The sequence below is a fragment of the Mercenaria mercenaria genome, chromosome 8, assembly GCF_021730395.1.
Source record: "Mercenaria mercenaria strain notata chromosome 8, MADL_Memer_1, whole genome shotgun sequence".
In the NCBI taxonomy this organism is placed as follows: Eukaryota; Metazoa; Mollusca; class Bivalvia; order Venerida; family Veneridae; genus Mercenaria; species Mercenaria mercenaria.
The window spans coordinates 38,290,977-38,435,155 of NC_069368.1; the positions used below are offsets into that span (position 1 = coordinate 38,290,977).

Sequence of the window (144,179 nt, forward strand, 5' to 3'; positions counted from 1 at the left end):
TAATTTGGTCTTTCATACTATCACAGTTTCATATTTGGTCTTTTGACTGACAAATTGTAAATGTTAGATAATAGTTATTTGTAATATAACATTAGCCACACACAAGAGATAAATAATTCAAACATTCAAACAAAGTTGATTATCCATTATCATCTACAGCCTTAACAAGATATTTTAGCATTCAATTTTTATACATTTAAAATTAACTTTTTTTTAAGTCCTCTGGAGTCAACAAGTGAAGTTCTGATTGCTTAGTACATTTAATGTGCCACCATCCTGGGCATTCATCACAGCCTTTTCACTCATTTGGCTTCCCATTAGACTGACCACACCCCTGACATTGGTCTAAGCTGTCTGCACTGTCCATCATCATTTTGTCCATCAGAGGAATCGTCAAAATCGTCATAACTGTCAGTATCATCATAAATGATAGAAACATCAGACTATGACGAACTTTCAGAGACTCTGCGCTGTTTTTCTTTTTATTTTAGGAGATTTTTAATCCTTGTGATCAACTAAAATGTGCATTCATAACTTTATCATGAGTCATCACAGAACATTAGGGTTTCTAACTGACCAATCAGAGAGCTGCATTTTAGAGTACCTGCCAGTTTCCACTTTGGTATAACAAAGTATATTTACAATGAACATAATAGTGACTTTAGAAATAAATATCACACTATTTTGAAAATAAAATCAAGATTTTTCACTGCACATGCTTCAGATGATGCTACAAACAACAAAACTTTGAAGTTTCATTGAAATGTTATATTGATTTAATACCTTTATTTTAGTTAAAAGTTTGAGATTTTACACTAAGAGTCTATGATAAAGTCCGAGTAAAATGTAATCAATACCAAAGTGAAATAAGTATCATTCCACATGTTTTGGACATGTTAAAGTTATGAATTAAGTGCTTTTCTCAAAGGAACAAGAAATTATATAAATTTATTTAATTGGGGGTCGATAATAGCAGAAGGTCATATTTTCAATCTGTTATTATCGACCCCCACATAATCTTTCCAGAAGTTGCAAGAGACTACAAAAATGGCTGATAGAAATGAGTTCTATATGTGTATAGTAGGATTAAATACAAAATTAAACTGATTCGATCCATAAAAACGATAAATTTGATTTAACAGAAAGATACCTACCTTAACGGACGATGTAGTGGTTGGCACTGAAATTTATCTCATGCAGTCACACTGTATGTAAACATTCAAAATGGCGCATGAAGAAAATTTGTGACGTAAAAATGACAGTGAATGACATGATCACATGATTTCTAGTAATAAATGTGATTAAGTATCAATTAAGGGTGGGGAGTCGATAATAGAAGAGGGTCGATATTAGACTCCTTTGCTCTATTAAGGAACCAGCATGGGAACCTATTGGGAATGCTATTTATGCTATTGGGACCTTTAATGGGGAACATTAGTCAGTTACTTCCCCTGATTATGTCCAAAAAGTAGATTGCTCCTTCCTCTGTTTTTATCGTTGACTTCTTTGTAATTTTCAAAAGCAATATCTGTACTAAATTCACAGTATATAAACGAACTGAACCCCAACCGGATCTTGCGAGCAGATTTCAGGATCCGATTGACGAAAATAGGTTGGACTATCTAAATAATTATAAACAACTTGTTGCAATGATGCTGAGGTGGTATGTAAATGATTGTATCATATCAAGAAATACTTTATCCTTCCGGATAAATTCAGTCTTTACCAGGACGAAATCCTATAATTGCCGGTAAAACGCGGTACTCTTCTCAACGTGTTTCGTTTATTTCAACACCCGCCGATTACACAAGGAATTTTATGCATAATTTTCGTTTATCTATACCAATACCCGTGTTTAACGTGTTGTTTAATGTATTTCCTTCACTAATTCGGCGGCATATACCTACCAGGACATGTTTGTTATGTAGAAAATTATGGAAAGTAAACAAGGCAACTGTTTGAATACTGAACCCGTCTTGCAAAAATCAATCTTATGATCTGTACCTCACTTGTGAGTTCACTGAACCATATCTTGCGAGTCACGTAGGGGGATTTCCATTGCCTTTATATCAACTTTTTGTCTTTTATCGTACCGAAAGTTGTTTTCGGGTACTATATGTACTATAAGTAATGTTAAGCATTTAGCTGCACATAGAATGACTGGTTATTGCCTAAATGCATCCCTACCTGGAAACAGAAATATTTACATGAATCTGAAAATTAATTACGGAAAGAGAAATTATATCTTGATACGATATAATAACTACTAGTAACATGTCTCCTCTGCGTTTGCAACCATTGTTCTTTTGTATTTTAGCTCTTAAAACGCACCGTCTCGCGAGAACGAAATGGCAGAAATAAGCCACCATACCTTTCAGATATTTCGAAACTAAACACAAATCAATAATCACTTATTCCAAGTTAATTGTTAACACTATTTGATATATTCAAATAATAAAAGCATTTTGATATGTGTAAACTCCTTAAGACGGCTTTTGCATGACATGTCAGCTTTTCATCTAAGAAAAAGTTCTTTATTTTGTTTAATAAAGGTTGATTCTACGGAAGCGTGAAAGGGCCATCAGACGCTAATACGTTGGCCGCGAAAAGGATATAAGACGAGTCTTATGCATCTGTTGTGTACAAAAGTATTCAAAAGTTGTATGGATTTGTTATAGGTTCACCGACAAAACCTGTTACATTTTGAGTCACATGACAAACCCAAATGTCACACCGAGAATTGTATTGCATTAAGCAAATCTATGTTTAATAACTCTACACACACTTCTGTTTTCACTCTCAACAATAAAGATTTGATTACGAATTTCTGTCAAAACCTGGAATGTTATCAGCAGTCTTTACATCGTAAACTAATCTGTCTTTACTGCCTGTAATTCCTAAGCAATGATAGACATGATGAATCAGTAAGTCCTAGATTATTTACAAGAAGCGACTCTAAATTTTAATGTGAAAAGTTAACGAATTAGCATATGGAGTGTGATATGGTTAAAAACCAGGAATGTGTTATTTTATACAATGTGTTTATCTTTGGAAAAACGTTTTACCTTTCAACATCCACCCTGATTGTGTAAGAGATTGTAAGACAATATAAATCATTTTATTTCAAGACAAATCTTGAAAAATTATGTGAGTATAATGTATATAAGCTTTTCAAAAATACGTAAGTACAGTTATTCGAGCTTGTCTGCAAATAGATGTCTTCATCTGGACCCGCCCGCTCAGAGAGCGCAGATCTACGGATCTCGGCTTTTGAGTTCGATCTCCGGGCGGGGCGTATGTTCTCCATGACGATTTGATTAAAGACAGTGTGTCTGAAGAAATCAATCGTCATCCATCTCTAATTCATGTGGGGAAGCTGACAGTTACTTGCGGAGAACTGGTACAGAATCCAGGAACACTGGTTAGATTAACTGCCTGCCACTACATAACTTAAAAACTTAAATTACGAAAACAAACAGACAAATTATCTGGACATCTTATGGGAGATAACTCCTCCGGTCATGTGGCGGTCTTTATCTACGTCGTCAAGTCTGCGTCATCAAGAAGAAGCGTGCAGAGCTCTTTCTTTTTGTCTTAGAAGCCGAACAAAGCGGCCAAGTTCAAATTATTCTGAAACATTGTACTCACCAGCTGATTACATTATCTTTTGTGATTTAGGAAAATACTGCGTCGTATTTACCAGGTCACATGTGTAAAGATAGATATGACTACAAAGAACTAACATCAACTAGGTTTCGGCATGCTGACAACAATACACGGAATGTCTGACAACGCAGTTTACCATAACTTTAATCACACAATTGTTGTAATGGTAATGATGTCATTAAGAAGTTTCTACTTTTCTAGGTATTCTGGATAATGTTGATATTCAAACTGATAAAGATATACATAGTGTGGACATAAAGACAATGTACTCGTGCTGTTATCTATCATAATGTTGATATTCAAACTGATATAGGAATACACAGTGTTGACATAAAGACATGTGCTCGAGCTGCTATCTATCATAATGTTGGTATTCAAACTGATAAAGGAATACACAGCGTTTGTCAGAATAATTTGTATGTTTGATATTTTGATAATGTTACGCGCACAGATAGTGTTTGACTCCCTTTTCATGCTATCATTGCTATAATTATTGTTGAATTGCTGTTAATCATTTGTGGCTGATTAGGTTCATTATGTCGATAACTGGATCCCAGCATCACATATTATATTATATACAATAGTTAAAAGGAACCAGATATTTGATAGAGCAAGTACTCGTTGTAAAATACTATGTATACATTTGGACCAACCAGAACACGGTCTATAAATAGCACCAATCAAAGCTCACAAATAGGCAGATAGATGACAGAGAGATCATTCGGTATCCAGCCACTGAAGAAGACACATCGAGGATTGAGTCAACTTATAAACAGATAAATTATTAAAAAGCAGACGTTTGAAGTTCACAGACTAAAGAAGAGTTGCAGAATTTCAACAAGGTTTCGAGCTATAGGGCCAGCGTATATGAGTTTTACCTTTATGGTAGTTGAATGCTATAGACTATAGCAAATATAGGCTGAGCATCGGAAAGCTGAGACAGAAACCCAGAGTTTGTTAATCTACTGAGATAGTAGGAGAGTTCTAGCTTATAGACGGTTCAGCGTTATTGGCCAAGTACAGCCAAGGCATCGGGGATATACCTATATGGTAGTTGAATGCTACCTGTGATAGCATATAGGCGCTGAGCATCCAGGAGTCAGGGCCATTATATAGAGTTACAACTTCAATTAAGAGGACAGAGGCAGAGCATCTATGCGATAGGACTCGTATGTTGTTGATTCAAAGACATTGTCTGACAGGAACTTCAACAAAAAGACCAGTCAAGTATAGAGCCTCCAGCCTATAGGAGTTTGAGCTTATTATTATTAATTGAAGATTGTTAATTTGAAGCATTTAGTGATTTGCCTTATCCCTGAAATTGTTTAGCTCCTAATAGAAATCATTTACGAATCATTGGTACACGAATCATTGGCAAGGTAGCCAGAGGAAAATTCTATATATGAGATATTTGGTCTCACCAGATCTACGTTTTAACAAAGGACATTCTACATCGTTTGTCAGCTAGTCTAAGCCATAGTCACCTTAGCGATTTGACCCAAATTCATTGTTCAGGCGTAGGCACTTCCCTGGGTCATATAACTCGTATCCTGATAGTGTTGACATAAAAAGTTATCTATTTAAACTGATAAAGGAGTACATAGAGTTGACATAAGGACATGTACTCGTGCTGTTATCTATCATAACGTTGATATTCAAACTGATAAAGGAATACATAGTGTTGACATAAAGACATATGCTCGAGCTGTTAAACTGCCAAAGGAATACAAAGGATTGACATAAAGACATGTACTCGAGCTGTTATCATCATAACGTTGATATTCAAACTGATATAGGAATACATAGTGTTGACATAAAGACATGTGCTCGAGCTGTTATCAACATAGTGTTGATACCACGATATCCGATATCAATGGGCATAAATTGTGACTCTGTGTTGATATATAAGACTGATTCAGGCATTCTAGTGCTTTTTTTATGAATATTCTCACATGTTACATGCATAGACATAGGGTTTAGTAATAATGCTTAACCTTTGCCCAGCTAAATTTCTAAAATCGACTGGTCCATCATTCAATTTGGGCAGTACCACTTATCATTCGAAGGGATGTTCACTGAAAATTTACTGACTGAATGGCGACTAGTACAGACCATGAGCTTGATCTGCACTGGTCGCAAAGGCAGAATCACTTGCTGGCAGCAGGCTAGAGGTTAATCTTATATATTTGTGTTATTTGATTAATTTGCAAATAGTGAATTGCCATGTTAGTTTTAACCAATAGCCAAACTTAACATGATTATTCCATTTATATTTCGAACTATAAAGGCGGAATTTACGCCATTATTGTATTGTTTTGATTTAGGCTGTTTATAAAAAATCCGAAAGCGCTCGGGTTTATAATTAAACTTTTGACACTTTTTGAAATATATATATTTTCTCATACTCTCTCTATATATAGCTCATGAATGAACAAATATTTAAATAAATGATATTGTTGATATGATACCAGTTTATATTTATAACTAATTCTCCAGATAAATGTACTCTAATTAAGCATAAATTCTGACTGTCTGCAAACACCTTAAATTCTCGAGACAGCAGAAAACTAGAGCTATCACTAAAGGTATTGAATGTACCCCCGCATGCACTGACACAGTACATTGCAATCTGACGCACACACGATTGCATAATTATGTGGACTGTATTGTATATAGACTGTATACAGTATAGTAACAAAAAACAAAGTCCCATAACTATGCAGAATATTTATCTAAAAGAACGTAACATGCACCATGCACAACTAGGGTTGGTACTTGTGTGAAGTTTCATAAAATTGTGTGCAAGGGTTCGGCGCGCACAAGATTGCATATGCAGACTGTATGTACATAGTATGTTAACAAGAAACAAAGTCCCATAACTCTGCAATTTTTGTTGTTGAAAGAACCTTACATGACCCATGCACAACTACTGTTGTTGCTGATCACTTGTGTGAAGTTTCATTAAATTGTGTCAAGGGGATGAGGAGAGATGGTGCGCACAAGATTGTGTCTATGTATATATATATATATATATATATATATAGTAACAAAAAACAAAGTCCCGTAACTCTGCAATTTGTTCTGAGTATTGAGCGTGGCTTTTGTGAACACAATTGTAATTTCGAAACGCGTTATTACGTCATGACTGTTTTACACGCATAGCGCGTGGCCGTCGAAATAAATAATTCACGTTTAACAAAATCTTAAAAACAAAATTGGAGTAATTTCAATCGTGTACGTAACAAAATACGGCATTCCAAACAAGTGTGTGAAGTTGGGTTGGTGAGAAGTTTGACATTCGACACTGGAATAAAGAACGAATGGAACATTCAAACCATGAAGTTGGCGATAAGTTAATTACACATTCAACATTGGACATTCGAAACAAAAAGGACATTGGTCATTCAAAACCAGAACGATATTGGACATTCGAAACAAAAACGACATTGGACATTTGAATCAAGACCAACATTGGCCGAGGACTTATTGGCAAACACATTTTTTGCAAGTTTGGTGAAGATCGGATGAGAAGTAGAGTGCGGACAAGATTTGTGACAGACAGACAGACATACGGACACACAGACAGGAAAATATCAATATGTCTCCCACACCACTATAACTTCTCTTGAACTTAACAAAGCATGATCTGTGGCATTCTTAATAAGTTTCTCTTTCAAATTTGTTCAAATAGCTGTACTTGGCCCCCTAAGCGTTCGCCAGAGCTAAAATAGAAAAATCATCACGTGTAGGCTATGGGCCAGAGTGACAAAGCCTCCTCCAGAATAGGGAAATGTTGGTAAACTTCACACACTTTCGTCGAGGCGTTGCAGATATACGGTTGTTACATTATGTTACCTGTAAAAACTTTATAATACTTCATTACTTACTGAGAACAAATTTTCCAATTAACTGTCGTTCCTTGTAACTGTTTTGTCATATCTGAATTTTCTGACCTGTCAGAGATATATTATTATCATTTTCACTCAAATTCCTCAAGCCATCTCTTGATCTTAAAAAAGCTAGTTTTGCTTATTTCATTACATCTCATTTGCGTCATTTCTCAATTTTGTTCAAGTGGTTCCGCATAATCTCAGAGCTAAAAAAAATAATGATAAAAAAACTCCATTTTGCTCAGTTAATTCTGTTTATTAGAGCTTAACGGAAGTAAATAAAACTATTAAAATAAACATCTCATTTGTCATGCGTCACCATCTGTTTTATATCTGATAACTCAGCTGAAGAATTTTGATTGGTAAACACTAGTGTACCAAATGCAGGCGATTATATTTGGGCGGATATAAAAGGGTTTACATACAGTGATTGTTATTTATAATTAATGCACTTCCGAATTCATTACGTAAACAGTGAAATGAACTAATTACCATTATGCAACAAAATTGGAAGTAACATAGAATAAAAGTACGTACTTTTCGTTATTTCATAGCTTCACGTTTTGTATGAAAAAAGACATGTGAACATTGCTGTACTGTTTCAGTTGATGAACAGCAAATTTTACAAATGTTTTGAATCTGTTTGCCTAAGATGTAAAACGTTGTAGGGTAATGGTTACTTTCATCTCACATTAAATGTACAATAAATAATAAGGTATTCTTGTGAAAAAATTAAAAGACTATTCAGAATTTGTGATTACTGTACATCAAACTTTGTGTATTACTATGTTTCATTCTGTACGATGTCAGTCTGTTTCATTTACTAAGAAAGTTAATAATTATTCTAATATGCTGTCACGTTAACGTGCGGTGACGTCAAAGTTTTTGTTGCTACCAAGAAAGAGCGCTTCTATATTTTATCTGATTGAGGTCATATTAGAATCGAAATAATTTACATCAAAACCGTGTTTTAACACTTTTTATACTGGGGCGGTAATACGTCGTACAAATTATTTCACTCGGGCTGCGCCCATCGTGCATAAATAGTGTTAAAACACTCTTTTTACTGTAAATTATTTCTTAATTAAACTTAATTAAATGAGGTCATGTCCTTTCTATTAGTCGTTTTGATTCAATTCAAAGTAGGGACGATATCAAGTATATATTGAAGATTGCAATTATTTTTTATATTCATTTCTTGTAGCAACAAATCTTAAAAATGTATTCTTTCGGCGTGCTGTATCCCAATATGCTTATAGGTTAAACTAATTCCAACATGACAAAACGTCTTTAAAAATTTCATGGCATAATTTTGAGATATTGCATCTAGATTTCTGAAGTGACTGATGTCCTATACGCGAGATGGCATTTATTGCTGAAAATATGCTGTATGATTATTCTGGTATACTGTAACTACGGTCACATATTTCTGCCGATTACATATATTAAGATATACTGGAAGAACTCGCTTAACTGGTTTAATAATTCTAACCAACTTTAATAGATACACATTTTTTAAAGAAAACTCGTGAAACAGTTAATTTGTGTTGATGTACAATCTACGAGCCATTCTAATCAGTCTCTTTTTTTGTTGATCTTTTAAATTTTCCTGCACGTACGTCTATGTACATGTACGCGTATATGCTCATGTATTATTCATAACAGTTAACAAACACCTTGGTTGGGATTTTTCACGGATAGCACTGATTTTATGAATTGCTGAGGCTGGCTTCCTGCGTTACTGCATTTTGCTGCCGCTGATCCTTTGGCTCCTGCGTTACTGATCAGTTCAGGCATGAATCGCATATCGGCCTTAAGTCATTTAATTCATCTTTTGTAGCACTAACGTATATTGTTTGTTTATCAGAAAACGCACTGAAATAACGCATTTTCTGAGTCATGGCATTGTTAACCTGTTATTTTGGCATGGTTTCCCGAAATATTTGAGAAAAGTGCTTAGATTTGCTAGAAAACAAATAGCAACGAGTATTCCATAATGATCAGAGCACATCTTGCGCTATATGCCGTCTCTGACAATAATTTTCTTACTAAAACCGCTCCATTTGTTCCGAGATCTTACGCATTTGATGCGGGTTTTCAAAGTAACGATTGGACACAGTGAAATATGAAGACTACTCTTTTCAGTAATTTCTCTGTTCTGGTTTGTACTTGTGATACTCTCCGCTAAATGTCTTTCAATGTAACGTGGCATTGTTGTCCGTTATATATGGCTCCTTCAGGAGTTAGCTCGGAACAAGCGTTCATATGTTTTCCTGTGTTTGAAAGTGGAGCTATATGAACAAACAAACCTCTGATCTGAATATAGTTCCTCAACGACTTGTTGTAGCAAACACCCTGCAATACTTTTCTTACACGGTTCAGTAATATCAGGAACAAAATGTCCGATATTAAAATATACTACAAGCGCCTAAAACTGTTAGTGCTATTACCTTAGGATACGCAGCCCATAGCTCCTCAACACGCTATAAACATACAATAAACATAAAATTAGGCTTCCCGTACCTGTCGTATATGGCGAGACATTTAGTAACAAAAGGCATTACATGCATAAAGGATATATGCTGTAAGTATGTACTCAAGGCCTTTGCTGAAGAAAAGAAACATCATAAAGGGCTCTAAAATCAGGCAATACTTTCTAGACTTTCTAGTCATTTTCAGAGTTTAGGACTTTTTTTTACTGTAATGCATAAGTATCTAAAGATTGTAAAATAGAGATGAAATTTTGTTGGAATTTGTTTAAAGATTCTACTTCAATAAAGTATTTTGCAAGAGGATATTATTTGTTCATTGTACCATGTATACTATGAACAGTATAAAAATACACTTGGCGTGTTGCAGTTATAACAATTACTTGAATTCCTGTAAAGCTACGCATTTCATAAAAGTGTCAGAACTTGCTTCGGCGTGTCTAGACAGTTAAATATCTTCTTAAATGAAGGGTGTAGAACATTCCAATTGTTAAACAAATAAAAACATCAATTTGGATGACATAAAGCAGACTTTTGCAAAATGATAGATTTTTATTCTTCTGTTGAAGGTTTTTGGGAAATTATACGTTGTGTTCGTATAACCGCCACAAGTAACAGATCTATAACTTGAAGTTCAATGTTATACATAAAGGTCAAAGATTTTACATAATTTTTAGCTCACCTGAGCATGAAGTCAACATCTTAAACGAAATCTCCTCCCAAATCGCTGGTCCGATTTTGAAATAACTTAACACAAATATTTCTTATGTAAATCTTTATCACGACTGTCCAACTTATCCCGATTCGTAAAAAAACATGGCCGTTAGGGCAGCCTGGACACTTTCCCTATCGTGTAAATATTGGAAATCTTTTAGGGATAATACACGTTTTTGTGTATTAACGTCTGCAGAAGCCCGCGGGATTGTTGTGACCAAGACCGTGTATTGTCGCTATTCTTGCATAAAAATCACTATGTTGACCATATCAATACCAATAATGCATTGTTTTCATATGTGATGACTTTACGATTCCGGTTCATTTTTAATTACCATTCTGTTGTAAACATGTTTTAAATATCCATAACCAGGGCCCAGAAATCAACAACACTTCCAAAAGCATGTAATGAAGGTTTTAACCGATTCTTTTATCTGTCATTATTACAAACATAAAATTAACCATATTTTTGAATATCACTTAAAAATTTGGTAAACTGGAACACAATTTCAAAAGTAATAACTTTACAATCGAATTATTTTGAGTACGAACACATTTAGAGTACGAATTAGTAAGCTTTCAAATGTTTTATCCAAATACTTCGCGATATTAGATAAAAAGCATTCCGATTGATACGTACAAAAGCATTAAAAATGATTCATAAAAACAGACAATTGCAGAAGTTACACGCAGTTCTTATACATTCACGGTTATCAACAAAAAATGAATTGACTCCGACTTCTAAAAGGGATGTAAACAAGGGGTGGAGCGAGTACGTACATTTTGGGGTAGTGCGTTTGGGTCTGGTAACCGATACAGCAAAACATACTTTGGATTAGATTGCATCTTTTATGCTACAAGAAGAGATAATTATGGAAAAATCAAGACGCAGATACCAGATATCAACCTGCGCAGAAATATATATACATCCCTGACAAAGCATTTCAAAAATAAAAATCATGTATTAACAGCACATGAATTGCCTTGTTTGCACACGATTTTTTTTCCATTAATACATGGGCGGTTCCAGTAAAAAAGGTAGCGATCTAAGGCCATCATGGCCATCTAGTTCAAGACCAGTCTATATTCTTTGTATGCCCGATAAGCATGGCACAAACAGACCGAGACCTCACCTTGTAAATCAAGGTTCATATTTTGGGTCATTTTACTTGTCCAATTCATAACTTCTGTAGGAATGGGTTGATAGTCCAATAATGTTGACCATATCAATACCAATAATACGATCACGTGCGGAACTCAGACAAATTTTAGAAGTCAACTGTCAACTATATACATGTAGTCAGGCAAAAAAAATGTGTGGTTCATGTAACATTGGTAAAACAAAAATAGGGGAGGTAAATAGGGTTTTTTTTATCCCAGACGCAAGTGGTTACAGACACTTATGTAATAAACATACCACCAATACTAGTGTATGCAATTCTTAGTGGCATTTTGTTATTACATACACCATATTGCACCAGGATGGTCTAGTGGTCAAGACATAATCCCTTCTTCGGATTGAAACTTAGATTCGAATCCTTGAACTGGCAAAAATATTAAACTAGAGTTCTGTGTGGAATTCAATTTTTTTAGCAATACTGAAATGGGACTACCGGTATCTACATCTACATGTTACTTCCGAGCAATCGTTTACGGATAAAGTCTGGAAAAACAGTGTGTTAGTTTACAACGGTGCAAAATTAAAACAGTTAGGTTTAAAAGATATAGAACAGTGCTAAAAGAACGATAAAAATAAGGGGAGATTGAACTCTGGCATGTGACCACCGCCAGTCTGTCAGAGAAGACATTTAGGCTGGGGCTAGACTGAATATATATGGGGAGAGCATTTAGTATCTGATGGTTCTGGGGAAGAAAGAATTTGAGTGATACTGGGTGCGTGACTTGCGTATGAGAAAAATATAATTTCTTTCGTTTGAGCAGACGAATAAGAAAGAAATTATTTTCCTTTCAATCGTATGTAGTCTCCGTTGTCAGTTCAGCTTTGGGACACTGACCATTCTACACGTTAAATTTTTGTTTATATATATATTTTTTAGAATACAAAGAACTAAAATTGGCGAAACAAATCTTGTGACAAGTAATGTTTATGGTATACATCATTATCGTCGTAGCGTATGATTATTTTTACGAATATGATAATTTCACTATGAACATGTGTTTAAGGTATATTAGTTATAGCATGCTTTGTTGCTCTGATTTCTATATGATAGACTAAGCTATAACTCCAGAATGTAGTGTGTGTATTTTAAAGATATATGGAAGCACAATAATTTGTGTAGACTGTAATTTGTGTTTCAGTGAAATGTGATTCCTTAAATGAGTTATAGGAAATGTGAATTTAATCTTTCAAGTTCATGAGCAAGATACTGTGAAAACTGAAGAGTTTATGAACATTATGATAAACATAACTGGAAGTGTTTATGAACATTAAGATAAACACAAATGGAAGTGTTTATGAACATTATGATAAACATAAATGGAAGTGTTTATGAACATTATGATAAACACAAATGGAAATGTTTATGAACATTAAGATAAACATGGTACTTAAGTTTACTGAGTTTATGATGTTGATGCTGTATTTATGATACATGTAGTTTGGTCAGTATGCGACCCAAGTGCTTTCCGCAATTTCAATATGAAATTTTGAAATGATAGTGAGTTTTGTTGTTCTTTTCTTAGTATTCCAAGGAGACGGTATAAGGTTTAAGGGAATTTAGGTTTCTTGTTGGTAACAGGTTATTGTGGTCAACAAAGACAAGATTATACTGGATTCTATATAAAAAGATATAGTCTTAGTTTTGAATTCTATAATGTTCTAGAGATTTCCACTGGAGTTCTTTGAATTATTTTAGCTACACTATCAGTAAAGTCGTAGTTGTTACAGACATATCTAGCCACTCAATTTCACTGGTAAGGTGTTTTTGCCAGGGGTGCCAGACAATGGAGCAATATTCTAACTGGGATCTTGCATAGGTGTTATAAGCTGCTTGTTTGACCTGTTTTGTTTTCACATTTATTTTTATGAATCTTAATCAGTTATTTGCCTTTGCTGTTATTGTTTATATGTTGGGTCCAGTTTAGGTCTTTTGCGATTGTTACACCAGGATATTTAGATGACTCGTTTTTAGTTGTAGTTGTAGGATGTAATGGTAGATAACTGGATTTTTTCTTTCGGGCTATTCAAGGAACATTCCTGTAAAGATTGATCAAAATTGGCCAAGTGGTTTAAGAGATGTCATTTGAAGCCTCCCATGGCTCTTTCACATTTGTTGCCAACTGCAAAAAACTTGGAGCCATTTTATAGCCAAAAAAAAGTGCCAAAATTAATAACCATTATTTTTTTAATCTCTATTTCATTTGATACTTTAACTTTGAACCAGTACATCCTAATATTACATTGAATTTAGAACATAGTTTTTAATCTTCTCATTAAAATGTTTTAGCCATTTTTCAAGAGCATTTCCAAAGCAATAGTAATTGCTCAATCTGTAAAATTACCCCTTTAATAGTTTGACTTTTTCGAATTATTTCCCTTTAATGGGCATTTTCCACTACTTAGATGTTGTTAACACATGAATATTTATCTCCTTTTTTTACCTTTGTATTTCAAAATTTGTGTAAGGTTATTTATTACAAAACAGAGTTGTTTTATTTATTTTTATGACTTTTCAAAAGCTTTTTAAAATGCTTAAAGTTCCGTTATATATATATTTCAATTTCTAGTTTCATTCTATACATAATAATGTATAGCGAAAATACCACCTAAAGGTATTAGTAGCTCTTTGTTTTGAAGCTCTTAGGTGGGGCTTTTATAAATTTATCCCGTGTATCAATACATTGGGCACGTTAAAGAACCAAAATAACTGCCTTTAGTTCAAATGTATCTCAAAGATTCTTCTGCCTTTAGTTCAATTGTATCTCAAAGATTCTTCGACTGAAATTTTACGAACGCGTAGATTTTTTTAACATATTTTACGATCGCGAACGCGTAGATTTATCTAACATATTTTACGATCGCGCGTACAGTATAGTTTTAAAATCGCATATAATTATTTCTAAAATATTTTTTAATCTTTGCGAGCGCTTCGACTTATCATTATTTCCAGATTTTTTCGGTTCTCGTGATCGACCATTACTTCGGGAACCATTACTTCGGCGAATCGGCTTGATATATAGGCTGAACACCACTAAATCCAGCTGTTCTTTATTTCATATAAAATCCACTCACTTCATAACGGTGTTTCAACATTTTCTAGCATATCAGATTTTCAGAGACTTATATTCCCATAAAGAACTAGATCGCTACTTTAGAAAAACAAAAAGAAAAGGGGGTGTTAACTTTTATGTAAGAAAACTACAGTTCGTTAAATACAACCCGCTGAATTTACTACTTTTCGCTTCTTTCAATTTCTCTTTTCGTGACATTAAATTCTTACGCCGCCATTTTTATCTAGCATGCGATAGGAACATGCCGATTTCATTACAATGCAAAATGATACATACTGAAACGCGGTAGGGTAAAAGTAAGCACGTTGCTGCCGAGAAAATGCACTAGGAAAGGAAAAAAGATTAGTACTATTTATATTTGAACTACTTGTGACTAGACCTGCGGAGGCTTACATTCTATTTGGTAGTGATCAGCCTATAAGAGAAAATTTTTGTCTGATTTTTCCATGAATTTGCATTCATTCTCAAGGTACACCTATTTCACAATGATTCTGCTTTGTTTTGGTGCAAAATATTGAGAAAATGTAGAGAAATGACAATTCATTACAGATCACCCCCATCCCCAAAAATATGCAAAATTTAGCCCTGTGCAAGCAATATTTCAATTAATTTTACCTTATTCGTGGAATTTACATTTACCATCCATTTAATCGTTACGATGTTTGTCATTTTCATTCAGAAACATGCTAATTTCAATATTATTTAGACAACTGAAGTGCTAAAATGCGAGAAAAGACATTTACTAGGTCCTAAAACGAACCAAAATAGTGCCACCTGGTCGAAAATTCGATCTAAATTCCAAAAACACAAGAAATTTAAGCGTTTTCAGCCATTTGTTACCGTTTTACATCATAAAGAATAGATTAATGGCATTTCCATTCATTTTCGAGGGCTTTCAGAAAATAACATGTATTGCCCCTTATAGGCTGAACACCACTAAATCCAGCTGTTCTTTATTTCATATAAAATCCACTCACTTCATAACGGTGTTTCAACATTTTCTAGCATATCAGATTTTCAGAGACTTATATTCCCATAAAGAACTAGATCGCTACTTTAGAAAAACAAAAAGAAAAGGGGGTGTTAACTTTTATGTAAGAAAACTACAGTTCGTTAAATACAACCCGCTGAATTTACTACTTTTCGCTTCTTTCAATTTCTCTTTTCGTGACATTAAATTCTTACGCCGCCATTTTTATCTAGCATGCGATAGGAACATGCCGATTCCATTACAATGCAAAGTGATACATACTGAAACGCGGTAGGGTAAAAGTAAGCACGTTGCTGCCGAGAAAATGCACTAGGAAAGGAAAAAAGATTAGTACTATTTATATTTGGACTACTTGTGACTAGACCTGCGGAGGCTTACATTCTATTTGGTAGTGATCAGCCTATAAAAACTGTATTGTCTTCTTGGTGTATTGTCTTCGTGTATTGCTAAATATCGGATTATCTATCGATAGACGCTTTCTTTTCAAAGCGTTTCATTTCGTACTCGATATTTTTCGTCCCGGGCTATTTCGTAACCGCGAAATATTTTCGTTAAAAAAAAAAGATAAAAAGTCTTAGGGTCGGCGGTAAAAAATAAGGTCGGTCGGGTTACCTGAACCACAAAATTGTTTTGGGGGGCCTCATTTTTCTGGTCTGTTACATCTATATACAAGGAAGGATAATTAAATAACATGATATATTATATACTACTATATATTACAAGCCGTAAAACTTGTCTCATGGACGCATATTCCAAGCGTTGTAAATAAATAAGGCGAAAACTGTTAGACTCTCACAACATACTGCTTGTCTTTGCTTAATTTGACCATGAACGTGCAACAGGAAGCTCAGTTTAAATGTATTATGTAAATTTGACATAACCAATACAGTGGTCATCTGTGATCTACTTCTATTTGTTGTTGTTTTTTTTAGCAGTCAAAACTTGATGTTGTCATTTTCGTATTTGGCATCCAGCAATCATTTGACTTGTTATTTATTTTTTATTGATTTAGTAAGTAAGATATATACTAAGAGTTCTGTGTGCAGAAAATATTAAAGTATTATTTCGCCCTCTCTTTGAATCACTCGCCCAACCTTCCTTAAAACGTTTGTGCCACATAAAGACGACAAGTTTCCTGCTAACATTTGCCGGACTTCAGCAAAAGCCAAATAATTATTAATTAGCACACGACCTTTGCTCACGTTTAATATATTTTCCCTTCATCCTGTAAAAGAGTTATTTCCTTTTTTCTATTTCTAGAAAAACGACCTCAAAGTTTCAACATCAGCTTTTCGGATTTTACTCTAAAAATAGTGACACAGATAAAGAATTACTATAAATGAAAAGTCACCATTCTTATTCGATGCAAGGTTGAACAATGATTACATACATACAAGATTTTCTGTGCAGCGACCAATTGTTTGCTTTCTGTCAACTTTAGAAGTTGTACACATGATGACATTTCAGCGTTTCTGTGCCACCCATACCGCTTTTTGCTATTGTTTTCGAACACATACGTTTTCTTGCGGCAAATAGTCGACGTCAGTCGATCAATGATACACAAACGTTTCAGTTTATCCCCACAAAAACGTGTGAAAGCGTTTTGTTTACGACGGAAGTATTGCAGTTTATTTGATGTTATGATTCGGTGGATAATGTTATGATTCTTCAAAGGGGGTTATGATTCTTCGTAAAACAGTATCTGTCGTAGAAAATCCAAAACTATTCTGTCATGAAAAGCAAAATTAAACCATTGATGTGCAGATTACCATGTCTGCATTGAATATCTATTTGTTGTTGCTTATATTATTTCAATAATCTCAGTTGTTTTACGAAAAATTCTTTAACTTTCCATATTAGAAATGATATCGTAGGAAATTTCAATATTTTCAATCCTCATTACTTATTTTTTAAAGTACCACATATACAAAAAGAAAAAGAAAAAACGACATTTAAGGTAAATATTAAAGATTGTGTTCTAAAACGTGGAATTGCTTGAAGTGGGGAAAAAAGCAAATAAGAGTGTTAAAAAAGACACTCAGCTGCAACGTGTTTACAGCATGTCTGTCATTCCTGTTGGGAGGGCATTCATTAATGTTGTAAGAACTTGTTGCCCAACCGTTTTTGCTTTACTTCTTTAAGCTGTGTTCATGTGCTGTTATTGTAAATATACAAATGGAATATGATTAAACTAAACTACGTCTTTTATTTCCATTTTGGATAAGAAAAAGAAAAGAAGACACAAATTTACAGTCCACAAAACTTAACCTGAAGTACATTTTAATACACTTGGAAATGTCTACATGCGGTATACTTAGGTCACCTCGCAATGTTAAACAGGTTAACTTTCATCCTAGATCAAAGACATCAAAGAGTAAAGCCCAAAATAAATAAATAAAAAATTCCCGACAATTTTCCTTTGAAGTTTTGCTGCCGCATGCTTTTGTTTATTTTAGGTTATCAGATTGTGTCTAAATAGGGGGCATCTTTTAAAAACACTGTAAAAGTAGGATTTACGAAAATCCAAAGTAAGTAGTTTTTTTTTTAAATTGATATTGGATGTGATATTCTTCTGCAAGAATGAGAGTTTTTGTTTAAATTGCCAGATACTGTTTCCTATGACAATCTATTATGTCGTCATTACACCCAGATTTTGGGTCATTGGTCAATCTCAATATAACTTATGATATCTTAATGTCATGTCTCAAAATGAAAGCACTGCATCGGGCTATTTTCTGTAAAAAAGAGTCGTTTTCTCTAATGCAATTATTTTAAAATAGTGCTTACATGAGCAAATTATGTTGAATTTTAGATTAACAACCACTGATCTTTTAATAACCTCTGGATTTTGTGTGGTCCGACGAACCAGCTAGCATTCAGGATTCACTGCTCCGACCGAAAATACACAGTCCCGGGTCATCGGACCACCGTTTGTGTGTCGATCCATGCATTTGTGGTTAAATTCCGTTTCGACAGATATTGTTTTAAGAAGAATCATAACCCCCTTTGAAGAATCATAACATCATCAATCGAATCATAACATCTAATTAACTGCAATACTTCCGTCGTAAACAACGCTCTGTCACGTTTTTGTGGTGATAAATCAAACGTTTGTGTATCACTGATCGACTGACATCGACTATTTGCCGCAAGAAAACGTATGTGTTCGAAAACAATAGCAAAAAGCGGTATAGGTGGCACAGAGGTGACATCCGCAATACTTTATTTATATTGTGGCCACAACTTAGTAAATCGTGGCCACAATTTAGTAACTTGTGGCCACAACCTAGTAAATTGTGGCCACAATTTAGTAACTTGTGGCCACAACTTATTAAATTGTGGCCACAACTTAGTAAATCGTGGACTCAATTTAGTAAATTGTGGCCACAATTTGATAAGTTGTGGCCACAATATAATAATTCATGACCACGACCTATATCAGCCAATCGAAACTATAAATAGATGGATAGACGGACGGACAGATGAATAGATTGGATGATACCTACGTACCTACCTACTTATTTATTTATCAGCACTTCCGGCCGTCTATCTATCTTCCATTCCTGTCTTATCCTTTGCAGTGACGTAGACATTTTATGCGTTCATTTCGTATGGTTGCTGATTTCTGCCATTTTGCGCTATCTCCCTGCGGCCCTTTTCGAGCGAAAACACGAGATTTAACTATTTAAATGCGGGAACGCAGGCTGAAAACTCTCCAGTTACTAAAGTGCCCTTGTGGGGTTTCGGCCTGCCTTCTCGACATTTTAACTTTCTAATTCTCGCGTTTTCGCTCGACGGGCCCGCGGGCTGAAAATATAATTTAATTTGGCTAATACGCGAATTGGCAGAATTTAGCATCCCTACAAAATGTACGTGAAAAGTGTCTACGTCCCTGCAACGGGTTAGACAGGAATGGAAGATAGACAGACGGACAGAAAGACAAATAAATAGGTAGATAGGTAGGTACCATCCAATCCATCCGTCCGTCAACCCATCCGTCCATCGGTCCGTCCCTCCGTCGATCCATCCATAAATCTACCTTTTATTCCTGTTTAACATTTGCTGGTACGTAGACACTTTCGTGCGCTCCTATTTTGCACTCATATACAGCAGCGAAGAAAAAACATTCGTTTCGATTGGCTAATTCTGTCATTCCGCGTTTTAACCCTATTAAATTACATTTTCGTCTCGCGGCCACGTCGAGAGAAAACACGAGAATAAACAAGTTCAAATGTCGAGAAAGCAGGTCGAAACCCCGCCAGAGAGATTTAGTAACTGGTATGTCTGGGGCGCGGGGCGAAAACACGATAATTAGCGCTGCTTAAACTTTTAATAGCGATTTATCGCCTGGTGACCCCGCCGGGCGAAAACACTTGAAATTTACAACTAATAATGGCAGGGGTTCGGGGTGATAACTCGCTATATAGCGGGGGCGAGGAGCGGAAACATGATAATTATCAAGATCGCGGGGTGAGATTTAGTAACTGGAATGTCGGGGCGCGGTTCGAGAACACTACGTTTAAGCAGCGCTATTCATCGTGTTTTCGCTCCCCATCCCCGACAAACCAGTTACTAATTCGCACCTAGCGACCCCTGTAATTATCGTGTTTTCGCTCCGCGTCCCTGCTAAAATAGAGAGTTTTCAACCACCTGCGTCCCCGCATTTTAACTGGTTAAATCTCGTGTTTTTGCTCGACAGGGTTGCGAGGAGATAAGGCAAAATGGCAGAAATCAGAAACCATACGAAATGAACGCACAAAAATGTCTACGTCACTGCAAAGTATGAAACAGGAAGGGAAGATAGACGGACGGAAGTACAAACAAATAAATTAGTAGGTAGGTACGTAGGTACCATCCAATCTATTCATCCGTCCGTCCGTCTATCCACCTTTTTATCGTTTCGAATGGCTAATAAGTCGTGGTCACTAAGTTGTGGCCACAATTTAATAAGTTGAGGCCACGATTTACTAAGTTGTGGCCACAATTTACTAACTTGTGGCCACAATATAGTAACTTGTGGCCACGATTTACTAAGTTGTGGCCACGATTTACTAAGTTGAGGCCACGATTTACTAAGTTGTGTAAAGTATGTAGTGTAATTTAGTAACTTGTGGCCACAATTTACTAAGTTGTGGCCACAAGTTACTAGTGGCCGCAATTTTAATACAGTATTGCGGATGTCACCTCTGTGTCACCGTAGAAACGCATCATGTGTACAACTTCTAAAGTTAACAGAAAGCAAACAGTTGGTCGCTGCACGGAAAATCTTGTATGTATATATAACCATTGTTCAATGGTGCACCGAATAGCATTTGGTGATTTTTCATTTATAGTAATATTAGAAAGAAAACGTAAGAAATCTTTACCTGTGTCACTGTTTTTACGTGAAAACCATCATAACCGGAAATCACAACAGAAGCATTTTCATACATAACCGAAAGGTTATGATTCTGGAGATTACCGGGCGTGTAGTAAAAGCAGAGTTTTTCCCTATGATTTGGTAAATAATTGTAATTGCCCGGCTGTTCTTCCATACATTGTAATTAAAATTATATATAATAATATTATAAAGAATATAATTAGCTACAATCACCAAACCTCACATAGTTATTAATTACATGAACTTTCCTAGCATGTAGTATAAACCCCCTTAATCCAGTAAAAACAGAGTTTTCCCGTTGATCTGGTAAGTTTAAAAGGTATTTTAGTTAGAATGAACAAACGCCAAATAATTATTAATTACCTTTGATCTTTAATTGTAATTACTGTAGGGCGGTGATGCACGCGCAACATTCTTTAGGATAACTTCATAACCAGAGTTATTGTCTTTTATTGTTTTACAATTCATAAATTTACATATCAAAGTAATCCATTGAATTAAACACAAATATAGATCACAACAAGGCAGTGGTGCATGCACATCTTTCATCAGGTTCTCTTCAGTTACTACAGAGTTATTGCCTTTTAATTGTTTTGAAATTCATAAAACAGAGTAACCCATAATCTTCATTAAACTTAATAAAAATATTCACAAAACAGAGTAACCCATAATCTTCATTAAACTTAATAAAAATACAGACCACTATAGGGGCAGAGTTTTTCACCAACAAACCATTACACAGTCGTATTGTACGTATTTACTTGTGTGTATCTGGAAATTAGATATGTAATGTAATATAGTCCCCTCATTCACAAACAACCTGTTCAGCGGGGAGATATAAATTAACTGAAGGCATATAAATTAACTGAATTTGCTTAAAATTTTTATTTTGAAGATAGCTCAAAGATAGAAAAAAGTGTTTTTTTTTATAGTGCGCTTGTTCAATAAATTTATTTCAATAGAGCAGAGTTAGTTCAGTATGTGATGCAACAAAAAAATAAAATATGAGCCGTGCCATGAGAAAACCAACATAGTGGGTGTGCGACCAGCATGGATCCAGACCAGCCTGCGCATCCGCGCAGTCTGGTCAGGCTCCATGCTGTTCGCTTTTATAATCTATTGGAATTGGAGAAACTGTTAGCGAACAGCATGGAGCCTGACCAGACTGCGCGGATGCGCAGGCTGGTCTGGATCCATGCTGGTCGCACACCCACTATGTTGGTTTTCTCATGGCGCGGCTCATATATAGGTAAAAAGCAGCTAACGCCTAACGGCGTTCTGGCCGGGATTTCCGAATTAGGTGATAATGAGTTAAAGTTCTAATAAAGGCATACAATAAATAACCCCTATACTAATAAGCACTACTGAAAGAAAAAGGGGGAAAAAAAGAAATGGACAGGTAGAAAATGAAATTAAAGAAATAAATTGGTGTAAAAAATCGAAGCAAGAAAAACACCAATCCCTGTGACCTTGACCTTTGACCCCAAAATTAATAGGGTCATGTACACATAAAGACCAACATACGTATGAAGTTTCAAGGTCCTAGGTGAAATACTTGTCCAGATATTGAGCGGAAACCATTTTCCATATTAAGGTCCCCGTGACCTTGGCCTTTGTCCCAGTGACCCCAAAATCAATAGGGATCATATACACATCAATACCAACATACATATGAAGTTTCAAGGTCGTCGATCAAGTAATTGTTGAGAAAAATGAATGAGACTCACTGTTCCATCCATCCGACCGGACAACCCTAATCTAGCCGGATTTTTCCTCAAAAAACCCGGCCAAAAATATTACATGTAACTAGGGTTATAATGAAACATGTTGTAAAATGTGGAGAAGCGCAATGTTTATGAAAACGTTTTTAAAGGCGCTCGCTCTTCATACAAACAAGACAGTACAAAACATGTAGAACTTAAAGCATACAGAAAAGCTTTCCTAAACGAGTAACACAGACTCGCTTCTGTTTGAAACAAATAAGCATGACCAATCTTCATTTGAAAAGGCATGACCAGACAGGTGTTAAGCTATGTCAAACAATGTGAAAAGAAAATAAAATAATAAAGGCGTTGCAGGAATATGTTACTATTTATGCTACAGAAATCGGACTACAATGTTGAGAGAGAGAGAGGCGTACATCATCACAATTATTTGAATGCATTTTTCAATTGCCTACCAATTTAGTTTATACATAATTTATGTTAGGTCGATTGTGAAGGAAGTTCTGCAACTTATATTAATCACTCTCGACACCTCATTCCTAATGGAATCCATCGCCACAAGAGTATTTATTATATACTGGTAAATTTCTAAGGTTGGATTTTGTACAAAGTGAAAAAGTGTGTCACGATTATTTAGATTATTGCATTTTCACCAAGTAGCATTATTTATTAGTGATGCCAACTGCGATCAGGTCGTATTGCATACCACATTAAACTGTCAAAAAAGTATTAATAAAATAAAAGAATAAATAGAACAACAGAATTTCGTCTTATAGTGCAAATCATTTAGGTAGGTAAAGTTAATAAGAAAGAAAACCCGTAGAATGTCTTCGTGAATAAGTAAATAAAGCAAGACAAAAACAGACGATTACTTTTGTTTATAAAACACTAATTTGCATTAATATATGTAATAAAATGTCTGTACCTAATCTATAATAAAAAATGTTTGTAGGGCCCTCAAATGTAAAAAAATGTAAAAATGATTTTTGTAATCATTTTTACATTTTTTTACATTTGAGAAAAAAAGTCATAAAAGTGAAATAAGTGAAAAAACTTTCCGCAAACGTGAAACCTAGTTGTTCTAGATTTAAAAATGACGCTGGTCATATGTCATCAGAAAAACGTCACAAATGTAAAACAAATGTAAAAAAAAGTATTCAGACAAATGAAAAAAAAGTTTTTCGCAGTCACTTTGAAAGTTTTATCTAGACCAGAATACTTGTCAGATCGGAGCGGAAGGGGTGTGGGAACGATAAATGATACAACTTCGTTAAATGATACAACTGACGTTAAATGATACAAAATTGACGCTGAAAGATACAACTAACGCTAAGTGATATAAAATTGAGGCATTGTGATATAAAATTGAGGCTCCCTAAAATTTACAAAACTAACGCTTAATGATACAACTTTTTTAAGCTCCCTTAAAGGTTAGAAAACGCCGACGCTAAAAGATAAAAATATATAGGGATATATGGATATTTTTACGGTGTCCTTTTAGACATTTGCGAATAAATCCGATGCCGAATCCGAATCTGACATCGGGTATATTTTAGGGACTTTCTCAAAACATTTAGTGGTTCAAATGATAGTAATGGTTCTTAGCTAACATTTTACGTTGAGCTGTTTTTGTCGACTGACTACATATTTTGCTAAACTGACCATATTTACCAAGCTGTCGTCCGAATAAATGCGAACGTTCCGTAGCTCACAGATATGATATCTATATATGTTATATAGGTATATATCTATTCTTAAAGTGTTGTTCAATACATATAGAACTCGAGCTGTCACAATATTTATTTCATAATACATGGTAAATACACGTTAACTGCCACGGTCACAAACATGTTGCTGATTTTGGTTAGACCCATCTACCATATAAACAGAGAAATTCCATTGCAATGAAGAAATTTGACTTTAAATAAAGTAAAGGATACGAATTCCATTGATAATTTTGCTGTCTCTGTAGGTATAGTTTAAACTGATGAATTCATTCATACCAAAATATTCATGTTTGAAGTAATTGATCGAAAAGAACAGATATCGTCCATTACAGTTAGCAATATTCTGACGAAAGAATGGTTTCGATCTGTTAAATGTTTTTTAGTATGATCTGCCGAGCTCATTACTTATAATGGCCGTTTACTGTACTAACATGTTTGAAACAGTAGATAGACATCATGAGATCTGAAGTACATGATGCATGAAAATAGTCAAATGCAAAACTTAATTTGGCTGAATCATTTTCAAGTATCGCATATATGTTCTCTTAATTTCTTATCTTGTATGGTACCTAGCAGGAAAATGTATGACAAGATTTAGTACTCTTTTTCATACCTTTTAAAATTATATATTAAATAATAAAATATTGTCTGAATTCTTTCAAACTTACGTACTTGCATAAAGATATATACTCATGAAAATTGCCACAGCTCTACAGTTTCCATAGTCCCCAAACAAGTAAACATTTAGAAGAGACATATTTCTGCCAAATTACTTTGAAAACCTGACGGTAGATGCAAAGTAGAGTATTTATGCCGTTCTGCTTATAACAAAGAAAACCTCAAAATTTTAGGATCTTGCTGTATGAGGAAACTCTGCTCCGCTCCGGTAGTCACATTCTTTAATGTACCAAATGATCTGAATGAATCTGGCAGAGGCTCACCAAAAAACAATTCCGTTGAATCATATTTTAATTAGCTTGGCAGTCTTGAAAAAGAAGATTCTCAAAAGTTCCGTTATAGTTAGCTATATAGAAACTTTCTTTGCCCCTCACGGCCATATTTAACATAGCGAATGATCTGACGGCCACCCAATAAAAATTTATGTACAACAGCCTAAGAAAATCAGATTCGACCATTCTGTACAAGTAACTTGCGATCAGGGCTTAATGAAATTTTGTTGAAGGTAAGATTTCTATGAAACAATGTTGAAAAAGGAGTCAGTAAAGAGAAGAAGTCTTAATTTCGTTTGCTCTCGCGTACGGCATGATGGTGAACTTAATATGCTCAGGATTATCTGTGAAAGACAGTAGAAAATTAACTATAACATGTTTTCGTTTTATGCAAAATTCTTCACTGAACCTTTTTAGAAAATTAAATCTTAATTATTTAATGACGTAAAAATCCGTAAGAATTACAAAAGAATCATCTCTCATTTGTCCCAGGAAACAATAAAGGTATAAGGATAATATACAGCCTTTAGTTCAAGCTTTACAAGGAACACACTGGATAACGTATGACATGATGCTAGAAATAGGAAGGAAGATGTCTACTGTCCGCCCTTTGTGTTTTCTCGGATAATAGGTTATAGCGTCTGAAACAGAATCTCTGTCTTGTGTGGCTTTTTCTTAACACTTAACACTTAACAGAGTAGTGTTAACTAAATTTCATTGTCGTATAAAACAGTAATGACCAAACATTATGAAGCATAGAAAAATTGTGTGTTTCCGGTATCCTGACCTACCCTAAATTTTTGGCCCGACCCTAAATGTTTTATGATTTTGGAGATTTTTTTTTCAACTTTTTAACAAAATGTTGCAAAACTGCATTTTTTATGCTTTAAAATTGGTCAGTGATGTTAGAAATCAACTTACTGATGCTCTAAAGGCATAACACCCTTATTTGTATTCATTTTTTGACACAAAAATAATTTCCGAAAGGTCCAACACAATAAAAAAATATAAAAAATACCCACCTACCTACCGTATTTTTTAGCATGTTACCGGAAACAAACAATTTTTTGTTAGGCCTAATGTGGTTTTAGAAAATAAAACATTGAATTAAATAGACCAATACTTTGCGAATATTTCAGATACACATAAATGTTTTGAGATTATCCCTTGAAATACAGTATGAACATCGGATTACAATCTCGGATTCAGTATCGGATTAATTCGCAAATGTCTTTTAGGGCCATCGCCGCATAATGCGAGCTCCAAACAACGAAACGACGATACTGCGATGCTGAAGTGTCGAAATAACACTACGATGGTGAAAAGTCAAAACAACGAAACTACGATGGTGCAAAGTCGACTTTTTTTTCGTACTTCCATCGTCGTACTTTCGACTTTTCACCATCGTGGTTTCGTGATAGTTGGAACCAGTAAATGCAATATTTCAGATTTATAAAGAATTGTCATTTAGGGAAGCCTGTGATGATATTTGTTGTTGAAGTAGTCTTTATCAGTATTTCATTTAAAGTTGGAGTTTAGAAGAACAATAATTTGAAGATAAGCAGGTGTAGTTAATCAACCTATGATAAAAGCTCCAGCTTGTTTCTTGGTGTGTTTTATTTCTTTTAATCTTATGCGATAAGTCATGATTTGTTAAAATTAAATGTTCTTATTATTAAAAGGTTTAATAGAAAATACTTGCATTATTGCTTTTAAAATTCTTAGACCTCTCATTTTACATAGTTGTGCGTTATAACGTGAGGAGCACTATGCTGTTTCAAAGTTCTTTTTCAAGTAAACCTGGATATCCAGCCGAACATTACAGATGCATAAAAATGCACGATAACATTTACAACTGCACGTGATTGTTCAGAAAAGCTGTTATTTCGTTGATATTTGCATATGATTTATTTCATATATGCTATATATGCGCCATATTGTTAGGCTGCACTTTTTGAGCTCTGATTTGATTTAATTTTGTTGTCGTTAATAGTGGGAGTAGAGACGTGATTATTGGAGTGTAGTTTTGTGAATGTGTGCTTGATGTGTTTGTGTCATTATATTTTGGATTGCTGCATGTGTTGATCCAGAATCAGCATCAGAAACAATCACATAATATATAAACTTGAAATATTTATTATTGATAAACACTTTGTGAACTTTCGTTCACCATTGTAGTTTTCAATCATGGATTTTATTATGTATGACAGCAATTTCTTACACAAAATTGGACAATCAACAAGGTGTAGACTTAATCCTATTGTGTTATCAAGGTTAAAAGATTTGAGAATATTGAAACAGTACAGAGGAAAAAGAACTGGTTGCCTGAAGGCACAATCCTTGAACAATAGCAAAAGTGGTTACAGTAAACCAGTGGTTTTCAGAGGTGTAAACTTAAGCAACCTTATATACCCTAAGAAAAATGGAAATAAATTGAATGGACAAAATGAACAGCTTACATGTTTGACGCTAAATTGTCGCTCGGCAGTAAACAAGGATGTTCTTATTGTTCAATTATTACGCGAGGAAAAGATAGATTTTGCTCTTCTTACAGAGACTTGGTTTTCGGACGACAAACAACACCAATATGAAACGTCTGATCTAAATCAAAATGGCTACAAACTGAGTGTTACGAACAGGCAAAATAGGGTGGGTGGTGGTGTTGCACTGACGTGTAGATCAGCTGTAAACATGCGCAAACTTTCGGCAGGAAATTCTCACAGTTTTGAATATGGTATTTGGCAGTTGATTTTCAAGAACATTACTATGCATGTAGTTGGGATTTACAGACCTCCGTCTTTATCCACTTGTTCCCAGTTCGTCACAGACTTCTTTCAATATATGGAGGGAGTACTTATCACAGTACTCAAATGTAATGGTCATGGGTGACTTTAATCTTCACATCCACGATGACACAAATGCAGTAACAGAATTCAATAATTCTTTGTACGCCATGGGTTTACAACAAGATGTACAATTTAGTACACACACTGGTGGTAACATTCTTGATCTGGTCCTTACGGAAGTCGTAAATGGTGTTGAAGTAGTTTCTTGTGAACAGGGTCCATATATTTCTGATCACTGTGCAGTCAAAATTGTGACAATTGTTAGAAAGGAAAATATAACAAGTGAGGTGGTGCTCTTTAGAAATTTCAAAGACATGGATACGAACACATTTTCAAGCGATCTGAGAAAAATGACAGTCGAAAGTGATAATGTCGACCTTTTTGTTGAAGAATTTCAGACAGTAGTAGAAAAGATTATGAACTCACACGCACCATTTATAGAAAAAAAACAATCATCCATCGCGCTCCAAAACCCTGGTTCACAGAAAAACTTCTTCACCTTAAAAGAGTGGCTCGCAAATCTGAACGTTTGTGGAAGAAACATAGACAATCACATCTGCATGAAGCCTTCAAAACAGCACCTAAAAACTACGAAAAAGAACTCAAACATGAGAAAAAATCATCTCTGAGTGAAAAAGTTCTTAATGCAAAAGGTGACTCGAAAAAGCTTTATCGATTTGTATCTGAGACAACAGGCACTAGGTCTGAGAACCCTATGCCAACTGGACATGACAGTACACTGGCTGAGAAATTTGCAGACCATTTCATGAATAAAATCGAAAAACATCGAGAATCGTTGAAACATTTCGATAAGTTTCAACCATGCGAAAAAGATATTCCTTGTTTTGACAGTTTTAAAGATCTGAGCGAGGAAGAAGTTTGAAAACTTATAAACCAACTACAGACAAAATCATGTGAACTTGATATTCTACCAACAAAAGTGCTAAAATCATACTTGGATGAGCTGTTGCCTGTTATTACCAAATTGGTTAATTTGTCGTTGCGCGACGGCATCTTTCCAACAAAATGGAAACAGGCAATTGTAAGACCTTTGTTGAAGAAAATGGGACTGGAACTTGAATTCGCAAACTACAGGCCTGTTAGTAGTCTATCGTTTCTGTCAAAATTAATTGAAAAAGCAGCTCTGTTCAGACTCAATGATCATGTAAACAATCACAATCTTCTGCCAAAAAACCAATCTGCTTACAGGAAAAACCATTCTTGCGAATCAGCACTGTTACGTCTTGTAAATGATTTACTGGATGCTATGGAGAAGAAAGAAGTTACGGCGCTAATTGCCATCGATCTCAGTGCCGCTTTTGATACTGTAGATCATGACATTCTTGTTGATGTGTTAAACAAGCAGTATGGCGTTCGTGGAACAGCACTGAGATGGGTTGATTCCTATCTGCGCCCCAGAAGTTGTCGTGTAAGTGTCAATTCAGCCATGTCATTTCCACGCCAAATAAATTGTAGCGTTCCACAAGGGAGCTGCTTAGGACCGTGGCTATATTTGACATATACGGGGACACTGTTTGATGTTATTCCGCCGTCGATTTCAGTTTACGGCTTTGCGGATGACCACTCTGCTAATAAACGCTTTAAACCATCATCTCCAACAGTAGAATCCCAGGCAATACGAGAACTTGAACAATGTGCTATAACAATCAACAACTGGATGAATGAAAATAAGCTTAAAATGAACACTTCCAAAACCGAGTTCATCATGTTTGGTAGTAGGCAACAGCTCTCTAAGTGTTTAACTGACAAAGTATGCATTGTAAGTGAAATCAGTGAGCTTTATTCGATATCTAGATGCATTCCTGGATGAAAACTTGAATCTAAAAGAGCATGTTAAACGAATGCAATGCTCAACTACTTCAGAATAAAATGTATCCGGAAATATCTTACCAAAGAGGCTACCGAAACCCTTGCCCTGTCATTGGTGATATCCCATTTAGATTATTGTAATGTCATTCTGTATGGTATTGCTCAAAGCGAAGTAAACAAAATGCAAGGAATTCAGAACATGTGTGCAAAACTTGTCCTAAATCGAAGAAAATATGACAGTTCCAAGCAAGCGCTGTATAACCTTCACTGGCTACCAATCAAAGCCAGAATCACATTCAAAATGCTCACCTACATGTATAATTGTTCAGTTGGAAACTCTCCAGAATATCTTTCTGAACTTCTCATAAAGCAAACACAGACAAGAAACTTGCGTTCTTCAAACTCCGTTACTGGGTGTTTCGTTGTTCCTTTCAACAAGCGCAAAACGTTCAGCGACAGAAGTTTTGGTACTGTTGGACCTAAACTCTGGAATGAATTGCCTCTCGAAATAAGGAACTCGGACTCAATAGATGTTTTCAAAAAGAAGTTGAAAACTCATTATTTTGGAGATTACTTTGCACTCTTTTAGAGACTGTGACTGTAATTTTTAAGAAACTGAAGTAACGTGAACTGGATGATTTTATTGTGTAAATACATTTGAAAATGAACTATATTATAACAAATACAAAATACAGTTGTTTGTAATAACTTCTGGACATGTCGCAATAACCCACTTATTCTTACTTAATAACAAACAGCTGTCTTACTGTATCTTAATATTCTAATATTTTATTAATTTTATCTGATGTCTGATCATTTTTTTTTTAATGCTTACTAAATAGTTTATTCACAATGGTATTTATGCTCATTTATGTTATATGTCATTAAATATCTTAATTTTTGTCGTATTTTTATGTATTTGTAAAACGCCATTGAATATGTTTTGCGTAGAAATAGGCGTTTAATCAAATGAAACAGTTTCAGTTTCAGTTTTTCATAGGATGAAATGATCACTGAATGGTTTGTAGACTAATGAAATGTCCGTAAAAATCCTTCGTCTCATACTGGATGAGGGAGATAAGAAAACATAAGTCTGTTCTAGCTCGTTGTATCTCCCATATGTAGTAGTGGAGACATATTGATTTAGTGCTGTCAGAAAGGTCAAGGTCACTTTGGAGATAGAACATTTATTTTTGTCCGGTCTGTAATTTTTTATGCATTTGTATATATTCAAATAAATTGGCACCTAAGTTAACTTTTGTTATTGTGTGTAAATGAAATTACCTCCCTTTTATATGATTAAGTACAAAACATGTGTTTCCCTCTAATTGTAAAAATGAAATTATGTTTTATGGTATCGATATATATAAAAGCTATTGTCAAAAAGGCGTAATGCAACGTCAAACATTACGCGTTTTTGCGTTCTAAGCGTTAACGACAAACAGCCTGTATGCTAAAGATTTCATTTCGCATCCAGTTTTTCGTCATATTCAAACAATAAAATATCTATTTGTAGTTCATAAAAGGAGTGGATATAACTCTGTTTAACTTCAAATATATTTCGTGATATATTATTTTCTATCAAAGCTAGAATGAACGCATTGAAGCAAAAAATAATAGATCTATTTATTTATATTTACAGTAAAAATATGGCTAAGACTTCCACAGTTTTTATCAGTATGCGTACTGTTTTCAAATTTGAATAACGTAAACATTATATCTGGATTTAGCAGCTAAATCGCTGTCATTTTCAACTTTAGCTTGAAAAACAAAACCGGGTGAATGAACTGAAGTATAAAATATAAAAGATGGGTGCCGTTTCCAAACCTTTACGCAAAAATTTAGAACCCGGATCACCGAAACATGACCGCTTAAAGTATGCTTTAAAACAGCAAAAAAACAATAAATAAATAAAAATAAAACGGTAAAACTTTAACATGAATAATCGAGAGGGTAATGATAACAATAAACTTTCGCGTTTTAGCAATAAACTTCTAACTTCATGATTTATTTCAGTCATGGAAAAGGTCAAGGTTGCGTAAAACGCGATAGCGGTGTTTTACTTTCTCTCAGCTAAACAAGGATTTATCTTTTTTCTAGTGAGTTAAATTAGTAAAAACTTGTATCAAAAGAGAGGTTTTGAATCAAGGAATATAACTATGGATTGATTTTTTGGATTGTTTGAAGAGAAATGTATTTAATTGGAATATAAAAATTTGGATAAATCGAAAGAAAATGTAAGCACGAAATTCACGGGATTTTGTGAAGGATACCATTGACAACTGACAGATATTGACAGGTATTTTTATACTGTGTTTTCTCGTCAAAATAACACATAAACATACAAATAAGCTTAAAATCCATAATGCCACAAACCAAGAATAGAATATCTTCCGCGTCGCAGAAACAAAGAAAAAGTGCAGAAGAAACGGTCGGTGAGACGGACTCTCCTGAGGTTCTCTCCCCTGCACATAAATCAAAACAAAAAGGTCCACCAGAAGTAAAAGATGGTCAGACAACAATTGGTAAACATTTAAAACCTACTGAAAACTTCAAAAACGATAATATAGAGGAAACGCTGAAAAATGTGTCAGAAAAACTGAATAAACTTGCTTCACAAGCTTTTATTGAATCACAGCTTAAAGAAATGGTAACAGAAGAATTCCTTAGTACAAAACTGAAAGAGTTAGAAAAAGAAGAAAAATGTCAAGTCAAGAAAGAACTTGAAAATGTGAATAAACAGGTAAATGATTTGAAAGATAGGGTCACGAAGGCGGAAAGGTCTATGTTTGATCTCCGTAATACAGTTGTGGATATGGAAATTACCATGGAAAATATGCAGACAAAAACTGCTCATATAGTGGAGGAGAACAAAAGAATGAGAGAACAACTTCAGGAGAGCGAAATAAAGCTAACCGTTCAGTCAGAACAAATAAATAATCTGGAGCAGTATACCAGAAGAAACACTGTCCGATTGTACGGGTTAGAAGACCAAAATAAAGATGAAACATCCATGGAAACCGCAAAAAGAGTTGCAAAGTTGGTAAATGAAAAACTCAACGTCAAAATATCAACTGCTGATATTGACATAGCTCACAGAATGGGGAGGTTTTCAACAGACCAATTATTTGTAAGTTTGTGTCTCGTTTCACAAAACACGATGTCATTAAGGCGCGAAGACATTTGAAAAACTCAACTATAGTTATTAGAGAGGATCTGATCCACCAGAACGCAAAACTACTTGAACACACAAGTTCTCAGGACAAAGTGAAAACGGCATGGTCAGACGAGGGTAAAATAATAGCCATTCTCAAAAACAACAAAAAGACTGTCGTTGATGTTGATGGGAAGACTGACTTCAGTAAAATAGTAGTTTCTGAATAATGTACATATAGAAGAGGGTGCAAATGAAGGTTGACCGATCTTTCCATGTTTAAACTATTAACATTTTCCTGTATGAAACTTTCGATGCGTGAGCATGTTCATACATTTGAAACTATTATAATTTATAATTTGCATATTTAAAAACAGTTTTGCTTAAAAAAACATTTAAAGTTATAGTACTCATCATAGAGACCATCTTTATGTATTTTCTTTTTTTTTTTTTACAGCCACACTAACTAAATTGCTGTACTCGTATACTGCACTTTTTACTTTTAGTTTTTACTTTTTCTAGGTTTCTGAAATGATTTTACTATCAATACATTATTTTTTTCCCATTATCTTCCACTTTTAAAAATAAAGCTTAGGTAATATTTGTTATAACAAGTATAGAGTATTATGCGTGACACGTAATAATTTTATTACCTAGTCTAGATCTGTCAATTTACAGTCTTGATTTACTATTTTCTGTTTTGATTTTTGAGCACGAGCGTTTGTTTATATTTACTGTGTATTACGCACCAGGCATTGGGGAAATCCGAAAATTAGAGTGTTTTGATTGGCCGCCAAGTTATGCTTCACCGAAAATAGCTACCGCGCTTTTGTGACGAGCGGTGGCTCCACCTGCCAAAACAGGTTTTGCAGGTACCCGTCTCGAGTTTATTTAATAGGAATAACATCAAAATAGTAGGTTTTTGTTTGAGTAAAGTAGTGACATTGTCAACATGTGACGTTTCGGCTTAATTATTCAATATTTTGCACGGTTTAAAAAGAACTTAAAATATGCGTAACTAGTTTTAGAACATACAACACAAATATTGACAGATGGATTGCACCCGTTGTGATCAAATGCAATATTTTGGCCTCATAATTAGTTATGAACAGAACTGGATGCCTGGTGTTGTATTTTGTTTTTATATTATATATAGCGTATGTGTAAAAAGTAATTACACGTTCACTATACTATTACATGTACACATATCATGGACTTTATTTCACGTTAATAGGTTCTATAAGATATGAAGTATAGCATGCTAAGGTTGACCTGAGTCATTTGCATATTCTGTGACCTCTTTCGGTAATCGTTGATTTCACCTGTATTAAATTCCTTTGTTGCGCCAATAATAAGCGTGACTCAGTGGTTGGATAAAATAGTTTAATGGACTGTACACTGGTCAACCTTGCAGCGCGGTACTCATTTTTTTGGAAATGAAATATTTGTAAAACATAGAGCCTGATACATGTCTTGACTGTAAATGATTAACTCATTTATATTATTAGTCCCATTTTTGTTTCGGACTACCTCTATTTGACAAATTTGAATAACGTAATACATTATAACACCTAGATTTTTACCAGTTTCTCTTCAACAATTTGAAACTTTAATTATGTTTAAACTACATAAGAACACCGATGACATTTTTAATAACAATGAATGTTCAGGGGTATGGGCGACAAAAATAAACGGAAAGATGTACTTAATCTCTTAAAAAGTAAAAGTTACTCCATTTGTATGTTGCAATATTTTACAGAGGTGGAAGAAAAATATATAAGAAGTCAATGGGGCTACGAATGTTTTTTTTTAGTAGCTACAGTAGTCAATCTCGGAGTGTTTCAACTCTTGTAAACAATAACTTCGACTTTAAATTAATTAAAAGTGAACGTGATAAGGGAGGTAATTTATTAATCTTAAATTGTAAAATTTGTGATAAAGATATTACGTTGATAAACATATATGGTCCAAACAGAGACAATCCAATTTTTTATCAGGAGGTGTCTGATAAAATGTCCAGTTATAATAATTCTCTTTTCATTTTGGCGGGAGACTTTCATTTAATTCTTAACCCGGAGGTAGATTCGTATAATTATGTTAATGTAAATAACCCTAATGCCAGAGATAAAGTAACAAGTATAATGTCAGATTTTAATCTTATAGACTGCTGGAGAGAGAATCACTTAGAAAATAAAGAATATACGTGGTTCAGGAGAAATCCAGTTAAAAAAGCAAGACTGGACTTTTTTCTTATAACGGATACACTGTTTACAGATTTAGAAAGTACTAAAATATTACCCGGATATCGGACAGACCATTCTTTAGTTTTTATTTCATTAAAATTTGGTAAATTCAAAAAAGGAATATCATACTGGAAATTTAATAACTCTCTGTTAAAGGACGCCACTTATGTAAGTGAAATAAAAAAGGTTATAAAAAAGATAAAATCTCAATATGCAATAAATTCGCTTGAAACATATAATGACATAAATGATGTGCCTTTGCAAGAATTAACATTTAGCATAAATGATCAGCTGTTCCCTGAATCTTTGCTTTAAGCAGTTAGAGGAAAAACATATGCATCCCATAAAAAGAAATTAGAAATTGATAAAGAAAATTCCATTGAGAAAGAAATTGAGAAAATAGAAAAACAAACAGTTATTAATTATGATTTATTAGACAGTAAAAAGAGGGAACTTTTAGATTTGAGGAATAAAAAAATGGAAGGAGTTATGGTTAGATCAAGAGCTAGATGGATTCAAGAAGGCGAAAAACCGACAAAATAATTTTGCAATTTAGAAAACAGAAATTATGTATCTAAGTGTATGAACACATTAAAAACGGAAAATGGGAAAATTTTAAACACACAGGAAGAAATACTAAAAGTAAACGTCATTATGAAAAACTTTATAAAGCCACTGACATGGAAGATGTATCTTTACATGATTTATTTAATAATATACAAGTTCCAAAACTTTCCGAAAACGAAAAAATATCCATCGAGGGAGAACTAACATACTTAGAAATGCTAAATAGCTTAAAGAGAATGTCCAATAACACCAGTCCAGGGAATGATGGTTTCACTGTAGAGTTTTTAAGTTTTTCGGGAATGACAGAGGCATATTTTTGTCTCTGTTGGAGACTTTCTATCACACAAAAGCAAGGAGTAATAACATGAATACCAAAAGGCAACAAAGATAAATCTCTCTTAAAGAACTGGCGACCTATTTCTTTGTTAAATGTGTCCTACAAAATCGCATCCGTTTCCATAGTCTTTAGAATAAAAACATATTGCATAATATTATCAATGAAGACCAAACAGGATTTTTGCCAGGCACGCTGATGGCAACTTACATTAGGCTATTGTATGACATTTTGTTTTTTACAGAAAAATATAACAACCCTGGTCTTCTACTACTAATAGACTTTGCAGCAGCTTTTGATACAGTATCGTTGAGTTTTATGGCGAAAGTTCTCGAATTTTTCAATTTTGGTCCATCAGTCAGAAAATGGATTTCGTTATTTTATTCTAATATTGAATCATGTGTAATAATTAATGGTCATATGTCAGACTGGTTCTTCTTGCAAAGAGGCTGTCGTCAAGGAGATGCTTTGTCGACCTACCTATTCATTCTTTGTGCAGAAATTCTTGCAATTACAAGTCTTACTTTAGATGGCTCCCGAGAATCTTTAATAAACACAATGTCAGTTTTAAAACTCTATGGCAGAATCTCCGGCCTTAATATAAATACAGATAAAACAAAAGTTATATGGTTTGGAGCACGAAAGTATAGTCCAATGGTTCTCTGCCCAGAATATAACTTATCTTGGGAAAACACTGTTTTTACCGTACTTGGGGTGAAATTCTCAGTTAATCTGACAGACATGGTAAATATTAATTATGATGCTAAAATTGAGGAAATCAAAAAGCTTTTCTCTTGCTGGTCAAAAAGAGTGATCTCACCGTTAGGAAAATTTGTTGTGATAAAAACATTGGCTCTCGCCAAACTAAACCATTTAATCTTAGCAATATCTAATCCTTCACAAGAAAAACTTAATATAATGCAAAGGTTATTTTTCAATTTTCTTTGCAATAATTCTAAAGATAAAGTAAAACGAAGCACAATTACACAGGAATACAAATACGCTGGCCTAAAAATGATTGATATTAAGACTTTTGTTCATAGTTTAAAAGCCACTTGGATAAGACGTTTGTTAGACATGAATAATACATTCAGTCACTTGGTTGAATATATTTGACATTTATAAATATGGCTCAGACTATACAAAAAGAAAGATGCTTCAAGAGCAAAATCCTTTTTGGAAAGATGTGTTATCTAGTTATCTTTCTCTAATGTTAAATATAAATCCCACGTGCAGTAGCCAATTTAGCGCGGTTAATCTGTGGTATAACCCAGGTATTAAGGTCGGAGGTTCAAGTGTATGTTATAGGAGATGGCTTGCAAAGGGTTTATTTTTTTAGGCGATCTCATTAATGCCGAAGGAAGTTTCTTCACATATTACGACTTTATTTCCAGTTATAACATTAGGACTAATTTTCTAGAGTACAATGGCCTTTTGGCATCCGTCAGGCGTTTCCTCGAAGTTAAGGGTATTGGATACTTACCTGTAAAAAGCTACAATCCGCATATACAAATAAGTCTTGCTTTGTTAAAGAAAGATAATAAAGGTTGCAGATCAATCTATAAGCAGATAAATAAAAAGGGAGAATACCCAAAATCATTTCTAAAATGGCAAAATGAGTTACTCAATTTACAAGTTAATAATACATGTATACCCAATTATTCAATATACGACATCGTTTTTGGGGGCAATGACCCCAGATTTAACAAACCGTCTTTCAACTTTCTTGTCGAGCTTATGACCAACCTGACAACACAGACAACAAGTTCCAAAGTATTTACCAAACATAACTTTCATATTGCATTTTGCAATTATATTTTTGATCCAGACATGATTAAATAGATCTACACATTTTATATTAACAACAGTATGTGACGAAAACTTAACTGCATTATAAATATAAATTATATTAGCTCTTCTTATGCGTAAGAATAACAAAGACGCTTGATTTGATCACGTGATCGATTCTAAAACCGACACTTGTTTTGATCATGTGACCTATTCTGAAATCCAATAACTAGTTTCAATACGCCACTGATAAGCCGATAGATTATTGATTTTTTTTCATCGCCGTGCCTCGACACTGTTGTGGATGTGTATTGAGAAACGCTATCAGTTTGAGGCGGTCAGTACCGTTTATCAGTAGGCGAATCTATAAATATGCGGCAACATCCTATAGATCCCTATTCGCAATCTGTTAAAATATCTTTTTTCTAAAAAAAAATATATAATATTTTATTATTTCAGAAAATACAGTGCTGAAATGAAATACTTTTCGCATGTCTAAGAAAACATTTTCAAAAGATATGTTATTGATAAAAATTACTACTATATAAAAGGTAATAATAAAAAATAAAATAAAAAAACTGTGTTTTACTTGAAATAGAATAGGTAGAAAAATCAATACTTATTCGTCAGTTTGAATTTATGACTTATTTGGTTCGGGGGAAGATGGAGGGGGAATTAATTTGACAGTTTGATTTTTTGAAATTATTATCTAATCTAATAATCGTCAGTAGATTTTTTCTCTCATTGTTCGAATTCGTAAAATCAACTATGAACAGATTACTTCTGTTTTACACGAACTATTAAGAACATTTTAAAGCTTAAAGGCGTATTTATGCACTTGGTCGGACCGTCCTTATTCGTGATTTTATTATGTATAATTACAGATTTTGATCTCGAAATCAACTGTAAATCGTTAATCAAAATGTCTTGTCCACAAAAGTTGCATAAAAATGAATTGAATTTCAAATAGTTATTAAAATTTAATACACAATTGCACGGTGCATATCCATATCGGCGGACCCTTTGCGAAATATGCTTTATCGCCGGTTTCTTGCGTCGGCACCGGCGATTCTTTGCTATGCTATAAACAGGTTGGCAGTTATAAAAAGTCAGATAAACACAACAAATTAATTAAGCTATAATGTTTCCAAAAAGTCATTAGCCCTAGAGCCTCTCTGTGCGTAATGCAGAGAGCCTGCCTGTGCAAAAAAGAAGAAAAAAAATACTGGTATGCAGAGAGACTGCCGGTGCCACGACAAAATCGAAAGTATGTGGTTTTCGCCTCCCATACCTACCTGGGCACTGTTTATAGCAAAAAATAGCCGGTGCCGACGCAAAGAAACCGCCGAAATTGTAGATTTCGCAGAGTGCGTCGATATGGATATGTACTGTGAATTGGAGAGAGCCTCCTGAATATACGTTGATCAAACTGGTCTTTATCTGCAGGAAAATTATCGTTTAACGTAAAAAGTGCGCTAAATACTGTTATAACTGCGCGTACACATACGTTTTCATCATTTTTCAGACCGAGTAATTTTTGCTATGGGAGGTAATCCACCATTCCGCGATGATAACTTGCCACAGGTGCCCGTTATATTTTGGCCTCATTTTGTTGGTAATCATCCCTGCAGATGTACATTTATGTTACCAGTTTAATGTATTTCATCTATCTGAGGGTGCAAATATTTTCTGATGGTGATATTCGAATCAGAACCACCAGAAATCTTGTTCTTTTTCCACGGGCGTTTCGTATCCTAATTTACTGGAACCTAACTGTATACACCGGTTCGGTAGGTTCATTGATATGACGAATCACCGTTTTCATAGTGTTTAATGTATTTCTTATATTATGATAATGATAGTTTGAAATACAAGTGTATATTAAATAACCTAAAATTGAAACAGACAATGTTATTTTGATCAACAAGCATAACAAACAATATGGATAATAATATCATCATATATCATGTGTATTTTTAAGAAAACAGTTACTGAATTTTAGCAATAGCTGGAATGGAAAAAAAAATCTATAAAAATATTTTTACAGGTGTTTGTGTGTTAACTAATGACGACTCCTTATTAAAATGATGCTTATTTGTAACAAAAAAAAACATTCCTTGACTTTTTTAATTGATAAGTATTGTACACATTAGAAAACATAGCCTAGATTTTTTTCAATGTCAGTTCACGGAAATCCTGTTCCTTTAAACTTTCACATATTGGAATATTTTGACTTTCTTTCCAAACTTTCATAAAGTGTTACAAAGTTTACCTGTTTCTGTTAGACTGTCAAGAACACATGATGTCAGGACATAGAGTGCAAACAGAAGTATTGAAGAGATTGAAATACATTGTCTAGCTTTTATCTTTTCATTTATCAAACCTGGCAATGAAAGGTTTTTGTTTGTCGATGAACAACTGCTATTGGATAAGACTAGATTTTTTATCTTTACCTTTTGAACAAAATATAGAAGTGTATTGAACACAAAGTTAATAATTTTTATTGTTGTGCACTGTTAAAGTTGTGATCACTCCATTTCTTGCCACACACAAGTGCATTACATAATGCCTGTATGTACTTCCCTGACATGAATGGGTTACATCAAGTCTTGAAACTGCAAAGCATTGCCCCCATCAGTCCTCTCAGTACTTTGATTAATTTTTAGAATTACTAAAGACCCAAAATTAATTTGGTTTCAGTATAGGATAAACCATAGAATTTTAGCCACAAACTATTTATTAAAGAAAATGAATATAACTGGTAATGATAGCTGTACTTTTTGTAACAATTTCCAAGAAACCATAATACATTTATTCTGGAACTGTGAGATAACTAAGCTTTTTTGGACCCAACTATTAAATTATATAAGAAATAAATGTAACATTGATTTAGCAGAATGGAATCCTTCAGATATTTTGTTCGGTAATAGAAAGTTCGATGTACCTATTAACATTATTCTGTTGCAGGCCAAACACTTCTTATATTATAACAAAATACAAGGTCAGATGCCGTCAATCGATGTATTTAAAAGAAAAATGATCTCTTACTACAAAACGGAAAGATATATTGCTTTCAAAAATTTTGAAATGACTAAATTTGAAACTCTATGGAGAAAATATAAAATTCTTTTTCAAGAGTAATACATTGAAGTTTTTTCAGTGAAACACAAGGTTAAATAACTTCCAAAACACTATAAACGATATAGAATATATATGAAAGAATATACTTGTAAGTTTTTACTGTTGACATTATGTTTCTTTTGTATCACATACAGGATGCCCCCTCAACGTGTCCAGACCAACCCAGGTTTTTCATTTCTCACTCTCTTTCGCCCAAAACTTGGTGTTTTTTTTTGTTTTACATAAAATATTTACAATCACATAGAAAGTAAACGTTTTTGTTTCGAACTAAAGGCCTTTTTTATCTTCGAAATGCAGATTTTGTCTCTTTTATAATTTTAAGTGAAATATTATCCTACACAAAAATGTCTAAATTAAATCGCTAGACAACGGAAGACAGTATGTAAAATTTAACCATTATAAATGTTAGTCAATTTTTGTTTTTTATCTAAAAAATAATTTGTCTAATTAACTAATATTATGCATATAATCTTTTTATGAAGTGCATAATTAAACAGATTAAGTAAATGCTTTTTTGTATAGTTTAGTTGTTAAATAAAGATTCACCTAAATTGTATATTAAGAAAGTATTAGTCCCTATTATCAAAAAAAATCCCCAAGAATTTTGTTACAACAGTTCATTAGCTAATATGATTATATTTTAGTTGTAATAGCAATCATGTTACTTTTTGTAAGATGTGATGGGGGATGGATCCCCGATCCCCGCACATCTATAACGGGGACAATAAATGGGTAACCTCGGTAGCCGAAATTAAAAAAAAAATTATTTCAGTCATATCTGATTGCACTTTGTTTCGTTACATGTAATAATAAAAGCATATCTTTTTAACACAGAACAAAAAATATATTGGGTCGGGCTACAAGTTATTTCAACATAAGCATATTCGCCCGAAACTTAATTAATCGCCATATTAACAGCAACGTCACAACTATTTAGTGCTAGGCTCAAACGTGATTTTTCGACGCCATTAGCGTCTCATTTGTTTACTAATTACCTCCATTTAATATGATAAAATATTCGTTATATTTTTATTTGTTTTTCTGAAACTATAATAATAATAATAATAATAATAATAATAATAATAATAATAATAACTTTATTTTAAGAAGGTGACATATCAACTTTCAGTGACGTCACGTCCGGCATAACAACTTTTTAAACGTTAACGTCGAAAAAATACATAAAGTAACATTTAAACGACATATTTAAAGTAAATGGAAGAAAATTCATCGGAAATGAAACCTCTTAATTTTCTACACTTTCTGGTGTAAAAATTTTGCCAAAAAGTTCAGCAAAAGCTGAAAAATGAATAATATATCTATCACGACAGATTCGGAGCAGCCGGAAGTGGAGTCAAAACAGAAGACAGTTACTAAAAATGGAATGTTTGATTTAGATGAGGCAAGAACATTACGGAAAATGTTGAAACAAAAAGAGAGAGACAACACTAATAAGACAGTGCAATCAAAAATCAATGAAAAGTCTCAGCTAAAAGGAAGTGAACTTGAGGTCTTCAAATCGGAAGTGCAAAATGATGTCACAGAAGAAACGGAAAACAAACAGTATGAATTAAACAGGGAAAAGGCTTTACGAAAAAAGCTCGCAGCCTCAAATTATGAAGAATTATCAATAAATCATACAGGAGGAGGAGTCAAATTACAAATGAATGCGGGTATGTATGAACTGTTCAAGTATGCCGCTCAAAATTATTACACGTCGGAGGCTATGGTAAAGAAAACTATTCCTACAAATGTTATAGACAAAAAGCAAAATAATGTTGAAACTAGATATAAAATATCTACAGGAAAGTTATCACATTATACACTCAATTTGTATCATACAACGAGCTCCGTGTTAGTAAATGGTAAAGGGGTTAATCAATTTCTGAATACAGACGTAACTGAAATATTATCTAGTCTAGAAAGGAATATTGCAGAAAATGACTGTTCCGTTAATAATTTCAATAAGCAAATCAAGAAGTTGATTATATCTAGTTTATCAGAAAAGCCAAATTCTAGTCACGTACATGACCAAGTAAATGTGATAGAGGTATCTGACACTGATACAACCGGAAATACAGAAGACGAATCAACGGGTGAAATATCTGAAGAAAAGGACAGTAATTCTGAGGACAGAGAACTGGAAGAAACAACAGAAGATGAATTCCAGTCAGTAGAAACGGACTACTTGAGTGACGAGGATAAAAATCACTCTAGTAAGGAAGTTGGAACTGAAGCAATCACTATTCTTAAAGCATTACAGTCGGAGGTCAGTGAACTTAAAAATTTGTTATTAAGTCACATTGAAAGCACACATTCAAATTTTGGTAGACTGTGCGATGTAATTGTCAGTATAAAGAAACAGGTGTCACAAAGAGCCAGTTCCACAGACGGCAAAATTGAAACAGTCCAGCAGGATGTACATATCGCCAATCTGGACCTAAAGAAGTATAGAGACTCATAACAAAGGCGACTGCAGGCAGTAATGGACATAATCAAATCAAGACAAACGACAACAAACAGTCAGCAGCCATTACCTAGTAAGCCACAAAACGTAGAGATGTCAAATCAACCTCAAAGAATATTCGACCATGATGAATCTCCTGGGAAAACATTGCTACTAGGTGACTCAATCTTCAGAGATATACAAGCTAAAGGTCTTAGCGAAAATACCGAGATCCGAACAATTTCCGGGGGAAAAGTAAGGTAGGTAAATGCAATGTTGAGACAATGGCCAGTCGCTGACTTAGGAAGTGTGGTTATATATATAGGCGGAAATGATGTAGCTAGTGACGAGAAGGAAGATTCGTTGTATCGGCAGCTGGAAGAAGGAATTGAAGCAGTTCGACGTGACAACCCCTACTGTGAAATATACATTTGTACCGTATGTCCGCGTACAGACTGTAATGTGCGTGAGTTAAATAAATTACTAGTCAAGCTAAGTGAAAATACAGATGTTAACTTAATTCAAAGTTATGACAAATTTGTATACGGGGACGGTTCAACAATTCAAGATTACTACCACCCAGATGGAATTCACTTGAATAAAAAAGGAACGAGCATCTTAGTAAAGACTATTGACAAATCGATCAGGATAGTGCGAAAATCTTCTGGTAATCAAAAAGACCGCTTTGATGCAAACGTGTCATCACAATCTACTCCTAGGAGGGACAGATATGGACATTCGGAGGAACATCGAGGCGGCAGACGAGAACGGCGTTACTCTGGTGAATTAGAGTATAATACCTACCAAAATAGGCAAAGTTGGAATTCGAATAGACAACGGAAGTGGTGTACAAACTGTAGAATGACAAACCATAATACTGTTGACTGCGGAACGCGCAGGGAAGGAAATAGAAATTGGCAGGATGCAGAGTTTGCGCAAACCGGAAGACACAATACGGGATATCATAGACGTTCTCCCGATTCATTCAGACGATATCACTAGGAATCAGACGACAAGCACTCTCATCACAAAAATATTAACTTTTTCGAAAATCTAAATAACTTCTGCACAAGCTGCAACTCAATCAAATGTAAGTGTTACTTTAAAAGTTTACGTCATAAAGACCATTGTTCAATTGATAAAAATGCCAGTAGACGTGTAATTGGCTCGAACGTAAACAATAGTACAGTTTCAATTAAGCCTGTGCAAATATTGCAGCTGTATACAAACTTTTACAAATTATTTGATTTGATAAAATACACGGCATTTACATGTATTATTTTACAAAATGATTGTAATTCGGACAGCTTAAGAATTAATGTCAGCCTGGAAGACCTACCGCTATTCCCATCATTTATCAATAGGCATTTATTGGATACCTCACGAAATGCAATTAATATTCAGCCAAAAAGTAAAAGTAAAGGTTTGCGCATTTTTAACTTAAATATTCAACATATTCTTAATAAACGCGATGAATTAAAATTTCATTTAATGCAGTCTTTACATATTGATATTATTGGAATATGCGAAACGTTTTTAACACAAGATGTACACGATAATGAATTAGTAATCCCAGGCTACAATTTTGAGAGAAAAGATCGTGTTTGTAAACGAGGTGGCGGTTTAATTGTATATATATCAATAAAAATATCATATATAAGGCGCTATGATTTAGAATTAGATGCGTTAGAATCAGTTTGGATTCAAATCAGTTTAACCAGAAATAAACCTTTCCTTGTTAACTTTGTATATAGACCCCCTGATTCTAAGCAGTCATGGATAGATTTATATGACAGTCAGTTTAGTAAATTAGAGTATCAACATTATGAAATACATGTTCTGGGTGATTTCAATATAAATTACTTCCCAACTGCAAAAATGATAAATTCAAAAACAAACGATGGGGGATATTCCTTGCAAAATATGGTCTTTCACAATTAATTGAAACACCTACAAGAATACATAAAACGGGTACTTCTATTATAGATCACATTTATACCACAAGAAGGGATCTCATATCTGATATCGCTGTATATGACTACGCTATAAGCGATCATTTACCTGTCACTATTACAAGATCTACAAAAAAGAAAACAATGAAAAACAATATAAATAGTCATGAAACAATAGTTTACAGGTGTTTCAAAAACTTTAATGTAGACCTTTTTAGAACTGACTTAGCAAATTCACATCTAAATGGTATCGAAACTGTATCCAACCCAAATCTGGCGCTAGATATGTTTTATGATATCATCAACAGTGTTCTAGCCAAACACACAAAGGTTAAACAGAAAAGAATTAAACAGGTTTGTCAACCAGCTTGGTTTACAGAAGATATTCGACAAGCAATTTATCTCCGAGACTACTATTACAAGCATAAAGACTTTGAAAATTTCAAGAAAACTAGAAATAAGTTATCTTCTATGATACGGAAAAGTAAGAAAACTTTTTATAACAACGCTGTAAAAGATAATAAATCCCCTAAACATCTGTGGAAAAATCTAAAGAATATTACCAATAATGACAAAGAAAACCAACAACTTAATATTCCTAATAAACTCATAATTGATGATAATGTCGTAACTGATGAGTTGGAAATATTAAATGCCCTTAATTACCATTTTGTAAATGTATCCCATATAATTACAAAAATACCTTTAGTTGATACAAATTTCACAAAACTTCAAAAATACTTAGATGCGAAATTGCGCCATGTACAGTTTAATATTGAATACATAACTCCATTAGATGTAAAAAATATCATTGACAAACTTGACTTATCAAAATCTACTGGTCTTGACGGTATCGGACCAAGATTGTTGAGATATTGTGGAGATCATATTACTTCTGCAATTGCATCTATTATAAATAATAGTATATACAATGGTACTTTTCCTGATAAATTAAAAGAAGCAAGGGTTATTCCTAAATTCAAGTCAGGTAACAAACAAGACCCAGGAAACTATAGACCTATTTCCGTACTTAATACAATATCTAAAATATTTGAACGTCACATTGCTACACAGTTTACAGGACTTCTTTAAACGAACAGATATAATACACAAAAATCAATCAGGATTCAGACCTAACCACTCCTGTCAGACTGCTTTAACATATCTAATAGAAACGTGGCTAAAAGACATTGACAATGGGAAGTATATAGGGGCTATATTTCTTGACTTAAGGAAAGCTTTTGATATGGTGGATCATGAAATACTGATTTATAAACTGAAACTTTACCATTTTACAGACAGAACATTGGATATATTTAAATCTTATTTAGCTAATCGAACACAGACTCTAGAAGTAAAGAAGCTGCATTCCAAAAGAATGACAGTACAATCAGGTGTCCCGCAAGGATCCATACTAGGTCCCCTTCTTTTCCTGATATATATCAATGACATGGCGTTAATTTCAAATACTACCAACATTGATCTATATGCCGACGACTCCACCCTACATAAATCCGTCGACAGTATTACAAAAATTCAGTCTGAACTTCAGTATAGCCTAAATAGTGTCCATAATTGGTGTAAAATAAATAACATGTCACTTCATCCTTCAAAAACAAAATGTATGGTATTGAGCACTAGAGTCAAAATAAAACATACTAAAAAACTTGAGTTAATTTTAGACGGTTCGGTCATTGAAAATGTGAAGTGTCAGAAAGTTCTAGGTGTATATATCGATGAAACTCTGTCTTGGCAATCCCACGTTAGTATCATGGCCAATAAATTAAACTCAAAAATTGCTCTACTTAGAAGAATTGCATTTTTCTAACAGATGAGATGAAACTATTGTATTACAATGCATATATTATGTCAACCATGGAGTATTGTTGCAATGTCTGGGGACTTTGTCACAAATCGGACACTGATAAAATTACATCTTTACAGAGACACGCTATAAAAATAATTACAAAATCAAAGTGTAGCAACTTTGATGAAATATTAAGAAATTCAAAACTTCTATCTTTTGAGAACAGGTGCAAATACCATATTTCATTATTAGTGTACAAAAGTAAAAGAGGAGATTGTCCTATATACATTTCAGATTTACTACATTTTGTTCATAATGATCATTACAGTCTGCGCTCAATCGAAAACATGGATCTTTCTATTGTTAAACCTAAAACGAACTACCTGAAACAAACATTTAGCTACAAAGCTGCACACATATGGAATTCACTTCCTTCTTACATTAAACTTCATAATAATAATATAACTACTTTCAAGCATAATTTAAAGAATTTTCTCTTGTTAAAATAGTTTTTAACAATTAATTACTTGTAATTACAAGAATTTTGTTGAATTGATGTTACTGTATTCTATTCCAATAATAATAATATTCATACTATCTTATTATTCAAATCTGGAACTATTTATTATCTTATGGGACAGACTTTCTTTTTTGTATGTATCTTAATTGTCATGTATAATCTTTGTGACGCATGATAATTCTTTTAAAACATAGTTATTGTTACATTACGTTTATTTTAGCCTTCATTATTTTGAGACGTGTTTGTCGAGAAAATTTAAGTAATTCTGATATGTGTATTTTTGTATAAATGTTAAATTATAAATTGACTGTATGATTGTGTGTATGTGTGAATGTATATCAGTTGAAGGCCATACTGGAAATAAGTTGTAAAATATCTGTATTTGTACACTTAGTATGTCACCTTCAGAAAATAAAGTTATTATTATTATTATATATTATTATTATGAGTACATAGTATACATACAACTTATTTCCAATATGGCCTTCTACATAAATGTTAAAACACAGTATCTACAACAATAATGAGTAATCAGTAGCACAATTTTAACGACAACACACTTTAAAAACAAACTCGATTTGAAATGATTTTACCAGGAGAATAAATCAGTGCCGATGAAGTCAGAAAAAATGAAATACTGAAGAAATTGTGAAAAGTGCATTCATAATAAACATTCGTTATAGTTCTAATGAAAGCGATTGCACTATTCCCGCAAGATAATTTAAACGACAGCATGTTTGGTTGTCAATGATAGAAGTTAAGTGCATACTGTAATGTTATACTATTTTTTTTCTGCATTGAAACGTTTCAATGAAGAAAAATCATAATTATCAAACATATTATCGTTTGAGTTATTGTGCGGGATTTATACAACATACTTTTTTCTTTCACATATAAGTAAACATTTGTACAGATGATTGTGACAAAAATCCTTCAAATATATAGGTATGTGGATCTGCAAAAGAATTTCTGCTACGTAAGAGCACATTCTAACACCAACATAATTAATTCACTGTTAAAAAGATAAGACTGAAACTTTTTATAACTGATTGTAGGGAAAAACCAAGACCACTTTTCTGTGGTACAACATAGATGTTACTTTCAAATTAAGTGTATTTTAAGGTATCTCTGCCTGGTAAGGAGTTTGTTTTGTGGATTCAGAAAAACAAAAGAACTACAATAATTACTACACAACCACAGAATCAAAATTCCATTTGCAGATACAGGTGCTAGTGTAAAGAAATTTGCTATGACGGGCGTATATTGTGACATTCTGGCACTCTTGTTGTTATTTTTTGTTGTTTTCTTTTTTACTATAACTTATATGATACCTTTTGGATAATCGGCCAAAAAATGCTATATGAAAACCACCAAGAGTTTTGTTATAACATATTGTATAGATAGTACAATATTGTTTATACATATATTGACAGATATCAGTTCATTATGTTATACTGCTGTAGAGAAAATTAGTTGCTTCCAGTAGGGGACTTTGTATTGCATGGCAATACTTCATTCACTTGTTCAAAACGAAATGACGTCAATGTAAACAAGAGCTGTCTCAATAGGATGACACATGCCCCCGATGGCACTTTGAATGAATATATAGTTATGGCCGATGTTAGAGTTTAGGACCTTTGACCTATGGAACTGGGACTTGCGCACGACACGTCGTCTTACTGTGTCACACATTCATGTGTAGTTATTTTAAAATCCATGCATGAATGACAAAGATATGGACCGGACACACCCATCAATGCACTATCATGAAAAATGACCTTTAACGTCTGTGACCTTGACCTTTGAGCTACGGACCTGGGTCTTGCGTGCGACACGTCGTCTTACTGTGGTACACATTCATGCCAAGTTATTTGAAAATCCATCCATGGATGACAAAGATATGGACCAGACACGCCCATCAATGCACTATCTTTTAACGTCTAAGTGTGACCTTGACCTTTGAGCTACGGACCTGGGTCTTGCGCGCGACACGTCGTCTTACTGTGGTACACATTCATGCCAAGTTATTTGAAAATCCATCCATCGATGACAAAGATATGGACCGGACACGCCCATCAGTGCACTATCCTTTAATGTCTAAGTGTGACCTTGACCTTTGAGCTACGGATCTGGGTCTTGCGCGCGACACGTCGTCTTACTGTGGTACACATTCATGCCAAGTTATTTGAAAATCCATCCATCGATGACAAAGATATGGACCGGACACGCCCATCAATGCACTATCCTTAATGTCTCAGTGTGACCTTGACCTTTGAGGTACGGACCTGGGTCTTGCGCGCGACACGTCGTCTTACTGTGGTACACATTCATGCCAAGTTATTTGAAAATCCATCCATCGATGACAAAGATATGGACCGGACACGAAAATTGCGGACAGACTGACAGACCGACAGACTGACAGCCTGACAGACGGACAGACGGTTCAAAAACTATATGCCTCCCTTCGGGGGCATAAAAACTATGGGCGGCGGTTACCGCCAAAATTAGTAAATATACAATCCATTCATAAACAAGTCAGTCAGTGCAGTGCATTTCAACGCCGTCTAGTCTAAAACTCCATCCCGTCCAATATATTTGCATTCAACGCATTGTATTTTGAAACCATTTAATGCAAAACTTCATTCCATCTATTTAAACATGGAACGATGCATTGAAAAACTTGTTGCGATGCACCGTATCCAACAAAACATGATACCATGCAGCTCAATGTGAAGCCGTTTAACACAACATGATTACGTGCAGTGTAAAATGAAATGATTTATTAAAACTTGACGCCGTCTAATGCATATTGAAACCGCTTTGTGTAATTAAGAGCGGTGTATAAAAACTTGATGCCATGCAGTCCAATGTGAAGACGTTTAACGCAACATGAGTTCGTGCAGTTTAAAATGAAACGATTCATTAAAGCTTGGCGCCGTCTAATGCATACTGAAACTGTGTTGTGTGATTTGGAGCATCGTATCAAAATTTGATGCCATGCAAGCCAAATGTGAAGCCGTTTAACAAAACACGAGTACATGCATTGTAAAAGGTTAATAAGACTATCAGTTCATAAGTTTGACCTGTTATAAATATAGAGTCTGGATCAGTTTTATATATATGAAAACCGGAACTTCCGAATTCTGAAAACCGGACGATTTTCGAAGAACCGTTTATATTTCAACACTAAAATTGACTTCCGAAACCCGAACAGAAAATTTTTTTGCTGGATTAAAAGTGCCACCTGTTAATTCAAAAATGCTGTCAACATGTTCTTTTGTTTATCTATCAGCGGCGCGCGTTTATTTTGACATGCTAGATAATCACAATGATCATTTGATGCAAAAGTAAGGAAGTAATCAGTGGTTACTTTCATTTGTATTCAATTCATGAAAACGTGATAATTAAATATCTTAGTGTGAAAAAAAAACTTTCTTAATGTTTGAATGAAAGAAAGATAGGTATATACTAATTCATTTAGTTACATCGATTAAACTACGCATTGTCAACATTAATGAAATGTTGACGAACTTCGGACTCCAAAGATGGTAAATATTTGCGTAAATGCTATTATTAAAGATAAATACATGTATGTTGTTTCTTTTTGTATTTGTTATTTATGTATTTATTATCCTTAATGTTTGCAATTAATATATTAATCAATTAATTATTTACTTTTAATAAAATAGTAAAGTTCAAAAGGGTAATATCCTACGTACAAGAAAACATAACTCTTGTGCACCACTTCAACATTGCCTACAAACTTTCCAACTTCTGAATTCCGGAAACTTCCAAAAAACCGAACTTTTAGGCTGGTCCGGAGGTCGTTCGGTTTTCGGAAGTTACACTATACTTGTATGAAATCCAGGACTTAAATGAAATACTGTTTAGAAACGGCATAAGATCTTCCGCCCCCACCCATCCCCAAAAAAACAAAACAAAGAAATTTAATGACGTTGAGTGACATTGTACTCATTTATCAGTTTTTACGCGTTTTTTTGGCTAGAATAGCGTTAGCGCATGTTCATTTCTATTTCAATTTTTATCCATAGAAACAATAAACGAAAAGAATCCCTCGGGATTCTGCAGATGTTATAACACGAAAAAACATTCTTTATCCCTACATTACTCTAACACGGTGTATGATCAATCTTATATTGTTGGTACAAAACTTGCGCCCGTCCGCTTAGCTCAGTAGGTAGAGCGTTGGTCTACGGATCGCGGGGTCGTGAGTTCGATCCTCGGGCGGGGCGTATGTTCTCCGTGACTATTTGATAAACGACATTGTGTCTGAAATCATTAGTCCTCCACCTCTGATGATTTACGTGGGGAAGTTGGCAGTTACTTGCGGAGAACAGGTTTGTACTGGTACAGAATCCAGGAACACTGGTTAGGTTAACTGCCCGCCGTTACATGACTGAAATACTGTTGAAAAACGGCGTTAAACCCAAAACAAACAAACAAACAAACAAAACTTGCGGTGCCTTCACTTTTTGGTATAAGCAACGAACTTTTAGTACAAAAATGTAAACACGCTATGGAGCAGGAGGCAAGTACGTCGAAAAATACGACTTTAGAGACGTAAGTTGATTATACTGATGTTATCACGGAACTTCCAAGCTTCCACCTGCACGAAAACAAAATGAAAAGCTTCAGCAGTTTTCGCCAAATAAACGTTACAGTTTGTGTACTGCTGTAAAAATGCAGCAAATGGAAATCGTTTATTGCATTTTTTTTAAAAGATTTGTGATGTTTTGAGCATAGTTGTTTACTAATATATTTAATTTTTATCCATAGAAACAATAAACAAAAAGAAACAAATTTTTTGAATCAATTTCTACTCTTAAAACACATCAAAATATCATGTAAGTTCTTAAAGATATTTAATATGTCTTACTATGTTTAGTTACCAAACTATATTCAGTAACCCTGTTGTTAATGTCCAAATAAGTAATCGCCGGACTGACATGGCGATCAGAATCGTATTTAGTCTAAATTTATCTTATAAACTCATGGAAATTGTTCAATGTTTAGTCAGATGTTCCAAAATTTCATTTTTATTATCTGTAAGTTCAAACTATTTGGATTAAATGGATGTAAATATACTGTATGATAATCTCTAGTATAAGTATACATAAACTGCGATAAAGCACCTAAGATTCAAAGGACACAAAACGTATATGGCCGGTTGCAAGACAACTGTAAGCAAGAATTAAGCGAGAGTTATTGTGATCCGCCGATCAAACGGGTTGCATGAAATGCCTTCTTAGGTAACCATTACAATTCTTGGCCAAGATATGGCTGGGTTGTACGACGAAATTTTAACGGTAATGATTTCTCAGTGGACACATCTTGTACAAACCTGGTTGTTAGTAGGTTTATCGCCGAGACAAAGCATATATCAGTTTATATACGTGGTTTGTTTTCAATTGTACAATATAGATATATTATAAAAATGATGTTACTATGTCCGTCAAAGCCCCCTCCTCTAAAACAATATTTTCGCATTGTTGCATTTGCTTTTTATGATCTTATTGTTCTCTACAAGCTCTATAAAAACTTCTTTGTCATAAGGAGAAAATAAAATGCCCTTTTGCCTAGGCATATTTAGTTACTTGTATTAACAAGAATTTTGTTGAATTAACTTTATTTGAGCTGCGCCATGGGAAAACCAACATAGTGGCTTTGCGGCCAGCATCCGCGCAGTCTGGTCAGGATACATGCTAATTGCTTTCAAAGCCTATTGCAATTAGAGAAACCGTTAGCGAACAGCATAGATCCTGACCAGACTGCGTGGGCGTTATGAAAGACTAACAGAAAATGATAGAATATGCCCGGTGTGTAACTCTGGGGTAGAAAATGAACTTCATGTTATACTGAAATGTCCATAGAAACAATTTGTTCAGCAAAGCCAGTGAGATTGATAATTCTGGATAAACGTGAAAAATACCTGTATCATAGTTAAACTTTTAAAATCATAACTTTTAATATGTATAGATCTAAGGATAGCGTTATTTTTAATTTGTGTAATAATGTATTATAGCTGTAATGTATATCAAGCTTTGATATGCTGGTATTAATGGACATAACCTACTACTATGATCATTAGGGTTTGTTGGGCTATCCCGCAGGGATGAGGGCTTGATGGTTTTGAGCAGGGTCTAGTGCCGGTGGATGAGTGAGCGCAGCAATTGCTGACCGCAGCAAGTGATTGCTGCGTCCTCTCATAAATCGGGACGAGTGTTAGGCTATCCATCGATCTTCTTTTGTGTTGTACATGTACAAAAGGTAACAACGGGATAGACTCAAACTGGGAGTAGTCAAAATACCTGTAATTGTAAATTCGGTCAGATATTCTATATTGATTTATGTTTTGAAACTAAAAGGGTATTTATAACAGCAAATTAATACCAACATTTCAAAGTGTTTTGTCTACAGTAAAGTTAGTGTATTTCAGTAGATACATAACAATACCTGCATTAGCAGGATAGCAATATCTAGTATAAATTATGAAAATGAAAGTGGGATATATTATGATTTGAATGAATAAATATATATCAACCCTAGTTTTGGTATGTATATGTTCATCTATTAAATCAGGATATATATTTTATATATATGATCAACAAGGTTTAAATTTGATGCATTTTATTGTTTTAACATATTCATCATTTTATATTAAGTGATAAGATGTGCTTACTAATCTGTTCATTTCTAATCTGATTAGAAGTGATACATGATGTTTTAGACTGTTTTTTTTTACTGGACGGGCACATCTAGTGCACAAATCACAAATTACTTCAGTTTCTAGCTCGACTTTTCGAAGAGAATGTAGAGCTATTGCACTCGCCCCAGCGCCGGCTTCGACGTTGGTTAAAGGTTTTGATAAAGTCAAATAGCTCTGTGGCTATCGGAGCTATTGACTTGAAGCTTAAAGTGGTTATTTACTTTCACAGTCTACACCAGAAAAAACTATGATTTTTTTTTTGGTTAGGGTTTTTTGATAAGGTCAAGTATCACTGTTACTAACAAAGCTTTTGACTTGAAACTTGAAATGGTTATTTACACCAGTAGAAACAATCCCCATAAATCTCATTGAATTTCGACAGGTTTGTGCCCCTTTTTAACTTGGAGTTTTTTGGTTGGTTTTTTTATAAAGTCAAATATCTCAGTTGCTATCAAAGCTTTTGGCATGAAACTTGAAATAGTATTGACTATCAAAGTCTACAACAGGAAAAACAATTCCCATAACTTGGAATTGGATTTTGACAGAGTTATGCCCCTTTTCTTGGCTTGGAATATTTTGGTTAAGGTTTTGTATAGCGTCCAATATCTCTGTTTCTATCGAAGCTACTGACTTGAAACTTAAGGTGGTTATTTACTACCAAAGGCTACACCCATCAGAAACATTCCCCATAACTCTGATTAGGGTTGTTGGCAGATTTGTGCCCCTTTTGCTGGCGGGGCTCTGGTTCAGGGTCAAGCACTGAGAAAAGTCGAGCGTGCTCTTGTTTATTTATCAATTATTTTAGTCAGATGCATTAATAAATTAATGTCTCATGATTAGCAAACATTGCTTATTTTTTAGTAGTAATGTTTCTAGAATATAATGCTATATAAGTAGAACACTTTATAGTCTCTTGTAATTCATATTAGAATGGCCACATAAAATATTAGATTGAAATTCTGAGAATATGTACATATTATTCATGTGGATGAGACTTTAATAAACTAATAAAACGCATTATCTTATTATCCAAGTCTGGATGGGACAGACTTTCCTTTTTTTGCACATCTTAATTGTTGTGAATTAATCTTTATGACGCATTGTAATTCTTTTAAAACATAGTTATTGTGATATTTTGTGTATATCATATATATTTAAGACTTCTATTATTTTAGAACTGTTTGTCAAAGAAAATTTAAGTAATTCTGATACGTGTATTTTGTATAAATGTAGTTATAGACTGACTGTATGATTATGTAGATGTGTGAATGTATATGAAATTTAATTGAAGGCCATACTGGAAATAAATTGTATAATATTTGTATTTGTACACTAAGTATGTAACCTTCAGAAAAAAGTTAGTATTTTCATGCGCAACCCATTTGACCCCGGGATAATCTGGAGATTATAGGTAGATAACTAAACCCGCCGCTCAGCGTTGATCCGCGAGTTATCGGACGATCTGTCCTGCAACCGGCCAATAGTGTCTTGAAAACATGAATGTAACGGTTTAGATTAACAAGTGTACACCGGTTTGGATGACTTAATCTTTTTGGATGTTTGCGGTTTGAACTAACACATTTAACTGCTAATTTTAAAATAATGTTTGTTTCTATGTAATGTTTTCATATTTTACAATGGTACATGTTCAAATATGTCTTCCGGCAAACCAAGCATACCCTTCAAGGATTTTTTACATTATTTTAAATGTATATGCTTATAAGATAGGGATGTATAATTTAATGAAATACACTCATATGTTGATCAATATGAATGCTAATTTTTCTAGTGTATTTAATCAAACTGATGTTACTGCTAACAAATTTGAAACCAGTCTTTCCAAGAATATTTTTGAAATGAGTATATACATATCCTTGCTTGATGACCAGAAAAAAAGAAGCTAAAACTGAGCAAATGATCAATGCATGCTGAAGATTGTTTCAATTCGCTACACATTGACCTCACAAGTAATATTTGCTTTAGCACTTGCTCAAATGAACATCCTCGTGGAAGGCATAGCTCCATGATTTGCCGGAAATACGTTAAGCGACAGATTTAATGTACAGGGCTAACACCTTATCACCTTTCAGTGTGTACTAACAGGTTTATACCCCAGTGGTTGACGCCCAGATGTTTGATTGTTTCTTTCTTCTACATTACATATACGTTATAGTATGTCTATATATTTTAAGTAAAGTTTATTAACGAACACATCAATTCATACACTGATGTAGGCTTTTTTCGTGTTTTTTTTCTCATATTGGATATGTTTCCCTTTTTATAACTTCTTTTCTCAAGCGTAGCATTGGAGAGGAATGAACACGAAAAGCAACGGTGAGCACTATTCATCTTTGTAGGAAATGCGAACGCACAGGTCTAGTACTACGTAGATTATTTACGTAGATTGTTAATTATGCATTAGTAGGGTCCCATTAAAAACTTTGTTTCCTGTCTTTCAAAACACAGGAAATGATTCACTTGCTCGTATACTCAAATACTGGCTTCTATTCTAATTTCACGACTGTTTATATACATTTCGATGAAAAAGGGCAAATATCAAGTTAAATAGGTGTCATTAAATATCGACTAATCAAATGTCATGTCACTAAAGAAAGCTAACTGAATGAATCAGTGACATAAACAAGTACAAAAGGGCCAAGCATTTTGGTAAGACGTATGTTTTAGTCATAGAAATTTCCCCTCTTCTGATGCTAAATAAGATACCTGCTTACATACAAGAACTTGTCCATAACTTGCCAAGTCAAGTCAAAATAGCGTCATAATTTCTTTGAAAGAACAGAAGAATGTTGACGGCTGTGCACTGCATGTCGGATAATCAGAGTGAACAAGTGTTTGAAGATTCATTTCATACTTACAAGTGATATGTGAGGTACCTGCTTACATACCAAAGCTACAGCAGTATTTGTGAGCTCAGGGAAGTGACATTACTCTGCAATGAAGTTAAAGTCACATTTGCAGATCCTTACTTGGCATGTTAGATCATCACAGATAATTCATTCTAACTATTGATTATTGAGATACCTGCGTACAAAACAGGTACAAAATTCAATTTAGTGAATCGGGAAAAGGGTCATACCTTTGTAAAAAAGCAAATTAGACTTATCTAACATGTGATCATCACAATGAACAACAATTAGTTTTAATAAATCCCCACTAGTCATTACTGATATAACATCTTACAAATAATGAACAAGGACTACGAGGAAGTCGACGAACGGATGCGTGCAATAGCCCTTCGTATTCTTTAAGTAGTCGAAGTAAATCATCTTGTGGAATAGTGAAAATAACTAACGTATACAGGGATTGTTTTTACCTTGGTAGGTGAAAGGGCAAACAAACGTTTTTGTTCATTTTGGAACTATTTTCTAAGCATTTGCTAATTTATTAACATTTATTTTAAAAGAATTTTAATGAAATCACCCTCGAGACGGTAGATTGAACCCAGGGTTTCAAAAACGAACGACTTAGTTAATTATCTAACCGGCCTGGCACTCAAACGTACTTACGCTGCTTGTTTAAAACTTGTTTAAATCTACATATCAGGATATCTAGTGATTAATTTTGGAAATGTTCCCGGAAATAAATTCGTTATTAAACGTAACACATTTTATGCACTGGTAACAAAAAATAACTACCATAGGTACGTTGTTAATTTCGAATCGTTTATACACAGTTCTTCCTTTTAGCTTAGATATTTAGTTTTATGACCCTCAGCTTATTTCTTTCCCTAGATCTTACGCAATCTATACAAAATTTTACCTCTGATATCCCAGAAATAAATGAAGGAGATAGAGGTGGTTGTTTCTGGTTTTATCAACTTTGATACCGATTTTTCGTGCAGGAATGTGGATTAAGTTGCTGTCCAAACCGGTGCATATACTAAATCCAAACCGTTAACTGCTTTTCAATTACTTGTATCCAACCCGTTACACACTTGATACATGTGATTGACTTACGATGGTATTGTTTCGCAAAAACAGACAGATGACAAGATATGTGAAAATGTTTCTTCTTTCTTGTTTGTTTGTTTTGCGTTTAACGCCGTTTTTCAACAGTATTTCAGTCATGTAACGGCGGGCAGTTAACCTAACCAGTGTTCCTGGATTCTGTACCAGTACAAACCTGTTCTCCGCAAGTAACTGCCAACTACCCCACATGAATCAGAGTTGGAGGGCTAATGATTTCAGACACAATGTCGTTTATCAAATAGTCACGGAGAACATACGCCCCGCCCGAGGATCGGACGCACGACCCCGCGATCCGTAGACCGACGCTCTACCTACTGAGCTAAGCGGGCGGGTTTTCTTTCTTCTTAACTGATTTTTCTGATGATACAATTACAAGAGTTTTGATAACATCATTTAATAGTTTCGTTTTCGCTTATTGATTCCCATAATCTGCACGTTTTTATCACTTAGTAATTAAAACTGGAATGATCTGATCTTTTTATATCGAATAACTTGAACCTTAGAATGAAAACTGAAAACGTCATAAATCTTTATGTAAAAATATGTGTTTAATCGTAGAAATTATCAAAACTTACGTGATGTTTTTGACATTTTTTTGCTCGGGAGAGGCCATATTGGACAGATCCAAACACACGGCTACCGGTGTAGTTACCATACAGTGTATATGGGACATTTCTTTGAGCATAGTTTTAGGGAAGGACTAGACCCCTATTCTCAGTAAAAAAGAACAAAATGCTTTCTTGCATCAAGATTAAGATCGGTAGCGGGACGGGAACCAAAGTTTTGTGATTACAAGTCAGCGATCTTACCTTCGCCACTACACCACCGTCGTTTGTAAGTTAACGCACGTTGTTCTTATCATTTATAACGAAAATTATGTTTCACAGGTATTAGATCTAACTTCCTGGCATGGATGAGATTTATAATGGTGTTTATTATTTTTCTACACAAAGGTAACGTTGTACATAAAAGATGTTTGTTTGTTCGGTAGTACGCCCATTTTCAACATTATTTCTGCTATATAGGACGGGCAGTTAACCTAACTTTAGTTCCTGGGAAGGACCAGTACTAGAACCAAAAGTCTGTAAGCAACTACCAACTTTCTTACATAAAGAATCGTGGTCAGTAGCGGGGCTCGAACCCACGACCCTTCATCAGTTAGAGGTTTCAGAGAAAACAAACTTGTCTATATATGTATTCCCTAGATTCCACACCACGGACCCGGTCCGTACATAAATGAAGTAGATTTTGAAAACGGGTTCCCTTGAATGCCTTTCAAAGCCATTTGCACGTGAAAATACTGTTATAATAACTTCAGTTATTGTAAGCAGTGGACGTTGAGAAATTGAGGCCCTTCTGATAAACTTTCATTAACTCTGTCATACATGTGTAGATAAATTTATATTTTGCTACATTTAATTGCATGCACATATTCTACCTTAAACGACTGCTACCTGGATTTCTGACCAGTACTCGCGTGGAAGGAAGGGACTGTGAAAATCACAATCAAATTATGCTTACGGGATCTGAACCCGCGACCTCCGAGTATGGAGTCCAACCAACCCTATGCCAATGCGCATCCACGCTACCCCGGACATTTTCAAACATGAACTGCAATTTTCATTTTTGTTTAACGCCCGAGGGTCATAAATTAACTTAACATTCAATTAACATTGTTGTCATGTCGCAGTGGTAAACTTGTAGAACGTAACCGCTCACCTGGTGACTACACGGTCGATCCTATGGTTTTTATTTTCTTAGATCTTTCTACAGTAAAGAAATGAGAGAAAAACGATGTCTCATAGTCCAAAATTTACTGGCCATTTCAATAGGGGCGACACTATAATAAACAAAAACTTATACAAAGATTAAAAACTGGCACGCGCATGTTTTGACAATTAGGCCTATATATACCGAAGGATTAAAGGAAGGAGTCTTTTCAGCCAGAAACAGACAGCCCTCACATATACCTCCCAAAATTATTTTTTCCTAAGCTCTGGGACATAATACAGGTGCCTTTATACAAAAAATACAGTTGACTTACTAATAACTAAATATTGCATGATTTTTGCATTTGCGAGATGTTATTTCCGATATTTTATGTGTAAACAGTATTCTAATGTTAAACACCATATAAATAAACATCCGCACAAAACCAAAATACCAGGATTCGTATTTTAAATGCATTTTCAACACACATGTCACCTTCCTCTACTATGACATGAAACTGAAAACACATTTTATTTCATATATCGGATACAAAATTTGGCAAAATACTGTGTCGATTACATTTTTACATCTTCGATTTTTTCCGTGAAATCATCCAAGTTATGAAATAAAGACAAATCTAACAATAAAGGGATGATAAATAAGGTCACTAGACTTCCGACTTACAATTGTTTATCCAAGACTAATAGGAAAAGTTAGGTGTTTGTACGCACTAGTGAGTTGAAGACGCGACTTTTGTACCAACAATGTAGGATTGATCATACACCGTGTCTAAGAGATAACGATCTTTCAGTTTCTTTCATTTATTCGACGCCGCCAGGAGGCGGCGTTGAGTATATGGGATACTCTTTTATTTTGGACCATGTAAAGATAGTTATGAATAGTTTCGAAACGATAAATAGAACATAGTGAATAGTGTGTTAAAGGACCCACGATATTGCACAATAGATTTTAGGGAATAAACAAAAAATGGCAAAAAGAAAAGATCAAAAATGTGTTAAGCAAATTATCATGTGATATAAAACGATGTTATTTATCATTCCTCTCCTTATTTGAAGAGCAGAAAATACTTTTTCGGCGAATGCCGTTGTAAGAACGAATTCGTGACCTTGACTGACCATGCCACGCGACTTCAGTTTGCAAATCAAACTTATTGATAACGCATCATAGATAATTTATCAAAATGAAAGATTTATGCAACACTCTGCCTGATTGGACGAGAGTGTCAACTTGTTTCACTCTGCTGGTTGTGCTACGCTGAGTGAAATGTAGACAAAACGTTTATCCTAAACGACGCTGTTCACAGTTTTAAAGCTAACTTTCGCTCAGTATATTTAGCAAGAATATTGATATATCTTAAAATGATAAGTAAGTTTAATAAATATGATAAAAACCTGTTCAAATACCAACATATATCAAATTAAAGAAAGAGCTGAATACGGTCTGCGTATCACATGAATAAGGGTGTGATAAGAGTCTTCTATGTAGAGAAGTGCTTTTTAAAAGATTTTCCTTGTTACAATTGACGTCTGTATATGAAAAGGTTTCTTGCTTTTGTGACTTCTTCAGATTGCATATTAAAATGAGTACTTGTTTGCTTTGATATATTTGTTATAAATTATTTAACTGATTTATTATATATGAATATTTTTCTTTAGTATGGTATGCAAATATTGAACTCAGTTGAAATTTGTTTTATTATATGCTATATAATGACTGAACCTCATTACATTGAAATGAAGGTACGCTGCATACAGTTTATCTACGTGATATGACTACGGTCAAACTTTGCTTATGAAACAAAAATATTGAAATAATTACAGTTGTATGTGTCCATTGACCTTCACTTTTTTTATAGGTATGACGTCATTGTCCAAAGATTCATGAATAGCGAATATGCATTTGTTAAAGTGGGATCAGTTGGCCTATTTAAGGGGCCGCTAAAGCTAAAAATAAAATTTCCTTTAATTGATTTTTTCTCATGTATTCTCATCAAACTTGATTTGTAGCATCTTTATTGGCCCGCAGCCAACTTTGTTCAGTTGGGACATTTGACCCCTTTTATGGGCTGCTAGAGCTAAAACTAGAAATGCCTTTAGACAGCGGCTCATGAACAGCTTGATGGATCTTTGTCATACTTGGTCTGGAGCATTATTATAAGGTCCTCTTCCAAATTTATTTATATAGGAACTTGGGCCCTATTAGGGACCACTATAGCTAAAAGTAGATATGCCTTTCTTCGCATTAACCACTAAAATGTAATGGATTTTTATCAAACTTGGTGTGTAAGGTCTCCTGCTATTTTGTTACAAATAGGGATAGGGGCCAATTTAGCTAAAAATATAACCACTTTTAATGACCTCTTCTCATGATGAATCTTCATCAAACTACTGCTGTAATTATTTGTCTAAGGATAAACGAAACAAAATTGCAACCCTACGAAACCTTTGTGAAAAATTAAAAGAGAACCATTTAAATTGTTAAAGTGCGGTGTTTAGTTTTGCAATTTGAAAAATGTTAGATGAAAGATAAATGTTAGATGAAAATTTCATAAACTTCTTTCCTTATTACAATTCGCCGACCATCTTTTTTAAGATATTTCTTGTTTTATTTAAAAATTTGTCAAAATGCTGATCCGATTTATTGATAAGGGAGGCTTACCAAAGTCAAGTTTTCTATTTCTGACCTAAGTATAACCTGATAAATGGCATTTATACCACAGTTAGCAGTGGGTTATTATGCTTGCTAAATAATACACTCCCGTATGTAGGGATCTGTGACGTCACCGATAAGGTCTGCTATCCAAAAATAGCACAGGACTGAATCTGTGGGCAAACAATCAGTGCATTCATTGTACAATAGCATTTATTTCGTTATTATTGTTCAGGTTTCTAGCATGCACATCGCAAGTAAATATTTTTCCTTCAATTTTAATTCAATAAACTAGCCGAGAAACTCTTTATTTTATATCCATGTTAGAAATAACATACCGTTTTTTTCAACAATATGTATGTATGGATGGATGACGTTATTATATAATTCTGTTCATTTTGTGACACATCAAATTTTAACAAGAGCCATGTCAGACATGGCTAATCCCCCCACCGGGCATATCATAATTGAAGGATGTGGTCCGCATCAGGGGTTTTAAGATGTGGAAGAAAGAATAAGTCAGTAGTGAGTGGTTTACTGCTAAATTTTATTAATTTTCATGAAGAGTATAGCTATGATGTTTTTCTATATGGCTACTGTAAAAAGAAGGAATGGAAAGCTAACAGGGAACAAGAGTGCCAGAATGTCACAATATATGCCCGTCAAAGCAAATTTCTTTACTCTGGCAGCTGTATTTGCAAATGGAATGTTAATTTTGTGGTTGTTTAGTAATCAGTGTAAGTCTTTTGTTTTTTAAAGTCCACAAAAAACTCCTTACTAGGTAGAGATACCTTATATATAATAAAATAAATAAAATACACCTAAAACTAGAGATTAACATCTATGCTGTACCACAGAAAAGTGGTCTTGTTTTTTCCCTAGGGTCAATTATAAAAATGTTACAATATAAGTTATTTATAGTAACAACTAAGAGAAGTTAATCTTTAAAAAAAAAAAAAATATTCCACACAAAAATCTTTATCAGGAAGAGACTGGTCAAAATACACCTCAAAATTGGATTTAGCATGTTTGTTGTACTACAGAAAAGTGGTCTCGATTTTTCCCTACGACTAGTAATGAAAAAGTTACAATAAAAGCTATTTAAAGTAACAACAAAGGGAAGTAATTCTAAAGAAGGGAACTGCGCATGACACTTCGTCTCATGATGGTGTATAATTGTGCCAAGTTACATCAAAATCCCTCCATGCATGAAGAAGAAATGCTTCGGACAAAGTCATTCTTGTATCTGACCTTTGGTCTCTAAGTGTGACCTTGACCTTAGGCCTAGTGACCTGGATCTTGCGCATGACACTCCGTCTCGTGATGGTGAACATTTGTGCCAAGTTATATCAAAATCCCTCAATGCATGAAGAAGAAATGCTCCGGACAAGGTTTTTATTCTTGTATCCTTTGACCTCTAAGTGTGACCTTGACCTTAGACCTAGGGACCTGGTTCTTGCGTATGACTCTCCGCCTCGTGGTGGTAAACATTTGTGCCAAAATATATCAAAATCCCTCAATGCATGAAGGAGATATGCTCCGGACAAATTTTTTTAAGAAAATATGATAAAGGGGAATAACTCAAAAAATAGGCAAGGTAGAGTTATTGTTCTTGCACACTGCACTTCCTCCCAATGTGTTCTATCAGTGTATGAAGTTTGAAGAAAATCCCTCCAGTACTTTTGGGGTTATGCTCCGGACAAAATTTTTTAAGAAAATAAGATAAAGGGAAATAACTCAAAAATAGGCAAGGTAGAGTTATTGTTCTTGCACACTGCACTTTCTCCCAATGTGTTCTATCAGTGTATGAAGTTTGAAGAAAATCCCTCAAGTACTTTTGGAGTTATGCTCCGGACAAAGATCGTTGCGGACGCACGGACGGACGGACGGACGCACGCACGGACGGAGAGCATTTCTAATATCCCCTTCACCTTTGGTGGGGGGATAAAAAAGGAATATTAAGAAAAAATAGAATAACTCGGAAAATGTATTAATACCAAATGGAAAGCGTTATTTAAAACAAAAATGTATTCACAGATCCAAATTCTTCTTCTTAGTTAACGTCATATATTTACATTATATTTTTGTAAAAAAAGTCTTCCGTTTTAAGTGTTTATAAATTTAATAGATCTTCCTGTGAATGTAAAAAGAAATCTTATGATCGCATAATTTAAAATTATTGAAATTTCGAAATGTGATAAACATGTATATTTTAAAGTAACCAGACATATTTCTAGTAATATTTCGGCTCAACCAAAGAGGACTTCAGGTTCACCGTTCGTCCGAAAAATACTGAATGGGGATAATAAGAACAGAGTTACCTCTGGTTATCTCCACAGAGGGCGCTGGTGAAATAAAGGGTAAATATTATGATATTTCAAAAGTATATAAGAAAGGTTCATGACATTTGCTTTGTGTGTAGGGGCAATATAGAGATTATGCATGTTATATCATTCTTTTCTTGGACAAAAATTTCGGTTAGGGAAACAGCAAAATACTGTGTATAATCTGAATCCTGAAATCTATAATGTAGGTGACTAAGGTCCATGAAATTTTATCAGTGAATAGAAAATGATAATAAAAAAATTTGGTTTTTGTGAACCACAACTTTGAAATAATTAATTTTCTGTATTTCCTAATTCCCCAACAAACTGTATTTATGTGAAACATTTGTGAACATTTGTGCCAAGTAATTTTAAAATCCCTTCATCGATGGCAGAGTTACGGACCGGACAAGAAACAGACCGTGTTAGTTTATACTAATTTGTTTTAGCTCGATTGTGATGAAAGCCGCTTCCTGGAAAAACCAGTACTGGTATCATATGAGAAGTCATGGTCGTGACCCCAGTGGGTCTCGAACCCACAACCCATGGATTGAGCGGCCGACACCTTATCCACTAGACCAACGCTAGTCATTAATTACACATGTCACATTAGGAAGGGCAGCGGTGGCCTAGACCATGTTAACCTTTAACCTCCAAGTGTGACATTGACCTTAGAGCTAGGGATCTGGGTCTTGCACATGACACATTGTCTCATTTTGGTAAACATTTATGCCAAGTTATTTCAAAATCCCTTGATGAATGTCAGAGTTATGGACCGGACACGAAACAGACCCTGTTAACCTTTGACCTTTAAGTGTGACCTTGACCTTGGAGCTAGGGGTCTGGGTCTTGTGCATGACAGGTCGTCACATTATGTTGAACATATATGTTAAGTAATTTCAAAATCCCTTTATGGATGGCAGTGTTGCAGCCCGGACAAGAATTTATACGGGCATACGCACAAACGCACGGAGGGACAGTGCGATTTTTAACGTTCGTGGGCATAGAAATAAACAAAAATGTGATGAATTCATGTATTTTATCAGTAAAACGAAAAGTAGAAGAAAGAAGAGATAAGGAAAGATTAGGAAAATGTCTAAGGGGAACTATCATATAAAACTAATTGAATATCTTGCTATCAGACTTGAAAATATAATAGCTTTTTCCTGATTAAAAAGGTTTGGATTACTAAGCCAAATCCCTTCAATATCCTTTAATAAAAACCTTGCAGTGCGTAGACCTCTGAAATAGTACCAAACTATTATAAATACATCTATAGCCATACATTTGCTTGACATTATGAACAGTTAGTACGGAATTTCACAACTATAAATTGAGCAGTGTGGGGAATCACGTGATTTAAAATGATGCTGTGCACGTAAAAATGGCCGCTACATTTTTGCGCTTCAGCAGGAAAATCAAGGTATTTTGTTTTTGATTAACATTGTGTTAGATATTGTTACATACCCTATCGTATGCCCCCTTACCTTCCGATTTCTCTGGATACCCAAAATGTGCGCCATGTGTTGGTGTTTTCTTAGAACACTCGGGAAGTTTGAAAGTACTTGTCATTTTTTGCATACGCATTCTAAGGACCGACAGTATTTTTGAAAGAAAAGGCATTTTTAAATACAGCGATATAACATCAAAATTTGAATGAACATGCAATACAGTTAGAATATTTGTAAATGTGCATAAAAATATGTTGTGTTAAAGAAAATTTTGAAATGGCAGCTTAAGATGAATGTAATAGCCAATGAAAACATGTGCTATGATACATAGGTTTATATGAGAAATAACTATCTTTTTCATCAATAAAAAACTAAAATACATTTGTATATTTAATCTTGCAACAACAGATTGGTACTAAAGGCCTCCTGGCGGAAAATTTCATGTCATTTAACAGCAGCAATATGAATGTCAATTGATGTTTTATTTGGTAACCCACACAAAGTCTAATCACCGTATTTTAGAAGGCAATGATAAAAAGATGGACACAGTAACAAAGACGTTGTAATGCAAAAATATCGCAAAACATGCCCGTAAATACGCGTGATTCATATCACAGTGGAGTATCGGCTATCCCGACACAAGATGGACAAATGAACACGTTGGAAAAAATAAACCCGATGTAAACGGGTAGTTTGAGTTTTTCATTGATTTCTATTGATGCGAAGCTGGGGCCTGTTTCACAAAACGTTTTCGTACGAAGTTCGTACGATTTTGCGATCGCAAAACATACGAAAGTTTTAAGAAGTTCGTATGCCTGTTTCACAAAACTTTCGTACTAAGTCAGTGCGAATATTATTTCGTACGAGCTGTTTTACAGAAAACCATTTCTCCCAACGTAGAAAATGATTTCCTGTGTAGTGGTGAAATCCGCGATAAAGGCATAAGTAAGCATAGAACAACGGACATACTTTACAACAGATGTAAAACAAGGAAATTCATTGATGCAAGCATCAAAGACGCCGCCACGTGTTGTGTCTAAAGTACATTTACTGCAATATGAGAAATTACCTAAACATTACTGTGTTTGATTGACTGGTTACAAATTATCATCATTAGCACATAATACAATATATGTTACAAACTGTTGAAAACAGTCAAGAATAAAGATAAAGAAGTAATACCGTCTTCCTGCAATGACCATGACATTGCGAGATGGCGGTCCCTTTACATACAAAATTAAAGTTATTATTTCATCAACTAAGGTGAGCACCTGTGGAAAATTAATTATCAACATTATTGTTACTATTTACAGAAACTGCACTAGAGTCCTTCTCAGTTTGCTTCTTAGGTCCCATTTTGATATTTAAAGCGACTAACCTACACATCGTGATGTGAGATTTTAAAAAATCAAATGTTTCCTATAATCACGTTAGTTTTGGTTTGCTGCCCATGTGATGATTGTGTCTAAAAATACTGTCGCTTCTCGTTCTATATATATCAATGTTTACAAAAGTAAACCGTTGCAACGGTTTAAAAAGTGCATGAGAAAATCTGCGAAAACTCAAATGTTTCTGTAATTCTGATATTCCAGTGAGGCAGCACTATAAAGCTAGACAGAAAATGATCAGTTTAAGTTTCATGTAAATATATGAAACAGTGGCGGCATTTTGCCTTTCGGTGAAAAAAATATTTTAAAAATCACAGTGTGTGGGTTAGTCGATTTAAAGTCCCCAAACACTAGTAAATTATAAGTCCAGTCTTTGACTTGACAGAAATCTAGGTAAGTCCACAAAATAATCACATCACCAATCTCTTTTAAAACGTGATGAAGTCCTTCTGTGTTCTCTCACATATTTGCGACTCGTAACCTAAGAATCTCAGGGAAAAAAACCCAGAAAACATGAAAACAACCGCTTTTATACCAGCTACAAAATATTGAAACATTCCCAAGTATGGAATGTTATCTCATAAATTATAGCATTAGTCCTGCCAGCCCTAGAGATTTATTGAGCTACATGTTGAAATACATACTAACCCTAGCTGACCCCAGCATTCTGCATAAAGTAGAAGAGATTTTCTGCAATGAAATACTCTAAGGGAAGGAAAATAAGGCAACTAACAATCTTATAAAATTATAACAGTATACAATAAAACTTGTTTGATGAAATGGAGATGTCTTTTCTAATCTTTTAGCCAACGTTTGAAGAATTGGAAGACTATACCAGAGGGCATGAACTGATTATTATTGACGATCTCATGCACAAAGTAATGCAAACAAAGCTATGTAAATACTTTTACAGGCAAATGTGTCAGCATAGGAAGGTATCTATTACACTAATTACCAAAACACCTATACCAAGGAAGTAGATTCCTAGAACCATTGCTTTGAATACCTAGTATATGCTGCTAATGAAAAATGAAGAAATGTCTCGCAGGCGTCAACTCTACTCGGGTAAAACAAAAGAAGTTTAAAATCTATTAAGATGCGTTTAGCACAAAACATAGTTCTTTCGTGGTGAATACGAATCCACACGTGTAGGAGAAATTTTGCCTGTTACTTTTGGTCTGAAGCAGAAAATTTCGGAAAATAGCACTGATTACAGTTCTAAAATGTTCACCAATTTGTTTCTCTCTTGAAGGATAAAGTACATCAAATTCAGTAAGTGGCTGAAAGAGAATCTGAATCTGATACATGTTCATCACCACGTAAAAGTGAAAAATCTGATAATTTCTTCAGCTTTCTGCCCTTTTGTGCTTGTACAATAGGAAATCTTTTAGGCATTACTAATTCTGCCCAAGACCTGGTTGGGAGATATATTACCAACCAAGCAGAAAATAGGAGACTCGGTTTTACTGATTCTGTTCATGAGAGTTAGCGAAATGCTCACACTCTTCACGCCCTCTAGCACCGGCTTGAACGGAATTCTATTTTGGTAAATTTGAATGTCCAGCACGATCAAAAAAAGACCAGTAAATATAATAACACTGAGTACAGGGAGACTTTCTACAACGAGACCCTTAAAGATTTGATGTACTACTTAATCAAATCTATAAAGAAGCACAAAACGTAAAAAGCAAAATAAATAGCAGAGTCGGTTGGTCTGTTCATGAGAGGTAATGAAATGCGCAAAAGAATTATTTGGAGTTTTCCATGTAGACTGCCTGTTTATATTTATTTTTAGCTCACCTGTCACGAAGTGACAAGGTGAGCTATTGTGACCGCTTGATGTCCGTCGTGCGTCGTCCGTCAACAATTTCTAAAAAAATCTTCTTCTTGAAAACCACTGGGCAGAATTACACCAAACTTCACAGGAATGATCCTTGGGTGGCCCCCTTTCAAAATTGTTCAAAGAATTGAATTCCATGCAGAACTCTAGTTGCCATGGCAACCGAAAGGAAAAACTTAAAAATCTTCTTCTCAATAACCAGAAGCCTAGAGCTTAGATATTTGGTGTGAAGCATTGCCTAGTAGACCTCTACCAAGTTTGTTCAAATCATGACCCCGGGGTCAAAATTGACTCCGCCCCAGGGGTCACTTGATTTTACATAGGAAAATCTTAAAAAATCTTCTTCTCAAAAACCAGAAGCCCTAGAGCTTAGATATTTGACATGTAGCATTGCCTAGTGGACCTCTACTAAATTTGTTCAAATCATGACCCCGGGGTCACTTGGTTTTACATAGGAAAATCTTATTTTTTTTCATAAAATAAACCAGAAGGCCTAGAGCTTAGATATTTCACATGTAGCATTGCCTAGTGAACCTCTACAAAATTTGTTCCAAATCATGACCCCGGGGTCAAAATTGACCCCGCCCCAGGGGTCACTTGATTTTACATAGGAAAATCTTCAAAAATTTTCTAAAAATAAATCAGAAGGCCTAGATCTTCAGATATTTGACAAGTAGCATTGCCTAGTAGACTTCTACAAAATTTGTTCAAATCATGACCCCCAGGGTCAAATTGACCCCGCCTCATGGGGTTACTTGATTGTACATAGAAAAATCTTCAAAATTTTCTAAAAATAAACTGGAAGGCCTAGAGCTTAGATATTTGACATGTAGCACTGCCTAGTAGACCTCAACAAAATTTGTTCAAATCATGATCCCCGGGTCAAAATTGACCCCGCCCGAGGGGTCACTTGATTTTACATAGGAAAATCTTCAAAAAATTTCTAAAAATAAACCAGAAGACCTAGAGCTTAGATATTTGACATGTAGCATTGCCTAGTGGACCTCTACAAAATTTATTTAAATTATGACCCCCGGGGTCAAAATTGACCCCGCCCAAGGGGTCACTTGATTTTACATAGGAAAATCTTCAAAAAAATTCTAAAAAAAACCAGAAGGCCTAGAGCTTAGATATTTCACATGTAGCATTGCCTAGTAGACCTCTACAAAATTTGTTCAAATTATGACCCCCGGGGTCAAAATTGACCCCGCCCCAAGGGTCACTTGATTTTACATCGGAAAATCTTCAAAGATTTTCTAAAAATAAACCAGAAGGCCTAGAGCTTAGATATTTGACATGTTGCATTGCCTAGTGGACCTCTCCAAAATTTGTTCAAATCTTGACCCCGCCCAGGGTTTACTTGATTGTAGATATTTGATATGTAACATTGCTTAGTAGACTTCTACAAACTTTGTTCAAATCATGACCCCCGAGGTAAAATTGGCCCCGCCCCAGGGGTTACCTGATTGTACATCGTACATTGTACAAAAAAATTCTAAAAATCATCAGTTTGACATTTGAAACATGTAGCTCATATTACTCAGGTGAGCGATCCAGGGTCATCATGACCCTCTTGTTAATAATGTTTAATTATAATATCACATAGTCCTATTCAAAATATCATTACAAATAATAGAATTATATCAAAATTGCAACCATAAAAGTATATCAGTGTGTTATTTCTAGTTAGAAATATTAATGACGCACGTGCTTCTAAATAATTTCATATATAACTAATCTAATTCTGTAATTCTGCTACAACGTAAATATTTTGCAACTTGCTTATTTGATAACATGACGTCATTTCTTGTATATTTATGTTGTTGGCCACTTTTTCCTGTATGTATATGGTGAAAACTTTAAAAAGATCCTCCCAGAAATAAGCATGACAAGTTCTAAAATAATTTCACACAAATGTTTCTTGGGTGACTGTACAAAAACTGTGCAAATTATTTGTTTCGTAAAAACAAAAACTCGGCCACCAGGGGGTGTGGTCGCTTTTTCCTCTATGTATGTAAATATTGTCTCTTAGTATCCTACGTCATCATTCCCCCTGCGTTTTACCCTACGCCCCTCCTCCCCCCATACACACACATTACCTGCCTGAAACTTCTTATATATTCTCGTCAGAAACTGGCACTTTTCCAAAATAATTTCACAGATATTTTCCTTACATAACCATTTATGAAAACTGTTCAAGCAAGCAGTATAACTTAGGTGAGCGATCTGGGGCCATTATGGCCCTCTTGTAGTCTCTGATCCTTTATAAGTTTTGTAAACTGTACAAAAATTGTGTCCTAAAATATATGTTTGACAAGGTTGTTAATACAATGTATTTACATAACTACCATGTAGTACTGAAGTTTAGCTACATTTTCCCCCGGTCAGTCAAATACCTAGTCTAGAGGCTTCCGTGCCTGAGTGGTTACGGTCACTGACTTTGAATGTATGGCCCGCCATCGCTCTGGATTTGAAACCTCGCATAGGGTAAAGAGTGCTCCAAGGGACACTTGGACTCGTCCTCAAACATCAGAAGATGAAAACTCGCACATAACCTAAAAGTGTTGACGTGGTGTTTATCCTTACAAATAAATCAACAAATAACATCTACAACAATATGAAAGTGGCTCTTCTCCAGCCACAAAAGTATTATCCCACTTATTTCATTGAAAGTTTTTATGTTGTAAATAACATTAACTATACAATTCTTTGCTTATATGATTTGATATTCTTTACACATTCCTCTGTATTTATCTTTATAAATAATTTGGCATGGAAATGTGCTTTGTAAAAACGTTTCGTAACTTAGTTTCTCTTATCTTAATGCCAATGCTGTTGCAAGTGTGTGTTCCAATTTTCCATGAAAAGAAATGTTGACTGCACGGCAGTTCTACGGACCGCAGGGTTGTGATTTCCATCCCATCGAGGCGTATATTCTCCGTGACGATTTGATAAAAGGCATTGTTTCTGAAATCATTCGTCCTCCACCTCTTGTTCACGTGGGGAAGTTGGCATTTACTTGCGGAGAACAGGTTTGTACTGGTACAGAATCCATGAACCTGGTTAGGTTAACTGCCCGCCCCGCCGTTAAATTACTGAAATACTGTTGAAAACGGTGTTAAACCCAAAACAACAACAACAAAAAAAAAACGACACCCCCCCCCCCCACAAAGAAAACCCCAAACAAACAAACAAAAAACAAAAACAAACAAAACAACAAAAAACTAAAGACTGCATAAAAAATCTTAATGCAATGACTCGTAAATTATGCCAAAGGAGATGAAGTAGGAAATATGTTTGATCTAAGTAAAGATGCAAGTAAGATTCAAATTTGAATGTTCAGGATTCTCAAAATAAACTGCGATTGTGACTTCTTAAACTTTATGTCTAGTTTCAATGAACTTTTTATCGCTGAAACACTTTCCAATACATGTATTAAAATTGATGGTTTTGAAACTCTAGCTCTCCAATATCAAAGTTTAATCTTCAAACTAAACGAAATAGTGACCTTCCTGCTAAACTTGTTGCCTCCGCATTCCACTCTTATGACATTAGTTACCGGTTGGTTACATTTTGTTTCCAACAATATTATTTGTTGCTATTTGTTACAGTAACATACTCTGTATACACGTAAAACAGACATATATCCAGTTTAGTTCAATGTTAAAGCGTGTAATAATAAGGTAAATTCCAAATATGTATTTGTTTGGAATGAATTTTCAGACCATTGCTAATTGTGCCATTACCTTTTCTTTGAATACCGAAAGTTAGTTATGTTGTAAGGAAGTGTTGGTGATATTGGCGAGACAATTGTATAGGGTGAATATGATATACATGAATGTGTGTCTGTTTTTTTCTCTTTCAGACACTGTCTATGACAGTTTGATGTAGCACTGTGGTAAAATTTAAAGTAACCGTGTAAAACCAACATTGGTCCAACAATGATTGAAAAAATGGCAAAACCAAAATTTTAAGCAGCTAAGCACCGTTTCGTTTGTAACAGACCCGACGAGAATAAGTTAGTTTTCACTCTTGGAGAAGTACGTTCCAACGTAAATCATGTCTCAACGATATCATGTGACAACATCTCAACAACGGCTGGTTACGGTATCGCTCAGTATGACCCGGCTGATATAATTTTCATATATAATAATTACTTTGTTAACATTTACTTGTGTCTTTGCATGAACATGTATTCAGATTCTAAAAGTAATCGCGCAAATAGATTACAACATTTAGATTTTAAAAACATTCGTCTGTTTTTGAGTAAATATAAGTATTTTGCTATTTTCCAGAATAAAAGTTCATATTACACGTTTTCAAAAACAATTATTGACAAGTCAATGATAAATTAAATGCAATGTCTCAGAAATATATTTCTGCAACTGCTTTATCATAAACACTCAATATTTATCTAATATATGTTCCTCACTCTAACCGATGATGTTGCAAACTTTAAACGAAGACACAGGCAAGCGTCACTGACACTCACCGAAGTATTGCAGCTAAACACATTACGTGTACTTATAGAGCAAAACATAGCAGCAAGTTTAAATATGATTGAAAATTCAGATTTTGTTCGGTGTGTAGTAGTTTATTTTCATCTCGTTTTTCCATTAAACGGTTTTCCCAAGATATGTTAGTCAAAATGAAAGCAACATGTACAGTGGCATAGAGTTGACTTATGCTATTGCCTGCGCGCATCTTAATTATAATACAATCTGTTAAAAGATTCATTGAAGCACAGGATGCAACTAAGCAACAAAAAGTGAATTATAGATTATTATATTTGTATCGAGATATATGCACGAGTTCTGCAGTAGAAATATTGCGCGACTTTAGGAGCACAATATTATTCTGCGAAAGAACTTTCAAGGGACAGGACGTAAAGTTTTTGCATACATACTTCAACAAACAACAAACAAACAAACAAGCTATAAGTTTTGAAAGCATATACCGGTATATTGCAACGAAACAAAATCTTTTCACAAGAAATAAGACACTATACGGGAAGTACATTTAAACGATTTAATTAATTGTGAGTTAAACTTTTAAAAAAGTGAGGAGAGTAAACAGATGTAGTAATAGCGAAACTATCAAGAATGAATAGTAGTAAAATGTAAACACTGAAATGCATAACATGTATACACTTTTTAAAACTAATGTATGAGTAATGTTACAGCTGAACAACACAATGACATTGTTTGCAGAATCCCATGGTATTTAAAATAAATGAAAGTATTTTATAGGGAACACCTGAAGACACTTGTTTCTATTGTTGAGCATTAAATTTACGTTTTAATTCATGCTAAGATTGTATAATTATGTAGCTTACATAAGTTTATTTGAAACTAGTTCGTTTTAATTTCCAAATTGCTGCATATAGCTTTCACACATTAAACTCACCATTTGAGTTATGAAAACGTAGAAGCAATGCTTTATTACACATAATAAATGAATCAAAAATGTCGTACGGAGCGACACCGTAACAATTGTCGTGGAGATGTCGTCTCATGTTATCGTTGAGACTTGACCTACGTTGGAACGCACTTCTCCCGGAGTGAGTTTTTCTAACAAGTAGAAAATATTTGTGAAAACTAATCGCAAATATAAATTGTCAACTAATTACAAAACTGAAATGTTTAGAGCATAAAAATGAGCTCTTTACTAAACACTCATTTTGTATTATAGGTGGAACCGGATCTAGGAGGAGTCATCGAGTAGCACCTCTCTAATCAGCAGGATATACTAGTCATGAAGCTGCCATTTCCTCATACTTATTCCACACAATTAATTCGAATGGCATCTTGCAATAAACGAATTCCATTCTGACGTACTTTTCTCTCGCGCAGAGATAAAAAAAGCTGCAATGTACGGAACACTACTAGAGACATGCCAAACATGTTAAATTTTTGGTGAATTTAAATGTTAAGTCAGTTCGGAACTGAACAAGTGATCATAACCAAAATGTTTTGTGTAAACTGTTTACCACGAACACTAAAGATTGATAGAGATGACTTTTTAACGAGACGGAAACAATTCAATTCATGTCTTATTAAAATAACGCATGTTCTCATTTTAACAAGGGCAACTTGACTTTTAACATTGAAATCTCACAACTATCAAAATGAATACACCAAATGATCAATCAGTTTGATAGATTTCATTTGCCGTATAACAGACCGGCAAAGTCTGATCGCTCATATTATTACAGGCTTAATGACTTGTAACAGTAAAAAAGCCTTGTCTAACAATATCGAGGACAAAGCTAGCCATAGGATTACAGAACTCTTAAAAATACACGTCTGAATTAGACCCTTATTTGTTGAAAACCAGTTTCGGGGACTATAGGATTGCGCATTTCCGTGCGTCCGTCATTCTGTCATTCCGTCCGTCCGTCCGCAATCTCGCGTAACGTCGATGACTATCACACATCAAGGGATTGTAATATTACTTGGCACAAATGTTTCCCGTAATTAGATGACGTGTCATGCGGAAAACCCGCATCCCTAGCTCAAAGGTCAAGCTTACAGAACTTTTTTTCTGTCCGGTCTGTAACTTTTATTGATTTATTGTACAAAAGTGGAAATATTTCATTTGATAAGCGATTTCTTGTTGTTCAGAGTGAATTTACCTCTGAAACAGAAGGGGTCAGAGTAAGGCATCTTTAAAAATACCGAGTTACATGAGGTAAAAGTTCTTTATTTTGCCTTTACTCTTTAGATTACGTATTGTGGAAGAAATGTAGGTAGGTTTTACTTCTGTCGCAAGATTATTTTTGAATGAAGTGAGGAAAATTTGAAACAGTCCCACAGGACTCGACCTTAATTTTTCAATGTTGGAGTTAGAATTCTGTCTCGTTAAATCCGTTTACTTGAGGCACCCTAGAAAAAATGATATTGACAGTTATAATTGTTACCAATAGTTTGATGTTTCTTTTATCAAAATTAATGGTATAATGAATTATCTGCAAACGTTTTGGACAGTGGCCATCACTTTGAAATTTGTCTCTACTTGAGCTTGAGGAAATAACATAAATTATACAAAATTTATAAAAAAAAAACGGCACGGTAAAAGTTGTTTAAAAATTGCAACACAGTGCGAAACACGGTCAACTTTAAGAATATACCAAGCAAATGCCATTTTTTAAACATTACTATTAGGGATCCAATACCTTAAATTGCCACCGTGTAAAACAATCTGCACAAATCATATAACACTATTTTGGGTCTTCAGTTAAAAAACATATATCACGTGACATCTATCAATAACATAGTCGAGGCGCTGATTGATTCTATGTTGTAAACAAATTTAAAAACGCTGCAGGACTTTGAATGACTATGATACAAGGGTGTCACTCATATCCGAAATACACTGTCGGGGCCATGCCCCTCGAGTGTATTTCAGATGTATCGTAACACCCATGCAATATTTATTACATGTATAAAAATGCAGTAAAATATGTTTAAACTAAACTAAACCAACAATGAAAATGTAAACAAAGTTCTGTTAGAAAGCCTTTTTATTATCCGACCATTGCAGAAAAAAAACACTTCCATTTCTTTTCATATCAAATATTTCAAGTCAGATATTTCTGTCAGAAAATTAGTTAGGTCCAAACAAACGAACAAACAAAAGAAGTTCAACACAAGAAACGTTTTACAAACTTGATTATGCATAAACTATACGAAATGACTTAAAAAAAAATAATAGTATAAAATCTTTCCCAGAGACATCGATTATGGCTAGTCCAGATTGAAATAGGGCTCAATTTACCTTGAAAAAAAATGTAGCACGATAAATCTTCATTTGAGAAGGCATGAGCTGACAGGAGTTAAATTATGTCAAACAATGTGAAAAGGCGTTTGTTGAAGTAATTAGTGAAACTATTTTAAGGTCTTATTACAGTAAAGTGCAGGTAGTGTACTATATTTTGAGAGATATACTTCGCAATATCAGATGTACACATTTTACCGTTTTTTTTAACTACATATCAATTTAAGCAAGAGTACCATTGTGACGTAGTTCACTACCAAGTTTGTTCAAATCATGCCCGGGGTCAATATATGCCGACAAGGGCTAATGAATCAAAACTGTACGCGCGTCACAAAGTGCAAGTTAAAACTAGCCAATTGCTAGTAAATTGCTAGTGTAACTGACTAGATGTAATCGATAAGTTGTACAAAGACGGACAAATATTTCAAAAATAATAATAGCTTAAGTGTTGTGAACATTCGGTAAAAATTCCTTAAGTCATTTTTGTCTGCTTATGATAAGCATGGGTATATAGATATCAGAATTGTTAATACGGATATATTAATCTGTACGAATTTTCGTACAATATATTATTTAATATGTAGATGATGAAAATACATTTTTTTTGAACACCTATGTATTTCGCTAAAGTATGTAAAGGTTTCACGAGACACTTTAGTGTATCAAGCTGTTCATAGGTAAAAGGCACGGTGGTAGAATGTAATTCGACTATTTCACACACATACAAATCGAGCGCTGTAATATTACATCAGAAGGGTTAAATCAAATTTAAAGTTACACCTAAAATAGTTTGATATGTACCTGAAGAACTGGAAAGCGGGCGTTAATGAACATTCAGTTTAAGTGTGTTGCTGAAAAATACAATGATTTACAAAATAGTTGCACAAAATTATTTTGCCTGTGTCTGATGAAAGTGCAAATAACGTGTTTTTTTGTAAGTTTCTTGGCGGATGCTTGTATTTTTGTAGAGACATTCATAGTGTGTGCTGCTGCCAATAATCTACGTACAGAGCAGAATTATCAATTACCTATGGAAGGAAAATAGAAAATCTAATTTTGTTAGTGTTATATCATGTGAATGTTCTTTATTTTCTGATGAAAATTTAATCTTTCAGGTGCGATGTAGTGACATTTCATACACTATTCACCTGAAGGCTGTAACACTGTTGGATATAAGCTAGTGTTAAGGGAGATACTGCACTTGTATATAAATCAGTTAAAGTGTGTATTTCGTTGTTGTTAAAAGGTGTGTCCTAAAATAGACGAATCATGCTGAAAGAAATACTTTTTTCATTGATATATATGGTGAGTAAATATTTCTTCTTATTTTAGCCATCAGATATTTGGATAGCTCTTTAATGAACGTTTATTAAACTGCTTTTTAATAACTTTTCATTTTCCCTTGTTATAATAATTATGATTAAAAGTTTTATTCTGATATGCCAGACTAGCGTGAGATTTTGTAATTGTTAATAACATTTCCTTCTATTTTAAACGAAGTGATATTTCTGTATCTTTGAGTTGTATGTATGTTATAGATACAGATAAAAGGAATTCGTTCTTTTGTACGTACAAGTAATTGATCAAAACTTTATCCAGGTGATTAACCGTTCAGTGGTTAACTTTGTTCATACAAAGACGAACTTCTTGAAAAATAGACAATGTCTTTTTGAAGAGCTTCAATGCAATCTTAACCAGTTAAATTGAAGTGAAGAAAAGAAAAAAAATGCCAGTAGAAATTGATTTCATTTATCATTTGCAATGTAATTGAAGTTGTAATTAAATCCCAAATATCTGGTTAATTATCCAGCGGATATAAAATAATATGCAACTAAAGAATGATTTGCTCTGCATCACTAGTTGTTACCGTATTATACAAGAAAGACCATGTAACTTAACTGTAAAGAGCTGAAACTAAACCATTAGGTAAAATGCTCGTCTTTCCCCCGGAAGATGTGGTACGAGACATAACCAGATTAGTACATATATTGATAAGATGGCAGAACGGAGCCAAAAATACATTTGATTTCCACGTTTGTTTGTTATAAAGTTGAAAACATCGCGACTTTTAACTTTCAGATATTTGTGAAGACAAATTACATATAAACATATAAATAAAAGGAAACCGTTCGGCAATGTTTTTTTTATTTTTTTTTTTTTTATATTTTGTTTCTGTCATTGAAAGAAATGTATTGCCTACTCGCACGTCTTGAAGTGGTTCACATGGACAGTGGACGAGTATATGCCAAATAATCAAGAGCGCAATAGGGCGACTTTTTTCCACCTTTACTAGAATTGCAGTGTTATTGTTTAACTGAACAGACAAGTTAAGCACAAAAACAATATCTGCGTTGATAAATTGCTAAAATGATTAAAGTATGATGATTTTATTTTGTAACGTCATGTCGCGTGCGTTTCGGTATTATTAATTGTTTAATTATGATGCATTTTATGGGCGTTTTGTATGAATAAAAATATTTGTGTGGCATACCAGAGAAGCTTAAACAAAGTTAAATTTGAATGGGTTACTGCACATATTTTGAAGTTGGACACATTTTATTGTAATAACTTGAGGTCCGAGTATCTTTGTTTTTTCGTCTAGCAATGATGATTAAAGACAATCGTTAGTACGGACCTAGTGATTATTTACCTATGTAATTTGCAGGATGAGAACCCGAAGTGTTTAAATTAAGCTACTTTTGAAAATAATATCTTTTTAACTGTTGCTGCTACTGTTGCCAGTTATATGTGGGTGGGGTGGGGGGGGGGGGGGGGGGGAGCAATTGGCATCGAAACCTTATTTTTACCCTAATTACGTTTCGTAGTCGTATTTGATAACACTTATCATACATCGATTTAATAAAATATCGTTTTCATTCTTTGTCCGCCTCGCTTTTAACCAATTTGTATTTTATCAACAACTCCGCCCGTCCGATCTATAAAATTATTTCTTATTGAGGCAAAGGTCAATGAGCTAGTAATAACAGTCTAAACGAGCAGTCGGAATTCTTGTAACAGTATTACGTGAATAGTAGTTTTGATAACTGCAGGAGAAAATCAATTTAAGAATGTTGGATACCTGTTGTTTTTTATTAGCTTACCTGAAGTGCTCATGATTATGCTGCATCCGTCCGTCGTCAACAATTTCTTTAAGGTATAGGTCCATGTTTTGGAGAAATAAGTTCGAACGTCATCCAATCATAGAAAGAAAGCATTGTTTTACATGAAAATTTAACAGCGTATAAAACATTTATATTATTCTACAAAAACATTGTCAATTTGCTGATATATGTATTGAATTCCGGAAAGGGACTGCATGAAGGGGCCACACTTCTGGACAGTTCAGCGGCTTTAAAAACTCACCATTTTTTAAAAGCTGTTACAGGTCTTCGTTTTGATGCATTTACAACATCGTGCGAGTGTTTAAACTTTACATAACTAGGTAAAACATCATTTTTGACAATTGTTTACAATTTTTCTTTACAAATGGCATTCTTATTTAAAGGGGGACAACTCATTAAGAATAGTTTAAGTATCCAACTCTGTGGGACAGAACAGTAAAACATGTATTGGACAGATAAGTTGTTTGTCATGGTGCTGTTCATTTACTAAAAAAATCTGTTGTTTTGTGATATACTTCTAAACCTTAAACGATATCTCCTCCAAAACCACCGAATAGATTTTTATGAAACTTGACCTGGATGTTACTTGGATGGTCTTCTACCAAAATTGTTCAAGCGGTTCCGATTGGTTGCACATACGGGTCGCCAGAGCTAAAAATAGAAAAGTCTTCAAACGATATCTCCTCCTAAACCTCTGGTCAGATAATAATTTCACGAAAACTGGCCTTATGCAACCTTCTACCAAGATTATTCCGTCAAAAAAGCATGGCCGCTGGGGGCGTGGTCACTTTTCCTTATATGTATATAATGAAAACTTTAAAAATGTCTTGTGTGAAACTGCCGGCCGGATTTTAAAATAATTTTACGCAAATGGTCCTTGTGTGATCCTCCACCAAAATTGTTCAAATAATTTAGATTTATTTACAAATATGGCCGCCAGAGGGCGTGGTCACTTTCCCTTTTATTATACCAGATTTATACCAGATTTATATAGCGCCCTTTTCAGCCATACAGGGCGCGAAATTCATCCTCTACTAGTACAGACACAGAGCGATCTGACCAGAGGGACAGAGTGCGATAAAGCCCCCGGTACACAGTAATATACAGCCATACTTCAAGTTTTCAGGTGGACAATTTAGGCCCTTCCTGAATAAATTTGTTTTGACAACTTCATCTGCAAACTTATTCAGTCAATCTTTTTTCAGCATAGTTTCAAAAATATAGATGAATAACTATCTTACACTGTAGAAACAAAATGTGATTGAAATTTAACTAAATACACTGATTTCTGTACATATTGCTACAGTAATTCAATAAAATGTTAAGACATTAAACACATTGTCTTTGCCTAATATATGTCACTGTCAATTTGTAACTAAAAACTTGTATATCTAATTTTTTTCAAGCAAATCGTGTATAATAACCATCATGGAAATACAAAAGAATACAGTTATTTTGTGGTGCGTCTTTAACGTGCCCGATGTATAGCACCGATACACGCTAAGCCGTCTTTCCTGGGAAGAACCAGTACAGGCCTCTTAGTTAGGTGGGAGACACTCAAGAGCATCTCAGAAATTTCCAGTGCCTCTGGATTGACAGTCAAACGTGTTACCACTGGACCACCGGCCTACCTATATGTATGTAGTGGAAACTTTATAAATCTTCTTGTGTGAAACTGCCAACCGGATTTTAAAATAATTTCACACAAACTGTCTTTGTGTGACCATCTAATTATTCTGATTCGACAAAAACATGACCGCCAGAAGGCGTGGTTCCTTTCCCTAAATGAACATAGTGAAAACATTTTCTTGTATGAAACTGCTGGCTGGCCCAATTTTAAAATAATTTCACACAAGATTGTCCAAATTATTTTGATTTGTCATAAAACATGGCCGTCATGGGGAGTTGTCACTTTTTCCATATGCAGTAAACCTCTCCAGAGCGGACCTCTCTTAAGCAAAAATCTCTTTATAACAGCATCATCAAAATTTCCCTAAGCTGAAATATACTAACAAATTGACCTCTCCAGAACAACAACCTCTACATAACAGTCAATATTTGTATCTCCCAAAGGCTGTTGCTCTAAGAGGTTGCACTGTACATGTATTTTGGAAACTTTAAAAATGTTCTTGTCAGATACAGCAGGCCCAGTTTTAAAACAATTTTACATAAATGTTTCAAAGGTTGTACAAATTATTCCGATTCGTCAAAAATGGTCGCTGGTGTGTGGTCACTTTTCTCTGTTTGTATATAGTGGAAAATCTTCTTGATTCATATGTAGTGGAAAAATCTCATTGTTTGATATTGTCTTATCACATCATTCCCACCAACTTCTTACGCCCCCCATCCCCCCATCCCCTAAACACACATATACACATTACCTGTCCATATTTAGTAGAAACATTTAAAATATTCTTGTCAGAAAACACTGGCATTATTTCAGACATTTTCCTTGCAGAACAATCTACCAAAATTATGCAATTCAAGCATCGTAACTAAGGTGAGTGATCCAGGGCCGTCATGGCCCTCTTGTTGTTGTTTAAAACGTCTTCAAAAGTTTATTCGTCTATGTTTTCATACATATCAAATAACATTTTCTTATTTTTACTTTTCTGTAAACTATTCATTCCCATTTGCCAAAATCATGGCCGCCAGTTTTCCTGTTTGTATATCTAGCAGAGACTTTAAACAATATTCTTCTGTTTTCAAAGGTAGTCAGTCATATTTATATATTATACCGGATTTTTAGCGTCCTTTCCATAATAACAACGTTTAAACTTATACGTAAACGCAACAAGATTCACAAAAACACTAAACAACAGATCACGGAAACAATCTGGGCAAACTTTCAGAAATGACGTCACCAAAGTCATAAGCCAATACAAACAAGATTGTCAAAATAAACGTATTGAACAACTTAACTCAGACAATATATGTGCAAAAGACTGGTTCAAACTATGCAAGCAACTTACCACAAAACAAACAACAAACTGTCTACCTCCACTTAACCAGAACAGTCAAGAAGCAACATCAGATCGAGATAAGGTAGAACTTCTTAATAACTTCTGCTCACAATCAAAGCTTGACGATAAAGATGCTTCTCTTCTATCAGTTCCCGAAACAGTGGAACTTGACCTTTCTAACATTAACATAACTCCTGAAGATGTGGTCAATGCTCCCTCCAAGGTTTCTGGTCCAGACCTGGTCAGTCCTAGACACCTTTGCGAAGGTGCATCTGCTTTGGCACAGACTCTGGCAACCTTCTTTAATACACTCCTTCGTCCTTCAAATTGTCCGTCACCGTGGAAACTTGCTAACGTTACTCCAATCTTTAAGAAGTCCGACCCCTCTTTACCATCAAACTACCGACCGATCTCACGCCCTAGCTGTATCGGGAAACTTATGGAACGCTGCATACATAAATATCTTTACAACCACTTAATCATACACAATCTGTTAACACCAAACCAGTCAGGCTTTGTGAAAGGCGATTCCACAATCAACCTACTATCTTATCTTTTTAATACAATGACATATGCCGTGCTCTTGATGAAGGTAACGAAGTTCGTGCTGTGTTTTGTGACATATCCAAAGCGTCTGACTATGGAAGCCCTGGAGGGACAATTGATTTCCGTACTTCCCACTTCTGACTTCTAACTTTTGCACTTCTCACTTCCAACTTCCTACTTCTAACTTCGGCACTTTTGACTTCCACACTTCTGACTTCCTGACTTTCGACTTCTGATTTCCAACTTCCACACTTCTTACTTCCGACTTTTTGACTTCTTACTTCTTTCTTCTAACTTCCGCACTTCTGACTTCTAACTTCCGCACTTTTAACTTCCAACTTCCTGACTTTCGACTTGTGATTCCCAACTTCCACACTTCTTACTTCCGACTTTTTGATTTCTTACTTCCTTCTTCTAACTTCCGCACTTCTGACTTCTAACTTCCGCACTTCCGACTTCCAACTTCCTGACTTTCGACTTCTGATTTCCAACTTCCACGCTTCTAACTTCCGACTTCTTGACTTTTTACTTCCCACTTCTAACATCCGCACTTCTGACTTCTAACTTCCACACTTCTGACTTCTAACTTCCGCACTTCCGACTTCCAACTTCCTGACTTTCGACTTCTGATTTCCAACTTCCACGCTTCTAACTTCCGACTTCTTGACTTTTTACTTCCCACTTCTAACATCCGCACTTCTGACTTCTAACTTCCACACTTCTGACTTCTAACATCCTTATTTCCAACTTCCGCACTTCTGACTTCCAACTTTCCCTCTTTGGAAGTCGGAAGTAAGAAGTGTGGAAGTGGGAAGTCGGAAGTAAGAAGTCAGGAAGTTGGAAGTCAGAAGTGCGGAAGTTAGAAGTCAAAAGTGCGAAAGTTAGAAGAAGGAAGTAAGAATTCAAGAAGTCGGAAGTAAGAAGTGTGGAAGTTTGAAATCAGAAGTCGAAAGAAGTGCAGAAGTTAGAAGTCAGAAGTGTGGAAGTTAGAAGTAGGAAGTAGAAAGTCAAGAAGTTGGAAGTGAGAAGTGCAAAAGTTAGAAGTCAGAAGTTGGAAGTACGGAAATCAATTGTCCCTCCAGGGCTTCCATATCTGACAGCGTTTGGCACCGCGGTCTTCTTTACAAATTGTCCCGTCTTGGCGTGAGAGGTTCATTACTGCAATAGTTTTCTTCTTACCTCTCCCCTAGGCGCCAGCGGGTTCAGTATGCAAATTTCCCCTCTTCGTGGTCTCATGTCTCAGCTGGCGCTCCTCAAGGCTCTATACTAGGCCCGCTGCTCTTTCTTGTATATATTAACGACATCGTTCAGGATATCGGCTGTAAAATTAAGCTTTTCGCTGATGACACGAGTCTTTATATTGTTGTAGACACTCCGGAATCTCTGCATCAAAACTAAACAAAGACCTCGACACTATCTTCTCTTGGTCAAAAACCTGGGTAGTATCTTTTAATCCTGACAAAACGGAATCTATGATCTTTTTGAGAAAGACGGCAAAACCCAATTATCCAGTTTTTAATAACACCTTGATCCCCGAAATTCAAGCACACAAACTTCTTGGAATTACTCTGACTCCCGATGCACGTTGGGACGCCCACATTTCAGCGACGCTCGACAAAGCGTGGTCAAGAATTAGCATGTTTTGGTCGCTGAAATACCTTCTGAACCGATCATGTCTAGAGTGTATGTATATCTCTTTTATCTGTCCTCTTCTAGAGTACGCTGACGTTGTCTAACGATCTAAGCAAGGAAGTTGAGTCTATCCAAAATGAGGCAGTTAGGATCGTTGCCGGGGCAACTAATATTATGTAATCTTCAGAAACTTATCCATGATTTCGGTTGTGAAACTCTTGAATCTAGACGGAAAAAACAAATACTTAACCTCCTTTTCAAAATGAAAAATAATCTTTGTCCTGATTATCACTGTAGCCTCCTGTCACCAAGCCAACAGCCCCAATACAACCTAAGTCATACCAATGATATAACACCTCTCCGCCCTCGCACTTCATTATACTCTAGTTCATTTCTTCCAAGAACTATCCAGGAATGAAATTCACTGTCTGAGGACTTCCGCACATACACACCAATAGATGCATTCAACGCATCTCTCAACTGTACCTCACGGCGAACCCCCAAATATTACAACTCTGGTGTCCGTCTTGGACAAATCATCCACGCTCGCCTGCGACTAGGATGCAGTTCTTTAAATCATGATTTGTATAGAAGGTCGATTGTAGAGTAACTATTGTGCTCCTGTGGATCGGTCGGAACTGTTAGCCATTACTTACTAACTTCCATGCCCGCGGACCCTTAATTAAAACTTTTGTTCGGAAAAAAAAGCACCTATCTCTTAACGATAACACCCTTCTCTTCGCCAAAGTACAAAACTTCATCTAATCAACACAGCGCTTTGATATGTAATTTTAACCTGTTTTTTTTTTTCATCCGTTCACTCTTGTTCATTCAAAAAAAATTGATGCCTACTTACCATAATTACTCACTGTTTGGACAGGCTACCTAATAACAGGCATTTATTGTCGTAGTAGTTCATCTTTTCCAAATCTCACCATCAAAAGGTATCACATTCGTACTTCATCTGCATATGTTACACGACCATGTTGCTAAAGCATCTTTGTATTTGTGTAAATATTTCTTAATGGAGAAGAATTCATATAAGTTTTTGTAATCTTGTTTTCTAATACATTCATCTACGAATTTCATGTATATTGTTATATGTGCAGTTTTCTAAAAAAATACTGTTTAAACCAATAACGTTTAAAGGTACTTTGTATATAAAGGTGGCCACTCAGGGCGCCAAATTTATCCTGCTAGTATAGACACAAAGCGATCTGACCAGAGGGACAGAGCGAGAGAAAGTCGCCGGAATAGGAGAGAAATCCATTAGATACTAGTATAGACACAAAGCGATCTGACTAGAGGAACAGAGCGAGAGAAAGTCGCCAGAATAGGAGAGAAATCCATATGATACTAGTATAGGCACAAAGCGATCTGACTAGAGGAACAGAGCGAGAGAAAGTCGCCGGAATAGGAGAGAAATCCATTAGATACTAGTATAGACACAAAGCGATCTGACGAGAGGGACAGAGCGAGAGAAAGTCTCTGGAATAGGAGAAAAATCAATTAGATACAGGCCTGTCCGGCCACCTTGGCCTAACTGTTAGCGATTAGACTGTCTAATTCTTCAACTTGCCCGATGTGTAGCACCAATGCATGCGACATTTTACGACATTTTCCTTTTTTGTATATTCTGTAAGATAATAAAAAGACCCATGACATAGAGTTATATTTCTCTTAGAAATCTATGTTTCATTATTTTTTAGAGAAGCTCATATGTAAAAAGGGTAGTTTTTCAAAATAATTTTTAGTTAGCTACACTATTCCAAGAATAGGGTGCTATTCTACTCGCCCCGGCGTCGGCGTCAGCGTCGGCTTGAGCTTTCTTGGTTAAAGTTTTTCGGCAACATTTGTTTTTCTTTGTTACTATTGCTCTTAATATATCTTATTGTAACTTCACAATGTCATTAACATGGTTCAGCATGCAAACAAAGTATATTATACCCAAGGTCAAGGTCACCAAAGTGTTATACATTTGTACTTATTTTTAATGGTAAAGTTTTTCGGCAACCTTTATTTTTCTGTCATATCTTTGTTACTATTGCTTGTATCTTACTTTAACTTCACATAAACATTGTACAGCATACAAACAAAGTATTGCAGGGGCTGGGTCCATTATACCTAAGGTCAAGGTAACCAAGGTGTTATACTTAGGTCTTTTTTTTGTCCCCCGCCTTTTTCGAAGAAAAAAAGGAGGACATAGAAATAGGCTGCGTCCTTCCGTCCATCTGTCCTTCCATCCTTCCGTCCTTCCGTTCGTCACACTTCGTGTCCGGTCCATTATTCTGCCATCCATGAAGGGATTTTGAAATAGCTTGGCATACACATTCACAATAATGAGACGACGTGTCATGCGAAAGACTCAGACCCCTAGCAACAAGGTCAAGGTCAAATTTAGAGGTCAAAGGTTAACAGGGTATGTTTCGTGTCCGGTCCATAACTCTGCCATCCATGAAGGGATTTTGAAATAACTTGGCATAAATGTTCACCATAATGAGAGGACGTGTCATGCGCAAGACTCAGACCTCCTAGCTCTAAGGTCAAGGTCACACTTAGAGGCCAAAGGTCAGATACAAGAATGACTTTGTCCGGAGCATTTCTTCTTCATACATGAAGGGATTTTGATGTAACTTGGCACAATTGTTCACCATCATGAGACGCAGTGTCATGCGCAAGAACCAGGTCCCTAATTTAGAATTACTTCCCTTCGTTGTTACTATAAATAGCTTATACTTTAACTTTTTTATTACTGGCCATAGGGAAAAATCGAGACCAGTTTTCTGTAGTACAACATGCATGTTACATCCAATTTTTAGGTGTATTTTGATCTGTCGTTACATGGTAAGGATTTTTGTGTGAACTTACATTTTTTTAAAGATTAACTTCCCTTTGTTGTTACTATAAATAATATATATATTGTAACTTTTTTATTATTGACCGTAGGGAAAAATCAAGACCACTTTTCTGTGGTACAACATAAACGTTACTTTCAAATTTTAGGTGTATTTTAAGATATCTTTTCCTGGTAAGGAGTTCGTTTTGTGCACTTAGAAAAACAAAACTTACTTCTCTTTGTTGCTACTATAAATAGTTTATTCTTGAAACTTTTTAACCTGGTTGTTAGAATTGGATATGTCATTGTTTTGGCTTACTGTCTACCAAACTCAAACAGAATATGTTTTACTGTAACATCTACATGACGGGATTATATTGTGACATCCTGGCACTCTTGGTATTTTTTGTTCATACCAACATGCAGTATGTTTTATGAAAAATGTCCTTAGGCGGGGGACGTTGGTAACTCTGTTATAATTTTTTTCGGCAACCTTTGTTTTTCTGACATATCTTTGTTACTATTGCTTATATCTTACTGTAACCTCACATAAACATTGTCCAGCATACAAACAAAGTATGTGCAGGGGCTGGGCCCATTATACCCAAGGTCAAGGTCACCAAGGTGTTATACTTAGGTTATTTTAAGGTTAAAGTAGGGTATTTAAATATCTTAGTGTATCTTCCTTTTAAAGTAGAGGTCTTTTATTGAGACATAAATTCATTTTACTGTCAAATCGCCGAAAAGTGGAGCGCACTGTTATACGGACAGCTCTTGTTTTACATCCTTGTTTGATAGATTGTAGGATATTTCAACAATCTGAAACACAAGACAAGTTTTAAAAACCCAGTAAGTGCCAACGGCCCTACGTTGGTCAGATTAACTGTAACCATTGGTGGCTCTGGGCTCAACGTCATGTACGTTGGACTCGTGCCCGATGGCGAAGGGTGTTGTTCAGTGGCAAGTCTCGTTCCAATCTTAGCGTTTCGGATGGTAGAGTACGCATTTTCTGACGTCGAGGTGATCGTTTGCTTAAAATTGCTTGTTGGAGTGTGAATGTTTTGGTGGAGGCAGTGTTATGGTTTTGGGTGGGATAATGGCATGCGGTTGGGTTTGAAAAACAGATTTGATCTTTATTACTTACAGTTTAAATGCCCAACGTTGCATTAATGACGTTCCCGTCTAGTGGTAATTTCTTTTCTGCATCATTATACCGATGAGGGCCACATACTGATGGGCTAACGCAAAATTACTACTAAAGTAGCTGGCTTGCTAACCGGAAATGAATCTTCTTGGAGGGAGGGCAAGAAAAAATATTTTATTGACAAAATTCGTGACCTTTCAGCAACCATTGTCCAAGAAGGAATGTAATTCCAAATTACGTTAGTCGACATTACGTCCAGTCGATGTGGTCAAGAATCATTACTTGGGTTCATAGGAGAAGTGGACACAATCAGTATTGAGCATATTACAGAAATACAAAAAACTAAAGATTTTCGACGGGGTTAAAGATTTATTCCAACTGATGTACCCGTCCTCCATCCCCACACGCACACTTTTAAAGTCCCCTATAGTACCCCATGCCAACTTTAACAAAGACGGACACAATCCCTCCTTTGATTTTGTATCCAATTATACCCAAATGGGGATAAATTCAGTCCGTATTCAAATAGATAATTATCATCTTAAAGTCGATATTTTTTATTTCTATTGATTCTTTAGATTTTAAAGTTTTTATTTAACAATATTCAGGTGGTAGGTGTGATAACCGCCGCAGTCAAATTTTTCAGAGAGGGGGCGGATAGCGGGGAGGGGTGTTCTATATTCACATTCTTTATCTGTTGTTAGACCATGATCTTTTATTTTTGCGGATTTCAAGTTTATTATAATTATTTTTGCGCATAGTATATTTTCGATTTTATTCAGTTTCAGTTTCAGATTTATTGGCACATCGGCATATACAATATACCTTTGGCCATTTACAAATATAAAAAGGATGGCTAAGATATCACAAAATATACATTTTTAATAAATATAAGTTCTAAATATATCTAAGTTATTAAGAAGCAGCAATATCTGTAAGTTGTTTTCCCTTTCTTAATTGCATAGCATAATATACACATTTGGTTGTATTTTTAATAACTACTTGTAGATAATATCCTAGTACATTTATTTATACATTCAATGAATGATCAATACCATACGTTTGACAGTGGACAGCATAACAGGAAATGATATTCTGATTCTACATTTTGTGTACAAAGTTTACAAACACGTAAGTTTCTGTCAACTCCAGAAAATCTTCCACTTTCAATTTCAAGGTAATGTGAACAAAGCCAAACACGAGGCATTTCTTTTCTATGTACATCATTACCTACTACATCTAAATACTTTTCATATTTGTACACTTTAGTCTTAAACTTTCTGTAATAAAACTATTTGGACTGATTACTTATCACATCATTCCAGTCTTGTACATACTGATCACGTAATCTCTGTTTTAAAATTGGCATGTAAGTAATATCCTAGGATATCCAATTGTCTTTAGTAGATTCAACATTGTTTAAATATTGTTATTTAACAAACCACACTGTTCCATACATTTTTTATATACAAGTGACTGGGGAGTTTTCATTATATTTACCCAATATTTTAGAACTCGCTCTTTACAAATAACAGAAAGAAGGAAACGACCAAGCTCGCCAAGAACAGCAGCATTGGAAGTCAGAGGACGAACCCCTAGAATAATTTTACAGAACCTGAAAGGAATTTTGCCGATTTCCTTGTAATTATATATCCCATACTTCCGAACTATATAGAAGAGACAAGAGAATCGAAGACAATTTTGTTTTCATGTCTATCTTAATTCGATTGAAAACATACAGCAGGTTATTATATGCTTTGAGAGCCTGGTCATTAAGAGTTTTCACAGCATTTAACACAGTACAAGATCGCAAAAAGAGTCTACTGTTTCGACATGTTCTCCATTTGTAAAACCATATATAATAATTTCTAGTTTTCTCTTTTCAAATATACGCATTTTAGTTTCATTACCATTTATTTTCAACCCCCATTTGCGTGAATATTCAAAAAGATTATTGGGTTTTAGTTGAAGACTATCAGGAGTGGTAGTAAATAGTGCAATATCATCAGCAAATAGTATCATATACATAGATAACAAGTTTATATCGTCATCTGAAAGTTGTAAGAAATCAACGATACTACTTATATCATTAACAAAGAGGATAAAAAGCACTGGAGAGAGTGGCTCCCCTTGTTTCAATCCGAGTGATACATCAAAATAGTGTGAATATGACTTTGTATCTAAGTCTTTTATACAAGATTTAACATTTCTAATAAATGGATTTAATCATTTTAATTATTTTACAACTTATTCCAGACATATTAAGAATATGAACAGAACAGAAAAAAAAATGAATTTAGATTGAAGCATTACAGCTTATCATCTATACAAATCATAAGATAAATAGCATGCAAATATATTGCAGAAATTAGCATTATCAAAATATGAAAAAAATATTAAGGGTAGATTTCTCGGAAGCATAGAGTACCACAAACACAGCCACAGAGCCACGCATTTGCAAAGTAGGTCCACAACAAAAAAAATTCTGTAACGGAAAAATATTATATATATATATATACGGGTTGCTTCAAAAATCTGTGTCAAGTACATTTTAATACTATGCAAAATATACACAACGGGGGGGGGGAGGAAGTTGTAGGGGGTAGAAAGCGGGGGGTCAAGGGGAAAGTGGAACAAGGACGAATATTCAAAAGGGAATGCTACGTTCCTTGATAACAGTTACCCTTTAACGTAAACCACAGCAACAGAAAATGACAGAAAATGATCCAGAATACAAACATTAGAGATATATGGATTTTATGTAAAATTTTAGATACCGTGCGATATGTTTATTTAAGATTTACAAAAAAGCTTCGCCAAGTGATATATTAATCCGAGTGCGTACTAATTATGGCGTTGATGACCGAAGTGCATAAAGTAAGAAGCATCAAAGGCACCTTATATGCTTCAGTAACTTTTATGATGCGGTCTACTTAGGTTTCATCCTCGGAATTAAATTAAAGTTACGCAACTTCAGTGACAAAGAGCCGCGTTCCCTAAGAATTTATAACAGATGTCATTCAAATCGGAGAAAAATGTATACAACAGCTATTTGAATTTTGAAGAAAACACTACTTTGACAGATAAAATGAAAGAAAATATGACATTTTAAATGTAAGAAACAAGTTTTATAATTGTTTTATGTTTGGCTCTAGACTTGGAGTGCTTGTTCTTTTCTGACGAAAATAAGAATAAAGCCGGCTTCTCAGGTAAGATATTATTAATAACATGTCTGTCTTTAATCAAGGCATTCCGTTCAATAAATTGTGTGATCAAAATCTTCTTTATTGGGGCAAAACAATTCGCAATATAATGATGATTTTTATGTAGGTTTACTTGCTGTTAATCAGTCACATGTAAAGAGCGCATACGCATTAAAATCAAAATATCTGGTAAAACATCACGGCAACCGATAGCGTTGTAAATCTGTCTATATGTGTTGCATTTGGTGGCTTAACTGTGCTTAGTTATATATGTTCTATGTCTGTTCATAATTTTAAATTTATAGTTACAGTTTTCATCTATGTTCGTTTTATTGTTACAGTATTCATTTATGTCCGTTCACAATTTTAAATTTATAGTTACAGTATTCATCTATGCCCGTTTTATAGTTACAGTATTCATCTATGTCCGTTCACAAGTTTAAATTTATAGTTATAGTATTCATCTATGTCCGTTCACAAGTTTAAATTGATAGTTTCAGTATTCATCTATGTATAATCCATTGTTATATTTTTATTTTTTGTTGTTGTTCTTGTTTTTATTAAGACAAGAGGGCCAAGATGGCCCTAGGTCGCTCACCTGAGTAACATACCATTATAATGTAAACTTGTTTGGCCTAGTGATTTAATGACAAATATTCTGACAAATTTTCATTAAAATTGGATCAAAAATATGGCCTCTTGAGTATAAATAAGCATTTTCTTTGATTTGACCTAGTGGCCCAGTTTTTGACCTCACATGACAGATATTAGAACTCGTCCAAGATTTCGACACTGATAAAATTTCAGATCAGTCTTGTCAGAAGTTACTGAGAAATATCCATTCAAATTAAAATAAAGGGAGGTTATTTGTCATAAATTCACTCCGGAGTTGTCTACCCTGATTGTCTGAGTCCACATGATCACATAAATGAAATTTGGAACCAATCATGCAAGTAGTTGCCAAAATATGTTCATTTTAATTAAAGACAAAGGGAGGTAATTTGAAATAAAATCAGTCCGGAGTTATCTACCCTGATAATCTGAGACCACCTGAAGACATATACATGAACTTTCAAATTAATCACGTACACATGATTAGGACTGGTGAAGAAAGAAAAATGCAAAACAATGTGAAAAATAGAAATTTTTGTAAATCAAGGGCACATAATTCTGGTCCTACTAAACGGATTTAGTTCTTGGAACTCAGCCAAGAGCTTTTAATCAAACACATTCTGTGTAAATATTATTTTGATTGGTGAAGAAATGAAGTTGCTTGAGAATAAACAATGGAAAATATAGCAATTTCTGTAAAATCAAGGGTGAGTAACTCTAGTCCTTACAGTCAGATTTCACTCATAATCGAACTCATCTGAGATCTTATGCTCATACACATTTTGTATAAATATGATCTGGATTGCAAAATGAAGGTGTTATAGTGTAAACAAGGTAAAATATAGGGAGTTTGCAAAATCAAGGGCGCATAACTCTGGTCTGGTTTTGTTCAAAATTAAACTCATCCAAGATCTTATGGCAATACATAGGTAAATATGTTTTTGATTGGTGAAGAAATGAAAGTGCTGGAGTATAAACAACGTAAAATATAACATTTTTTTGTAAATCAAGGGCACATAACTCTGGTCCTACTAAACGGATTTAGCTCTTGGAACTCAGCCAAGAGCTTTTGATCAGACACATTCTGTGTAAATATTATTTGGATTGGTGAAGAAATGAAGTTGCTTGTGTGTAAACAATGGAAATTATAGCAATTTCTGTAAAATCAAGGGTGAATAGCTCTAAACCTTATGGTCAGATTTCACTTATAATCGAACTCATCTGAGATCTTATGCTCATACACATTTTGTATAAATATGATTTGGATTGCTGAAAGAATGAAAGTGTTATAGTGTAAACAAGGTAAGATATAGGGATTTTTGCAAAATCAAGGGCGCATAACTCTGGTCTGAATTTGTTTAAAATTAAACTCATTCAAGGTCTTATGGCAATACATATATTAGGTAAATATGTTTTGGACTGGTGAAGAAATGAAAGTGCTGAAGTGTTAAGAACGTAAAATATAATAATTTTTGTAAATCAAGGGCCTATTACTCTGGTCATACCAGCCCGACTTTTCTCATAATCAAACTCATCGAAAATCTTGAGGTCATACACACTTTATGTAAGTATGATTAAAACAAAGTGAAATATAGCACATTTTGTCAATCAAGTGCACATAACTCTAATCCTACCAGTTCGAACCCATCCAAGATCTTGAGGTCATACACATTCTTTGTAAATATGATTGGGATTGGTGAAGAAATGAAAATGCTCGAGTGTAAACAAAGTGAAATATAGCAAATTTTGTCAATCAAGGGCGCATAACTCTCAACATACCGATCCGATCTAGCCCATAATCGAACTCATCCGAGGTCTTCTGACTAAAAACATTGTAACCAAGTTTGATTAAGATTGCTTCAAAATTGTGGATGCTAGAATGTAAACAAACAATGTGAACGGACGGACGGACGAATGACGAACATTCATCGATCCTAATAGCTCACCATGAGCCTTCGGCGCAAGTTAGCTGAAACAAGAAACTAGATCAGTAGGTCACATTCATGGTCACTAAAAGTCAGTTTTAAGATCAGTGTACAAAACTGTACATGTCATCCAAATTTCAAGGCTGTATCTTAAAAAACAAGAAAATAGGTCAGTAGGTCACATTCCACATGACCCAGATTCGAATTTGACCTAAAGATCATCAAGGTTAACATTCTGACTAAGTTTCATGAAGATACAGTCATAAATGTCGCCTCTAGAGTGTTAACAAGCTGTCCTTTGAGTTGACCTGGTGACCTAGTTTTTTGACCCCACTTGGACCAGATTTGAACTTGACATAAAGATCATCATTAACATTCCGACAAAGTTTCACGAAGATACAGTCATAAATGTGGCCTATAGACTGTAAACAATCTTTTCCTTTGATTTTTTTGACCTGGTGACCTAGTTTTTGACTCCACATGACTTAGATTTGAACTTTTCCTAAAGATCATCAAGATTAACAATCTGACCAAGTTTCGTAGAGATATTATCATAAATGTGGCCTCTAGAGTGTAAACGAGCTTTTCCTTTGATCTGACCTGGTGACCTAGTTTTTGACCCCAGATGACCCAATATCGAAGATTTTATTGAGGGTAACATTCTGACCAAGTTTCATTAAGATTGGGCCAAAATTGTGACTTTAGAGTTTACTTTAACAGTCAAATTGTTGACGACGGACGACGGACGATTACAAAAGTTCGTGCTCAGGTGAGCTAAAAAAACCCAAACATGCTCTGTGACGAAAACAACCAGGCAATTGATATTAACGGCTGTGACAATTGGCTATTACTGCCCCTGTCCTTGTAAAACTATTAGCACTTTATGTATTTCTGCAATATATCAAATTTAGATAAAAAAAAAAGAAAAAAAAGATTAACCCCTGTCCCCACAAACATAAAATTACCAATACCCGTTTGTGAATTTCTTGTATATAATTATGTTCTGTGCACATGTTATTGCAAAATGATTTTTTGTAATCTATGTTCCTTCAATAAAGTTCTGTTCTGTTAAAAAACCCATATTTTTGAGATGCGATAAAACAAAATTTTCAAGTTCGACGATAGTCAGTCTCAGCAGTCATGTCCATGATATCAGAACTCCGCTTAGTTCTGACGTCAAGCACCTAAAAGTTTAAATTGGTATAAACGTTAGTGTGTACGTTGTCAATATATCCTTACTGAAGGCTTGTACAGTTAAAACCTTGTTCAGTTTAGTTATTCGTCGATGAAGATCACTCCTCTGGTTGATATAACTATTATTCGAGAAATAGTTGTTTTTCTCGATTAACAGTATATTTCATTAAATTTACTTTAATAAATTAAACCAATCTCTGGGTTTTATTACATGCATACTTTTAACCTGTACAGCTTCCTCTGACTAACCGGAACCAACTCCCCAATTCATTCTAATTGTCATATTATAAAACATAACCTTAACTATTTTAATAGATAACTAACTGACTAACTGACTAACTAACTTACATTGTAACTAACTAACTAAAAAAATAAATAAACAAATAAATGAATAAATATTTATGGAAAATGTTTTAACTTGAATAGAGACGAAAAGAGCGTAACGCCTTTGTGCTTTCTTATCTTATGTTTTCTTATCCAATTGATGTCAAAAAGCAAGCGATCTTGATGTTTACACCTCATTATATTATATGATAAATTCAGCGTATTTCCCCGATATAAACCACGGTTACAGTCAATTTATTTAAGCATCTGATTGAAAATCAGCCAAGATTTTTTAAAAAAGGATTGTGACGTCAGTGGTAAATGATAATAATAATAATAATACAGTATGTCTAGGTATTCCGAATCTAAAGCAGTTCCGAATCACTTCATTTTTTTCTTCGTATATTGCCAATAAAATGTAAATGTTTTGTCAGTTGAATGTCCCTTAGTAACACGAATAATACCACAAACTTTTGAGAAGTTGATTGTTATATTGTTCTTGCAGGGGAGATAAATGTTGTAAAAGTGATTCGGAACTACTTGACTGCTTACGTTTGGAAATGACCTCATATAAAATTGAAGGCTTTCTTATTTTCAAAATAACGTTTTTGCAGATGGAAATAAACAGTCATGGCTATGTTTTGAAATGTTTATTGCGTATTTTTCATAATACTGTATATTTTTCTTTAAAATGGCAATTATTTGCAAATTTTCGACGAAAATCAGTATGTACCCTGTGACCAAACTAGTAATCCCAGAAATGAAATTATACTTTTTATTTTTTCATCTTTCCATATGAACACTAAACCCCAAAGGACACAATTCTATTTGACATATTGAACGTTTTCTGTTAGGTGATTCGGAACTGCTATACACACTGTAACTTTACTTAACGATAAGCCATTCTAACAAATGGTCCACTAAACACATCGTTTATAAATCATATAACCTGGGCCAAGTTGTTCGAAACTTTAACCAGCTGTTAAACTAACCGTCGGTTAAATTTTGATTCAAAATACTATACTCACCGTGTTCAACGTCGCATTTACGGCGGGTACGCTAAATACACGGTATATTGTACGTTCCATTAGGCCTCACCAAATTAAAAAGTTGTTCATCGGATTTGCCGCTCGTATATTTTCAGAAACACAAAAAAAATATTTTTTGTTTGTTTTTGGCTTGCGCTCGCCCCATTGAAAAAAATCAATCCAAAATTTTTGGTGCGCTACTTTTTACGGACGTAAACGTGTATAAATGCTTATAATTCCAGTCCCAGATTGTTCTCAAATGGATTTTAATCAAAATAAATACTTACTACGCACACAACGTCTATAATAAATAATAACACTTCTATTGAGTTGCATTAAAGTTATTTCCCCTTTATGCAGTTACGCCATTTTCTTCAAATGTTTACCAAATTACATACTCCAAAAATCGGTATATTTCATTGAAAACTGGATGAAGAAAAACATACTAATTTATTAGATAACATCAATCTACATTATTTTGGTAAGGGTAAATACTTATTGATGCATGTCTCTTATCTGTTTTCTGTTTTTCCTGTCCAAATGATCAGCATTTGCATACGAAAGTTGGTGGGGTAAGGACTTTACATTATGAGTTGTTTTCAGAACAGTTCCTATTTTCAAATTTTCCAATCATTTAGTAGACTAATGTTAATGCATGTTAATCTCCATTTCAGACCTTATTTGAGACTTTGTTTCAACAAATTTAATATGTTATAACAGTTTAAAGTTAGAAAAAGAGCTGCACGTAAGACATCATGCTCGACTTTTCTGAATCAGAGCTTTGCCAGTAAAAGGGCCATAATAGTCAGAAGCTTTGAAAGTAACAGAGCTATTGGTCATTATATAAAGCTTAATTAAAATATTCTATGTTAAAAAAGGGGCATAACTCTGTCTATATTCCGACTTAAGAGTATTGTTTCTCCTGCTGTAGACTTTGAGAGTAAATAACTAATCAAAAGCTTTAATAGATCTAGTAACACTCACAGAGATATTTGATGTATCAAAAACTTTGTAAAGTCAGCTAAAAATGCTACATTTTCATAGCAGTAAATATTCAAGTCACATATTTATGCGATAAGCAGATAAGTATGGTGTAAGTTTATGCACTGTTGTTTATTACATATTTTCTAACAGCATTTTCAAAAGCATGCATTAATTGATTACAGTGTACTGTATGACAATGTTATTACCTTTTTTTCACGAGTTCGCTTTGTTGTGCGTCTGCAGGTCGAATTTTCTCAATCCCTGGGGACTTACTTTTTAATTTAAAAGGGCTATACATTCTATTTTAAGGTTTTTATTCGTCAGTCGAGAGCCAATTGAAGACAAATATATTTCTTCGCTCTTCGCTCGCTCTTGATTTTCTCAAAAACCAAAAAAAATATTTAAATTATTTTTTCGCTCGCCGCCTCAATTTTTTCAGAAAAAAAATCCGATGAACAACTTATCAATTTGGTGTGGCCTTACCGGCATGTCCTGTTGATTTCGTCAACATCCTGCATGGTGAGGTCTACTTTATTGATTTCATATCGATTATCAATATGATCAATAATCCATTACACTTAATGCGTCTAATGTCACAGTTTTTAATATTGACCGTTTCATGATTGACAAAAATTAAAGCTGAGGTAACAAAATATTCAAGAACATTCTTTCACCTTTCATACCTGAAAATATTACTAAATTATCTTCGATATTTTCTTATTTTAAGAGTTACAATGCTGCATTTTCTCTAGACATGACGGAAAGAACTTTTTAAAACATTCTGACGTCGTCGTGCATGGCGTGTATATTTGATTTCATTTATGCGACAAATTTTGTATTTCACTTACATGGCATCTTTAGAGACAGTTTGATAACATTTTACTGAAAAATAACTTAGCCGTGTATTTTGGTTTCATAATAACCTCTGACTTCTCATGGTGCATGGCTTATAATTTCGGTTGCCATTACATCAATAAAATATGGTAGAATTTGAGTTTTGTTTGGATAACTGAATTACATTTACTAGTTTCTAGTTTCTGCTTGAACACAAAAAAAGAGAATATTTTCCCAGTATTATAAACTATTTCTTATAAAATACTTGTAACATATCACTGATATATTTTTTTTGGTGATAGAATATGTAAATATTATAATATATTTTGTATGTGTGTGGCAACGTTAAATGTCGCAACGCCGCTAAATGTCGCAACCACCGTTAAATGTCGCAAGGTTGACGTTAAATGTCGCAACCACCGCTAAATGTCGCAAAATCGTTTGCCGCTAAATGTCGCACCTTTAACGTTAAATGTCGCAAAAATTTGCCCACCGTTATATGTCGCAACACCAACGCTAAATGTCGCAATTCCTATTTGACACTATGACTATCAATTCCTTGTGTATATTTACTTTTTTGAGGGAAGAAAAATTAGCAGGTTTATGTAATACAAATAATTATCTTAATGGTAAGTGCTGTTACATATAGCAACAAGAGGGCCTTGTTGGCCCTAGATCGCTCACATGAGTTCCACACCTTGCTTGAGCAGTCATGCAAGAAAAATATTTGTGAAATTATTTTGTAATAGGGCCAGTATTTTAGGACAGAAATATTCTGAGGTTTCTTCTAACTAAATACGATTTGGTAATAGTGTTGTATGTTTGTTGGGGTTGGGTATGGGTGGGGAACGGGATGAATAACGACACAGAAATCTAAGACACAAACACACAGCACCAAGACAATTAATAGAAAATATAAATATTTACATGTTTGAAGGGGTGGGGTGGGGGGGGGGGGGGGGAGAGGGGGTTATGTGTGGGTAGGCGGAAAAGTAGGATGTAAACCTCCAAACAAAGAAATAATACCCATGGCTGATTAATAGAAAATCTTCGTTTTCTACAGCTGGTACAAAACACAGTCTTCGTTTCGCGTAGTTGAACATCCTGTTGTGTAACAGGCCTGGATTGTTGCCCGAGCCGATTCCTCCACCCCAAACCCCACCTTTGTTGGCTTACTAGTGACTTATACTCATCAAAGTTGCACCCAACTATTTTGGAAATAATATTTTCTCAAAATGTAGACCCAAAACGCCCCAGAGGCGAACGTTTTATACTTATATTTCAAAATTCCCCAGGGGGAAGAACCATTGACCACTTAAAATGGGGGGAGTACCCCTCCAGTACCTTAAAATTAAGAAAAAAATGCACCAGAGGCAACAGTTTATACCTGTTTTTCAAACTTTCTCGGGGAGAGATCCTTAGCCCTCGAAAATGACAGGGATAACCCTTCCCATACACCGAAATTTTGAACAAAAAATGCAATAAAAGTCCAGCATTCCATACTTGTATTTCAAAATTGTCCATGGGAAAAGACCCTAACCACCTAAAATAAGGGGAGTGCCCCTCTAGTACGTACCTAAAAAATAGACAAAAATGCACCACAGGCCAACATTTCATACCTGTATATAAAAAACGTTCCCACAAATACGGACAGAGGAACCCCGTATCTACCGCACGTCGCCGGTGACGCTTTAGTTTAAAACTGGTGAGCCCCCCCCCCCCCCCCCACATTCTCCATCAACAATTTCTGGCCCCCGGCCTGTTGTGTAACGAAATTCAGGTCGACTAAAGACATGCGATACAACGCGCGACAATACGGAGCCCGAGCTTAATGTCTAATGAGCTAAACAGGACTCCATTAGAATTACAAAGTTCGGACCTGAAATAAATCTAGCACTGTGGCGAGTACCACGTTAGTGCTCAAACCTTTACATATGAAATATAACGTATGTATGGTGCGGTACCACTGAAAAGCAAACGTGCAAATTTAGCGGTGGTTGCGACATTTAACGTCAACCTTGCGACATTTAATGGTGGTTGCGACATTTAGCGGCGTTGCGACATTTAACGTTGCCACAATGTGAATAAGTGTAAACTATATGGCAAAACTTGCATCATGAAGTAGAAAAATATCAAAATGAAAACAGAACGACCTTTTTATATGACGTACTTCTTCATATGCGTCATTTTATGGGACGTACAATACTAATTTTGGAATATAGCACCCCTACGTCCGCAATTTTTGCCAAAATATTTAGGTTTATTAAGAACTTGTTATACTATTCTCACGTTAAACAGGTGAAAAAGTCAATAAATTGGTTTTGAGAGACGGAAATTGAACTTGAAAGTGAACATCCGAGTGCGAAACCGACTTCACACGTCAGTTTACTCGAATGTTTGAAGAAACTAGAGAATTAGGGAGCAAAACCACATTACCACGGGAAGCGTGTATGATCTGTCGCTCGTACTGAATATAAACTTCAATGAAAATAAGTAGTTTTTCATACCTCGCCATGCAGGATGTTGACAAAATCAACAGGAAATGCCGGTAATGGTGCGAACAGTATACCGTGTGTTTAGCGTACCCGCCGTAAATGCGACGTATACGTTGGACACGGTGATACTAGCATTGATTTTATTGCAAAGATTTTTCAGTGTTCACTTAGTGACAAGGTGAGCTTTTGTGATCACCCTTCGTCCGTCGTACGTCGTCCGTCCGTCTTCTGTCCACAATTTCTTGTAAACACGGTAGAGATCACATCTTGCAATCAATTTTAATCAAACTTGAAAACAACTTGTATTGGCATAATATCTCGATTCCTTTCGAAAACTGGCCAGATCCCATCATGGGTTACAGAGTTATGGCCCTTTAAAGGGCCAAAATTTGCTATTTTGGCTTGTGAACGATAGAGACCACATTTTGCAATCAATTATAATCAAACTTGCACACAACTTTTATTGGCATAATATCTCGGTTACTTTCGAAAACTGGGTTCCAGAGTTATGGCCACTTAAAGGGCTAAAATTTACTATTTTGGCTTTTGCAGCCATATAGAGACTTCATTTATGGTTTGATTTAATACAAACTTGCAAAATATCTTTAACAATAATAGATCTTGGATTCCTTGACAAATCCGTCAGATCCAGTCATAGGTTCCGGAGTTATGGCCCCTGATTGATCCCTGAAAGAGCCAAAAATTTTTAATTTTTACCTTGTGAACACGATAGAAGTAACATTTTACATTCAATTTTAACCACACTTACACACAATTTAAGTCACAATAAAATCTCACTTTCTTTTCAAACTGGCTAAATTCCAAAGTGGGTAATAGAGTAACTGCCCCTGAAAGGGGTAAATTTTCTATTTTGGCGCTTTCAGCCATATAGAGGTTTCATTTATGCTTTGATTTGACACAAACTTGCACAGCATGTTCGAAACTGTGGGGTCAAAAACTAGGTCAACAGGTCAAATCAAAGGAAAAGCTTGTTAACACCCTAACGGCCACATTTATGACCATATCTTCATGAAACTTGGTCAGAAAGTTTATCTTGATGATTCCTAGGCTAAATTTAAAACTGGGTTATATGGGGTCAAAAACTATGTCATCCCGTCAAATCAAAAGAAAAGATTGTTAATATTGTTGAGGCCACATTTATGATCCTATCTTCAAGAAACTTGGTCAGAATGTTTATTTCGATGATTCCTAGGCCAAGTTCGAAACTGGGTCATGTGGGGTCAAAAACTAGGTCACCACTCATATCAAAAGATAAGTTTGATAACACTGTAGAGGCCACAATGTGTAGATGCCACATTTATGACCCTGTATTCATGAAACTTGGTCAGAATGTTTATCTTGATGATTTCAAGGCCAAGTTCAACAGCTGAGCGATATAGGGCCATCATGGCTCTCTTGTTTTATAAAGTTGACTGAAAGAGACTTCCTTTAGCATGAGCCGACGGTTAATCTAATGCTTAGCATGAAACATGATAAAACTCTTAAGCACGCGTTTATGACGAATTTCAAGAAGGGGCGAGAGTGTCAGGGTGGGGGGGGGGGGGATAGCAAAAATGTCACGTACAATCGGAGTTTTTCGTTTCAATCTGTGTAAAGTTACATGGCGCCTAGCGGCTTGTACAAAGGAACTACATGTTTGTATCATGCCCCAGATGATAACATTGTTGTATCTTGTTTACAGTATATGACGTATTATATACGTTGTTTACCCACTTCGCAAATTACAACAAGACCTGCTCAACGATATTGACGTTAAAACTACTTTGTATCTCCTTTTATAAACAGACCTACATATGCTACACTAATAATGCATGATTATGTTTTGTAGGTGCACGCGGTGAGCTCACAGCACGTGCAACAGTCTGGTAGGTATATCGTTTTATGTATTGTTTTTTCCTGTTGAAGTACGCGAACACACTGTTCGAATTTGTTTCTCTGTGTACGCCCCGTTTTTCTGTATATAATATATATTTTTGACCATCAATACGAACCTAAAAAAGAACTGGTAAGTTCTGACACTTAACTTTTCATCTCGAACCGCATACATTTGATTTTACATTTTAATTTACGTTACAAAGACAGAAAATAAATTTAACCATGGACTGAAGGATATAAAATGTCAAAAAAACTCGTTTTAGAATAATTCTGTTCAGTGTTGCAGAATAAAATACATAATACTTATTCCTTAAACGATAGTTTTCAGTATTCTATAGTTTGTTGTGTTGTGCCTTTGTAATGTGATGTCGAATGTCCGTGCATAAACACCTCCTGTTCCTCTCTTCTTTGTCGTGCCAAAATGTTATGAATCTTGCAATTGAAAGCAATGTGACACGAGCCAGGTTAAAACTTTAACACCCACCCAACATGAATATGCAACCTCAGTTTAACATAAAGTAACATTTAATTACAGTATATAACAGAATACTATCATGTAACTTTTCAATTTACTTGAACAAATAACGAATTGAGTGTTTATTTGTCTTACTTACTGATGTGTATTTTTCAACAGCGGCATGCCACACCAAAGCCTTTGATATCGTGTTTGCCATTGATACATCAAGCAGTATCTGGAAACCAGACTTTGCTCTCGAACTTAAATTCATTAAAGACATTTCTCAACAGTTTGATATTGGGCTCAGGCATGATCAGACTAGGATTGGGGTTGTATCGTTTGCTGATCATTACTATCTCCAGTTTCATTTATGGCAAAACAACCGTCATGACCTTGTAGAGAGAGCATTAAACCGCATTCGTCACAGAGCTGGCAAGAAAACGAACACGGCATCCGCAATAAAGGTAACAGCGATATTAAAGACATCAGTGCAGGTGTTACATTGTGAGAGCTTTCATGTTGAACTGGGAAATTATTATGAGTACGAAATCCTAATCAGCCTAATACATTATGTTAAGATATGTCGTCACCTGTAACATTGCGGCATATCTCAATGTACCTTATTCCGTCGCGAGATTTAAATAGTTTAGAAATAATGGTAACGTAATATGCAAAGTTTTGCAACGCTGTTTTTTCTCCTCTTTTCTATACTTTCACAAAGACAGATACAATTCGATGAAATTGTGAGTGATAACATAGTATTATAAACAAGAAATATCTTTAAAAAAGATAGTCAGCGAATTGTCATAAGACAAAATGTTTACGAGGTTTTCATATCATTTGTGTTATTCTATCATCTATCTAACATTTTGCAAACAGCAAAACTTCTATCTAACATTTTGCAAATAGCAAAACTAAACACGACACTAACAATTTAAATGGTTCTCTTTTAGTTTTTCACAAAGGTTTCGTAGGAATGCAATTTTTTTTCGTTTTTTTCTACGACGAATAATTACAGCAGTGGTCTGGAAGGCACTTCTCTACCTAGAAGACTTTAATCGATCGGCTAATCATGCCCTTATTCATGTGATACGCAGACCGTATTCAGCTCTCTCTGTAAATTAATATCTGTTGGTATTTGAATAGGTTTTTTTTTTAGGATAAACGCTTTGTCTGACATTTCACTCAGCGTTGCAACAGAGTGAAAAAAATAGACACTGTCGTCCAATCAGGCAAATTGCTGCATAAATGTTTCATTTTGATAAATTATCTATAATGCGCTATCAAGTATTGGGTTAGTCCAGGTCACGAATTCGGTCTAAGACGGTGTTCGCCGAAAAACCGCTGACTTTACCTATAGCCAAAATACCTATACTTTATAGGAAATATGTTTAAGGTATTGAGGTCTATTGCTCCAGAAATAATGCTGAATACCAACAATTTAATTGTTTACACAACATTTGAATGTTTTCTCAATTAATTGATTTCTATAAGATAGTAAATTAACTATAGGCAAAAACCTGACTCTACTTAAGTCATTTCTTACGTTTCTTAAGTTTAAGATGTCTTATGAATAATACATAAGGTTCTGGCTTAGACTTAAGGGGAAATCACAACAGATTTAAGTAAAGTATCCATTTCAAGTTACAAATATCACTTAAGATTCTTTAAAAATACGTCCTCAGTTGTACTATATTTCGTAACATATCATTTGGTATTTATCTGGCAAGAGTCTAGATGATCTTTGTTTTTATGGGTAAATCACGTTCTCACAATCTTAACATCCTGTCTGTTGTAGCTTTGTAGAACTGGTTTTCTTTTCTTTTCAAAAATAACTAATTAAAACTCGACCAAGTTATGTGAAAGAATAAAACACTATGAAAATGTATTATTGAGTTTAGTCATGTATAATTGGTTTTCAAAATGAAGACAAATTGGGAAAGACTACATATGCCTTTTCTCGCGGATAAGACAATCTGTTCAATGTTGTCTAAGAAACTTTACATCAGCGTTGATTAGGAAAAAAAAAACAGGTTTCATTTTAAAGGATCATGCTTGCAGATCTACGTCAAAATGCTTTTATTAGTCTGAAAATCAAGCAATAAAGCACGTTTTAAGCAGTAGCTAATTATGTAATAAAACGTTAGTGTTGACAATAAAACATGGTTCACGTGTCAAACCCGAGGAATTCAGCTGTAATTTACCATACTAAAATACATGTATCACTTGAATGTGATTGATTTTTAGGCCATCTGTTTAAAAATAAAACGTGCTAATCTGTAACTTTTAAGAAGTGCTGAAAATTTCTATTTGTACACCCTAACAGTTTTCTTTGAAAAAGATATTTTTGTCCATAAATGAAAACAGCTAAGTATCGTCAAAGTTGAAGACCTCATTAGTACAACAACTAGACACCTCTTAAATTATTATTATTATACCAGATTTATATTATTAAATGAGCTGTACTGCTAATTTGCTTCTTCGGCAAACAATATTTTTTTGAAGAACAGTTTTGCATAAAAAGAAGTGGATAGTACTGTAACTGTTACAATTTCCAGACATATCATATAATATCATAATAAGATATAATCACTTACATTTATTTTTAGTACATGGTAAATACAATGTTTACTCCGAGGTATGGTAGTAGGAGGAACGCAGTCCACGTAGCGGTAATTATTACAGACGGGAAGTCACAAGACCGGAGGAAGACTATACAAACAGCTGCACTTGCGCGAAAAGCTGGAATCCACGTGTTTGCAATTGGTGTTGGCGATCGTGTTGATTACAGAGAGCTTGAGGAGACAGCTAGTAGACCAACGGAAGAATATGTATTTGAAGTAGACGATTTCGAGTCGCTAGATAACATGAAATACATTCTGTCTAACAAGACTTGCACAGGTGAAAATTGAAAATGAATGGTTTTTAATCCTATCGTACAGTTTACATGTAGAAGCACGAAAATATTCTAAAACTATCAGATTCCATTAATCGTTCGATATCATCTTGTGAGAAAGTCCTTTAGATGGTCTTACATAAGTACTCGTCCAAGCCTAAAATAGTAGTAGTGGGGGCAAGTAGGCCTAGTGCTCAGCTGTAAGTATTCTTGTTTCATTGTTAGTCGCATGTAATTGAAAAAAACATGCTGATATACCCTTGAGGCGAAAGCAAAGTCGAAACATAATTAATGTCTAGGTTTGTTTGCGTGAACTTTGAAATAACTGAACTATTGTATGCAGAAGTTCATTTTTGTAGAAAGAAAAGAAAAAAAATTAGTCTTTACATTAATGCGCGTTATAATCACAGGACCAGCAACAGATTCACCTCTGGTTGGGCGTCGTAGAGTGTCGGGGTTAGGATTAAGACCAAATTTTAATCTACCAAGACATGAAAGAATCCAGTCGCTTACAAGAACTCCCGCTAGAACTAGACTGACTACTACAACACAATCGATGAAGGACGTCACTATACCTATACCAGATATACAGGCAGACATAGACCCAAGGCTAAATGTTACAAGTAAGTTTTTTTTCATAGGCTTACGGTATACATATTATCATGCAGGGTTTCAGAAATCTGCAAATTGATTGTTAGCCCATTGGACTACCAATATCTTTGTCTAGTAGCTTATTTGGCAAGTGCTTGTATACTGCTGTTGGATGGAATTCTTTAATTAATATAGGGTTTCATAATTTAAGCCATACGCATATGTTTTTATAGATTTTGTTCTCTAAAAATAGCAATGATCATTACTCATTTTTTCTCCTTTTTTCATTTTAGAAGATAAAGCTGTTTAAACTGGGAATTCTTCTCCCTTTTACTATTGCAACATGACAATATTATAAAAAAGAATATAAATTTGCAAATTCCTTAGGGCAGTATCAATTGTAATTTACCTTTTTACAATGATTTAAAGTTGACAAATAGTTCTGTCTGATTCTATTAACCTTTTAAAATCATTTAAAGTCGGAAAATAATTCTGTCTGATTCTTAACATATAAGTTGTTTAATAAAAGGACTAAAACGAGTAAATAAGGTATCTCACTTCCTTGGCACTTTGTATTCACTTATCCGAATTTGTCCGAAATACCCTATAGTTTCCGACATGAACTCGATGATTTTTGCTAAATTATTGTCGAATTTTGCATGCTGTATAATTATTTTTTATTATAATATATTTATTATTATAAGTAACTATTGTATAAGTATTGAAATTCAAAAGCATAAACTCGGTATAAGCACTAAACTGTCTCGTAATGAAATGCCTCTGATACCCTCTCAAAGCTCGATAAATAATGAGGTCAGTGAAAACGAAATTTTCCGGTAAAATTGCTAAATTTTAAGACTGGTTTGCATATTTCTTTGAACACTACTGGATCAGTCTAAAATCTCATGTGCACATTTGCCTCCGGGTACGATTAAGGTATTGGACCCCTAATAGTAATGTTTAAAAAATGGCATTTGCTTGGTATATTCTTAAAGTTGACCGTGTTTCGCATTGTGTTGCAAATTTTAAACAACTTTTACCGTGCCGTTTTTTACAGATTTTGTATAATTTATGGTATTTCCTCAAGCTCAAATAGAGACAAATTTCAAAGTGATGGCCACTGTCAAGTCTTGAAAAATGTAAAAACTTGCTGGAAAAAAGGGGAAAAATTGGTCCCAGTGGGGTTTGAACCTACGCCCCCTGAAAAACTTCAGTCACGGTAGGTTGATGGTAGGAATTGAACACTCTTCAAAAAGGAGGTACTCTATTACGGGTCTAATACCTTAAACGGTTAATTGTAATTAATGCCACCGGCGTGTATCAGTCGATAAACAAGGGGATTATAGATAACTGTCAAAAATCATGTTTCGTACTGCTTTCATGAAGACTAGAGTATTGTTTTCCGGGCTACTCGATATAAAGTTTCAAGGTAGCCCGGCGGACACGTTCTGAAGAAATTTAGTAGTCTGACAGAATTTTTGGGGCTCCGGACATGGGACTTCTAAAACCCTGTAAATATGATAAATAAAAAATTATTGCTGAAAACTACGTTGGACCTAGTTATGTGAAATTTCAGCACTAGGACATTATTGCAAATGCATCAAAACGAAGATATGTAATAGTCCTTTGAAAATGATTGATTTTTCACGGAAATCCCTTTATGCTGTCTTGCATATATCAGTAAAATGACTGAATGTTTTGTAGGGAATATACTTTATACGATGTTTGATTTTCATGAAAAACAACTCTTTCATCCTATTGTGTGGTGATCTTTTTTTAAATACTGACTTAAACGTTAATATATTTACATGTGCACAACTGGGCCCTGTTGTAAAACACATGTAAAAAAATACATCCAACAAGAACAAATGCATATTTACAGTCCGAGGTACTAATAGTGTAGTATTAAGTCAAAAGTACATAATTTGTTATCTGTCGTTGTTTACATTTGTCTTGATCAAAATGGCCAATTTCCTGTAGAATTTGAGCAAGGTCAAAATATTGTGTAAGTGTTTATATGCTTGGATGCCTTCAATAAATATGTGAATTCTCTTGACAACATTTTAATAGTAACTACTAGTATTGTTTTTAATTCTTGTATATATGTACTTGTCACTTTCTGTTGTTTTATCTTATGAGTGAGTACCTATTATTTCCTGCTGTTACTGTTAAATGGTGTTTATAGGAAGAACATATTTGCTAATGTGTCTTTTTCAATTTTTTTATTTCGCTTCAATTTAAGTTATTCCGGAAGAGGCCCTTGTTGATCTCTCGTGATTTTTCTGTAACCTGGTGGATTTTAAACCAACGACTTTATTTTTTAGACAAGTTGTTTACTTTCAGATAATTTTTGTATCATAACAGTGCTGGAATAATACCAGGTGAATGTTATTTTTAGACAGTAGTGTTTGAATTATTCCAGGCCATTGACGTAAACAATGTTTGCGTATTATTGATCGCGGCCGATGAGGGAAAATATTTCATGATGGACCTGTGAATTCTTTACTTGTGGGTGAAACAGGTCTCATAAGCGTAAATACGACTAGCTTCTACTGATTATAAAACATACCGTACGATTTGTTGTGAATTAACTGTTGTTGTACTTTTAGTAGTTCAACCGCCACCCTTGTTTAAGAGCAACATCTAAAAAAAAACACGCTTTTTTCATCCTCAAGTAATAAGTAAGTAGACTCGCCCAGTTTAATCAATCCAGACGCATACATAGAGCGCTTACTTTACCCGATTTACATTCGGAACATTTTCACGCGTTTCGGGCTTTATCGTATGTTTAACATGGGATTTTTGAACCGTCCAAAGATGTTGGAAATGTTTGTCTCATTGTTTATTTTTTTTTTTAATAAAAATGTTACTGCTATCATTTTCTACCACTTTTTTCCACCCTTGCCTGAAAAAACAGTAATGAGTTTGTACACTGTTCAGACAATTGTGCTCTGTTGAAATTTAACCAAACACAAGTTTACCTGCATAAACAGAAAGCATGATATGTCACAATGCGCGGATCCGAAGTGGGGGGGGGGGGGGCCGGGGGTCCGGACCCCCTCTGGAAAATCTGCATAAACAGAAAGCATGATATGTCATCATGCGCGGATCCAGAGGGGGGGACCGGGGGTCCGGACCCCCTCTGGAAAATCTTTAAAAAAGGAAAGAAGACAAGAAGGAAAGAAAATGTTTTTCGAAAAAGGCAACATTAGGACTGCATGTAAAGTATATGCGGTTGCTGCTACATACGACCCCGACATAATTCATATTATTTATTTAAAAGAAACTAAGAATTTTACCTTCAAGAAAGCTTGATTTTATCATTTTTCCCAAATTTAACAGGTTAGTCCATAAAACTGTCCCAGAATGCAAAAAATGAAGTGCTAAATTTCAAAATTTCCGGGGGGGGGGGGGCGGGGCAGGGGATCGGACTCCCTCTGAGAAAATTGACTGTGTCCGTGCATAGTCACTATACACGTCCAGTACTGGACATTATGGTAAATGCTTCTTTCCTGCACAAATGACAATTTCGCAACTTCTGTCCGGTTTGTACAAATTTCTGGCCGCGATAAATCATTTGACTTGTGGTTTTATTACATGCGGCCGCCGCAGGTATATTGGAAAGCAACAAGTAGTACTGGTAGTGATTTCACGTGACTTTTTACCGATATGCATTTTTTTTATTATACCATTACGCTTTAATGTGGAACTACTTGCCACATTAAAGCTTTATGGTATAATAAAAAAAAACAAGCACGTTATTCACCCATAAGTTAATTTTTAGGCCGAGTGGTCACACAAACATCCATAAAAATTTCTGGTCTGAATAACTTCTGGCCGCAGGAAATCTTTCGACTTGTCTAAATTGGCGTTAGTTTTCTTGCTGTCACGCAGTTAATTAATATTCATAAGTCATGCAAGATGTGCGTCATTGTTACGTAAAACGAATTGCGACAGCTACTTGCAAATACATGTATGGAGGTATGGTGTAATGCTATGCAAAACACCTATCACGTGGCTGGCTTAGTAATTCTTGCTTTATTTGGTAATGTGTTGTAATACTGTCACTGACGTATGTAGAAATGTGACTACGTCAATATTAAGAAATGTGCTTACGTTGATATTATTCGTGTATTTTGCACAAAATCAAATGGATATTTCATATGACAAAGCTGCGTACATTTTGTATAAATTTGTCTGTGTGTGTCAGTGGTAGAGTGGCAGTAGCGGCAGTATTATGAAATTTAGGGTCGTAGGAAATTGGGCACCTGGCGGTATCTCGAACCCTGTCGTACGAAGCAAGAACTAATTGGAAACATTCGAATTAAAATTGTTTATTCCGGGCAAGAGAGAAATTAAACTGGAACGAGTTTGTAGAGTAGATAGATAAACTGAGAGAACTTAATTATTTATCAAAAGAACCTGAGTGAAGTACAATTAAATTACGGACTTCACTACAGTAAGAAAAGAGCAGAACTTTCGATGATCTAAATAACTGAAATCAAGTCGGTAGGAGATCAGTCTGGGTTTATGCGCAGTATAACTAAAAGTCCGGATGACATTGTAAAGATTAAAGTCTCTCCATTTATATTTTTGTGATATACAAGACACAGATCTTAAACACAGTTTTACATATAATTTATGCTAAAGTCATGTTGTAATGAATATATACAGCTATTGTTTCAAAACGATAAGATTTTTTCTTTCTTCTTTCCCTAAAAATCCCAGGAAAAGCGTACAACCTCTTCTACGGCTCGTACACTAGCTACAAAATTATAAAGCTGTCCAAAGTGTGGAATGCTATTACATAAACTAGTTTTGCCAGGTATACGTAGGTAGTCTAGACATTAGCGATTATTTAGCTACTTGCTGAAATAGACACATATCCTACCTGACCTAGTATCTTGCAGAAAGTAGAGATTATCTGCATTAAAACGTTCTAAGAGAAAGAAAATAAGACAACATTCAAGTTATAAAACATTACTGCGTTTTCAGATTGTGGAGGTAAACCAGCGGACATATATTTTGCACTTGATGCTTCAAACAGCATTTGGCCAGAGGACTTCAAGAAGCAGCTGACCTTTGTTCGAGACCTTATCACTTTATTTGACGTCTCACAAACGAAAACGAGAGTTGGTCTTGTCACTTTTAGTGACAGGGTGAAGCCCATCTTTGACTTAAATACATTACAGATCAAAGAAAATCTGTTTAAACAAATGGAAAATGTGACGTTTATGAGTGGGAGAACAAAGACAGCTGATGCTTTAAAGTTTGTGCATGAGCAGGGGTTCTCTCCTGACGTGGCTCGACCAGAAGTCGCACATATCATGTTTGTGTTCACAGACGGTATTTCAAAAAGACCACACGAGACTGCAAGAGAAGCTGAGCTAGCGAAGAGAGATGGAATTTACATGTTTTCAATTGGTATAGGAATGAGCGTTGAAAAAACAGAATTACGGGACATTGCAAGTGACCCAGACGACGATTTTGTGTTCCACGTCAGCAACTTTAGTGTACTTGACACAATTCGAAATATCCTTGCAATAAAAACATGCGCAATACAGCCAGAGGATTTTGTCTCAGATCAGAAGGAAATAGGTAATAAAATAACCAGCTTTCAAAAATATCTGCAACGTTTACTACATAAATACTAAGAATTAATAATCCAGACAAAATGCCATGTTAGCAGCTTCAACATTAATATTTTGCAGATTTGTGACTTTTAAATTGAAATCTTATTAAACGTAATAAACTTTAAAGGTTGTAACTGCAGATTTGTCAACATAGATAATAGTTTTACTAACACATTTTCATAAACACGCGTAATTACTTTTTTTCAATGATCGGTGTTTGTAATCATTTTGTTTGTTCTCTGCTCCTTTTAGAATGCAATGTGAATGTACCAACCGATCTTATGTTCGTTTATGACTCGGCACAGCTCGGCATCCCCCGTACACGGAAAATTACGAAGTTTGTATATGACGTTACAGCTGCTTTGAACATGGACAACCATAATCTAAAAGTAGGCCGACTTTTAGAGAACTGTCTTTCCGGGGCGGACACATACCTTTCATCACAGAAACCTTCTATGGACTTTGATGGTATTGACTTTCCCGATTTCCGAAGAATGATCAGGAAATTAGCTAGTCAAGGCTTTGCTGAGCCGTACGGTGCTAGGCGTTACGCCAAAAAAGTTGCTGTTTTGTTTCTCGATGATAATATGGAAAATCTGAAGCAAGCTTCAGAAGAAATAGCTCGCCTTCATGAGACACACACTATGGTGATCACTATCGGTGACTCGGACATGTATACGGCCATGTCGTTTTCGTCACGACCGGCAAATGACTACATCGTACACGTACCGTCTTACAAATATTTGCATACAGCAAAATCTACACTTTTGCAGAAACTGTGTAAGGTATTTGTAAAGGAAAAACATTAAATAGATGCACACTTAGCATATGAATATAAATTTTCATGTTCCTAGCTAAAATGTGACATTCTGTTTATAACTGTGATAATTATGATACATTGTATATAGGGCAGTACATGTACATAAAATTATAAAAAAGTGGACATTCTTTTAAATATGTGGGTGAAATGATAATATATGATATGAAGAGAAGTATGCGGATTTTTAGCTCGACTATTCATAGAATAGTGAGCTATTGCACTCGCCCATGCGTCGGCGTCGGCGTCGGCGTCGGCGTCGGCGTCTGCGTCCGCGTCCGCGTCCCGATTTTGGTTAAGGTTTTGTATGTAAGCTGGTATCTCAGTAACCACTTGTGGGAATGGATTGAAACTTCACACACTTATTCACTGTGACAAACTGACTTACATTGCACAGGTTCCATAACTCTATTTTGCTTTTTTACAAAATTATGCCCCTTTTTCGACTTAGAAATTTTTGGTTAAGGTTTTGTATGTAAGCTGGTAACTCAGTAACCACTTATGGGAATGGATTGAAACTTCACACACTTATTCACTGTGATGAACTGATCTACATTGCACAGGTTCCATAACTCTATTTTGCTTTTTTACAAAATTATGCCCCTTTTTCGACTTAAAAATTTTTGGTTAAGGTTTTGTATGTAAGCTGGTATCTCAGTACTTACTAATGGGAATGGATTGAAACTTCACATACTTGTTCACTATCATGATCTGACATGCACTAAGCAAGTCCCATAACTCTACTCTCTTTTTTTTTTCAAAATTATGCCCTTTTTCGACTTAGCAGTTTTTGGTTAAATTTTTGTATGTAATCTGATATCTCAGTATCCACTAATTAGAATGGATTGAAACTTCACACACTTGTTCACTGTCATGATCTAACATGCACTGTGAAGGTCCCATAACTCTACTTGGCATTTTTACAAAATTATGCCCCTTTGACTTAGCAGTTTTTTGTTAAGTTTTTGTATGTAAGCTGGTATCTCAGTATCCACAAATTGGAAAGGATTGAAACTTCACACACTTGTTCACTGTCATGATATGACATGCAGTACAGAGGTTCAATACCTCTACTTTGCATTTTACAAAATTATGCCCCTTTTTCAACTTTTGTATTCATTCAATTGACAAGGCTGTTGAATAGTCGAGCGTTGCTGTCCTCCGACAGCTCTTGTTTTTTATATTTCGCAGTTGCATGGCAACTGTATGCGCAGTATTGCATTGTACATCTTTAATTTGTATTTATATTGTATGTCTTAAAGTTTGTTTTATGAATTGGTGATATATCTTTTACAATTGACTCACTTTGTTTCTTAATCATGGATAGACATCGACTTCGATAAACATGAATATACTGCTTTTTTGCCTTACAGGGAAGGCACAATCGGTGTGGAATAAATATACAAGTGAAATGTCTAAAATGAAACAAAAATGCCAAGCTAATTATCGTGACCACCGCTGTTTCTTGCGAAAGAATGCAGCAAAATTTGAAATTAGAACAACAAATCTTTGCAAGAAAAGCTGTCGGGTCTCGAAAGTCTACGAACGTACATAAAACATATTGCATTGCTTTGATATTTTCATAGATTGAGTTGCTTGCGAAACATTATAGTATTTGGTAATTAAATGGTAAAATTGGTTACATATTAAATAAATTCAAGATATTTATAGGTTGTTTATAATTACGAAATTTGTATCGAGAAATATAGAACAAGTTCTATTTACACATAATAAAACGATTATTAGTTTTGCAACCGGAAAAAAATCTGCAAAATGATGTTGCATACCTAAAGTCGCGTTTCCACTGCAGAACTCGTTCATACGGGTCTAATAACCTACAACTATCGTCACGTCGAGGTAATATCACCGCTGAGTCTAACAAACGTTTTTATTAATTTTGTTGTTAATGGAAGCATAGAATGCATTCAAGAAAAATAATGGTAAATCAGCTGGATTGAGTTCTTGCGTGATAATGAAATCTACTTCTAGAATGTTTCAGTACATGCATGTAAATATAATGTAAGTATCGCATTGTTTCGACACTGTGGCAATGTAAAACGTATAGGTAGGCTGTATTTTCAGAATATTATTTCCCATGAAAAACAGTATTATACATATTCTATTAAATCGAAAACTAAAGACGACTTGTTGAAAGTTTTATCAGTTAACATGGCACCTACTAAATTTTGTTTTCATAACTGAACAAAAAATATAAAATAATAACACAGCTCAAAACATATACCAGCCCATAAAGAAATGTTTATTTTTACCACAAACCCTCTGTGATATTTTAGAGATATGATATTTTGGGAGCATTGCTGGCAGTTAAACCTATGTCAACTCATTTCATGATTATATAACCACACTATAGGAGCTTTTCCTTAAATATGACATCATATTTCTGAGGTATAAAATGAGATATACGTATTAGATACAAAATAATGGATATATTTGAGGAAGCTTGTATGTGATCTGTTAGATAACCTAAAACGTTTATTACTAACATTTAGCCTGTCTAATGCTATGCGTCCTATGGTCACCGAGAGAAATAATCTAGGAGTAGCACTGGTTTCAATGTAATGTCCAGTATTATTCCAAGAAGATATATCTATAATACTCATAGAAAACTGGGAATATATATGAATACAGTGCTGAATGTTCTGATCGTTTTTGTACAGTATACCAGTGTTTATATGCATTTATCCATGGCTTTATTTTGTTGTTATATTTATGATATTGTAATTAAAGTTTATTAAATAAATAAAATTGAAAACTATACAACTTTTATTCTGAAGGACCTTTCCAAACTACTCTACTAATGAAGAGCATTGCATTAAACTAACGTAAACTAACGAGATCCTGGAATCAGGACAGAACGATCAAACATCATTACAAATAAGTAATTGCACGCATCTATGAATATTCTAGAGTTACAGTCAGTTATTAAGAGAATTTAAAACTGAAGGATGTTTTTACCAAATATTATAACATGTAAATAAAATAGTCATTATATAGTGATAGTGTTTGGGATTGTACAGGAGAGTACCTCTACAAATCTTGGTTATATGTTGCAGATGCCAGAGGGTAAAAGTCTCAAGTCATATTTCCGTCCAAGAAATAAAAAAAAATGAAAGCCAGATTTTACAACTGCATGAACGTCCATATATTTGTAATTGCCTTATGTTAGTGTGATTGGAGTGAATTTCTTAAAGGTTTATTATAACTCATGTTCTCAAATGTTCCTGTCTGATAACATATAACATAGTTTTATGGAAACGTTAATCAGTGATGTTTTATGCTCACTGAAAATTTTCGGAGGGGGTCGAGTGCATAATATATGGCGCCTTGTCAGTCGTCTGTCCGTCATTCTCAAAATCATTGCCCGCATAATTCCTTTTACAGTTTGAAGAAATTAAGTCCAAACTAACAGAAACGTAGCAGTATGGAGTGAACTTGTGTATAGCATCTGGACATGAACTACCATGTCCAGTTCAGAAGCTATAACCCTTTGGAATCGTACGAAATGCTGAATGCTGCCCAATACTAATATAAGCCCTGTCCGAACAACTGCAGTTTTCAAGGCACTGTCACGCTCTAGATCGCTCCGGTTGGATATAGCTTCCCGGGAAGCACGTTTTCATATACAGCTTTATACATAGGAGCTATACATGAACAGTATACGAACGCAAGCATGTGCAAATCCGAATGTTACTCCCAATCCTCTAACAGTAATTGTTAAAGTAATATAAAACATGAGTATTTCGGACGTATGATTTTATCCATCTCCAACCATTCAGGAGGCGGGGAATGCATGTAGATTTACTCTTCTTGCGTACGTATGAACGAGAGAGCGAGCGCACATAAGTTCGTAGGTCCCGTCAACGGGCACCATTTGACCGATACTCATAAAAATTAAAAGTGGCAAATGAAGTTAGGCACATGGGTTTTAATTTCTGCATCTGGTCGGGCAGTTACGACCGCTGATTTAGTCCAAAAACATACTTGATCAATTTGTGAATGCTACTAATCTAATCAAGAGTCATCAAATTTGAAAAAAAAAACAACAAACTGTTAATTATGTGTTCATGAGTATTGTATTCTCCAGAAGACTGTTCAAAATATTAATAAATATTAATGGGAGGATAGCGCGAGACACAAAAGACTCTCCAATTCCAGAAGCTCCCTTGGTTCTTTAGCGTGTCAGGTGTAAAGCACCAATACAAAGGACTCTTATCGCAATGTTAGTATTTTTAGTTGAAAGAGCGGGGACTCGAACTGACGAACGGAAAATTTTGAAAATTTGTGAATTCTAAATGACTTTAATTTACACTGATATGGTCGTCGGTTACTCTAGCTTTAACATTTATTTATAGTAGAGCTACCGGCGCCGCTTACGGTTAGACGTATGAAAAAGAAAATGAACAGAGAGATCTAACTGTGTATACTATCAAGTTGAAAATTAGTGGTACTTTTTGGAATCGGTGTTGTTCGGACACTATGCACATGGCCTAAGACCACAGTTATTTTTACTATATGTTCTATATAGGCACTGGACACTATAGCAATTTTGCATGCATTCCAACCCCTATAAAAATACCTGAACTCAACAGAACTATCCAAGAGAAAAAAATCCAGCCACAGTAAACATTGGGTTGACCGGCTCTTTTTTCCACCATTTTGAACCAAATCACATGCGTATGAAGAATACTCTCTAGATGGCCGCAAACAGGCAAAACAGGCCCTATCAAAAAGTCATGTTATGCATATTCTGACATTTTCATTCTGTCAAATTGTACATGTACCTACTATTTCATATCTCCTCTATTAAATCATGCCATTTATTGGAGGTCTTTCATTCAAAAATTCACCAATATTCACCATCAAACAGAGGAACTATTTTCCGCGTAACCACTTCCGTATTGTGGTCAACCAAGGGCAAATAACTGTGGTCTTGTGCCACATAGTAATTAATCAGTAAACACGTCAGTAGACGCTTACTGTTTACGGTTGACAAAAGCGTCTCGCTTACTGCTTTGAATATTGAATAAAAGTGCAAATGAGCGTTTGATAATAAGAAATAAGTGCTAAATACATTTTCTATGAAGAAAAAAAAATAAAACACAATATTTTCATTTTGAAACGACTTTCGTCACGCTGCCATTACTGAACTTTATTATATATACTTATGTTTGTCCTATGACGTCATAACTCCACAATGTTGTAGTGGTTAGTGAGTTCGCGTTGTAATCCAGATGTCGTGAGTTCGAACCTCACCTGAACCAGATTTTTTTTTTTATTTTTTTTTTATTTCATTTTTTTTGTATTATTATGAGTTTTGAAAATATTGTATAACTAAAAGTCATTCATGTGAAATTCAACATGTGTTTAGTTTTGATGTCAGGTTCCACTGTAGTGCCTGTGTAGTTGTCAGTAGACATAACTTAAAAAAAGAAAAGCTTTAGGATCAAAATATACAGGCATTAAACTGTGAAAAGCAAAAAATGCTCTTCTCCCTGCTCGCATTTATTTCATCCATTAGCTTTAAAATCACTGACCAGAGTTTATCAAAAAAAAAAAAAAAAAAAAAATTGGCGATGAATTATCAACAAACATCAAAAAGGTTCTTACTTCCATTCCTATTCTATAGTGCTAAAAGATTAACCACTTTTGGGTTTAAAACAAGCTTTGTACAGTCATGTAAATGGTTGTAATTTTCTCATACCAGGCGTCTGTTACAGCAGTATTTTTGACTGAAAGTTGGACACATTCTTCCTTCCAAAAAGAACCAAAATTTGACAACATCTTCACGCAAAGACACAGAATTCCTTTGGCTATTGGCTTAAAGAGATTCTGTTAGGTTTGAAATTTTCAAAGTTTAAGCTTTTCTATTTGAAGCAGTTATCATTTTGTGACTGGTTTCCAGTATGATAATAAGTTATGTAAAATTGTTGATGCAGTACGTTGTAATAAGCATAACAGAAATTATTCAAATACGTTTTTTCTTTATCTTGGTGCAGGTGTTAATCTATACCGAACTTTCTCTTGATTATATACAGAATATTTGTGGAGTTTTCACATGTCGAGAATTAATCTTGATGCAGTCTAAAACATGCATTCAGAAATCATGAATTGTCATTAATAATTTTAATAGATCTAAAGAACATAAACTTCCTAAGCGAATCCATAATTCCAGATAATTCCAGCACCACTCCTTTAATTTTTAACGGGCACTGGTGATTTTTCATGGGAGCTCTGCTTTTTAGGTAGCACCTAATTTCATATTATAATAGGGAATCGATTTTACCGATTTTCGTCGCGAGATTGGTCCCTCTACGGTAACATGCGATATACCGAATGAGATATATACTATCGAATTAAAAAATGTGTCCTTCCGGTGCGTGCTTTTTCCTTGTGTCTAATAAGCGTCCACATAACTTGTCCGAACCGCAACGTCTTGCATAGGAACTTTCAGTAGGGTGCGAGACGCTTGCATGAAGTGGTACGGGAAACAACTGAGTAGGAACTTTAAATAGGGTGCGAGACGCTTGCATGAAGTGGTACGGGAAAACAACTGAGTAGGAACTTTAATAGGGTGCGAGACGCTTGCTGAAGTGGTACGGGAAAACAACTGAGTTGGAACTTTAATAGGGTGCGAGACGCTTGCATGTGGTGGTACGGGAAAACATCTGAGTTGGAACTTTAATAGGGTGCGAGACGCTTGCATGAAGTGGTACGGGAAAACATCTGAGTTGGAACTCTAATAGGGTGCGAGACGCTTGCAGGAAGTGGTACGGGAAAAAAAACTGAGTAGGATCCTTAAATAGGGTGCGAGACGCTTGCAGGAAGTGGTACGGGAAAACATCTGAGTTGGAACTTTAATAGGGTGCAAGACGCTTGCAGGAAGTGGTACGGGAAAACATCTGAGTTGGAACTTTAATAGGGTGCGAGACGCTTGCATGAAGTGGTACGGGAAAACAACTGAGTTGGAACTTTAAATAGGGAGCGAGACGCTTGCAAAAATGGCACGAGAAAACAACTGAGTAGGAACTTTAAATAGGGTGCGAGACGCTTGCATGAAGTGGTACGGGAAAACAACTGAGTAGGAACTTTAAATAGGGTGCGAGATGCTTGCATGAAGTGGTACAGGAAAACAAAAGAGTAGGAATTTTAATAGGGTGTAGGACGCTTGCAGGAAGTTGTACGGGATAACAACTAAGTAGGAACTTTAATAGGGCGCGAGACGCTTGCTGAAGTGGTACGGGAAAACAACTGAGTTGGAACTTTAATAGGGTGCGAGACGCTTGCATGTGGTGGTACGGGAAAACATCTGAGTTGGAACTTTAATAGGGTGCGAGACGCTTGCATGAAGTGGTACGGGAAAACATCTGAGTTGGAACTCTAATAGGGTGCGAGACGCTTGCAGGAAGTGGTACGGGAAAACAACTGAGTAGGATCCTTAAATAGGGTGCGAGACCCTTGCAGGAAGTGGTACGGGAAAACATCTGAGTTGGAACTTTAATAGGGTGCGAGACGCTTGCAGGAAGTGGTACGGGAAAACATCTGAGTTGGAACTTTAATAGGGTGCGAGACGCTTGCAGGAAGTGGTACGGGAAAACAACTGAGTAGGAACTTTAAATAGGGCGCAAGACGCTTGCAAAAATGGTACGGGAAAACAACTGAGTAGGAACTTTAAATAGGGTGCGAGACGCTTGCATGAAGTGGTACGGGAAAACAACAGAGTAGGAATTTTAATAGGGTGTAGGACGCTTGCAGGAAGTTGTACGGGATAACAACTGAGTAGGAACTTTAATAGGGTGAGAGACGCTTGCAGGAAGTGGTACGGGAAACAACTGAGTAGGACTTGTAAATAGGGTGCGAGACGCTTACATGAAGTGGTACAGGAAAACAACTGAGTAGGAATTTTAATAGGGTGTAGGACGCTTGCAGGAAGTGGTACGGGAAAACAACTGAGTAGGAACTTTAATAGGGTGCGAGACGCTTGCAGAAAGTAGTACAGGAAAACAACTGAGTAGGAATTTCAATAGGGTGCGAGACGCTTGCAGGAAGTGGTACGGGAAAACAACTGAGTAGGAATTCTAATAGGGTGCGACGCGCTTGCAGGAAGTGGTACGGGAAAACAACTGAGTAAGAACTTTTATAGGGTGTCAGACGCTTCCAAGCCAAATGCTGATTTCTAGTAAGTTATCAAATAATGGTAAAGCTGCTTCTCAGTGTGATAATATAAATAACGAGCACTTGTCCCTTTTTATTATACTCTTTTAAATATTATTCTGGATTCGGGTTTCCTACCAGACTAGGTTAATTGGATGTATAAAGCTCATTTTTAAAAATAAAGGGTCCCCGCCAAACCCTGCAAACTATAGGCCTTTTACAATACTTAGTTGTATCGGCGGTACTTAACTATCATATAAATGAATTTCTTAATGATCATCTTATCCATCTTTTAAATGAAACTTAGGCTGTGACCATAATTCACCTTTCATTTCCTTATTGAAAAATTAAGGTAAGAGAAGAAAAAGTTGATAGATATTTCAGTGGCTTTCGATTCGTTGTGGCGTGTTGGACTTTGGAATAAATTGTATGAAACTTGCATATCAGGCAAAATTATAAAGTCCCGCGTAATCTCTTGGGTGAGAACAAAAGAAATATTTTTCACTGAGGGAACGGGCCTGTATTAATAACTAACATATGTATAAAACTCTCTACATGAGAATCTTTTTTTTTCAAATACACTATGGTAATTTTTAGCCTGTATCATAAAATTTCTTGACTTTTCGTTTTTCAATTTTGAGTCCTTTTCTATTTGGATTTACTACTGGTAATGTTTTTATTAACCAACACCCCCCCCCCCCCCCCCCCCCCCCCCCCACCCCACACCCCTGTTTTATTTGCAAGTTTTTATTCAGGTGGAATGTGTCATACGATAGGCATGCTTCAGCAGATATACAGTTCATCACCATAGTTAATGCAAAATCGCCGTTGCAATCACTGTGATATTCTCTTAAATCTTATAATATCGTTTTTCACCAGTATGTATCAAGTAACGTCGCAATTCGAAAGTCTAGTGATAAGTGTAAATGAGTGGTGTAAAGTGCCTGATCTAGTATCATTTTACACCAGTCTGCATTCTGATCATTACATCAGTTCCTAACAGGTAAAATTTTGATGCAGAGCATCAAGTCGCCGGAGAGCTGTCGGCTAATATTTTGATGATTGGATTGAAAAAAAAAAGGCTATTAAAGCTATAACTGCTATTGCGGTCATTGCATGCCGTTGAAAAAGTGAAAAACGTCGCATTCTTGATGAAAGTTAATTACAAAACACACGCTAAGCCTCGTTCTGAATCCCACTGCCAGCCTCCTCACGAATAAGAACGGAAATCTACGACAGCAAATATTTTTCACATTTTCAACCGAAACATTTCGACAAATTATATTATATATCTTCTAATGAAAGGCCCAAAATTTGAAAATAAAGTAAAAAAGAATAACGAAATTGTTCTTACAGGTTAAAGGTCAGTAATTCAAACCTTTCTTTGTTTCATATAAAAAACGACAACTTTAGGTCGTTTTACGTATCTTTATAGAACATCACTTTTTCCTACATCTATTTTTCATGAAAGTTCCATCATAAATTAACGAAAAAATGATAAGAAAATAGGAGGCTGAATAGTTCCGAGTGAAATGCCAATGTGGTCTGCTACCCTAAAATTGGCGCATATTTGCTCTTGTACGCACAAAAAAACGCTACTTTTGGTTTCGATCTGCAAAACTTGCCATGTTGGGTGTATAAACATGAAAACCGTCTCATTTCATGCAGAATGTATTGAAAAAGTGTAATTAAAGCACTAGTTCTACACGAATTTGCGCTAGAAATGGGAAAATTTGGATCTATTTACTATGGACTTCTTTCGCCCGAATTACTGACCTTATTCCTGTATACAGACAGGAGACAGTCATAAAATATGCCCTTAGACTGTGTTGAAATTACTTCCGTTGTCTTACATGCGCTCGATCATTTTACGCAGCGTGACGCAGACACAGGTAAAGACTCAGGCAATCAGTGCTCGCTGGAAACTGTAGACTAACAAAGTCAGTTGAGATCAAGTTATCTGTAATAAAGTTTATTCTTTCTTCATACTGACGCTAATATTTTCCAAGAAAACCATTCTCTCTCTAGGCTCATCTCAAGAGTTGGAGATAAGAGATATTGTAAATTTTTTCAGAAAGTGCTATCAAAGAGGATTGATTTTATGGCCAAGTGCTTTACATTTAATGACTCTCACGACTGATGCCAGTCTATGGAAACTTTACTTATAGGGATAAGTTCTTTATACATTTTTCCTATTTTCCTAAAAATGCTATCTTTTGAAATAATAAAAATCTTATGCAGTTTTCAGCTCCTAATTCCTTTATGTAAACATTTCAATAACTGCCATATATTTCTTTTAGTTACAATATCATTTTTTCATTGTCACATTATAATAACTTCTCTATACCAGTGGCAAAATCCTAAATTAGACCACGATAATCCGTAAATAGCCAATCGCAAAGCAGATTTGTACCCGTCTATATTTCATATACAACAGTAGCGTTGTATATATATCGGGGGAAACTTGGGCAAAAAACGCGTGAATTTCGTGTCAATTTACCATCTAACAATACAGGCTAACGGTGGAGTTTTTTCTCAACAGTTATCAATGGGATAAAAAATAAGATTGACTTTGAGGTAAATTCAGTTGACAACATCTAAATATAAATGTAGGGATAATACACGTTTTTTTGTGTGTATTAACGTCTGCAGAAGCCCGCGGGATTGTTTGTGATCGAGACCGAACATAAACATATCCAAAAACGCGCAAATCTATGAATTGAGTAATAGTTATAATTATATAAAATACAAGAAACTCCATATTTGCAATGTAGAACCAGCTGGGTAAATACGTAATTTACATATACACTGAAACATTTCCAACAATTGTAACGTTTTATGTTCACTTGTTATAAAATAGACATGTCAGCACGATCCTTACATTTGCAAACAACTGGATCCAGTTGTTCGAAACTTTAACAGGCGATTGAGCTAAAGGTCGATTAACTTTATTAGTATATTTTGATAGTTTAGAAAACTTAGAAAAACAAATGTACTTGTTAAATATTATAAACACTAAATCATCTTAACAGTAAAACTAAAACATCATACTAGTGTTTCCCACCCACCAAGACTAGTATCTTGAATAGAAATTTAACAGGCGGTTAGTTTAACATCTTAATGCAGGGGTCGTGGGTTCGAGCATCATTAGGGTCACGACCATGACTTCTCATATGGCACCAGTACTGGTTTTCCCAGGCAACGGACTCGAGAGTGGTTACAATAAGCCTGAAGCTTTCATCACAATCGAGCTAAAATGAATTAATATAATCTAAACTAAACTAACAACCCGTTAAAGTTTCGAACAACTAGGCCTGTTAGAAAGTAGAACAACTACATCATTCTTACAAGAAAGGCACGATATTATATAGTTAAAAGTGTTCGTAGTCCTACGAGCATCTACGAACTAACTATATCCTGATAAACAAAATAAATAAATAAATAAATAAATGAAATAAATAAACACCGACACTGGTTCCTGTTTTTATAAGAACAAAAATTAATATAAGTTATAACCATAATTATTTTGTCATTTTATACCGATTGTTGAAAAGTGATTTCTAATAGAATCTGATAATTTATACGTGATTATGTATATTACCAGTAAGCACTAGTCAATAATTAAAATACCAGATTACTTCAAACAATAGTATTTTTTTATCCAACATGTTTACCTCCGATTTGCTGTCAGCCTTTTTTTGTAGTTTCGGAACCTGGCTACGTATCTGTCATCGTGTTTCGCCAACATGCAAACTCCTTACAAAACTAATTGTTCAGTAGTTCAATTTTGATTATTTTTTAGAAATCCATATTTAACTATTTAGCATTTGCGATTGCAAATGACTCAAAGTGTTAATGAACGTCACATTTTAGTAATCCGGTATTTAAGTATAACTGAATTTATACAAAGTAACCTGCATTCTTTCACATGCCCTACTGACAAATAAGCGCTAACGGTACAAAGATTATATCACTCTTATAAAAACACGTTAATCCTAATTTCTATAGAACGCGTGGGACAGTTTTCAATAATTGCAGTTTTTATCTCACGTGGTCTAAGTCGGATAGACAAACTCGTGCCGTTGTCTACGGGATATATACAACTCGCTTTGCTCGTTGTATATATCCCGTAGACAACGGCACTCGTTGTCTATCCTATACGCGTATCAAATATAGTCGCCGGTTCCTACCGGCGACTAATCTATATTTAAGTTTAATTACGGTCCATCCGCCCTTTCAGACACAATGAAGCATATAAATGCCACGTAGAATATAGACCGCTACCGGCGACTAATAATATCTTATCAGCTTTTATATAGACCCCTAGGGCTGTATACAGTTTACTGAAACCAAAAATACGGTAGAGGTACGGGATGAAAACTACTTTCCGTGCCTTCCGGTGTACGATGCAGACGAACATAAATAAGGTGGCAGGGGAGTGCAGATTTGCGAATTCCACACTGACGTGTGGGTACCAGTGTTGAAATATCCATAGAAATCTCGTTTTTGCTTATTTTTCTTTGAAACTACTATGGACTATTGCAGATACTATAGACTACATAAAGACGACTCTCCGGTCCTATGCATCTGTCGCTTTCCATGCCAGATGTAGTGAAAATTGGCCAAATCACCAAAATTTTATTAGCCTAACCGGGCCTCACTTTGAACTCTGCCATTCATCCATTTTGTATTTTTAAATCCAATTTCGTAGCATATATGTATAGTGCGAACATAGATGCATACCCAGGTGGTGTGGAATGTGTTTCCCAACCACCACTTTATTTCCCTAATTTTCACTTGAAAAAAAGTGGATGGATAACAGCCGAGCGTCTGGTCGACTTTTTGTTCTGATGTTTATGTTTTAGCCTCAACCGGAAGTACGGAGCTAGGAATTTTAAAACACCCATCATGTAGAATCATTAACCGTTCCTCATTCCCCAGATATATTAAAGAATTAATAATGATAAATAACCAGTTAGATAGATATGCCTTTATATCTTCCCTGTCCTGTTTATACAGAAAATCGACCCGGGGCCAAATTACGAAACCGCTCCCCTGCCACCTAATGAGTGTTTTACCTGAGAGATCCTACCGGAAGTAGACGATACCGACGAAGCGTTCAATCGGCCAAGTTTTAGGCTGTGACTCAACTCAACTAATGAGGTTTATGTAAAGTATTATGAGTTGCGTGGTATTATCATGATTTCATTGCTATTTTCTATAATAATTATAGCCAAATTTTCTTTAGAAATATCCATTTAGACTTGGCTTTATGCATGCTGTCTCTGTGAACATTACGCCTTAGTGTAGACATGTTCGGATATAATCCACCAAGAAAGGATGCATTGTAGGAATGGACTGTGAGTCATGATATAGAAATTTAGAAGTAGAAATATCATTGGAAACTATTCAGAGGTATACGCCATTTCATTTATAAGCTATTTATTAAAAAACTGGATGAAATGTTGATGTAAATAAATGTGAAGTTCAAGAATTATCAACAAACAACATGTTTTCATTAGATTCTAATAAAGCAGACTGGTATTTAAGCTTTTGTGGTATCTAAACACAAGGCTAAAATATTTAATTGTGTCTGAGTGCAAAGATAAATGAAATCTTGAACAGTTTTAGAACCTGCTCGTTAAGAAAGGTCATTGTCTGTATTCAAGGGAACTGAAATAAATGCATGAATGTATTTTTTTAAAACATCTTACAGAGGGAGTAACTAAAAATAAAGATAGAATATTCTAAAAATTTGCACTTTCTGTAAACAGAGAAACTAAAAAATATAGATAGTAATTTTAACTGTTATTGCCTATCAATATGGAAACTTAAAATAAAAAAGCACAGTCTACACAAAAGAAACTAAAAGATATGGATAGAACTTTCACTGCAATAGTCCCAACACATAGAAACTGAAATTGTAGAATTGTACTTGATAAAGTACAACTGAAATAAATATAAGAAGCTTATATCTTTGAAATAAAAGATACCATTATCCTTTGTTTGTGTCTTCTCCTTAGTCAGTGGTGTCTGGTGTGCTGATTGCATTTGTAATATGTGACATTAGAGTACCGAGTGTTCCACTGAACAAAACATGTTTAAGGTACCAGTACATTTTCACAAGGAATGTATAATGTCATATATGCTTGGGTTGTTCAAGCACAGGGTAACCCGATAGATAATGTATGTAATACTGGCTAAGGATGTATGCCTCCTTATTAACCAGGTTTTCAACGAAAACCTGAGTTATTAGATTGGGGTATGTCGTTGGTCGGGCGGGCGGATGGGCGGGCGGCGGCGTCAAACTGGTGTTTCCGGTCAATAACTTTTGTTTCGGTAAAGATATTTGAATAAAACTTGGTATGTATGTAGCTTATATCAAGACAAAGGCTGGGATTGATTTTGGGGTTTCTGGGGTCAAGGTCAAGGTCACTGTTACTTAAAATAGAAAAAGTGTTTCCGGTCAATAACTTTTGTTTCGGTAAAGATATTTGTATAAAACTTGGTACGTGTATAGCTTATATCAAGACAAAGGCTGGGATTGATTTTGGGGTTTCTGGGGTCAAGGTCAAGGTCACTGTTACTTAAAATAGAAAAAGTGTTTCCGGTCAATAACTTAACTTAGGAATGAGCTATCACGATGAAACTTGGTGTATAGAAAACTTATATAAAGTTGTAGCTTGGGATTGATTTTGGGGTTTCTGGGATCAAGGTCAAGGTCATTGTTACTAAAAATAGGGTTAGGGTTAGGGTTAGGTTAGGGTTAGGGTTAGGGTTGTGCTTTAAAGTGGTGCACTTTGATTCAGTATACTTTTTTATTCTTATGAAAAGTGTTGAAAACCTGGTTTCGTGGCATTGCCGCGTTTCTTGTTTTACTTTATTTTCGTTTTCTATTAAGGTTAATACTTAAAATATACAAGTCGCTGCCTTAGGACTGCTACCTTAAAAATAAAACAACTACCTTAAAATATTAATAAGGTAAAAATTATTGTAAAAATATGAAGAGAATCTGTTTCACCATAATAGGCCTTTAAAAATGTTTCCAATGATATATGAATACACCTTAAAAATCTTGAAGAATAAATTAAACACAGACATGATGGAACTGTTTATTCTATTTCAAATTTTAAACTAGAAAATGCTTTTGTAAAAAAGCGCATGTCTCTCCCAATGCAAAGTCCTATAGTCACGAAGTCAATAGGGGTCAGGAGCGAAAGTCAAAGAGACACTGATGGTTGGCTGCAATAAGGATCATCTACTTGGCATGTCCAGTCATCCCGTTAAATTTCAACACTAGTGGCCTAGTGGTTCTCAAGTCACTGTTCAGGCTCCTGTGACCTTGACCTTTGACCAAGTGACCTCAAAATAAATAGGGGTCATCTACTCTGCATGTCCAATCATCCTATTGAGTTTCAACATTGTAGGTCAAGTGGTTCTCAAGTTATTTCCAAAAAATGATTTTACATGAACAGGTCACTGTGACCTTGACCTTTATTAGACTGACCCCAAAATCAATAGGGGTCATCTACTCTGCATGTTCAATCATCCTATGAAGTTTCAACATTCTGGGTCAAGTGGTTCTCAAGTTATTGATCGGAACTGGTTATCAATGTTCAGGCCCCTGTGACCTTGACCTTTAACAGAGTGACCCCAAAAACAATAAGGGTCATTTATTCTGCATGAACAATCATCCTATGAAGTTTCAACATTCTGGGTCGAGAGGTTCTCAAGTTATTGATTGGAAATGATTTTCCATGTTCAGGCCCCTGTGGCCTTGACCTTTAACAGAGTGATCCTAAAATCGTAAGGGTTCATCTACTCTGCATGACCAATCATCCTACGAAGTTTCATCATTCTGGGTCAAGTGGTTCTCAAGTTACTGACCGGAAATGGTTTTCAATGTTTGGGCTCCTGTGACCTTGACCTTTCACAGAGTGACCCCAAAATCGTTAGAGGTCATCTACTCTTAAAGACCAATCATCCTATTAAGTTTTAACATTCTGGGTCAAGTGGTTCTCAAGTTACTGACCGGAAATGGTTTTCAATGTTCAGGCCCCTGTGACCTTGACCTTTAATGGAGTGACCCAAAATCGATAGGAGTCATCTACTTTTTATGTACAATCATCCTATGAAGTTTCAACATTCTGGGTCAAGTGGTTCTCTAGTTATTGATCGGAAATGGTTTTCAATGTTCAGGCCCCTGTGACCTTGACCTTTGACGAAGTGACCCCCAAATCAATAGGGATCATCTGCTCTGCATGACCAATCAACTTATGAAGTTTCAACATTCTGGGTCAAGTGGTTCCCTAGTTATTGATCGGAAATGGTTTTCAATGTTCAGGCCCCTTTGACCTTGACCTTTGATGGAGTGACCCCAAAAACAATAGGGGTCGTCTACTCCAGCAGCCCTACAACCCTATGAAGTTTGAAGAGTGTAGGTCAAATGGTTCTCCAGTTATTGCTCGGAAATGAAGTGTGACGTACGGACGGACGGACGGACGGAAGGACGGACGGACAGGGCAAAAACAATATGTCTCCTGGGGGAGACATAATTAATAGTTTTCGGATTGTGGTGGGGCTTGATGCATGTGTGTGCTTGTGTTCAACTGAAATGAAATTAGTCCTACTTCATTTTGAAATTTCGGACACAGTGGTTTTGTGGAATATTTGAATGGCACTTTTCTGCATGCCAATTCATTCATTTCATTAATACAACTTGATGCTGCATGACTCATGAATACAGCGACAAAGACACATTTTATAAGTGCCACGTCTACCTATACACATACATACAAAAGATGTCGTCTTTGGTACTAATAAACCCAGCAAGCACATTTTTAAAATTAATGGTCGATCTATTGAAACTGTTAAAGAATATAAGTATTTAGGTGTGATTTTCTCAAGCTCTGGATCTTTTCTATCTTGCAGAAAACATGTAGTTTCACAAGCAAACAAAAACCATGCACTTGTTATATATGAGGATCAATAACCTTGACCTTCCTATCGATATTCGATCACACAGTCCTTGCCATTCTAACATACGGGAGTAATATATGGGGTTTTGAAAATTTTGATATGGTAGAGCAAGACCACATCAATTTCCTACGCAAAATTACTAAGACCAGAAAAAGTACCCCTAGAAATATTTTGTATGCTGAACTTGGACGCTACCCTATTGAAATAATCATTCAATCTCGAATGGTCAACTTCTGGAGCATGCTAATTCAGCTCAAAAATACTAAATATTCCTATAATTGTTATCTACATATGATACAGTCAACTAATACCTTTAAATGGGCTGCTCTTATTAAACAAATATTTGACTCAATTGGAAATTCTCACTTACGTTTGAACCAACACTCATTAACTTTTAGGACTATACATACACAGGTTAAACGTACCTTGATTGACCAATACATACAGGTCTGGTCTTCGAAACTTGAAACTTCAAATAAAGGAAGAACGTTTAGTTGATTTAAAGATAGCATATCATTTCAGGTATATTTTACTATACTTCCGAATTCCCTCAGACACCCAAATATGCATTTCCGTACAGGCAACCATAGATTCCCAATAGAAACAAGCTGGTGGAGCCAGTCATTTGTTCCGGACGAGAAGCGTAATAGTGTTCTGTGCCCTTTAAATGACTAAGAAGATGAATATCATTACTTACTTGTGTGACCATTCTTTAAATAAAAGCGAACTAAACTTATCCCTTAGGCTAGAAAATTCTACACAAGATTCAATATCCCAAAGTTCAAAGAACTCCTTGCCACTAGAAATAATAAAAACAGCTGACAAAACTTATTTATCATGAATGCATTTAGCCGTTCACAAGTTAAGTTTAAATTTATAGTTACACTATACATCTATACATTATCCTTTGTTATACATTTGTGTGTTGCTTTTTTTAATTAAAAAAATAAAACATGTCCTGTGAAGAAAATTACCATACAATAGATAATATGAAATAAGGCTTTGTCTCAATCGGGAATCGTTACATTTCATCAGCTTGCCTAGAAATATTCGTTTGTATTAATTTAAAGGTAGATTTTGGAATAAAAAAACTATACTGCCCATATTTGTACTGATGTGCAAGACGTTGCGGTTCGGACAAGCTATGTGGACGCTTATTAGGCACAAGGAAAAAGCGTATTCTTCCAAAAAAATCCGAAGTCAGACGCTCTGTGCACGTGCCGGAAGGATACATTTTTTTAATTTGATAGTATATCTCATTCGGTATATATCATGTTATCATAGAGGGATCGAACCCGATTTTCTTTGCGACGAAAATCGGTAAGATCGATTCCCTTTAAACGGTTGTGTCAATCTGCGATTACTAAAGCGAATACTGCCCCTGTCCGTGTTTACAAAATATTAGCACTCTTATCGTCCTGCAATATATTAATCTTAGATAAAACAAAATAAAGATTAACCAGTTATAACCACTGTCCCCAGAAAACAGAAAATGTAGAGCAAAGGAGTCTAATATATGTATATATCACCAATACCAATACCCGTTTGTGAATTTCTTGTAGGCTATACATGTATAAATGTATATGTTTTGTGCACATGTTATTCCAAATGATTTTTTTTTGTAATCTCTGTTCTGTTTTGTTCGAAATGACTTATTATATGACTGCACAATGAAACTGGAAAGGGCTAGATTTTAGTCCTATATAGAAACATTTAGGTAATAACGGTTGATTTATGAACAATAAATTTTTAATAATTCGTCTTCTCATCCATCTGAATGTAACCTCATTGTACTTGAATAAATTTTCCTTTTTTCTTTTTATATTGTTTTTTATTTTATGCTCACTGATGAAATACTGTGTTTTATCAGTGAGATATATAGAGGATAATTGTTGGTTTCGGTGTAATATCACGTTATAATTTCACCGAGTGGGCACCAAAAGTGATATTTTCACGAGTGGCGCAGCCACGAGTGAAAATAACAACTTTTGGTGTTCACGAGTGAAATTACCGTGATATTACATCGATACCAACAATTTTTCTGTTTATTTTATGTCTAAAACTCTACTTTTGTTGTGTTTATTTCAATAAAATGTCGAAATTTGCGGGAAATTTTATCAGGAAGCATCGCAAAGATGACGTCATTTTAACGACGTCATCGTCATATTGTTTCCGGCTTTCAGTACGCTCGGTAAACTTTTTGACGTTAATCCGGGTATCAGATTTGATAATTTTCACTGAGTGGCCAGTGAGTTTATCAGGATATAATTCACCGTTATATTTCGATAAACCACCGAAAAACATAAAATAAAATCCATATCACTCACTGCATATCACCCACTGTAGGTCTATAGCTTTGTTCTTTATAGAATATTTCTCGATTCAAATTATGTTACTTAATGAGAATTTCATAACGTTATGCAGCAAGAAATAAAACAAAATGGAACTTTATGTCATGTGCGTCTTTCTAACGTCACGACACGTCTGACGTCATGTTCGTTTACGCGCGTCTGTTTCCCGCGCTGAGATTAAAATTTGTTGCAAAATGCATATCTTAACGTAATTAAGCATAAAATAAAAAGAAAATTTGTTGTTGTTTTTTCGTGAATATGGAATATCTCACCTCAAATTGAGAAAATGTTCATATTTTCACTCGCGCTACGCGCTCATGAAAATATATGAAATTTTCTCACTTTGAGGTGAGATATAGGCCTATTCCATATTCACGAAAAACAAACAAAAATCCTCTATATATTGCTTTTATAGATACTTATTTACAAACTCCCTTTACAAGTCACAAATTATTATCATATTTGTAACCAGATAGACAACAAGAAGACAATGCATCAGTTGCAAAAATACCATCCAAGTCCTCACTGGACAGTGTAAATAAAAGTTATGCTCATTTACTGAATCCCTAAGAAAGGTAATTCTCGTGTAAATACATAAGAAAAAAATACGAGCCAAACACGCATGTATTCACTGCCTTTGCAGAAGACACAGGAATAAAATAAACACCATGAAAGATGGATTCACGTGAAAATTGCTCTCGCATTGAAACAACAAGTAGTGGTTGTTTCATAATGAGTACTGTTAGCTTTATGCCCATAGAAACCAGGTCTAAAGTAAAAAGCAAACTAGTAATTTAGTATGTTTGAATCCTCAAGTTTCCTTGTGTCTAAATACGGGTATTATCTTTAGATTTCTCCATTGCTTTTGTGCACCAATTGATTAGTATAGGATAGACAACGAGTGCCGTTGTCTACGGGATATATTCAACGAGCAAAGCGAGTTGTATATATCCCGTAGACAACGGCACGAGTTTGTCTATCCGACTTAGACCACGTGAGATAAAAACTGCAATTATTGAAAACTGTCCCACGCGTTCTATAGAAATTAGGATTAACGTGTTTTTATAAGAGTGATATAATCTTTGTACCGTTAGCGCTTATTTGTCAGTAGGGCATGTGAAAGAATGCAGGTTACTTTGTATAAATTCAGTTATACTTAAATACCGGATTACTAAAATGTGACGTTCATTAACACTTTGAGTCATTTGCAATCGCAAATGCTAAATAGTTAAATATGGATTTCTAAAAAATAATCAAAATTGAACTACTGAACAATTAGTTTTGTAAGGAGTTTGCATGTTGGCGAAACACGATGACAGATACGTAGCCAGGTTCCGAAACTACAAAAAAGGCTGACAGCAAATCGGAGGTAAACATGTTGGATAAAAAAATACTATTGTTTGAAGTAATCTGGTATTTTAATTATTGACTAGTGCTTACTGGTAATATACATAATCACGTATAAATTATCAGATTCTATTAGAAATAACTTTTCAACAATCGGTATAAAATGACAAAATAATTATGGTTATAACTTATATTCATTTTTGTTCTTATAAAAACAGGAACCAGTGTCGGTGTTTATTTATTTCATTTATTTATTTATTTATTTATTTATTTTGTTTATCAGGATATAGTTAGTTCGTAGATGCTCGTAGGACTACGAACACTTTTAACTATATAATATCGTGCCTTTCTTGTAAGAATGATGTAGTTGTTCTACTTTCTAACAGGCCTAGTTGTTCGAAACTTTAACGGGTTGTTAGTTTAGTTTAGTTTAGATTATATTAATTTATTTTAGCTCGATTGTGATGAAAGCTTCAGGCTTATTGTAACCACTCTCGAGTCCGTTGCCTGGGAAAACCAGTACTGGTGCCATATGAGAAGTCATGGTCGTGACCCTAATGATGCTCGAACCCACGACCCCTGCATTAAGATGTTAAACTAACCGCCTGTTAAATTTCTATTCAAGATACTAGTCTTGGTGGGTGGGAAACACTAGTATGATGTTTTAGTTTTACTGTTAAGATGATTTAGTGTTTATAATATTTAACAAGTACATTTGTTTTTCTAAGTTTTCTAAACTATCAAAATATACTAATAAAGTTAATCGACCTTTAGCTCAATCGCCTGTTAAAGTTTCGAACAACTGGATCCAGTTGTTTGCAAATGTAAGGATCGTGCTGACATGTCTATTTTATAACAAGTGAACATAAAACGTTACAATTGTTGGAAATGTTTCAGTGTATATGTAAATTACGTATTTACCCAGCTGGTTCTACATTGCAAATATGGAGTTTCTTGTATTTTATATAATTATAACTATTACTCAATTCATAGATTTGCGCGTTTTTGGATATGTTTATGTTCGGTCTCGATCACAAACAATCCCGCGGGCTTCTGCAGACGTTAATACACACAAAAAAACGTGTATTATCCCTACATTTATATTTAGATGTTGTCAACTGAATTTACCTCAAAGTCAATCTTATTTTTTATCCCATTGATAACTGTTGAGAAAAAACTCCACCGTTAGCCTGTATTGTTAGATGGTAAATTGACACGAAATTCACGCGTTTTTTGCCCAAGTTTCCCCCGATATATATACAACGCTACTGTTGTATATGAAATATAGACGGGTACAAATCTGCTTTGCGATTGGCTATTTACGGATTATCGTGGTCTAATTATAGTGAGACTGTAAAAGATTGTGGACATTCAATATTTTTATCATTTAAATTTCAAGTATACACACATTTATTTTGTGCAATTCATTATTGTGACTTATTAATACCACAAAATGCGGGAATTGGTCCTTTGCACCCATGAAAAACAAAACTAATCTCTAGACAGGATCAGAGGTGTAAGCAATTCGTGTCGTGTGCAAAAGAATATCGAAGTACAAGAAAATATGGCGTTAATTTCTTCGATTCAAACCGTTTTGAATTGTTTTGACAACAAGCTAAATCGGTTTTGTCTTCACTTGCGTCAGATGTAAATGTTCCTCCAAAGACAGTCAGACTTGCTCTTTAAAATGCATGTGCAGATTATCAATACCTGTTGATTGTTGATTGATCCCTGACAAATCAAAGCAAGCATTTAAATTTAACGGTGGATAGGATTCACAGAAAATTTCTCTTTTTCTCAATAATCAATCTAATCTGTGTACTAGAAATCTTATTTTTCTAATTGTGAAGGCCTACAAGGTCAGAAACGCTAAAGTTTCGACGTATTTTGGGAGATATTAGAAAATGACTGGTAGTACAGAGTTTTTTTGACTCGTGAAAATGATAGGAAGTACGGAGAAAGATTCGACTGAATAACCATCTGACACTGTCTTTTTGTATATCTATGGTGTACCATTTGGGTAGGAAGTCTAATTTTCGTGCGCGCACATTTCAGAATATACGTGCACATATAAAAATATGAGTAAATATATGGACGTGCACGCGTAAATTTGTAGATGCACGCTTATATGTACGTGCACGTGTATATATACGCGCTCTTGTAATTACGACTGCACGTTTAAATTTACATGTGCACGTCCATATTTGCGTGCACGCGTACATATACGTCCACCAATAATTACGCGTGCACCTATTAATTTACGCGCGTACATCCATATATGTGTGCATGCGTATATATACGAGCACCCAGAATTACGCTTGCACGCGTAAAATTATACGTGCACGTATATATTTACGAGTACAACGGTAAAAATATAGGTGCACGCCTATATTTAAGTGCGACTAGAATTTGCGTGCACGCGTAAATATATACTTTTATTTTTATTTTACAAAACAGTTAAAGATCTAGTTCAAATTTTCACATAACAATTATCAAATCAGTTTCAGTAATTGCATGGGCGGCAGTACAGCTATCAAAGAAGATACTGTACTAAAATGAAATAATGGATCATTACAAAATAAGAAATAGCATTAAAACTATATCTAATTGACACGCATTTATACCTTATCAGTGTTGTTGTATATGTCTGTGTATATATTTAGAGGTAATTGGCAAGTTTTCATGAAGAACTATCTAAAATGGGATATGTCTAGTGTGCGAACAAAAATTAGTATATGTCGTTCTGAAAACTGAGAATGGTATAATATAGTCTGGTGTGCATGCACACGGCAGTCTATAATTGTCAAAAATTCGAGTAATGCTATGATACCACTTTAGGTATTCACGACCTCAGAATAAGTTCTTTTTTAAAATGTCTTTGATTTGCACTAAAGTCAGTCTCATCTCATTTTGGACTTCACCTTTGACCTGACCTGGATCAAAGGGCATTACACATGTTATTGTGAACGTAAAAAGTTACCATCGAGAATTTCAAGGATTTTTTTTACCTTATGGCTTTCTATACGGTAACTTGCTGTTGTTTACTTCTGGTCGCCTTTGTCATGGATATTTACAGGAAATTCCATTGTCATGTTTCGAAAAAGCACAATGCAGTCCTCGGGAACATTCCACAATTATTGTTTGCCATATAGAGTAAGTGCCTTTACCTACAAACAACAAACCAAGAGAAAATGCAAGAATAAAAATTAGCAAAAGAACTTCCTGTCATTGAACGAATCCTGTCATTATTCATTGTTAAAGTTCTCTTAATCATAATTCCTTTAATCCTAAATTCCTAAAAGTTGATGTGTATTTCAATACATTATGTCCAAGTCAGAATTTTCACAAAAATCCATCATCCGAAATTTGATATAGTCAATCTTCGACAGTGGCAGTGTTTCGAAGTTTAAGGTCTTCAGACTCTGTTACAGGTTGTTACGAGGTATGAAAGACGAAAGAAATCGCAAAAATGCGATAGTCGACAGCGGACTTCAACGACTGCCTATTGCAAATACAGCGGCCGTTTTCGACAGTCATTTTTTTCGACCACGCCTAATTAACGGCTAGTATATTTTTTTCAGAAAGAACGTAGAACCATGAAACTTCAAACTGTAGAAATTGTTAGGGAATTTCTAAAAACATAACGATCGTTTTCGGCCCAGAAATTGTAAATGTAAGCCATGTCCATTCCTTGACAAAACTGTCTAGTTGATTTGCAAGAATTGTCTTCGTTTCTATAGAAATAAATGAAAAACTTTACCTACCGATTTACAGCTGGGTTACATTTCCAGCGGGGTTTTTTGTCCAGCGGGCGTCAGGATAGCCGGTTATCCAGTGTGTAACAGATGAAACAGACAAGTGCTGACAAAATATTGACTGATCACACTCATTGCATGGAAATTCACTCGACCAAGTCACAAAACTGGTGAATATCTTGTCAAACTGATTTGCAGTTGTTTTCTGAAATAAGCATGCATACTCCATAAATATATGTAAATAAGATGTTGCATAGATGTAAATTACTTTTTATCTAGACGGTAAAAACACTCAGTATATTTTGATATTTGATCTGAACTCTTATTTGCGACTGATACTGTATTCCATTTTGCGACTTAAATATGCTATTTATGTCCTTTAAGGGCGTAAATGAAATACAAATACATACCGATACTGTGTCTCTATCGGTCAGTCTTCATGTATATAATGTCATTTGATATCGTACCCCTTCGTGCTATGCATGTACTTATCCTTTGGAGAGAGGGGGTCTGTGACTTACTATCCTACCTAATTATATACTGCAATTGAATGCTTCAGAATAGTTTACATTCCGTGTTAATTTTACAGACATATACTCTCATAAAATACATATTAGAAACCGCAAGTATACACAGGGTCCCTTGTTTGTCTCGCAAGAAATTACATTTTGTCGATTCCTTATGGAAGTCACGGGAAGAAATGTTTCCTGACGACTTCAAGAGACAGGTTACCCCTGTCCGTGTGTCTGTCTGACTGTCCGTCCGCCCGCCAAAAATTGTTCCTCCTTTCTTAAAAGCTATTGCACCTACCTTGAAACTTCACACACACATAGAGGGCAATATGTAGTTAATGCCTGTGTAATATGTTTTCGGATCGAATCCAAGATGGCCGACTGGCAGTCATTTTGTGTGATTTCTTGAAAAGTATTGCACCTACCTCTCTTACACTTCACGTAACATAAGTTATGGTACGAACCTTTATTTCAATTTCATGATCTTGACCTTGGAGCAAGGGACCACCTGGGGCCAGTCTTATCAAACATCTAATCGTATCATACGACCAAAATTTGTCTGAACACTCCAGCAACAAAACACGTTACCAGTTTCATGTGTTCAAGTTTTTATGTGTAGGCCTACGGGCAGGTAGCATGTTTTCTGTATAATGTGTTCATATTCCAAAAAAAAAAAAAACCAAAAAAAAAAACAAAAAAAAAACAAAAACAACAACACCAGATATCATAGTTTAGACCTCTAACACCGGGAACCGGAAGTGGAGTTTTACAGCCTTGTTTACGGCGCTTGTTTACATTATCGACGGGGGTAAACAAACATTTCTACAAAAGTAAGATAATTTCTGCATTCAAATAATATTTTATTTGGTCATGAATTTATCATATGTTTATCTCGCTACGATGTTTCTTTGACATTCCAGTTGCACCTTCTCATTCCGCCATATTGTTTTCGCATTGTTCACGGTCCTCCCGTGGTGGTGGTGTGATATTTTGATCCGAGAACAATGTTCTTGGGCCTTGTTCGTGTCATTAGGACGATTCCATCTCAGGTCGGACACAGATGAACAAGAAGAACGAAGCGCCCAAGGACGCCCATGGTGGTGAATATTTGTAACAAGTTTTTTTCAGAATCCCTTCATGCATAAAGACGTTATGGCTCGGACACGAAAAATGAACCGACCTATATTTGACATCTGACCTCGAATTGTGATGTTGGAGCTAGTGAACTGTGACTTGTGTGCAACACATCGTCTCATGATGGTGAACATTTGTGCCAAGTTATTTTAGAATCCCTTAATGCATAAAGAAAGAAGAGGAAAAATGGACCTTTTTTACCTTTGACATTGACTATAAAGCGAAAAGACATTATATACACATTGCCTATGTGTGTGAGAAGTTTTTGAGAGGAAGGTTCAATAGTATTCAAGTAATTGCCGGACCAAATTTATGAGGACACACGTACAAACAGACTGGACAGACAGACCGCATGGTGACTCCTATATACCTTTCTCCTTCAAACTTCGTTTGCGGGTTATAATTATGAGGAAATACTACTTGAGCAAATGAAAAGCAAATATTTAATAAATAAGTCAGGAAATAGGCATACAGTCTTTTTTACGAAAGTCGCAAACATTTGTATAGTACTGCCAGCATGCATACAGTCAGGATATCACAACGAATCCTCTTTCATTGACGGTTATAAACAAATTGAAGGTTTTAGTAATGATTTTAGGTTTATCCCAACTTTGGTGACATATGACAAAACTACAACACTTATTGGCAAAGTAAACATGGTTTGATAAAATGTCACCCTCGAGAAATTTAACAATTTTGTTCTGCTTTGCCAGAGGGGGAGTACAGTCGTTTATAGGGGGTGATTACACAATAAAGAATACAACAGAACAGAAGAATAATATAGAATATATTTTTGATGAATGGGGAGATCTCGCATCAATTTGTTTACATGTAACGACATAATCATATGCTCATTATTTTAATAGAAAATATCACATATTTTTCAATAGCAATGAGGACTTGCCATAGTTTTCAATATAAATGATGACATGTTTAATTTTTCAATAGAAAATGTGACATATTTGAATATGTCATAATTTTCAGTAAAACTATACATTCATTTTATTTAAAAGACGAATTAATACAAATTTGTTTACTACTATTATATTTTATTTTATATTATTCGACTGCTTTTGTATTGCTTTCCGCAATGTGAAATTAGAAATTCATGTGAAAAATTAGAATCCTCGAAACAACTTGGGAAATGCAAAGACACAAAAAATAAATGATAAAAGTTAAAATGATATATCAGTAGGTAAATTTGCGAGTCTGAAAGCTACGCTTAACCCTATCTCAACAGTGCATTGGAAAATGAATGAACATTTTCGGTGCAGAATTTTGGTATCGTATGCAACTCAAACTGCTACAAAATATGTATTTTCAAATCAAAGAAATGCCAAAATAATGCATACGAGCAGTACTTTTTTCAAGAAAATGTTGTTAAACATTAATGCGCAAAACACGTGCACAGTTTTTCTAAAATATTTCGCCGCCATGTTTATTTCAGGGAATTAAATATATGATAGTTCTTTTACCCCAGATCTTCTTATATATACATTGTATATATTTCACCTTATTCTCTGCAAGGGGTATCCATTTAATATAGTTTTGCACTGTCCGATCTTCTTGATCTATTACCGACCCTTTACATTTAAAGAATAATCACAATGTGTAAACATAATTGTTTTTCGCTTTAGACATCTCTCTTGGACAAAAAAGCTTTTCACTTAAGATTTGCCGTAAGCATCCACTGGCACAATATTTATGAAAGATCGGAACTTTTTCTAAAACAAATTTCAGTTTCAACCATTTTCAAAAACTGGAAATATTGCACACTGTGCTGAATATATAAATAAAACAATTTTTTTAAAAATAAACCATTTTAGAATTATTCCGGTGAACTATACGTTTCAGCCGAACATTACTTCTTTTTAGTTTTACGTCCTAAAGAAAGCAATCAACTTGCAACTTTAATTGTATATATGTTCCATAATTATTCCAATATCAAAAAACTGTCCGATCTTTTCCACGAGAAATAAAACGAAGCAATTTTAACTATTTGTTTACACTTCAACCATGTGAAATTAAAGACCCATCACGACCTTATGACCTACTTTTTTCTCCCCCAAAAAATTAATGAAAATCGTTCTTATAATACTGGTAATATACAGCTATACTTCAAGTTTTCAGGTGGACAATTTAGGCCCTTCCTGAATAAATATGTTTTCACAACTTCATCTGCAAACTTATTCAGTCAATCTCTTTTCGGCATGGTTTTAAGAATATAGATGAATAACTACCTTACACTGTAGAAACAAAATGTGATTGAAATTTAACTAAATACACTGATTTCTGTACATATTACTACATTAATTCAATAAAATGTTAATAAATTAAACAGATTGTCTTGGCCTATTATGTGTCACTGTCAATTTGAAACTAAATAATTGTATATCTCATATTTTTCATGCAAATCATGTATAATTACCATCATGGAAATTTATACGATTATACCCCCAGCAGAGCTAACCGGTTGTAAGCGGACACTTTATAAATAGAACTGTCTTGTATG

The 144,179-nt window shown here is 34.9% G+C and overlaps 2 protein-coding genes across 3 annotated transcripts; both read left to right on the forward strand.

The window, feature by feature from the left end:
- Window positions 1–7,928: 7,928 nt before the first annotated feature.
- On the forward strand, window positions 7,929–118,190 carry LOC123566562 (cartilage matrix protein-like). Of its 2 annotated transcripts, XM_045360787.2 has the most exons (9): window positions 7,929–8,085; window positions 79,401–79,590; window positions 93,684–93,737; window positions 104,977–105,013; window positions 105,658–105,944; window positions 108,090–108,381; window positions 108,787–108,999; window positions 113,963–114,565; window positions 114,853–118,190. In XM_045360787.2, the coding sequence occupies exons 2-9, from the start codon at window positions 79,555–79,557 to the stop codon at window positions 115,407–115,409; spliced, it is 2,079 nt and encodes a 692-aa protein (XP_045216722.2). In that variant the 5' UTR covers window positions 7,929–8,085; window positions 79,401–79,554; the 3' UTR covers window positions 115,410–118,190. The 2 variants fall into 2 exon arrangements, with proteins under 2 accessions (XP_045216722.2, XP_053405709.1); XM_053549734.1 differs by lacking the exon at window positions 93,684–93,737.
- Window positions 32,824–33,645, forward strand: LOC123565406 (uncharacterized). Its single transcript, XM_045359273.2, has one exon. It carries the CDS (start codon window positions 32,824–32,826, stop codon window positions 33,643–33,645), a length of 822 nt encoding a protein of 273 aa, XP_045215208.2.
- Window positions 118,191–144,179: the final 25,989 nt, after the last annotated feature.

Bases quoted from the DNA above. Each gene is read 5' to 3' on its own strand.
- LOC123566562 (XM_045360787.2), top strand. From the start codon at position 79,555: ATGCTGAAAGAAATACTTTTTTCATTGATATATATG. The intron at 93,738-104,976 runs GTAAGATATTAT...TATGTTTTGTAG, and splicing joins GAATAAAGCCGGCTTCTCAG to GTGCACGCGGTGAGCTCACA. The intron at 105,945-108,089 runs GTAACAGCGATA...ATTTATTTTTAG, and splicing joins ACACGGCATCCGCAATAAAG to TACATGGTAAATACAATGTT.
- LOC123565406 (XM_045359273.2), top strand. From the start codon at position 32,824: ATGCCACAAACCAAGAATAGAATATCTTCCGCGTCGCAGAAACAAAGA.